Consider the following 144,179-nt stretch of genomic DNA (forward strand, 5'->3'; position numbering starts at 1 on the left):
CAATACTGACTAATACGTCAAGGTATCAATGAATGCAATAAACTGCATTAGTACATTATATCTGATAAGGACATCTGTTTTTTATTCCTTGTGTAAGGTATTATTTAATTGGAACTATTGCCATTATTTTAGTCCAACAGTGAGGAAAGGTTAGAACCTTTCTAAGTTTTTTTTTTATTGTATTCTGTACTTTGAGATCCCCCACTGGGAAGAATAAAATAAAACCATCATGTTAGGGTTTACCCCTTAATAACCACAACCAGTAGATGTAAGGTCTTATCTGGGAAAAGGTTGTAAATCTGCTGCCTGCCTTTACTGTGGGAATCTTCACTCTGCCTCTGTTGGACCTTGTTGGAAATGTGGTTTTAATAACAGCCTATGTTTGGAAAACATTGTTGGGGCCAAACAGAGTGGCTCTAGATGACAGATCGCTGTAACTGGACTGAAAGAACATGTGGCCATGTTTTATGTTTGTTGAATACTTCAGAGACTGCAAAGATTCTATTGTGTGGATAAGCAGGAAACAAAACATTATTATGTACATGATGGCTACCATATACAAAAAAATTTTATACCCCATACTCAAATTGTTTACTTTCTATAATGGATAAGCACATAAAAAATAATATTATAAATAGAACACATCCTACCTTAAAAAAAGAGTACAATGTAACTTCCTTCCTTCTTCTTCAGTGTTGGGGCCATGCAAGTGAATAGATTAGGAGCAATAGGTGGTGCAATAGTACATGAGTGCCAAGTTCATCATCATTCATCAAGTTACACAGATGGGAGTGTCTTCACCTCCATCAACCGTTATCCAATGACAATGTTCCCCAATGTGTTCATAACCAAAACAGGATTCAATGAATAATAATAACCACACTTAGAGGTTTTTTTTATTGGCTGATGTATTTGGCATAAATTAAAAAGATGGCAGAATTTTAGATGGCACTGTGGGAGGTAAGAGGAGCTAAAAATACTTTGGAAGGTTTCAAGGCCTAAATTGACTGAATTGAAGGTTAGGTGTTTGTTATTGAGTACAATTCATGTTATATAAATTTAAAAAAGAATTAAAGGTCTATAGGTCGCCTTTTTCTGGTTTTAAAGTATCCAATTAAAGAATGTAATGTTGGTATGGTTTGGAAACATTGAAGTTCATTGGGTAGCCTATATAAAATATGTATCTATTATCAGTGTTATCACTTTGTTTCCCTCTTGGTTTTATTTTTCATTTCTAAATTAGCAGTAAAAGGTCTATTGGAATTGTTTTAAAGAGGACCTGTGCTTAAAATCTAAATCTAAAGAACTGGGTGATGCCACGTGTTCATCACCCAGGAAGTAAGGTAGGTTCTATCTGACTTGCTGATACTTCTAACACTTACACAAAGCCTGCTTTATTAAAGCTCCCCAAGGCTGGAGAGGAGCTTGCCAATGTACAGGAATCATACAAATGCTTCCACAATTAAATCCTATACTGTGATTTTGTCCTATGTAGTAACTGGAATTTTCCAAAGGAGAGAAGTGGCAGCCTCCACAGTCTCTCTGTTTAGTTATCTTTTAAACTTTTTTAAACGGTCCTGATCCCTCCTCTTGTGTAGTTAATACAGCTCACACCTGTCATCTGATAAAAAAATACAAAAAGGAGAATGAGTAGTCTTGTGCTTGGTCCGTCAAAGAAACATAAAGACCCCACACCCCTATGTACCTGAAGCTGACCTATCTCCAAACTTTGAAAATTTTATAAAAGGGTTGATAACCAGGATGAAGAAGGAACGCAGGACAGCGCAGGACCTATGAGGACGAAGATCATGGAGGGATTGATGATTTTTGATTTGTTTTTTAATGATAATTCTGTTTTAAGTAAAATATACCTACCTATGACACATTTGCATTAGTAAACTACAATTAAACATGTTAGTAATTAACAAGTATTAACGTGCATGCTGGAGTGGGAGGAATAATTCAAAGGACAATATTGGAGCTGTGAAGATTTTAACTTTATTGCATATAATAGTCATTTGCTGTTCCTTTTTCTAATAGATGTTAGTAAACTGGGCTAGCATTTGTCCCATGGAAAGGCTGATGATGTATGGTGGTGTTTGGCTAGATCACCAAATGATAATGAAAATACAGAAACATGTAGAAGCTTCTATTTTGGGGTTTTTGGACAATGTACTTGGAACAGGTTTTAAATTCCAATTGGCAGGCAATTTGTTGGACCACGGCCATTACCCCTAAACTAGCAAACTTAACATCATGTTTTTCTTTTTATTGCTTAAATCCCACTTTTGAAGCTGTAAAAAAACACTGTTACTGATTACAATCATGATCAAATCCATCATTCCTGAATCAACACGGTCATGATTTGTAAACAGCTATACTGGAAAGGCACTGCTAATGCTTAAGGCCAAATATTTGACATTATGACCCTTTATCAACATAAATAGATTTCTTGACAATTTTATTTTTGTTTTCTGTATTTGAATTCTCAACATGAACATGCAGGATAAAGAGCTAGAAACATCACTATATTTATTTTATGAAACATCATTTATAATGGATGGAAAAATCCAGTAAGTGCCAAGGAAAAAAGTTATGCAGAAGATTGCCATTATGCATTTTGCCCATTTACGCTTATTTCAGCATTTCTGCCAGCATTTACAGTATGGACAGACTGAGTTCATATCCGTGCATGGCAGTTACGAGACTAGCCTTAGCCAGATCTAATTATCTTGTAAGGATCTCTGGCTGAGGTTTTCCGTAGTAGGATGACTAAGCCTGACATAACATTTTTTTCTTCTTCATAGCCAGTATAATTTGAGCAAGACATGCTTTAAAATGCCTGTATAACAATGAGATGAATAAAGAACTGAACTAGTACAATTCAAATGCTACATTTTGAAAAAAAACTATTGAGATCAGAGATGTTCTGAAGCTAAAATCTGCCAGTCTAAAACCTATACATACTTCGTCTGCTATTGATAATTACTGTCTTTATATGTGACCTACACATATTTTATACACACATGACAAAGATATCATCCTAGATTTACAATAGATATCTATTTTTTAGACAATTGTCACTGGTCCCTTTAAAGTACTGTAGTTACTGTAAATGTAATCACTGTAAGTAATTATAGTGACATCCAGTACAGCTCTTGAATAATCTCAAATATTAAGATGCAGTGCTCAGTACTAAATCACAAACATCTGAGGCTCCCCATGAGCTGGTTTTAGGTAACGTTGTCATAGGAAAAAGTATGGGGCTACCATAGCTCATCTTTGGGAATGTCAGTTCCTTGGTTGTCATATTTATACTTCCTGAGTCTCTGACCTGGCTCAAATATAGAAAATAGGAATACTGGGAATTTGTATATACTTATTTACAGCACACTTGTACTAGGTCTGAATCCAAAGTATTAACAATGGACATAGCAATGCAGCTAGTACTTTTAGAATACCAGAAAGGCCAGCAATGACAGCCAACATTATTTTTTCATGATAATACAAAGTGGCTTTGTTTGTCTACTAAGCCGTGCCTGTAAAAAAAGACAGTATATAAGCACATTTTTCTTTGTCAATCCTCGGTGCCAAAGAATCTTCTAAAATCAGCCATGAAATTTTTTTATTAATAAAACATAAATAAAACCAATAAAACATTTTTATTTTTATGGCCCCTTGCAGATCTCATTCATTTCTCCCTCTGATCTCCAGCCATTCCAGAATGGAACAGTAGAGACCAGTAGTGAGGTCAACAAGAGGAACCGGTGAGAATTGTGGAGGGCAATAAAGAATAACTAATCTTTGGTGCAGTTATACGTTCCCTTCCTCCAGCCCCTTCTGTCCTTTTCCTCAACCCAGCTAGATATTGATAACTGAATCACCTGGGTGCCTATTATAAAATCTGCTAGACAGCTCATGCATGCACATTGTAGGTGTTGTCTAACCCTATTTGCCTATTTTTTTTATTTCAATCTTTTACCAGTAGGATAGAGCAGCGCATAATCTCATAATTAGGCAAGGATTGATGCAGGACATGCCAAGGTGTTAGCTGTGTATCTGATGTGTTTATGCCTTGATCTTATATAAACCTTCAATCATTATATAGCTGTACCAATAACCTTCTTTTTCATGTTGAACTGTTATTAATGCGGGCTAGGCGAGATATTTTATTTGCTGTATGCCATGGTCCTTCCTTCCACCACCTAGGCCAGTACAGGACCCAGCATTGATATAGGTTTTGGAAGAAGAAGCCCTATTTACGGACTCAGGCACATCTGAATGAGGACAAACCTCTAGGAGCCTGATTTATGTACAGAGATCACATAACATGCATGTTATGCACAAGTCACATAACAAAGTAAATGAGCGATTTAACTAATTATGTTCCTCTATCCCCGGAATGGGCAATCCTCGGAACACTCACCCTGCATGGGGCAGGTATAACTAGGGGAAGTGCTGGTTAGTTATCCATAATCTCTCTATTGGCCACAAAAACGATCCTGCACAAATGTTACGTATGGTATGGACGGAAGCCTCTTTCGATGAGGAAGTTAGGGTCCCAAAAATCAAGGTATTTCCTTTATAGAGACTCAATCTGGCACCATAAAGCAACAGAGAATGCAAACTTACGAACATACCTCATGGTATATCCTGAGAATGATTGCTAATGACCCTCCTGTGGTTAAAAAGGCTGTTGATAATTGATTTTTTTATTTTTTTATTTTACGGTATATTTTTTTAAAGTACTTATCCTAAAAAAAAAAATAATTTACAAAAAAAAAGTAAATGAGGGATACCTAGATTTTCCTAGACTGCAAAGATGTTTCTGATTGGTCTTACTACACTTTGCTACCCAATGTCTTATGCATCTCTTGCTGAATGAAGAAACATGGTGGACAGAAATAGGAAATCTCAGATCACAAATGGATTGCTTTTGAATAGTAAATACATTTTCATATTTAAAACATTTAAGTTTATATAGCTAAAGGCATGCAATTAAATGTCAAACTTAGCATTTGACAAAAAAAAAGGCTGCATGTGACCTGCATTGCCTGTAGTTCAAATATATCTCGATAGGACATGCTGCCATAAAAGATATGCAGCACCATATAATGCAAAGCATGTAAAACACAGCCTTTGTGCTGCCATGTGCATTGTACAGTGAAAGTCAGTGGGATTTTCATGACCTGTGTTTAGGGTGTCCTAAAAGCATATTTTAAAAGCAGGATTGGACACTTAACATTAAAACTCTACTTGTGTATAAAAGTCATCCAATGACATATGGTATATGAATTTGGTTTTTATGAAAGTATTTTAAGGTGTTAAAATAAACTGATGACAATTGTTTTGTTAGATGGTATACATATAAATTTTAATAAGGTTATTTTCTCTTTGGTATTCGCCTTCTATGTTGTTTAGTATGCACTTACTGTCATATTTGCATTTACCTTCTGCTATAACTTTAGCAAAAAAATGAACTTTTTATTTTCTGTTAACTAGAAAACACGCAGTGATAAAAAGTTCTTTGTTGTCAATGCCTTATCTGATCTTTTAAGAATGTTTGCCAAGCATGTTTCCACTCTTTTTGTACACACAGTACTCTCAGGGAATGTATTGTAACCATAGTAATATTGATGATTTCATCGAACACTTGCATGGCTTTCAAAACTCTTCCTGAATATCTGCTTGGCAGATGTAATTCAGCAGGGGAAGTCCTTGTTATAGTACTAGATTGTGTAGTATTTAACGGTCACACCTGACTGCGCTGAAAAGTAGAACTTTGTTGATTTAATATGACATCCCCCTTTTTTTCATTTTAAATCTTAGTTTTTCTTTCATTAACCGGATCTGTTTTTATAAGCCATACCCTAGTTTGTATGCCTTTCTTCAAAGAAAGTCATAACCCACAGAGTGCAGACTGGATACATATCACTGGGATGCCTAGGCTGTGTCTGTGCTATAAACCTGTGTCTGTGCTATAAAGGCTGTGTCTGTGCTATATATGACAACGTTCCTTGATAGTTCTTGTTCTAGCTCAGTTGTCAAAAGGAACACTTCTCTGTTTCCCATACTTATATTCTTTAATTCATGATTGTGTGTTACTTCCCCCACCTCCTAGATTGTAAGCTCTTCAGGGCAGGATCCACTCCTCCTCCTGTGTCACTGTCTGTATTTGTCATTTGCACCCCCATTTATTGTTACAGTGCTGCGTAATATGTTGGCACTATGTAAATCCTGTTTATTATTATTATTATTATTATCATTATTAATAATAATATGTGATCAGTGTTTGAAGAAGGTAATTCAGTTTGCCACTAAATGTTATTCTGGTTTTCTTTTGGTTCTCTATGGCTCAACAGTATAACACACGTATGGGTCTTTTTAAAGCTTTGCTGACAAGAGCTTCAACACAACCAAAGTAACTGCCAATAGAAACTGATAAAGTTGCATGTAATAATCCACAAGAAGATAAAACAATATATTCACTATTGTCAACAACTGCACTCTTGTTCCAGTTTTTATAAATATAATCATCATGTTCACCATTCCTAACAAAAACTAGCTTTAATTCCTGTGTTTAATGTGTTAGACATGATAACGACACAGAATGGCTCATACCAACTCATAATGATTTTTAAGAACAGTGAAACATCACATTATTCTGGGTGTCAAGAAGAAAAAACTAATTTGAATATACAGTATGCCAAAATAAGATAATATGCTAAATAGCTCTGAACAATATACTTTAGACAACACTTTATTAAGGTTGGACTTTTTCTAAAGTGAAAGGGGTATGTTTATTATTATTATACAATATTTATATAGCACCATCATATTACTCAGCACTGTACAAAGTCCATAGTCATGTCACTAGCTGTCCCTCAAAGGAGCTCACAATCTAATGTCCCTACTTCAGTCATAGGTCTTTAATACAGTCTATGGTCAACTTTGGGGGAAGGCAATTAACCTTACTGCATGTTTTTGGGGTGTGGGAGGACACCGGAGTACCCGGAGGAACCCACGCAAACATGGGGAAAACCTGCAAACTCCATGCAGATAGTGTCCTGGCAAGATTCTAACCTGAGACCTAGCACTGCAAAGGCCAGAGCATTTGCCTCTAAGCGACCATGCTGTCCATGTTTAATCTAGAAAAGGCAATGAAAATGACTATCACGGAAAGATCAGACAATGTGCAAATCATTGTCTGTTGTTTAATCTTGAAAAACCTGAAAAAAAACACATTAGTAAATTATCATGAGAACCCAAAGTTTTCGACATAACATAGGGACACATGTTTGGCAGCACATTTACAACCAAGCTCCAGGCATTGGTAATGCAATAGCACACCAATCTATTTATTTTACATTTAATATTCCAAAACATAAAATTGTAAAGTAATACATACATAAAAGTAATAGTTAAAAATGATCTATTGACAACTCTTTGGATGGTATTGTTTTATCCTGATGGTACCTATTTTGTTCAGGACAAGCTCTAAATAAATTACCCTATTCACCTGAATGCTGGTGAATGCCTCCCCTTCATGGTCATGGTTGTAATTTTGGACAACAGCACACTGCCCTAAATACAGCAAGTCCAAACACTACCGTACATGGCTGCTGTGTGCAGGGTATATTTATAAGCACATGAGTTAATAAACAAAAAAGTTAATAAACATATTCCCTATGATTTTTGGAAATTATGTGATGCTCCCAGAAAATCTGGGTCCCCAATACTAATTAACTATTCCTTTCTTAGTGCAGTCACAAAGTCTGGTTGGCTTCTTAAAGCCAAAAACCTTCAGAATCCTGTTTGAAAGAGACTCATTAGCAGTGATTTGGTACAGTCCCAAGATACCCATTCTATTCTTAACTCTTTAAATAAATATGAACATATATCTTCTATATATAATATTACAATGTCCACAGGTTGTTAGCTCTTTGATTGCTGCCACCATAAGTAATATGGCACAGTGGTATTGGGATGTAGACAAGTTAGGTCTATCAGCATGGCAAGCAGAGGAGATAACGAAAAACATCCCCATTTTCTATCCCCCTAGAAGCAGTGGATCCGCATGTGATCAGCTCCAAGCAGTTCTGTCTTCAGAGCTGTCAGATCCTGGCCAATGTAACTGGGAACACAGCTAATCAAGTATCTGTATCAAGTGTCTGTGAAATATTGAATTTACTGAACATTTGTAACACTATTTTATGTCATCCAAAAAAATACAGCAAACATATTTTATTCCAATGATTATCTGCTTTCAGCAAAAGCTTAAAAGCATACATTCCCAGATTGCAATGACATAAGGCTTCAATTAGATAAGTTCATAGTAAACCTGTCTATGCTTTTTCAGTTTGAGCTGACAAATAAACAACATTGTTTTGTAATAAAATGTTGTAATGTTATCTAACATTACTAACGCATATCAGTGTTTTATCAAATTTTGTCATCATTTTAACTAGTTTAGTTCTTGTACATGTAAAGTTCTTATAAACCAAGGACATTTTTGTATTTTCAATGGACTTTTTTGACAATAACTTAACCCAGCCATTCTCAGCCCGAGTTCCCAGGATTCCTCCAAAGTTTGCTAGGGGTTCCTCAAGCTTTGGCTGATTAGCCTCCCATTTGATGATACCTTCATAGGTCTGGCACCAGTAAGATTTAGTAAAGCCACCTCCATGACTCTAATGATGTTTAGAGTTGTTTATAAAGGTGATATTCTAGCCACCACTTTCAAAGGGGGGCATTTTGCCCACTGACCTGGCTTTAGCCAAAGTATTGCATGGGTTCCTCAGGGGTAAAAGGGTTGGAAAAAGTCTGACCTAACATGTTCAATATTAGCTTTGTTATTACTTATGATAAACAAATACACATTTTTAGTGGGTCAAACTTGGTTTTGACCATTTCTGGCGAATATTTGTCAATATATATATATATATATATTTTTTTTTTTTATTTATTTTTTTTTTTTTTTTGAACATTTGTCTTGCAAAATTATTTTATTTGCAACCTATACACAAAGTGCATTAAAAAAGAAAAATGCATTTATGTTGTGTGTTAAATAAAAAAATTAAAAAGTAAATGATTTCTTTGCAAATATTTTAAAAGGGGTGTCTGGAAAACCCAATGACCCTAGATGGGTATCCAGTTAAGAAAAACAATCCTAAAATTGTGCTTCAAGAGAGTATAATCTGGTATCACTGTTTACTCTTAAGTGCCATTACCAGGATCTCACATTAACTGTATTGTGTGGTTTGTAATTATGGATGGAACAAAGGAATGAGGAAAGAAAAGCTTAAAGCCAAGAAAAGTTGAGATGAGTTTACCTGTGCACAATGATGGATATGGATGTCTGGGTAATTTATTACTAATGAATAATTTATAACTGATTTACAAAACTGGTTACTAAGAACAATACAGTTCATATTTGGAGACTTCATCTAAACTTTGGGTGAAAAGATGACAGATATGGATTTCTAATTGAATTTTTAAAAATGTTATCAATTGATTAAAGGACTATGCATTTTTTGACTTCTCTTTGTTTAAAAAAGAAATTCAACAAATAAAACCAGTAGATGAATAATGCTATCTTGCACTCAATGCAATTGTGCTTAAAGTGTTTTCAAGAACAAGAATAAAAATGTAATATGTTTCAGCTCCAGCTTTTAAATGTGATGGTTGACCTGCTGCAACATATTTTTTTAATGAGCAGCCAAAGCTCTACTTATTCTGAGGTTTTTCTTTAATAATAATCAACATTAACACATACATAATGTAAACATGAGTTTACACAAGTGTAAAGGGGAAAACTTTTTAGTTTTACTGCACATTACTGCTGGAACTTTCTGGTTTAACTGTACATGACCACAATGAGAGAATGAGTCCTAAATTTTATGGTTGGCTATAATTTTTGCACAATGACTTTAACTACATTTCATAAAAACAGAAACACCATTATTTCCACACATTCTATTTGTGAGAGCTGCCCGCTGAAAATATTGATTTACTCACTAGTTTATAGATTTTTAATTGAATTTTTATTTTATAACATACACTAATACTCCAATTTTATTGTCCCACAGACATAAAAATAACACTGTGGGAAAAACTATCTTTCCTTCTAAATTATCCCTAGACATTCATCTGAAACTTCCTGTTGAATGTGAATTATCCTTGTCATTTCTTGGCTAAGTTCTCAGCTAATCATCATGTTGCAATGATAACATTCTGTACCACTAATGTTAATGTATTGCCAAAATAATGTTGAGAAGAGGAGTGTGTCATATCTCCTCATCTTCCAGAAAAAGAATCAAATAACTGTTCAGAGTACAATATAAAAATATCTGACTAGGCAGGTCGTCAGATGATTTTTATGGGAGTATTGTGTCTCAGCTGATTTGTACATATAATATACCAGGAGTCCCCGGGTTACATACGAAATAGGGACTGTAGGTTTGTTCTTAAGTTGAATTTGTATGTAGGTCGGAACAGGATCAATATTTTAATAAATGCAATTGGGACAGGTGTTTAACTCAACATATTATTAGGCAGCGTGGTGTCAGTTACTGTATAAAATCCTCACTGTGAGTTACACAAACAAAGCAAAAAAAAAAAAAATCTTTATGGAGCCTAGACATTCATTAACTTCATGAGCAAGCTGTGCTTTGATATGCAAAAAGGAACAACTGCAGAGTTTGTCTTGGTCATTAAAGAGTTACAAGAGGCTTCAGAAGTAGCTCACCCCCCAAAGATCGCCCACAACCTCAGCTGTGTTTAGCAAAAGATTTCTTCTGCAAGTCATGCAAACCGCCTCTCTTGGACCCTTCAAGCCTCAGATTTGTACACGAGCAGGGAAGCCCCGTTCATATCTAGTTCATAACAAATGTAACTTTTATTGCACAATAAGTACACTAATCAGCCAAAACATCATCACCTGCCTAATATTTTGTAGGTTTCCCTTTTGCTGCCAAAACAGATCGGAACAATCAAGATATGGACAATTGAAGGTGTCCTGTGGTATCTGGCACCAAGATATTTGCAGCAGATCATGTCTAAGCCTGCCGACCTTCTTCCCATAAAGCATTCTGCTATCTTATCTTTCCAGGTAAATCAGTGTATCCCAACTGGGGATCTGTGGATACAGGGGTTCCCTGAAGACCTGAAAGATATTTACCAAGGGTTCCCCCATGGTAGAAAGGTCAGGATACACTGAAGTAAATGGTGCACACAAATTTGATCATTCAATTCATCTGAAAAAAGTTATTATGCTCACTTGCCATTGCATGTGTTTTTAGTGGTAGACAGGGGTCAGGGTGTGAATTCTAACTGGTTAATTGCTACCCATTCCCATATTCACTGTATTTTCTTACAACTTTCACTTATGGTCAGCCTTAAGTTCTTAGTAATTTGTGCTACAGTAGCTTTTCTGTGATATCAGACCAAATAGGATAACCACCCCCCATCCTCCTGAACATCAAAGCATACTGATGTTAAAGTATAGTTATACTTATTATTTTTTAAAGTTATGGAAAAGATTTAAGAACAACTAAAATTCCTGTTACGTTTTGCTGCAGTCAGAGGCTCTGATGGAGAGATTCCATCAATTCCTGCCTGGTGTACCCAGTACACAAAGAAATCTCTTTAACAGTAACAAAGGCACACATAAAATGTTTTGTTAGGTATGAAAGTTCTAGGGAAAACCTCTATCAGCATTTTATTGTTATCTATTTCTTATTGCAGATTTTCCCCTCTTCCTTTCTGTCTGGTAAAAAATTGTTGGAAGAACAGACAGCGAGGGGAAATAGAAATCTCTGCAATAGAACCCTACATAGCTGTAAAACCTGGCAGGGGTTTTGATCTTTTCTCATTTAATCCAAAATACAACAAAGAGATTTTTGGGAAAGATTCACTTTAAATTCCCACAAAGTAGATTTGAACTAATTCCTAGTTTCAGGTTAATTCAAGAAACAAATGTAATCCTACAGCTTGTCATATCATAAAAGAGATATTTAGGATAAGCAAATATTGTCAAAATAAAGGAGGCATGTGTATGCTTTCCTAAAATGCACAGATGTTTTAAGTGTTTCTTCCATTTCTGTGCTCACACTTCACTCACAGCTTCTTTTTGCTGGGTGACTGGTCTTGTAGCCACCCCTCTACCTAGTTTTTATACAGCTGTATTCTATTTAATGCATTGTTAGGTATATCCATTAGAGTACGAATACAAGTCATATTTTAATATTATTACACAATATTTGTATAGTGCCGACATATTACGCAGCACCCTACAAAGTCCAAAGTCCTGTAACTAACTGTCCCTCAAAGAGCTCACAATCTATTGCCCCTAATATAGTCATAGAAAGATCTTTAATACAGTCTAAGGTCAATTTTGGGAGAAGCCAATAACCAATATTGTTTTTGGGATGTGGGAGAAAACTGGAGTACCCGGAGGAGTCCCACGCAAACATGGGGAGAACCTGCAAACTGCATACAGATAGTGGCCAAGATTTGAACCTGGGACCTAGCACTGCAAAGGCCAGAGCACTAACCTCTGAGCCACCATGCTGGCCATGGGCTACATTTGTTGCTGGGCCTCTACTCTTGTGGGGTTCCTGGAGTCTCTGCATCTTTAGAGGCATATCAAATTTTGCTCCAAACTGCCTTTGTAAATGGTAAAGCAAATCTACAGGTTGCTAGCTGAACTTTGTGGTTGTGTTTCTTCTGATTTAGGGTATATAGAAAAGCATTTCCTGTTTGAGTATAGGAAGTATGTTGTGTTTGCATACCTGTCACCTGCTTAAAAGCTTTAATACACAGGCATTGCTGCTTTTATTGTCTCATAAAATCAATGCAAACACAAGGCAACTTAAAGCAACTTAGAGGCTGGTCAGAGGTAGCTTAGAGAATTTTGGAAGCAAAATGAAGCAACTAATCCTAAGGCTATGTACACACGTCCAATGGTTCTCGTCGGATAATCGGCTCAGGGTCGATATCGGACGAGAATCTGGCATGTGTACAGTGCCCGTCGTCCATCGTCTGAACGACCATCCTGGCGGATCCATGGACGAAGGACAACGAACGATCCTAATGTAAGCGAAGGGGGAGAGTGCACAGCACACAGATCTGTCGTTCTCCCCCTTCCCTCTCCATAGAGCAGAACGTATGTACAGCAACTTGTTCATGCATCGTGCAGTCCTTAGTCATTGGAAAGGATCGTGAAAGATCCTTTACAACTACAATTATTGCACGTGTGTATGTAGCTTTAGACATTTAGATGCCAGTCAATAACAGATCAAAAGTAATCAATTTCATGCAACACAAAAAAGCATACTGTATTGACTTGGTTTTACATCTGAAACCGGTGCACACAAACTCCAAAATAGCTGTCAATCACATGATGAGCATTGAGTCACCACCCAAGAGGGGTACATGTACATTTTACTACTTGTCCTGAAGCAGGGGAAATACAGAAGGGCACAATAATGAATCAGAAACTTAAGTTGTAAACTCTATTAGGCAGTGTCTTCTTCACTTCTTGTGTCATAGTTTGTACTTCCCTTATATGAAAGTTTGTCATCTGCATGGCCTTTTTTTATTGTACAGTGCTGCGCAATATGCTGGAGTTTTATAAACTGATTAACAATAATACAATTGCACAGCCTTTAAATAAACTTTTTTAAAATAGTTCAGACTCAATTTTCAGTCTGCTTTAGTATTTTATTTGTCCTAAGACCATTATGACACTGAGATTTATTTAAGGTTCACATTCATAGTGAAGAATATGTATGTAGAATTTTTTACAGATTTAGTTCTGAAAAGGTGACCTTAATTGGCAATGCACAACAACCTATACAAAAGAATAGGATTATCAGTCATTCTTTTTTAAGAGGTCTCTTACTTGAAGTTCAGACTAGCTTAAAAAAATACTGCATTAGAAAGGGAGGGTGTGGGGGCAGACAAAATGTAAAGGCTGACCTCAGTTTGTCCTGGTTCTCATGATATTATAGACTTAAATGTCATGGGACCTCCTGTCATCAGTAAAAACTGGAGGTGCCAGGGTTTGGTTTATGCAGGGTCCAAATTTCAGCCCCCAGCCTTTTATGAAAATGTTCACCATTACACAAATATAACTTGCCGTCTGAACATGGTTTTGTCACCAAAATTTCTGCGGTGTTGGTGTTTTTAAAAAAGCATGTCATTTTTCTATAAATCAAAGTGTCAGTATAATCAGTAAAATGCTTTTTTTAGGCTGCCTGCCAACATTTATTGCAAAGCCGGTAAACATGTGACCAAAATTGCTGGTGTTAGGGGGATCAGTGGAAACATGTCCCCAGCAAAAAACATTTTAAAATTCATATTTTTGTGCATCCAGATCAAAACATATATATATATATATATAATGAAAAACTACATGCTTTAATTTTTTTTCACTTTTAACATGTTCCCCAGACACGTACTGAAAATTTCGGTCACAATAATATGTTGAGTAGCTTTTAAATTAACGTGATATTGGACAAATGGCTTATAAAAAGCATTTTAATTAGTTACAATTTGACTTATGGAAATATGACTGATTTAAGCCTTTGCAATTAACTTGTAAAATTGGTAAGTTAAATTTATACAATGGAGAAATGTAGCCTTTTTTAACAAAAAGTTTTTACTGGCAAGCGTAGGATTCCTGCAGTAAAATCATCTTTATAAAAACTGTCTGCCCAACCCTACCCAGGAGCTTTTTGTCATGATCTACATGTATGCACAACATATTCGCACAATATGGCGGACTTACCTGTCAAAGGAAACCCTCCAGCTCCGCAATGTCAAAATGTTTCAAAACAAAAAGCTGACAGAAAGGCAGAACTTTGACATAAGAGAATTACACATGTCTTTTCTGTCTCAAAAAAGCTTACCAGTCAGCATTTTTTTCGGAAAATGTATTCTTCAATTCTGCTTTAAGATACATATTTCCAAAACTTTATGAGAAACAAATTAAGTGTATAATAATGTGTGAATTTTGGAATTACATATTTAAAATCAACGATTCATTTTGCCTTATTTAACCTTTGTATAGCTGTCAGGTATGTTGTTTGCTTGGCAAAATGCCCTGTGCATTAAAGTATTAGCTTGGCAGTGTATACAGTAACTAAGATTCTTTTCCCCTAAAGGAGATTACATCACTGATAAAGCTGATTGTAAAAGCATGTACTTTACATATTTTTTATATGAGAATATCTGATTTTTATGTATGTTCATGCAGGTTTTTGTTAGACTGGTTGTTACAATCAACATTCAAATCAAAGTGTATCTATACTCATTTTTTTTGGTTTTGGATAGATCTGAGATAAAAAAAAATAGATATATTCTCATTGGTGTGTGTGAGCTTTTGCCAGTTTTTGTCCAAAGCTGTGCATACTTGCTGATTATTGCGCACACTTACCTTTTTTTAGATGTCTCGCAACAATGGCAGGTTCAAGGTTTAAGATGTTCTTGGCTTTTCAGTGACTGCTGATGATGACTTTGGTACTTATACTGTTACAAAGATTGCCCTTTATTTCCAGTTCTGGGGAGAACATATTTAACAGACAGGAAGTGAAGGAATCTTTCCAATGGTGCCTTTGACTACAGTAAAACCTTACCATTTTTGGTCTTCTTGGCTGGCACACCTTAGATGTACTGTTAAATTATGTGTAATTAACAAACAAAGTTAGTTGGGCAAAATAGTATTGACAAACTATAAATTGATAGATTTTTTTGATACTGATACAATGATAGTATGTGTTGGTAACATTCTCATATGTGTATGAAATTGTATTAATGTCTTGTACGTTCTTGTCTGCTCTGAGTGTGTGTTGTGTTCTATTTTCTACCTTTAAAATAATGATAAAGATTATTATTAATATATATATATATATATATATATATATATATATATATATATATGTGCCTTTAACGTATCATTACTAATTAGAAGCTGATGACAGTATATTTTGTTGTGTGGCAGGATTGGAGGACCTTGTATGTAGCAGTGGGGGGGCATTCGATTGAGGATTATGTGTGTTTATTGTTGTATTGGTTGGCTTGTGGATTTGCGGAAGACGTGTCGGAAGCGTCACTGATTAGGAGGCTGGCGGGGATGTCTTTTTGGTTTAAGATGCGTTGTTTGAAGGATGTTACGAAGGACTTTGTGGTGAGACAGGCAGAGAGGGGTTATAGGCAGAGGAGGCAGGTTCCGGAGGAGCGGCAGCCGATGTTGTTTGAGTTGTTAGAGGGTTTGGTTAGGTGTGTGGAGCAGGTGTGTGTAGAACAGTATGAACAAGTGCTTTTTAGGGTGGTGTTTGCTTTGGCGTTTTTGGGGCTTTGCGGATTAGGGAATTGGGGGCTCAGTTGAAGACTTGTGTATTTGGCTGTCCAAGACGAATCAAGGTGGTAAAGGGTTTTAGAATGGAGTTGTTTTGGGTTCGGGGTTGGAGGTATGTCCCATGTAGGTGGTGGGGAATTTGCAGAGGTGGCACCCAGGAGTAAAAGGCCCCAATTTGGTGCACCCTGACTTAACTTGCTTTTAATTTATCTTGGTATTCGGGAAGTGATTAAGGGCAGAGGGAGTGGATCCAAAAGGGTAATCCTCTCATTCAATTCAGACTGGGGCGGCTACAGAGGAGGCAAAATGGGGTTTGGGGGAGAAGCTCATTAGGAGGATTGATTAGTGGGAGTTCAGGAGATTTCAGCTGTATATTCATCCTCACATGCTGTGAGGGGTGGTTGGGGGTACTATTTGTTAAAAAGAGTTGTTGTTGGTTGGGGTATTGCTGAGGGCAAGTATTTGTTTCCTTTAATTTGTGTTTCATAGGTGGTCAGGCTTGTTTCGTGTGGACAGTTTGGCACTCCTATGTTTGGTGGGGTGTGAGACAAGCGGAAGTGAGACCAGCCAGCTAGGGTTCCCAGACCTTGGTAAGTGATTGAAAGGGGTAAAGTAAAGTGGCAGGGGCGACGTCTGAGCTACCCTTGTTATGTTGAATGCTTCTCTAAAACACATGCATAAAGGTATAGAGTCATGAAACTCTTGTTTTAGAAACAAATAGTGATTATTAACACTGTAATCCACTGCCCGTTCAGGTGCAATACTACATGGTACACATAAGTGTATTCATAAAACCCTGCAGGCTAAAAATCAAGTAAATGTCAGTGCCTTATTAAAAGTACACAAACTCTTTTATTACTAAACTTGTCATGAAATATTAAAAAGTATGCCACTGTAAATTATAAATAGTACAAACTATATAATAGACAGTGTCCAAAGCTTTCTGTATTTCAGCTTTCAAAAGTTTTTGTAATATAATTTTATGTTTGCCATAAATTGTTTTACTACTGGTTTGTTGTTTAATATAGAGGACATACAAGTATAAAGCAGCCATTCTCAGCCATTGAGGTATTCCTCAAAGATTCCTCGAACTGTACTTCGAACAAAAACACACAAGAAGGGGACTTTTAAGACCAATTAGAATCCAGTCTAAACCAAAAAAACCTTTTTTCAAGTACAAAATAGCAACAATGATAGTAGCAGCTGCATAAATTGTTTTGTATACATAGTACATCAGATCTCCTGTGTAGACACCAACAAGAGTGGTTGTGAGTGAGTTAAATCAGTCGATGGGTTTTGCGGCAAATGTGACCGCTTCTTCAGGACATGTCAGAAGATCTACAATATATGGACACATATTCGACTCTTTTAAAAAAAACAAAACATATAGTAATATGTATACATAACTTTCAGTTCAACAAACAACCATAGTTGTGACAATTATTACCTACAATGATGAAAATATGAAAATACCCATGATTGTACTTTCCGCACATGGTGTAAAAACAAGCAACGGAAGGCGGCAAGAAACACAGGCGGCTCCATAAAAATCCTATCAAATTTCTGGATAATTTAGAAAAAACTAATTTTTATCAAATTATTAATTAAATTATTGTAAGGGCTAATATGTTTATTTCTATTTCCAATAGGATAATTAAATCTATTGGTGTGAATAAAAAATATTTATTGTGTATATGTGTAAAAGATATCTATTTCACATACGGTATAAGGTTGAATTAATAAAATGGGATTGTGCATTGTATGCACCTTATAGGATGCATAAATAAATAAATGGGGAAAAAAAATTAATTGTGCATTATATGCACTTAGTGTTATGCATACATGTTTTTGTCCACTACCCACCAGTTTAAGAGGTGTTTCCCAATAAAACCCAGAACATAGGTTTAGGTTCTCCAAAGCATTGGTCCTCCAGGACCTGGAAATATTTACAAAGATTAAAAGCTTGGCAAAGGCTGGTATTATACATAGTGTATATGGCAAGCCTCCCATAACAAGAACATTCTCCCACTGATGGTTAGAGTAATACACCATGCATTATTCATGCACATAAAAAGCTTTTAAATATTTTTTATATAGAATAGTGACCACCATTTTTAAAAACTAATGAAACATTTAAAAATAGTAATTTAATGAGTGTTCCAATTAAAGAATTTTATTTTGCTAATACAAATGTTTAGATTTTTTCCTGGACTTTCACTTTAAAATTTGGAAAGTTCAAAACTACAGTATGTTGTTACTTGAGCTATAGCAAAAAAAAAAAAAAACTCTGGCAAGCTAATATGTTACAGTTTTCTCTTTCAATGCTGTAGCTGACAGTAATTTTTACAGATGAAGTTCAATGTTTTCAGTATTCATATCTGACTATTAATCCTTATTTTCGCATTAAAGTTGGACCAAACATAGAAGGAGCAGGTGCAACTATAACAGGGCTCATAAGCCTGGGGCCCAAGGAAGCCTGCTTCTTCCATTCATTTTTCATACTATTATTTATTGATAGAACGTCTTGTATGCTTGATATGGAAACTTAACATGAAAATGTAAATACAAGAGGGGGAATTGTATGAAGAGGCCTCTTTTTCAAAAGGCCAAAACAATTCAAGAATCCAAAGTAAATCACTAAAATCTCATAAGATCTTATGTGTTTTCAATCTTTTAATGTGCTGACAGCTGTATCCTAGTTCTGCATTGTCTCCTTAAAAATATTTGGGCTGCCATTATTCTGACAAAGCTGTTTTTATTGACTGGGAGCAGGTATGTAGATCCAGGGTTCTAATCAAATTTGTGTAGTGATGTCGGGGGAATTTCATCCCTTGAGTTCCCTGAGCATATAAAACAATGCAAGACTGAAAATGCTCAGATCAGAGCCTGCGGAGGGGGAGCTGGGGACATTGCTGGACAATGCTTAGTCAATTATTATTTACAGATTATTTCTGGTGCATGTTTCTTTTTATTTCTAGGTGTGTTTAATTCTGGGAAAATGTAGGGAGTATGATGAATCCCTCCACTTAATCCCCATTTGAGCATGAAGATATCTGGGATCCCTTACAAAAAGGAGGGTTCCAGTTTTCAATAAGCCTTTCAGACCTTTACCATTTGTTGGAGGGAGCAGGGGCCTGGTATGGCTAGGAGGGGGTCCTACAGGAACTACAGGATCACTATTCCCTCCATTACTGGTTAGCCAGGCTCCAGGAGGCCTCATTTGGCTAGGAAGCAAGCTATACATTTGCTGCCCCCCTTTTCTGGTCAGCCAGGTCACATACCTAGAGAAGGGTCTGGTTTTAATATTAGATGATACCCCAAACTTTTTTTTTTCACCCATGGAAATACAGAATCTGCATTTAAAACAGAAATTCAGCAATTGAGCAAAGAAAATAAATTATTTAAACACACATTCCCCATTTCAAACCAGGGAGTAGTTTGATTACTGTGCACGGTGAAATGTTGGGGTAACATTTAAAATGAATGAGTCATAACTATAGACAATAGTACAGAAAATCATTTTTTTTATAAATAAATAGATAATGTGTAAATCTCTGTGAATCTTGCTTTTATTTTACCAAGCTATTGTTTGAAAACGGATGGAAAAAAAAAAACAGACCAAAACCACTGTAATAGTGGAAATTCGATTTTTGACTGGATACGGGTCAACATAAAGTAAACGTCAGGCAAATGTCCCCTAAAAGCATTGATAAATACACCCTAGAGTGTATGTATATACCTTTTTACTACTTATTTCAGTTGCAGTGCTTTCACTCAGTAGGAAAAACAGGTGGTATTAATCACATTTTGGGTAATTTAGAAACTCATAAAAAACCTATGTGAATGGAAAACTTCAGAGATTTATCAACATGACTGGCAAGAATACACAGGAAATTTTTTCTCCTGTTCTGCAAACAGATTTAAGTACTGAATTTGACTGCAATAATCGTCAGTAATTTTCAGCATTGAACAAATATACTTTTAATTCTTAGTACTGATTAGAATAACTTTAAATTGATATAAATGTAGAAATAAATCATATAAATTGAGCATATGGTAGGACAGTTTATAGTAAATGCAACATTTTACATTTAAAAACTATTAAAATGTATGAAAGTTACATACCTGCCTGCTGTTTTAAAGTAGCCCTGCAATCAGACTTCACCCACCAATGTTCCTATAAGATTATACGGTAATTAAACATATTTATGTGTGTTATGTTTTTTGTAAAACATCTCTTTTGTGTAACCATCTAAGTGCTCTGAGGCTGCTAGTGAGGGGAAAGAGCTGGGCCAGCATAGGCAGAAATAAGTTTGTGGCCACTAAAGGGTTCACCTCATGGTTACCCAGAGCATGTTAGGAAAATATGCATCCTCACAGACCGAGTAAAGTTTTTTTTTATTTTATAAATTGCATGATTGCCCTCTACTTGTACTGGAAAGTTCATTGACTTTTTATTTAACAAGAAAGCCTGCTGGGAATTTGAGCAATTAGTAACATATTTTGTTGTGGATCAGCTCTACTGAGATCTGCATCAAGACTTGTCAAGAGTACCTCTGCTTGCCAGGAAGCTCAGCTAAAAGACCATTGCTTTACTCTGATATGATATGAACAATTTATTGCAATTTGTTTCAAGAATGCTCGATTATGCAGATTTTTTAAAGATCAAATCTAAGCAACACGTAAATTAAGGTCATGAACTGGTAATGCTCTCCAGCAAACACTGCAGTTGTGTTATACAAGGTGGGTGAGTCTGTTTTCTGAAGCCTGTGATCTATAAGAGTGTGCCGTTGGATAGATTAGGTAAGAGTAAGAACCTCTTCGAGGGTTCTAATGCTGTCTGTGATCCCTTGATTTTCTTGATTTTCCACACACAAACATCAATAGAATGGGAAAGGGTTTTCTTAAGCTACGTACACACGTCAGATTTTTATCGCCCGATAATCAGCATCGGCCAATTATCGGGCGAAAATCTGCAGTGTGTACAGTCGGTGTCGTCCATCGTCCGGACGACCGACCTGCCGGATCCACGGATGATGGACGACAGCCGATCGTAATGAAAGTGAAGGGGAGAGCGCGCAGCAGGGTGCCGCTCCGTCGCTCTCCCCCTCCCCTCTCCATAGAGCATGAACGGTGCTGTATGTACAGCATCGTTCATGCATCGTGCACTCCCTTGTCGTTGGAAAGGATCGTGAAAGATCCTTTCCAACGACAAAAATTGGCAGTGTGTACGCAGCTTTAGGTTTTAGATGCTGTCTGGGTCCCCAATAAGGACATTTCATGCTTCTTTGACAGTGGACTATGGGACAAGAAGTAAATTTGGACCCCAGATATCTGACCATGGTTCTAATTCTTCTCCACACTATCCAAACTTTCAATTGTTAAAAAAGTAGTGTGAGTTCCGCAGCCAATGTACCCGGTTGTACTGATTACCTCTCTGGATACTTGACCTCAACCTCGACCCTGCTTCATGTCTACCACATGCCCTGACCCTTGACTGTCTTGACCTTGTTTCTTGCCAGCTGCCTGCCCCTAACCCTGACCTGCTACTTACACTCATTACTGAGATTCCTTCCTGCCCAGTATCTGATCTCTGGCTGTCCTTACACCAAAGCCATTTGTTCTGCCTGGGGGCCACAAACCGGTGTTATCTTTGTAGCAAAGTAGTCCTGTGATAGCTAGGATAACCGGCCTATCACCCTTTGCTGGGTGCTCTGGTGATGACCAGGGTACACTTAGATGTGCATACCAGATAATTCCTTGCCACCTGCCGGGGATCATTGCCCTAATCATGTGAAGGGAAATCTCCCTGTAAGGACACGGATGGCAAAAAAGAAAGGGTTTTACCCATTGCCTTCTGCACAGAATGGCGCTTATCGCCAAAGGTAAGAAGAGGAGGAAGATGAACCCATTTACTGTGTTAACAGGGGACAGCTAAGTGGGGGAGAGATTTGGAGGCTTGGGGGTAAGGGGTTCAGGAAGTAGGGGTTACTGATGTTTGGCCTAATTTTTAAACCAACACATGATTGATACCAACCCACCTGTAATTCATAGCAGTTTTAAAAACCACGTTCATGAAAAAAAAAAATGGTCATACACACACATTGGCTTACTTAAATGATTACTGCTTTGGGCATACTGTATATGATATAAGGAAGGCATTGTTTATTAGCAAAAATAGAATAAAAAATAAAAAATAAAAAATTAAAGCAATTCAGTTACCTTTCTGACCTAGTAAAAAAAATACTCCCCTAGCCACTCTCTTTGCTCCTCCAATGACCTACTACTGACTTCCTCACTCATAACCTCATCACACGCATGGCTCCAAGACTTTCCTAGAGCTGCCCCAACTCTCTGGAATGGTCTTCCTTGTCCTATTCGGCTTGCTCCTACTTTCTGCTCATTTAAAAGAGCACTCAAAACCCATTATTTCAAACTTGCCTATCCATCTTCTTCTGTCTTTTGAAACCGTCACTACTTCCCACCACTACATATCTCCCCTTCTACTGTGTGTAAATTCCCCCACCTACTAGATTGTAAGCTCTTCAGGGCAGGGTCCTCTCCTCCTGTGTCACTGTCTGAATTTAATGCACAGCGCTGCGTAATATGTTGGCGCTATATTCTGTAGATTTATCTGCTGGTGGAAGCGGCCGCACTGCATAACATTACATTTTATACAAATTTACTACCAGACCTGATAAGATTAGACAGTGATTGTACAGACATATGCCAGGAACAGAGGAGGTCAGGCTCTGGGCTAACAGCTCAGTGTTGGGAATTGGTTGAACATAATTCTTCCTAAATGCTAAATCATCTGTGTGAATGTGACTTTAAACTATAAGGCAGATGAATCTGTTTCATCAAAAGTAATTTAAAGCTCAACTTCAATTCAGTGATCAGTTAAAAGTTATGTAATGCATGATTTCAGCAGAAAAGATAAAAAGTAAATCATTAAAATTAGAACATCATTTAAAACATATTTTCTTCCTTCCTAAATATGAAACCTGAGATTGGTTTCCATGCATCCCAATCTGGGAGGATTTTGCCTGTCCCTACCCTAGACAAACAAGAAATCAAAAAAATCCCCCCTTTGACATGTTTTGCTTGACAGCTTCATGGAAGGGCAAATATGTAATTTTTTTTCCACCAAGTAATGCCACATTTTGTTAATCCTGTGTCATACAAGCAGAGGGTGATGCCCCATTTCTAGAACAGCCTTCCTGCTACCTGCATGGCACCATCATGCTAACAAGGCCTACTGGGTGGAACATTTGTATACATAATCTCCAGGTTAAACCAACAGACATTTGCTTTGTGCATCACAGAAATTGAAAGGCGAAAGTTCGGCTTTTTACTAAACTGAAGATTATACATAAGAGTGTCTTCTGTTTAAGGTTTTCCAGAGTGCTCCATCAGTTATTATTACACTCAGGAATTACAGTTAGTTTTTACTAATTTTTGGGTGGTGAGTCCAGAAATGACCCCAGTTTTTTGCTATCACATTCAGTTTTTACGATACAGGGAACTCTCCATTTTTGTCAAAAAAACATACAAATTTTACATACAATAAAAAGTAATGAAATAACTTGAATGTACTGTTGTTTTTTAATTTCTTTTGTTCATACAAAGGATTTATTGTTACTCTATGACATTATTTTTACAGTAAAACATTTGAAAATTATCGGGGAAGTGGTTAAGGTAAAAATTTACGCTTAAAGCTTTTCCTGGAGTGTTTAGTGTTAGGACAATCCTGCCGGATGCTCCAACAATAGTCAGCCATCATATGTACATCCCATCTACCCTGATACCATCCTTTCATGACCTTCAAATCCTGGTGGAATGGTTCACCTTGCTCATCACTGACTGCACCAAGGTTTTCCGGGAAGTTAGAAAGATGGCTATGCAGAAAATGCACCTTGATGCTCATATTGCAACCAAGCATTTTGTGGCTCTCCAAGAGTTTCTGGACAATTTCTGTGTAACCAAGCATTCTTTTCCACTACTGACATTGTCCTGATGAAATGTTCATTTTTGATGAGCTGCTGAATCTGTGGACCATCAAACACACCGGCCTTTATTTTTTCAAATGACAGGCTAGGAAATGCCTAAATGAGATTCTTGAAACAGTCTTCTTCAGTTGGCAGAGCTTTAACAAACTGCTTCATCAGACCCAGTTTCATGTGCAGAGGCGGGAATATAATATTCTTTCTATCAACAAGTGGCTCATGTAGAATGTTTGGATCACCTGGTTTTAGGGCAGATCTTGGAGGCCAATTCCTTTCCACCCAATGCCTCTCATGAGCTCTGCTGTCCTACATGCAAAGATAACAGGGATACTTGGTGTATTCGCATTGCTGACCAAGAAGGAAGCATACCATTTTAAGGTCAACACAGATGACCCAATTGTGTTGGTGATAGTGCAACAACTCAATGACTCTCTTTAAGTCTGTATATTCTTCACAACGAGAAACTGAATGGCCAGTTGGGACTGACCCAAATATATTGACATTGTGAAGGAGGACACACTTTGAGCTATCGATGAATAGTTGCCATTTAGTTGAGTTATAGATTGGAATTCCCAAATCCACAATACACAAAGCCACTGTCAGTTCTAAAGTACTGCAGAAATGTAATTTCTCTGGTCCGAAAGTACGATACCTTCCTTCCTTTTTCAAGTAAGTTTTTCTCATGCAGTCTTGATGCTAGGAGTTCTGAAGCCTTCTTCGATAGTCCCAATCACGTGCCAAATTACTCAACTCATGCTAATCAAATCCCTTACGAACAGAGTCCTCTTCAATTTCAAACTCTTCATCATTGTTGTCACCTGGTTCATCACCATAATCATGTTCTTCAAGAGAGGGTAATGAAACGAAAACCAGCCCTGGGATTTCATCTGAATGAGCCACTGGGCATATAGCCGATGGTAGACTAGGATACTCTATGTTACATTTATTTTTCTTGTTATATCCTGAAGTTTTCATTATACAAAAGTTATAGTCACTGAAATGATCTCCTGGTTCTCGCCAAACCATAGGTATACCAAATAGCATCTTATCACGTGTTCCCTTTGTCCACATCCGTAAACCCTTGACACACTGTTTGCACACCTTATGAGGGGCCCAAAACTTATCTTGATCACCAAGTTTAACTGTGAAATATGCCAAAAAGGCTTGCTCTACAAATGTGCTGATCTTCACCCTTTAACTGGGAATGGTGAAACTGCAACAGATATAACAAAATGAATCAGGGTTGTTTAGGCATATATGGCGAGAAACAGGAGAGCCAGACATGATCTGAAAGAAAGGAAATATGTGCGTAAGTAGAAAAATACATTTTCCTTATTCACTACGTAGAGCAGCGCACAACCTCTGACCACACTGTCTTGCATGTAAATAATTAGCCTATACAAATCCACTCTACAGTAATCACATTAATATAAGCAGTAGAGAAAAAAACCTGATGTGATAGAAGAAAACTAACTGCACTTTCAGAATCAAGTCAACAAAAAATTTGTTCAAAATTTTTCCCCAGTGTAATTAAAGAGGATTTATATAGCACCAACATATTACGCAGCGTGGTACATTAAATAGGGCAAAAGGCTAAAGATATATAATTAGGCCACTGTTTTCAATTTCTAAAGGTAGGTATGATTCCAAAGCTCACCAAAAGAATTATCATAAAAAAATATATTTTTTTTCAAAATATTTCTTTATATGATACTTTTTATTTTATTAGTAACTTTAGAACAGTTTTACTGCTATATTACCAGTCTATACCACAACTGGTTGTACAGCGCCATCTTGTGTTCATTTTATATATTGTACAGAACAATGTAGGATAAATATGTATGTATATTTGTGTGTATGTATGTATGTATGTATGTATATATGTGTGTATGTTTGTATGTATGTATATATGTGTGTATGTATGTATGTATGTATATTTGTGTGTATGTTTGTATGTATGTATATATGTGTGTATGTTTTGTATGTATGTATATATGTGTGTATGTATGTATGTATGTATATTTGTGTGTATGTTTGTATGTATGTATATATGTGTGTATGTATGTATGTATATATGTGTGTATATATACCTATTTAATGTACAGCGCTGCGTAATATGTTGGCGCTATATAAATCCTGTTTAATAATAATAATATATATGTGTGTATATTTGTATGTATGTATATATGTGTGTATGTGTGTATGTATGTATGTAAATATGTGTGTATGTTTGTATGTATGTATGTATGTATATATGGGTGTATGTATGTATGCATGTATGTATATATGTATGTACGTATGTATGAATGTACGAACGTATGTATATACCCGGTATGTGTGTATGTACATATGTATGTATGTATGTATGTATGTATGTAGGTATGTATAAATCTATCTATATATGACCTAAATGTAACTAAAATAAAACAGTGTCCTTGAAATGATTTTTGTAATAATCCCTTTGAATGATTATAAGTTGTTATTCACTAGATAAGGAATTTTAGATACACATAGACAATTCCCATCAGAGATTTCATCTTGCGTGAGTTAGAATTTTGATCTTACCATGTAACTTCTAATTTTTAATACTTAGGTTGTGTATCCGAAATAATAATGATAATTAAAAGAATAATTTATTTAAAAAAATGAATAAATAAGCTGTATGATGTTTACAGAGTCACCATACAATGGCCCTTGTGTACAGAGCCTTCATAAAACTGAAAGATGCGGAAAACAGAGATGAAGTCAGCCGTTAAAAAAAAAACTAAAACCATACAGCATATACTGTAAATCATACTGAAGTGTATGTATGTCTGATTTCACAGCATGCACCCCCTGCAGCATTTCCTGCATGACTGTGACTGTATAAATGTTCTGTTTGCTGCCCTGCTGAGTGAACAGCTGCCTGAGGCTGCAACAACCCATGACTGGTAATGTGACCACTCATATGAATACTCTGTGCAATCATTAGGGGATTTTAACTACGATTTACAAGATAGCTTTGGGATTTGAAAAATGATGCATCTACTAATCTAGTTTGCAATTACAACCTGGGTAATATTATACAGTAGATAGCCTGTACACATAAAGGCATATTTAGAAATGTTAGGGAAAACAGACCAAAAGAAAGTAAATTATATATTTTATAAACTTTGCATTTAGCTAACATAAAATCAAATCTCCACTTTTCTTTTGGAACTAAACTTTCTGTACATCTTTCTATATATACATTGCTTTTTGCCTGATGTATACACCTAAAATGTATTATTTAAAGTGTCAACAAAGTCCAAAACAAAATTATATTTGTGTGATGTTTTCCCTCTGTTGAACCCTGATTTATTAAAGCTCTCCAAGGCTGATGAAGATACACATACACCAGTGAAGCTGGGTGATCCAGCAAACCTGGAATGGATCTAGTCCAGGATTGAAAACATTTGCTAACAATTAGCAAATTATATTTAAGAAATTACTTCCAGGTTTGTCGGATCACCCAGCTTAACTGATGAAAGTGTATCCTCTCCAGCATTAGAGACCTTTCATACATCAGGCCCATATATGTTTATTTGTCCCCATAAATACCTTACATATAATATATAAGAGGTTTATTAGTATTTTATCATTGGTTTCAATTTCAGGATTGCAGGATGATTAATATGATAGCCCTAGGTATTTTTTTAAATAAAAGCTACAAATACATTAACACGTTACATAGTAAGTCAGGTTAAAAAAGACGTAAGTCCATCAAGTTTAACAACTAGAGAAAAGCCCAACTTTTTGTTTTTTAAACCCACAGCATAGAGGTATTAGGTGTACTTAAAATAGAAAAAATAAAGCACTTCAATACGAACATCCTCTTTGGCACCAATATGTGCAGAAAGTTTGCTCATTCATTAGGTGTTTCTTTGGCAATAGACATATTTTAGGATTATGAGGCTCCTACAAAATATGTTTTTCGTTGAGGGCAAAGCAACAATTCTGCATAGAAGGCAGCAATAATACCAACAACTGATCACAGAAAAATATGCATCATTCAATGATTATAACTGCATTTAAAATCAGTAACCTATCTATATACTGACATCTCTACCATACACTGTCACATGTAGAAGTGTTGATATAACCAATCATTTGCATAAAAAATATCACTATTTGTCAGGGAGGTACACTAGACAACACTAAAATCTTTTTGTTTTCATTATGTTTCTGACAGTTTAAAATGCTGGTACTGCTATTTAGTGAAAAATCGTAATATAATTTCAATGGATTTCTATGATATGTAGCACTGCTGTCTGATAAAACAAGATATTTAAATGATTCATTTCCCAGACTTGTCATTTTCTTGAGTTTTCCCCTAACATACAACTTTTTACAAAATTTTTTTTTACAAATATACAAAAATGAGCATATAAAATACTTTTCTAATGTACTCAATAAAGATCAGTTACTGTATCTTTAAAAAGCATCTACTAGGAAGGTGGGAATCAGAAAGTGATCTTTACAGGAAAAATAAACATAGTTCTGTATAAGAGAATTGTAGTTACATTTATTACAGCATTAAATGTTTCAATAAGAACAGTTAGGTCCGTAAATATCTGGACAGAGACAACGTTATTCTAATTTTGGTTCTGTACATTACCACAATTAATTTTAAAAAAAACAGCTCAGATTCAGTTGAACTGCAGACTTTCAGCTTTAATTCAGTGGGTTGAACAAAAAGATTGCATAAAAATGTGAGGAACTAAAGCCTTTTTTTTACACAATCACTTCATTTCAGGGGCTCAAAAGTAATTGGACAATTGACTCAAAGGCTATTTCATGGGCTGGTGTGGGCAATTCCTTCATTATGTCATTATCAATTAGGCAGATAAAAGGCCTGAAGTTGATTTGAGGGGGAGACTTGTATGTGGAAGATTTTGACAGACAACATGCAGTGAAAGGAGCTCTCCATGCAGGTGAAAAAAAACATCCTTAAGCTGCAAAAACAGAAAAAACCCACCCGAGAAATTGCTACAATATTAGGGGTACAAAAACTACAGCTTGGTACATCATGAGAAAGAAACAAAGCACTGGTGAACTCAGCAACGCCAAAAGACCTGGACGTCCACGGAAGACAACAGTGGTGGATGATCGCAGAAACATTTCCATGGTGAAGAGAAACCCCTTCACAACAGCCAACCAAGTGAACAACACTCTCCAGGAAGTAGGCGTATTGATATCCAAGTCTACCATAAAGAGAAGACTCCATGAAAGAAAATACAGAGGGTGCACTGCAAGGTGCAAGCCACTCATAAGCCTCAAGAATAGAAAGGCTAGATTGGACTTTGCTCAAAAACATCTAAAAAAGCCATCACAGTTCTGAAAAAACATTCTTTGGACAGATGAAACCAAGATCAACCTTTACCAGAATAATGGCAAGAAAAAAGTATGGAGAAGGCTGGAACAGCTCATGATCCAAAGCATAGCACATCATCTGTAAAACATGGCAGAGGCAGTGTGATGGCTTGGGCATGCATGGCTGCCAGTGGCACTGGGACACTAGTGTTTATCCATGATGTGACACAGGACAGAAGCAGCCGAAATAATTCTGAGGTGTTCAGAGACATACTGTCTGCTCAAATCCAGCTAAATGCAGTCACATTGATTGGGAGGCGTTTCATAATACAGATGGACAATGACCCAAAACATACAGCCAAAGCAACCCAGGAGTTTATTAAAGCAAAGAAGTGGAATATTCTTGAATGGCCAAGTCAGTCACCTGATCTGAACCCAATTGAGCATGCATTTCACTTGTTGAAGACTAAGCTTCGGACAGAAAGGCCCACAAACAAACAGCAACTGAAAGCCGTTGCAGTAAAGGCCTGGCAGAACATTAAAAAGGAGGAAACCCAGCATCTGGTGATGTCCATGAGTTCAAGACTACAGGCTGTCATTGCCAGCAAAGGGTTTTCAACCAAGCATTAGAAATGAACATTTTATTTTCAGCTTTTTAATTTTTTCAATTACTTTTGAGAACCTGAAATGAAGTGACTGTGTAAAAAAAAAGGCTTTAGTTCCTCACATTTTTATGCAATCTTTTTGTTCAACCCACTGAATTAAAGCTGCAAGTCTGCAGTTCAAGTGCATCTGAGTTGTTTCATTTAAAATTAATTGTGGTAACGTACAGAAGCAAAATTAGAAAAAAGTTGTTGCTGTCCAAATATTTATGGACCTAACTGTATCTTTTTCACTGGTTAAAAATATCATCTCTCACTTTGATATTTACCCTCATCCTGGCTCTCCTATGCAGGTCCAGTGTGACTCCCCTTCCAGGATGAAAGATACATTATTCAACCCATTTCCTTTGTGCCCAGGTTGCCATAGACACATTTCTTGTAGGTGCATTCTCACATTGGGCCTGATTATTAAACCTCTCCGAGGCTGGGGAGGATATACTTTCATCAGTGAAGCTGGGTGATCCAGCAAATCTGGAATGGATCTGGTCGAGGATTGAAAACATTTGCTACCAAATGACTTTGAAGGAAACCATTTTAGGTTTTCTGGATCACCCAGCTTCACTGATGGAAGTGTATCCTCTCCAGCCATTTTTGGACAGACGAATATTCCCTTTTCTTCCCTTTCTGTAAAGGAATAACACAAATTTGTTTTGATTTAAAATAGAATGTGCAGTGTCCCCAATGCATTCGTGTGTATTGATAAAAGCTATTAAAGGATTTTGAGCTTTATTCCCTTTGTTAAACACACTGCTACTATTCTTTACATATAGGGCCCTGTTCACAAGTGTAAAGAAACAGTAACTTCCCCTTTAAACTCTTGATATAAACACCTTTTAACTTCCTTATAACACAGAATCAGTAGTATGATTTACCCAGGGGAAAGGTATTTTTGTAAAAATTTAAAAATCAGTATTCTGTAATTGCTGTTCAGATGATGTGCTGGGACATTGTTATCTTATTTCCATGTTATAGATGCAGGACAGTCATCCTAACCAGAAACAGAAAGAATAAAAGAAAAAAAATGAAATGAGCATTGTAAAGGAGCAGAATGTACCTAAAGCAGGTCATACAGTCCCCTAGCCATACTTCAAATATTGATCTTCTGTGTGTGAATAAGTACATCTCAAACCCATTGATTACTTTTTATCAGAGCAACTCTACCACCCTCCACCGTGTATGTATTATGAGTATTTATAGCAATACTCCTGAATTCAGTGTACTGTATATGTCATTTGGTAATTTTTAATGAATTGTATTGTTTATACAGTTTATCAAGTGGTTAGTATAATTGGCTACAGTGTCAAAAACATGCATGTTGCTTTTTCTTTCCTTTGTATATATTTTACAACAAAAGCAGTTGTCGCTACCTACTACACCATCATTAATTATGAAGGAATTATTGTGTTTTCAAATTATGCAACAACTAAACATACAATAAACATGTATTCTAATGTCTCAGTCCATCCAAAACCAATATTTTTGTTTTAGGATTACATGAAAACATGAAACTTGGAGAACTGACCCTGACTATTTCTAAGTTTTGGATATTCCTACATGTTTTGTATTCTCTATAGCAGTGATTTTCAACTAGTGTGCCATGAGAGATCTTTAGGTGTACCGTGGGAAATTATCTAATTACCATTGTCGAGTGTCTGTGCTGTAGTGACTGGCAGAGTAATGTAATACTCTTCCATGTCAGTGGGTGGCAGTAGGTAACAGTTTTCTTGTTTATTCTTAGAGACAAAAGAATTAGCTACAGAGTGTCATTTTGAAACATTTTTGATTTGTGGTGTGCGGCAGGATTTTTTCAATGTAAAAAAATGTGCCGTGGCTCAAAAAAAGTTGAAAAACACTGCTCTATAGTATAAAGATAAACAGAAAACACAACAGGAAAAAGAAAGCCTACTCACAATGCTCATAAGAATACTTTAGGCTCAGGAACATACATATCACTCACATTTTACCATGCCTCCAACAAACCACACATCCAATTAATTCTGTTATTTTATTTATTCTCAAGACTCAATTGAACTTACGGTATTATATGTACAAATAGAATGGGAAAGCAGTGTTTCTCAACCAGCGTCCCTACGGAGGTTGCTAGGAATTCCTTGAGCAATGAGCAATTTGCACCTCTCAGGACAGTTTAAGTGACAGCAATGATCTTTTTGGCAATCTGTAGGGGTGACATTCTTCCCACAGGCCAGCAATTTAAGAGGCATTCTTCCTACTGACCACCAGGATAATATACTGTGAGCTGTGGATATAGTATATTAAATATAACAGGGGTTCCCTGAAGATCTGAAAGGTATTTCAAGAGATCCCTCTTGTTATAATGGTTTAGAAACTCTGGGATAGCAAACAAATCCACAGACATCAATTGGCTTCTCCTGAGTCTAGTACTAAAAAAACAAAGAATAGCGCAATAGGAGAGTATTAACCTATGCAATCTCTGGAGAGGTCCAAGTTGTGCCAAGCCTATTGATACATGAATTAGAAGACAGGGATAGACTGAAGATGAGAAAAAAAGAGAAGGCTCCTTTTAAGGCACCAAATTGTGTATGTTAAAAAAATAGTAACAAGTTTATTTATTATCAAAAAATTATTATTTATGTGATTTTAATATTTTTTGGATATTACTAATAAAAGTGGTACTATTTTTTAACATACACAATGTGGTGCCTTAAAAAGAGCCTTCTCTTTTCTTCTCATCTTCAATCTATCCCTTTATGAGTCTAGTACTAGAACTGTGTAATCCTGATTCTTTCACAAAGCTGAAGAAATAATAAAACATTGAATTCTAATGCATTGCAATGGATTGTTGGGGTAAAACATTTTTTCCATACTAAAAAAAGGTAGAACTCCAGGGACAAGATAAAAATAAATAAAGCTCTTTTCCGTTTTTTCATCATTAAATGTTTTTTTTCAAATGCAGTGTAAATACCTAGATTATATTTAGGATCAGCCTCTTTAGAGAAAAACCCAGGCTGCCAGAATGTTTAGCTGTTAAATAAAATAGATTTGTATCATACCCGTTGATTATTTTTGCAAGGACTTTATCACTTCTATTAACCAGTTTGCCTTTTCAGCAAATCATGTGCTTTATTTTACATTGATCATTAGGCACATAAAACAGAAAAATATAAATAATTAGTCCTGCAACAATACTGAAGAATATTATGTAAAAGATAAGAGCTAGAGAAAGACAATGCATGAGAAGCATGTAGTTTTTCTAGTGCATCTTCAGTTTTTCATTGGGGTTGAACTGATCTTTGTGGTCTTCTTAAGATGGTGATAGTTTGGTAGAATCTTCATCAGGAAGTCCAGCTGAAGGGTCTGCGGCTGCATTGTTCAAGAAGACAGAATGTTACTGTCAGGCATGTTCAAGTCAGTCTCAATTCACAAAGTTAACAGGACAGATTTTTTAAAAAGCAACAGGTATTTTCAAGTGACTCCACCTACTAAAAACTAAACTAAACTATACATAACACCCCTTCCTCCCCCCAAAAAACGTAAGTGATCCTCAGTGATGAGGCCAAACTATAACAATTTGTCAGGTAGAATGGGGGTAATCGAGTCCTTTATTCCCACTGTATCAAGTTTAACATGAAAACTAGGGGTTACATTGCTGGGGAGAAGATGTACATTGCAAGCAGGGCTGCTTTTTTAAAAAACACACTGGACAACATTTTCAAAGTAAAAAACAAAAAAAAATACATAAATAAAAATGTAGTTTAGGAGTTGGGCACTGGTGCAGAGAGGGCTGTTCCCAAGTTGCAGTATAAAGGTTCATAATAAACCTAAAGTCAGCCATGCACAGATCAGTCCTTTATAAAAATCCTTAAGTTTCTCTGTTTCACATGACTTGAGAAAAAATATGGACCTTATATAGATAGTTTTCTAAGATTTATACTGACCTGAGGACGTTCAGTCTGTACTCTGCGCAGACAGTCAGATCCATATATTACTGTATTCTCTGGAATGACCTCACAAGTGTCCACCTGACAGCAAGCACCGATAATGCAGCCACTGGTCAGAATGACATTCCTGCCAACAAAGGCTGCCAACACAAATACAGGTAAGTGACTTCAATGACAACAATGGATGCCACTTCACGAACAAAGCAAGTTTATTAAAACAAATTTTCAGTTCAGCAACAGCAGTTTTTTTTAAAACTTTGCTACAAGCAAGTTTGTTCAATTTAATCATTAACTAGGAACAAGAGACCAGAATGGAGAATTTGACTTCACTGACTGAAGGCCAGAGTCAAAAACAAGTTGACAATGGAATTTCTCATTTATCTATAATGAGAGGCTTCCTCAATACACATTTATTAGGAGTGCTGCCACATCCATTTATAAGCAGTACTTATTCTGATAAAATACCATACTATTTTTACATACAGGTTTCAGGAGAATTCCACAACTACAGATAAAATTGCGACCACGTAGATGGTAATTGTTCTGTATGAAGCAGACTTCCTGACATTATTCTTATTTAATGACTTGATAACAGAACTGCATACACACTGCCTACATGGTCATTGGTACAAGTTTTAGAAACCACATATGTTCTGATAAGGTATGGAAAATTGTATATACGTCTGAAAAAATAATCAGAATCCTATCATATTGGATTGCATTGGCTTCATATTATACAAATTCTAAAAAATGTACATATAATGAGAGCTATATATTATCTTACTTCCTCTTCAAGTTACATTTCCACAGGGTAAAATTGGACAATGATTGCTCAGGAATTTCCGTACCATTCCAGTGTTGTGATTACAGCATTTAGGTGGATGATTTTTCCCAAGCTTCCTGCCTTTTGTCTGAACAATGTTTCTTAATTAAATTCTAAGTGCACTTTCCTGCTTAAAGCGGCCACGTCATGTAAGAAAAAACAATCCTAATGCAGAGTCTAAATAGAGAAGTTCTTATGTTCAGCTCTCTGGTGGTCAGTGTCCTCTACATCCTTTTCATCCCAGCACTTTATCCACTGGCAGTTTCTTTCAGTATTTAACTAATCTGGGAGTTAGATGTCTGCATCCATTGCTGTGTTCTGTGGTTCCTTCATCCAACCCCTACACCACTATAGGACACAGAGGTGACGGGAGGTTTGGATAGAACCACAGTGTGCAACAGAGGATATATGTGCACAAAAACCCTGGGAGAGTTTTATACTGAAGTGGCTAGCAAAGGATGAATAGCTGGAATAGAGGGAAGGAAGGAGACACGGACAATTCCTTTCTCTTACAGTGACCTTGTGTTAAGAGTTATTGTTTCCTGACAGGTTAAACCAAAGCTACCCTACAATGTGTTTTATGTCAGGTCCAGCCATAGAGACACACCATGCTGATCGAAGGGAAAATTTCTAGGGCAAGATATTTATATAGCCACAGTATTTATATAGCGCTATCATATCGTACAAAGTTGATAGTTGTGCCACTAACTTTCCCTCAAAGGAGCTCACAATCTAATATCCAACAGGAATTCAACCAGGGAGTTGACTTATACTGAGACACTGCAATTGCTTCAACCAGACATTGGCTGGTTGACTGTTGGATTATTTCTATTCCCTGTTTGTGTTGGTTTCTTCTGGAAATTTGGTTTACATCCACATCTCAAAAACAATCTGGTAGGGTAACTGGCTTTCCCCCACAGATTAGACTATAACTATGGTAGGGACATTAGATTGTGAGTTCCTCTGAGGGACAGTTAGTAAACATGACTATTGACTTTGCGAAGCACTGCATAAAAAGCTGGCACTATATATTACTATATGTATAATAATACACAGTGGTAGTGACACCTAGTGGGTAAATTAGGTAACTACAGCCTACTTTTCCGTATCATTTGGAGGTACTATGATATTAGCTCCACCTCGGGACCCTGAACAGCCACAACCTGCTCCAACAATTTCTAACTGTAACAGAGTACGATATAATATTATAAAAGAAATGTATTTTCAGAAATTACAGGCTTTAATTCATTTCCATCTGATAGTTCTGTAACAACTACTTTACATGGGATGTTTTCACCCCTTATTTCATTCCATTTAAGTCCACCGATATCCCAGGATAAGGTTCTCTAATTTAGCCATGTGACTAGTTTTCAAATTTAATTATTCTAAAATTCAAATATTGGTCACTTAAAAAAAAATAAAAGTATTACTAACCGTGTGTGAACAAAACCTCATCTCTTTCCTTACTAACTTTGCACCAACGCCAAGAGTTTCATATTTTGCTATTTAAAAATCATTTTTCATTGGTTGAGTTAAATCGTGTTTGATATGCAATGAGCATGATTAGCTGTAGAAGGGACCTTCTAAGGCCGGGGTGTCAAATCTGGCCCTCAAGGTCCTTTTTGTTTGGCCCCCCAAAGAATTCCGAAAATGAACTACATCTGGCCCACCGCCCACGTTACCACCTCACATCATCATTTATAATACATGCAATACATAGACAATATTCACGTACACCCATCATGTAACACAAAGCCTAGGCAATGATCACATGGTGCCTGAGTACCAGGGACATTGTGCTTGTTTCAATCCATGAGAGACCTGCATAGATAGATAGAAGTTAGTCTTTTCAACCCTAAAGCGGGTGTGGAGGGGTTTGTTTTTGTTAGTTATGGATAAAGTAGTAAACTTCCTCAATTTTTTCAATAAATTTCAAGTTTGCCCCCCAACTTGGCCACATTTTTTTAATTTCGGCCCTCTGTCTATTTAAGTTTGACACCCCTGTTCTAAGGTTTAATTTAAGTAAGGAATTTTACAAAATAAAGCATTCAGCTTAATACACTGTGTATGGTTTATAATCAGCACTTTTTAATTACATTTCAGCCCAAATGAAGTTCAGAAATGTATCTGCAGTCAGATAGACATTTCACTTACAACTTCAAAGTCTTTGCTATTGCTGCTGGCATCTGCAGTGAGATGTGAAGCACAATGCAGAAGTCCTGCATTGTGCTTTGCATCTCTCTGGAGATGTGGGCAGCAGTGCGGCCGGGACCCGGGTGCTATTTAAAAGCAGATTACTCAGTAATCTGCTTTTAAATTTCCCGCCCGGCCACAACCCCCGACGGACCGCCGCCCGGGCATCACACCAGGACCATCGGATCGCTGCTGGAGCGTGGGGCAAAGGTAAGGGGGGCTCTTAAAGTTACCCCGAGTGTGACTCAGGATTACTGCTTTTTGCAAGTAAGAGCCACCCCGAGTCACACTCGGGATTACCGCTAGGAGGGTTAAGTAATGCAGAACGTCAAAGACTGGTAGACAGTTATCTGAATAGAAGTGATGCCTCCCAGATAGCAATGGTTTTGGGTTGTAATCATACAACCATAACCAAAATTATTAAGACCTATGAATCTTCCGGTAGAGTGGAAAAAGAGGAGGTCTGAGAAATTCAAAGTTGGATGAAGCCCATAAGGAGGAGTTACGCAAGGTAATGTCTGTAGATTGCGGAATAGGCCTCAGGGAAATGAAGGATCAATTTTTTGTCAAATTTGGAATGAATGTATCTATTTCAACAATAGATAGATGCATTGATAAATTCCAAGGGTCAGTTAAAGAACTTCTTAATTCCTGCAAGGTGCAATGATTCCCACTCTTGACTCTTGACTAACACAATCCTTGATCTCATTGCGAAGGAAGATAGTTTTAACATCTCAATGAGAACCAAAAGGGGATATTCTCCTATTGGGTAAATGGCGGTGCATGTTGTGGCTGGAGTGCGTTCCAGAAATTATTCAATTGGCTGTGTGAGGAATAAAAATGGGACCTTCTACTTTAAGTCACAATGCATGAGCATTTAATCAAAGAAGCAATCCTTTGATTGATTTTATTGATGAGTGTTTTTAGTGAAAAGAGTGTTCAGCATGCCATCCCAATTATTGATAATGTCCCCTTTCATAAAACTGGCCAGGTAAAGAGCTTGGTTGAAAGTAAGGGACACCAACTCTTATTTTTACCACCATACTCTCCATTCCTTAATCCTGTTGAGAACATGTTCTCTAAATGGAAAGAAGTAGTAAGAAGAAAAAGGCTTAATAATTTGGGTGCTTTATTAGGAAGCATCAATATTGTATGTTTAACAATAAGCGAGCAGGATCACTCAATTATACAAAAATGTTTAGCTTTTTGCCTAAAAACCTAGGAGGAGAAAACATTATTGATTAATAAATCATTTAATAATTATTACATATTTTTATTTAATGTTTCTTTTTAACTTTTAAGTCAAAAATATTGTGTTATATTTAATTTTATAATAAATTTATTGATTTATGAATACTAAGGGGGTCTAAATTTATTGGGGAAGTTTGGTTGCAAAAGTGTGATGTTTGAATGCAAAAGAATTTTTTGACAAGGCTGAATTAGTTTTTTTGTGAAGTTTGGTTGCAAAAGTGTAAAGTTTGAATGGAAAAGTGTGAAGATAAAATGAGAAACCCTGTAATATGCTAATGTATTTTCCACAATGATTGAAGCAAAGAAACATACATGCCATTTAACCACAGAACTACTGGCTAGGAAGCCGACACGCCACTGTATTGGCCAGTTTAAAAGACAAAAAAAATGAAAGCAATAGGGTTTTTTTATTGTTTTTATTATGTGGCTATAAAGTAGTAGCATAGCATGCATAAAAATCAGGAACAGGAACTTTACCAGTTTAAAAATATGAACCACATTCTTTGGTAGTTTTAAAACAAAAACAAAATGAACAAAAACCGGAAAACCTAAAAACAGTTTATATATTAAACTTGGAATATACCTGTAGAGTAGAATAGCTGTTAAATGTAATCCAAAACTAACTCAATGTAGTGTTGTACTAAGAAACAGAATTGCTTCTGCCAGATCCTCATTCATAGAAGCTCTTAAATCTGACTTGATTATTTTTAGAGCTGAAAATAGTCTTTCAACACTGACTTGGGTGGGTGGTATTGCTGTTATGGTTCTAGCCACATCAATAATAATCTCAGGATAAACAAGGATGGCTTCTTCTACTGTCTGTTTCGATGAGCAATCATACTTTTTCTACTTCTTTTAATTCTTTAAAAAACTCCTGCTGCAATCTCTTTATTTGGACATTTTCTGGTTGTTTATCTTTCAAGCATAAGCATATGTTGCTTTACTGTTGAAAGATGCATTTTGTCCAAGTAGGAATCAAAGTCTAATTCTTCATTTAAAGAGGATGATCCTGAGTTACCAGTGCTTATAGCTTCACCCAGTGGTGGTGTTTCAGGTATTAATCCCTTAATGCGAACTGCTACATCATAGAGGGCCTGGTCATCGCTCAACAAAATTTGGCTCATTGGATCACAAACAAATAGCAGCTAACAAGATTTGGTTATCTAGTAAGACTCTCTCTTTTCTTCATTGAAGATACAATGCCATCAGCTATTAACCCTCCCCACTTTCCAACTCTTGGTGACATTAAAGGGGTTAGAAAGTAGATTTTCCAGTGCTTTTACTTGTGTCCACTGGCTTTCAGTTAATAAAACATTTTCATTGTCCAGTTCTTTAAGAAGAACGCTTTACCATCAAATAAGTGCTTTCCCAGCGTGTTGTTTGATCCAAAATGGCTCCTTTTCCTGCATGTTTTTTTAAAATGGCATCTGTTTTAGGGGCTCTGGCTGCAACAGGTACTTGCCTCAATTTGCCAATTAGAGTAGCTGCATGATGATCTTTCAATCCATCTCTTTGCAAGTTGCAGAGTATGAACAGCACAACACATTTGTTGAATAGTAGTACGCTTAGATGCTTCTTCAACAATATTATACAAAATGTCACTATTCTCTTCGCTTTCACTTTCTCCAATACTTGCACATAACTGTCTTCCTTTATTATCTGTCTGTCACTTTTTTCATCCTCTTTATTCAATTTCTCAGTTGTGCTGTCACAATAAATACAATACATAGAATCTGTTCCTTTTTAAATTCAGAATCTTCTAGAACATCCTCCACTAACTTCTGAAGATAGTCACTGGTGTGATGTGCCTGGGTGTCTTTTACTCCCAAGGTTCGCATTATTGTTTTATTATTTGCATCAACAAATCTAACATAATAGCAAAATAATTGACTTGTGACGTGTGCATGCATCTATTTTTATGAAGACAAAATGTCCCTTCAGAACTTTCCGTAGTTCTTCCTTTTTACAGTTTCCTTATACTTTCTCTTTCCAGAGAAACACCAAGTGTTTTAGCCATTTCTCCATTTAGGCCTAAAAAGGCTGGCTGTGAAAAGAAGGATAGTGGTCCACTACTCTTTACTACCATTTCAATAATGTGTTTTTTAAATTTTTCTGGTGTCATTGTATGGTAACTTTCTCAGAAATAAAGAATCTTCTTAGTTGTGTTTGGTCTCCAGTAGATTTCTGAACATTTTCATCCCAGAAGTAGATGGAATATTTTCATTGATATCTTTCTCATTCACAACTTTTAACACTTTAGGATGAAAACGCTGCAAGTGTCTTTTCAAATTTGATGTTCTTGTAGGTGCGTTTTTGTTAGACCCACTGAAACTGCAAATGTTTGCATCACATTTTTTTTCTTCATCGTCTTCAAGAATACATTGGCACACGTAATGTTTCCCATCACTTATATGGGATGTAAAGTGCTCATAAACAGCAGACTTTATTGTTATTGTTGCCAGACTTTTTGCCATTTTGAATGGGGTGCCACTTTCACTAAAATATAAATATAAAATATGTTATACTAACTAGCATATTCTTTGATTTAAATACAAACATACACATAGTCCTGCACTTTTGCAAACATACATACAACATGGCACTATACACACAAATAAGCTTTAGCCCTGCACTAAACAGACATAATTTGTCCTTTACAGAAAAACATGCACAAACATATATAATATACACACAACACAGAGCTCTACATTTTACTCAGAAACATACACACAATATGCACTATACACAAACATTCATGCACCATACACACAAACATATACAAAGCCCTGCAGTTCTATCCAGAAACATGCACACAGCCTCCCATCATAGTACACACAAGCAACCATGCAGTTTTAAAATAAACATGAGCACTTACAGTTGAATCCAAAAAAGCTGTTCCTCCAAGTTCTTCTAAGCTCTTTTAGCAGACAGAGGAAGTTGAGCAGACGCTGCTGCCTTTATCTTTGTTTGCTGATCTTCCGCTGAAGACAGGACAGTGGGAGGCTCCAGGGCCAGGGGGGCAGTTAACTAACTTCCTAGTATTAAGGTAGTGTGCAAAATGATGGTAAAGTTCAGCCCTGGAAAGGAGCATTTATGGAGAGTGCAGACAGGACACCTGAACACACATCAGGCCATACCACTCACCTACACCTATATCATTACACTTGTTTACACTCAAATTGATTTGTTAAAAACATTATATCTGAAATAAAATGAAAACACTTTTTGTAATGTACATAATCAAGATTACAACAATGTGAATGTCAGGTTTTTTAATAGCTCAGCTGAACTTCACACTAGAAGAATTACAACTATGCACTGGACTTTATTCTTACATCAGAGAGGTACATAATTATGATTATTGTTTGTGAAATAGGATATTTGAACTTGCTGTATTTTTTTTATTATAACTTAAATTTATCAGGAGTTGGAGTCCGCACATTTTTATTGACTCTGTCTCCAGCTACCCAAAATTGTCTCTGACTCCTCGACTCTGACTCCACAGCCCTGGATGTTATCATATGTTGTTTTATAAAACAATCACATATTGCTGTACCTTTCACACAAAACTAGTTCTTTTTACATAAAATAATTAGAAACCAGATACTATTGTATGGGTATCTGCCAAGCCACAAAAGTAATTTCACAAGCACCACAAAACAAAGACAGTGTTTTAAAACAGGTTCTATTGGGTACAAAGTAAACAGCTTACCTTTGGATTCAATAACATTGTTGTCCCCAATTTTCATTGCATGAGAATCTGGATGTCATTATTAAGGTCTATTAAGGTGTATGGTACATTTACAAAAATATTTCCTCTCTAACCAACATTAATAGGATAGCTGTAATAAAACAATCAAATTACTATCATTTTATTAATAAATGTTAAAGCTGAAGCTATAAAAGCCCCCTATGATGTCTAGTTATGCAATTACATCCATTTCTAAATGGAGATAGTAAAAGTACATCTTTTTTTATATTTACAATTTATTTCCTACACAGACTAGAGTAGATATGCTCCCTCTTTTCTTCTAATAGGAACAATAGGCAGAGCCAAATGTTCCCGTTTGAAGAAAGTTAAAAAAAAAGCTATATGGAGGAGAAATTTTCCTATGCTTTAGAAAAATAAAAAAAAAGGTTTAATGACAGGAGGGTTTCCTCTTAAAAAAAGATTTAATATTTTGCAAAAATGCTTTAATGTTTATCACTAGCAGCCAACAGGTGATGATCTCTAGTCTATGGTACAGTACATATATGGCATATAGCAATCAGATTACATAACATAGGGATCTAATAATAACTTTTCATAATAAAAGTTCATGTAACTTTTACCCAGAAGCTACAAATTTTTTACGATGGATTTAATTAGAAAATGTGTAAATCAGCTTTTACTTATGATTTACATTTACTTGTGAAATCCCAGTGTGCTTTTCCAAATGGTAAATGCACTGTATTTATAACGATTATTTTAAACAAATAGTTAAAAAGATAAAAACACTAATTAGTAGGTTAAAAAGAAAAGCAATAATAAAATAATAATCAAACTTTTTTTATGCGTCACTCTTTTTATCAGGAGAAACATAGTACACAATTCGACAATCCTTGCTTTCAAGGAGAACTAAACTCATTGGTGGGTGGTGAGCTTCTGCCATAATCGCCAAGATTTATGGCACATAATTACCTTGTGCTGTCGCCCTGCAGCTATACCAGGTCCAGGACCTGAAGGCATGGGTCCCGCTATATTCACTGTAGGCTCCATGACAGATGTGGAGATGACAATCCTATTCATTGACTGGGTGATGTAATATCTGCACATGTCCAGGGGTTACATTATTCCCAGTGTCTGGCGTACAATGGGTAGTTTAGGGCAGATACAAAAAGCCACCAGGAGCCAGAGAGTGAGTTAACGAAAATGAGATATTGCATGACTCTACATCACGTCAAATAGTACCACATCCTGGTGTTTTTTGTTTTCCCGATTTAGGCACGCGTTAATATACTATCCTTTATCATCATTAGCTTACAATCTACTGCGCTATGGGGTGACAAAGCTTGTTTGGAGTTAAAAGAAACTGATACACATGTTCCTTCTCAGGCTGGCATTCTTAGTAGTCTAAACACTACTACTAAACTGTTAAATGTTTTCATAATGGATACAGCATCCAACTTCAAACACATTGTTGGTACCAATGATCATAGGCTTTGGTTCCACATCTTCTGAGTCAGGTGCAATGTTTTCAGGATAACTGTAAAGTACAAAGAAAATATTTTTCATTTTTAGGCACTGCCATCCGGAAAAAATTAACAAGGAAAGAATAAGCTTGTGGTTGAATTCATCACAAGAAATAATATAGCAATTTTTTTATTGGACTGTTTGCTCAGCACAACTACACAGGCAGGGACAAATGTCCATCAAAGAATCCATTCTTTAGGTCCAAAAGACCCAGCTGATATAGACAGGCAATGAATTATAAATATATTTCCTGAACAATCAATTTTCTTGTATCCAAATTGTTTTCAACCCTATTAGAGGTTTGGTAAATCCTCTTGTATATCTAATAATATTATACATTTTTTGTAAAATGGACTGTGGCATACTATCACATGGAGACTTCAGATGCAGTAGGAATTATCAAGGCCAGCCTTCTACTTATAGTGAGGGAAGAAATTAATTAATCCCCTGCTGATTTTGTACGTTTGCCCTCTTACAAAGAAATGACCAGTCTATAACTGTTATAGTAGGTTTATTGTAGGTAGGGAAACAGAATCTTAAATAGGAAAAATAAATATTTCCAATTCAGCACTAAACTTGGTTAGGAAGATTTTAAACGCAACTCAACTTATTCATGTTGGTTCCTCTGTTAAACCCAACTCCCCCATCTAACAGCAATGACTAATTCATATTACAAAATAGGAAGTGATAGGAACTCTCCCCACTGGGGACACAGACAGGACTGAAAATCTTTAATTATGGCTGCCAACAAAGGGATGCCAAGATTGTGGGACAATTAACAAAAAACATTTATTAACATCCTTTTCTGTGCAAGTCATGAAGTTCTAAAGAAAGGCCCAGAAGGTGTAGCCCATGTACTAACATGCCATTGACATTTATATTGTGTTCATTTTTATGCAGATCTTAGGAGTTATTGGACATTTATCACCAACAAAATACCAAATAATTTCCATACTGACTTGACAGTGTGAAAATCTTAGACCTTTCTGACAATACCAAAGCTTGCCCATCATATCCAATCTACTGCAGGTGGAACCACAAGTGAAGATGGAAAACAAGTGAAGAGGGGATACAGGCACCCGATACGCACATAAAATATTTTGGATACTAAACTTCCATTGCCTGTTTGGGAATAAATCAGTCTCACTTCCTATCAAATTGTTAAGGAATTTGACTCTTTTTTTTTCCATTGTGGTGTTTTATATTTTTATTCAGGTGACTGAAATATTTTAACAATCACTTCCACCTATATATGCACAAGATATAAAAAGCCCCTTTTCATGTTAGAAACTTTACCCATTTCTTATAAATGCTTGTTCTTCTATTAGATTGCCTTCACCGATAATAATTGGCCCGGCTTCAGCGTATATCCGAGCTTTGGGATGAATCACAGTTCTTGGACCTAGATGAGAACAGGGGACAAAGATAACCGATTATGACTTATATATGACATGTATTTGTTAACACAGCCAAAAAATAATTTTAAGAATACACTGTTACCATGTTACCGCCATGTCATCCATAAACTTCATATGCACATAATCCTACGTGGCAACTAAAAACAAACCAATTATATCATGTAAAATAAAAACTCATGGCAATGTATTTCAGAAACTAAAAAAAATAAATGTTGAAAAGATCCTGATGATTGGGCTTTATTCTTTTTGTTTGCCCTCATCTTTTGCATAAAAATGGCTTTATGGAATAAATAATTTGTACATTGTAAGCTTTTCGGGGCAGGGTCTTCTCCTCCTCCTGTGTCACTGTCTGTATCTGTCTTTCATTTAATGTACACGCTGTGTAATATGATGGCGCTATATAAATACTGTTTAATAATAATAATTCCCAATCTGTCTTGTACACAATTGACGGCATCAGAGTGTTTTTTTATTTATTACTAGGGGTTACAGTGTAGGTGAACACTAACAATAGTATATGCTTACTTTTAGAACTGTTAAATTTCCTGTTAAACTTCCTATATCTAATATCTTCCTATATCTACACACTTCTTGGTATGTTATGAAGATGAGGAAAGAAGGATGTATTCAGTAGGGCTGACAATGATCCTCATCCATAGATATAATACAATGACTAAGTGTCATCACTCTAGGATGGGAAGAGTGGTAATGGAAGGATCACCAGGTAAAAAAAAAAGGGAAAAAGCCTGAAAAAATAATGCAGCCATCATATCAAATAACTGGTATGCTGCAATATATCATGCTTGTTTTTTGCATAAGACATTTTTTAAGAATAAGAACTCTTTATTGGTTATAGACTTTTATAAACAATAATAATGACAACAAGGTTAACAATAACAAACAATACAAATATGGGCTGTAAATTTATTTCAGTAATGAACCAATTTCTCCCATATAAAACACACATTACATGCACAGATCAGATTTTGTTTTACATATTTTAGACAATTTGTAAATTGATATACTGTAGCTGAATCTAGATTTATTATTAACTTATAAGAAACAACAAAAGAAATAACGACAATGTACTCACCTATTGTGACATCTCCTTTAATTTCACACTCCACGCACACAACTGCACCCGGAGCGATTTTAACACTAAAGACAAAGAAAAGAAAGTAAGAGGACAATTATTGATATGTTTTTGAATATAAGTTGTATGTTGTTTTGTTTTTTTCAAAATATCAAGGTCTTGGCTAACTCAGAAAAGTCAGTGAACAATACAAAGTCATAGATCTCTCCTACAATAATATAGAAACATTGGGAGCATCACTATGTGTATGTATGATTAATACCAGTCGCATATGCTAGATTGTAAGCTCTTCGGGGCAGGATCCTCTCCTCCTGTGTTCACCTGTCATTTGCAACCCCTATTTAATGGACAGCGCTGCATAATATGTTGGCGCTATATAAATCCTGTTTATTAATAATAATTATCATCATCTGTGTCCTAAATTGCCAAAAGCTGAAACTATCAGACTAAAGCACTATAGATGGGATACATGATATGGGGAATAATAGAATGAGATCACCAAATATAAACAAGAATACCATTTTCATAGCATTGGGAAATATTAGATTTCTCCAGGACTGCAAAGCATTTCCTTTATACACAATCAGGAATAACAAATATAAATATTTTATTTATTATATTATGCATATAGTGTTTTAGAATATTATTATATATATCACAGTTTCTCCTTGTCTATACTATACATAAAGAGAGATATTAAGTTTACAAAGCTTGTTTTGCAATTAAGTGGAATGCCTTGCTACTTCTTCTGACACACGCACAGCCATCACAGTATTTGTATACAATGAAATAGTCACCTCTTTTGCTGCAATTGAGCCTGCTTCAGTAGCTCCGCCATCTTTCCGGGTAAGGAGTGTCAGCTCGGCGATCAGCTTAGCTCCCCTTAGGAACATCATCCCGTAGCCTGGAAAAAGACACTACCAATGGAATGGAACGCAAAACCAGCGTGAAACGCGGAAGTAATCTAATTAACAGTAGTGAAGTCACGTGTTCAGATCATGCTGTACTATTTATCAGTACCAGTTTGTTATAGACATGTACGTGTTAAATAACATAAACACGTGTACATAAAGGCAATAAAAACATGACATCGTTTTACGTAAATAAAGTTTGGAAGGTTTCGAATGCCTGTTGTATATTGCATTCCTTTTATCAGCACATACAGTAATAAGAAATCACTGCAGCCAGCACACTGATCAAAACAGCTTTCATAGTAGATTAGCAATGCATAAACTTTTAATACAATGTTTCTATTGTAGGTTACCATGGTTTTAGGTGGAAGTATTCCATAGATGAAAATGCTGCATTATCACTGGGCCATGTAGATCTATTTTTTATCATCATCAAATATTTATTTCATTTGAATACATTTCCTTGGTAGATTAAAGCATAATCTGTGTCTGAATAGGTGCATTTATTCTTTTTGCCCCAGCTGTCTAACCCAGTCCACCCATTTTCAGATGTGTACTTACATTGAAATGGAATTATTATTATTGTTATTAAACATGATTTATATAGCGCCAACATATTACACAGCGCTGTACATTAAATGACAGATACAGACAGTGACACAGGAGGAGGAGCGGACCCTGTCCCAAAGAGCTTACAATCTAGGAATCTGCTGCAATTTGTATATGTTACACCCCAGAAATGTAGGACACTTGGGGAGCTGAGATCCTGCAGCAGAAACAGGATCCTTCACACTTCTTCCTAATTCCAGGGCTTTATTTTTAGACTCAGTGACGCAGCTCTGGGGAAATGGAAGGCTATGAAACTTGTAGGGATTGTTCTGGTTGCAGTTGTGGTAAACGTTGCCATTACACATTTTGTGTTTGGGAAGACGGAGCATAATGGTGAGATGGTGGTGTTAGCTGAACCACTACTGGTATTTCTGTTCTAGTCCTTACCTTGAGCTCTACCAGCAAAGATCACTGGTCTGATGGCTCTATGTATAGGAACACAAATGCCTCAGATATGATCATAGTTCATAGTGGGTGAATGTGACCTGGGGGGATCATCCAAGCATCACTGTCAGCTTTTACTTTATATTTGGTTAAAGAAAAGAAAGCGGACAGTTTTGTGTTACAAGACAGCGTGTTTTGATAGGACATGTTTATTATATTGTAATTATGCCATAATGCTGAAATTTTAGGGGGTGCCCCCCATTTGCACCTACATTTTTGGTTTCCTACACCTCCTCATTGTAGAGAAATTGGGGTAAAGAGAAGGGGAGCAGACAGGGCAGCACAATTTGATAGGTTGAGTTATTTTAAATCTTGTAATGAAGCCATAATGATGACATTTTAGGAGGAGTTAGCCACAAGGGTCTCCCACTTTCACCTACATCTTCAGTTTTTTACACCTCCCTATTGCAGAAAAATTGGGGTTCAGAGACGAGGAGCAGACGAGTCACAGGACAGTCTGTTTTGATGGGTTTTGTGATGGAGTTTATTTTATTTTTTTATGATTCTATTGTGATAACATTTTGGGGGGTGTTACCCACTTGCATGTACATTTGTTTACATTAAACATTGTTTACCTACATCTCCTCATTCCAGAGAAATTGGGGCTCAGAAAAGAGAAGTGGGCAGGTATTTGTAACAGGGCAGCACGTTTGGATGGATAGAGTTTTTTATGTTGTAATGATGATTACATTTTAGGTGGTGTTAGCCTAGTGTTCCCCACTTGCACCTACATGTACGGTTTTCTATACCTGCTCGTAGATAAATTAGGGTTCAGAGAAGGGAAATGGCCAGTTTCTGTGAAACGGCATGATGTTTGATAAATAAAGTTTTTTTATCTTCTGATGGTGCTGTAGCAATTACATTTTTTTGCATTACATACAATTATATTTTATTATCTGCACCTCCCTGGTAAAGAGAAATTGAGGTTTAATGAAGGGAGGTGTACAGTTTTATGTGACAGGGTAGCTTGTTATAATAGGTATAGGTTTTATTTTGTAATGTTGCCATAGTGATGACATTTTAGGGGGTGTTAGCCACAATTGTTCCTAACTTGCACCATGGTTTCCTACACCTCCTGGTTTCAGAGGAATTGGGGTTGAAAGAAAGGAAGTGGACAGGGTAATTTAGTAAGATAGTTGTAGTTTTGTGAGCTGGCAGGTATAAATTTGCTATGTAAATGTCCTCCAATTTTCTTGTTGAATTACGGGCTCCTAGGAGCATATGCTTTTAAAACAGCACCCCCAATGTTGTGCTTTCTCGAGTTTTTTTTACTTGTGACCCCATATCTTGAGGCAGAGAATGGGGGTGAAGGACAGGGACCCACTGTAAGCTACACCCCTCACTGCATTCGGTCAGTGGTTCTATTATTACACAGTATTTATATAGCTCCAACATATTACGTAGCGCTTCATAAAGTCTATAGTCATATCACTAGCTGCTGTCCCTCAAAGAGGCTCACAGTATAATGTCCCTACCATAGTCATATGTCTTTATTACAATCTAAGGACAATTTTAGAGGGAAGCCAATTACCTAACTGCATGTTTTTTTGGAATGTGGGAGGAAACCTAAGTACCCGGAGAAAACTCACATAAGCACGAGGAGAACTTGCAAACTCCATGCAGATAGAGGCTAAGATTTGAACCTGGGACCCAGAGCTGCAAAGGCCAGAGTGCTAACCTAGCCTGAAATGTGTCAGATTTGGGTCGTAACACACAGTGCGTGGATTGTGACTGTTACATCTGTAGATCAAAAAGACCGGGCAAACTTTAGTTATGCACATTGAGCCTGCTGTTTTTTTGAATCTCTCCAAGACTGGGGAAGATATAATGGGAGAACCTGGGTGATTTAGCAAACGTCAAATGGATTTCATAAAATCTTTTTTTATTAGCTAGTGTTTTCAATCCATTCTATGATTGTTGGATCACCCAGGTTCACTGATGAAAGTATATCCTCTCCAGTCCAGCTTTAATAAGTTAGGACAATTGTCTTCCAGCAGGCGGTGCAGGTATTACCATTTTAGCACTGTATACTATGTAAAAGATTTTATACCAGACATGTTGAAATGTATAATCATTCCTATTGTTCTGTGTGCACAAGATTGTATATGTATATAGTACATAACACAGGTCTAATTAATATATCTGGCTGTACCACCATTACCCACTAGATGGCTCTGTACTACAGCCCAATATTCTCTTGTTTGTAACCTATTTGTTATGTGATACTTGGAGCCCCTACAGCACAATCATCCAATTTTAGTGCTTAGAATCATTTATACTAGAATGTTTATGTTAGTGTAATGACAATAGCATCACATAAGTCATATCAGTTTTCCTGTTTGGGTTGTAATATGGACAAAATAAACCAAAAAGGTAATTTTCAAAATGTGGCTGCATCTGCCCTGTTAAGATATTTTCCTTACCTGTTGAATTAGTTCTGTTTGAATCTATAAAAAGCAAATGAGAATATGATATGCCAGATAACTTTAGTGGAAACTGCCTGTAGGATTATCAAGCTGATGTTATATGCAAATCGAGACTTTTTCTGTAACAGTCTTTCTTAGTGGTCAGTGAAGTCACCTTCTTTATTAAAGCAAATCTGTAGCTTTACATAATAACGTCAGTTAAGCCATACCTACATACTACCACTTCTAAATGCTTCTCTGATTCTAAACAATGTTTTTCTAAGGTCCACAATATGATAAAGACTTCATTGCGTGATGATCTCTCTCACAGCTTTTACTGTTTCAGGGACTGGTGATAAATGGATCAGCAGGAGGACCCACTGTAAGCAGTGGAAGACTCAGTAGCCATTGGGGGACACCACAAGCAGCTGGTGAATGAGTACAACTTTTATAGGTATTCCTTTACTGACAACAGTTTGTATTGCAACAAGGAACCTTCAAGTAATTAAAGCTGACCTATCACCATATTTTAACATTATAACACTTTTATATAAAAGGGTGGCTATCCCTTTTTTTGGGGGAGGGGGGGGGGTTCCTCACCTTCTGGCATTTACTGCCATAGTGGTAAAGACTGAAAGGGAACCCCGCAGTCTGGGATAATTCCATCACATATCCCTGGAGTCTGTTGACTGCTCATGGCAAGATTGGACATGTGTCATCAAGGGCTTTCCTATAATGTAAAAAATGCTCAATCTCATGTATGCATGGTTTGATCAGCATCTTTTTCCACATTTGCAGGAAGAGTTCAGGTGACAGGAAGAACCCAGAAGAAGAAGAAAAATGATGGCCGCGCTCATCGTTCCATCCGATGCATGAAAGAAGAGAGGCAGAGACAGCATGGGACGATAGAGGGCTTTTCATCGTAGTATTGAGGGCTTTTCACCTGTAAAGATAAATTATTTTTTTTTGTGAAAGTTCTGCTTTAATTTGGAGGGCAAGAAGCCTGTCTTATATAGGAAATAGATTTGTGTATAATCTCAGCTGTCTTTATCTCTTGTTATACTTAGGCTTTACCATATGAATTTCACTAAAGATAACATCTAATTATATATCTTCCTGCAATCTGTGAACAGCTGATATTTGTTTTAAATCTTTACTATTTTTTTAAAAGCTTTACTATTTTTTATATTAACATTTTTTTTAAATTTTTAAGTTAAGATGACTTTTCTAATAACAGTACTCCACAGTAACGATTGAGTGCATTAGAGAATGGTGTAGTGTCAGTGTATCCAAAGGTCGCATTGAGGTCATGTTTCAGGAATGTACACAGTCTGTGAGGTCATTCACACCTATGTACTTTATGTGGAACATTTAAAAAAGTTGTTTTCTACATGGCCAGTTCTCATTACCTTGTTCACATGCAGTATAGTAAAACAAAAACCCATACATGCATGCTTTGTTTCATATAGTATGGTTAATTATTAGCCTCATGGAAAATAATGGTTAAACTACATGTTATTTGTGGTATTGTGTGTAAAGTCCTGTGTTTTTGTGTATGAATAGCAGACTTTGTTTAACCCTATTAAAGTGTTACTGCACTTTTGGTTCTGCTTCACTTATTTTGTAGGTTTCTCAGCCACCATGCATATTCACCTGGCTCTGATCCAGCAAAATATCATGGACTAGAAAACACAAGACTTGAATAACTCTTCCCAGGACAAGTTGTACATGCATTTTCATTATTCCAGAGAAGAATTAGCCCAGAGTAGAAACATACTGTGGAGTATGTATTAAGTGGAGTGCAAAAGCTCAGCCACAATGGTTTTGACAGGCAGCTCTGCAGTCTAGGTGGATCAGGTGCATGTGAATAAAAGACTAAAAATGGGGTTGGGTGGAATATGATATATTGGTGTTATTACCCTTCAACTATAAAATCTGTTTTGAGAAGGAGTTTTTGAATTATTACATTTTAAGCAAAGTAACTGAATGTCTCATATCAGCAGAACCTAGGGGTTAGTGCTCATGTTCTATGAATGAGTACCTGTTCTTTGTTGTAGTCTACACTGATTTTGCTAGTTTATTTTCCCACTAGCTCTTCGCTAATCCAGCACTTTGTTATGGCTCCAACCTAGTTCTAGGTAGACTGTGGGATGTCATACGCTGCATTTTCTACTCATTTTCTACTGCAGTTTCAGCCCGAGTTCAATGCTGTAGGGTCATATTGATCAGGTTGGTGTCCCAAATGGTGTTGAGGCCATTGGATTACAATGACAACCACGTAAGTTACATTAGTTGGCAGCGTCATCTTCTGTCAGTACAGGTTGCCCATACCAGTCCATAGACATAAATAAACATTTGCTTAATGCAGCCATTTTTGCCTCAGCAGGATATTCACTGGCCAATAGTTATTGGAAGAATACTGATAGGCGGGTAAGAAAACCTTTTCTCTATCACTATAGTTCTCCCATAAAAGAAGTGTCATTGGCTTATTTGCCCCCCTTCTCTTTATATGTATTGACATAAACATTTCTAACCCACTCCTATACTGAGACTTCTTTTTGGCATGCTTCTTTGCAGACTGCGGGGTGTGCTCATAGTTTGCACAGTACCTCTTCTCTCTTTTGAAATGTGATGTCTCTTGTCTACATTCCTCCATTATTGCTCTACTTTTTCATCATTTCCCCTACTACAATCAATGACCAATTCCTTCTTTGGTTATTTTCCTAAATTTCCATGCATTCCTACTCTCTTTCCTTTTATGATTATTCTATAAATTTTGTTTGCCTTTCACATCATTTTGCTATTCTTCCATCTCTTTCCACACTCAAGTTGTTATCATTATTTTCCATTTTCATCCATTCCTGCTTCCAAATCAACTGCACACTATTTTAGTCGGGCAGTTGCAAGAATAAGAATAACCTTCCTCATAGAATACAGTTGGCATACCAGACTTCACCTATGCAAAGGATTTAGCACATACAGATGGCTTCTTGCTGATGGATACTTGCTGAACAATTGGGATAAAGGGTCATAGTACTTTATTCTTAACATCTGGAAGCCAATACACTGTAATTTGAAAGAAGCAAATAATGCTTAGGAACCAAAGGCATTTGCAAGGAATCTGAAGAGTCATTACAAAGCTCCCAACAGTTCACAGTATTTCCCTTTGATGGAATATTGTCAACTGTGTAAGATATGCATATATGATTTAATGTTTACCTTACACTTAACTACAACAACAAAATTAGAAAAAAAAAACACAACTGCTCACTAATGAATAGAAAAATTAAATCAAGCTTGCAGGGGTGTTGTCTGCTTTATAAGCCAAAGGGAAGTATCCTGTAAAAAGATCTGTCACTTCCTTATGCAATAGCATCATATAGCACATAATCTGTTCACACATAGCTCATGTGTTAGTGCGGACACAATGCACATGTGCTGGCAATCATTTTTAACATGCATGCAGTTTATCCTAATAGGTTCCTTATTCTTGTTATACCATGTTGCTTTTGTTCCTTTATATGATACAAGGAAATATGTTATGGACACAGGTTTAATGTGACTGTTTCTTTAAAATATGAAGTTAACCATACCTTTGTTATGGCTGTTTTCAAGAACATGAGCTTTGCCCCTTTGTCACATTCCTAATGTATTCATCCTTCCCTTGTATTGTTTCTACTTTTTCTTTTTTTTGCTGTTGAAAAAAATCAATAAAAATTTTAAAGTATAAAACTAATGTTGGAGAATTTTGTTTACCTTTTTTTCTTTTTTGGGCTTGCATTCTTTTACTTTTGTTATGTCGCTGGGACTACACTGGGCAATGCTGGCCAATGCTGCTGGCATGAATGATCCCTAAGGTGCATTCCTTATTCTGGACATCTTGTTTCACTTGAATTGTTTAATAATGTGTATTTCAACTGTGTAGTTTGGCTGACGTTGCCCTGCAGCCTTCTTGAAAAATGATTATACAGGAGAGGAAATATAATTATGGTAATATTTCATGCATTCACAAACTGTATGTTTCCTTTGGGGCTTTTAACTGAGTATATTCAGATTATGGTATCATGTTGTATTATTCTGGCTTTCTGTGTAGAAGAATTAAGTAAAACCTCTTATTGGCATTGTGCATTCTAAAGTAAAGGCCATTTTTTTCTGGGTCATGCTGACCTTACACAGATAACAGCAAATATAAACTACAAATGCACGACTAGCTAGAACTCCTTTATCAGTCAGAGATTATAAATAATAAGTAAATTTGTAGGAAGGTTATTGAAATTTTTAGGTTCTCTTAGCATTCATATTCTACAATACTGATATATAGGATTTGTATATTGTTAAAGTTATTTGGAGAATCCTAAAATGGGAACAGATGCTTTTAAAAAAAAAGATTTAAAGATCTTGTAAACTATAACATATGTTGTCTAGACCTACTGATTTCTTTCTATAATTTATAAACATATGTTAAAGTTTTACAGTCCACCTAAACCTAAAGCCAGACACTTTACTTAAAATAGCCTAGCATTTTTAGAAGGAAAAAATCAGCTCCGGCTGCAATACTCCATGCCTTTCATTCCCTCTCTGACCCACTGCTCGCAATCTTGGCTGCAACTACTCTTTTGGATTGAATGACATACAAAATATCATCCAGTCAAGTTACTGTAAGCACTGACATTGTGAACACATCTCTCAAAGATGCCCCACCATAGCTAACATTACTCGACTAGACTGAAAATGGCAGAAAAAGTTTCAGAGTAGAATGATAGTGTGGGGTTAAGGAAATGTAAAGCTAGGCCTAAAGATCTTTGAAATACGTTGTGGTGAGATATTACACTGCATATACCTAGTTTCTTGAGCACCATTGAAATCTTTTGCAATCAGCAATGTTGTTTATTAAGTAGGATTGCTTAATCATATTTTAGATTAACATCAGATAACATTTAACTGATACATTTGCTCAAAGCACAGGACCTAAGTTGCTGTAACAGTATGAATATTTAAACTTGACAGTGTTTTAAACCCCACTGTAAAATGTGTTCCCTATAAGTGAATCTACAGTAAAAAAATAATTATTATTATACAGCACCATCATATTACGCAGCGCTGTACAAAGTCCATAGTCGTGTCACTAACTGTCCCTCAAAGGAGCTCACAATCTAATTTCCCTACCATAGCCATATGTGATTAATGTAGTCTAAGGTCAATTGTTGGGAGAAGCCAATTAACCTAACTGCATGTTTTTGGTATGTGGAAGGAAACAGGAGTACCCGGAGGAAACCCCACGCACCCGGAGTGCTAACCCCTGAGCCACTGTGCTGATATTAGATGTATTGGCTTTATTTATTTATTTATTTTAGTTTTATTCTTTTAGGCATATATATATATATATATATATATATATATATATATATTTATTTATATTTATCATCATTATTTTCTGTCCTAGTGTGACAAATAATGATTTACTTCACTGTATCCATGAAAAAAGATCATGTAGGCCTCTGTAGTGGTTCCCTTTTGTTTGCTTTGGGACAGGGCTAGCTGTCTTGATTCTCCCCTTTGCTTGCCATTCTTCTGGTCTGTTTGCTATATGGACCCAAGGCTGCAGTGGGACTGCATAGGATACTCTTCCTTCACTCACCTTGGACCTCTTTTGCACATTTAATGGCTAGCTCTAGAGTTCTGCTCTTTAATGAGCAAGTGAAGCCAGCAAGCTGAAATCATTTAGACAAACTGTTGTAGTGTGTTGGAACACATGAACCATGAATTGTTTAAATGCATCTCTACTGCACCACATTGCTTCTTTTATGATGCTGCTGAATTGTACATGTTGCTTCCTAGAATAACCTCTACTGTATAACTGGTATATCTGTACACAACAGTTATACCATTCTACACCCTATTGCTGCCTCATGCCCACCTAGACCTTATAAGCATCACTAAATTGTTCTTATGTACCCTAAGGACTTAATCTTTTGCCTAGTATAAATTGTAGTAAAAAATAATCTCAGTGCTGAACCTTTTAATAACAAAACCCTGCGCTTTGGAATGCTTAGATCCCCCTCATAACCCTGACGAATGTCCTTTACCATTAAAGTAGATCTAATCCCAATTTATTTAGGGTAATCTCTGATAAACTAGCCCCCCCCCCCCCCAACTAAACATTACAAAAATAAATAAACTCCCTTTTTACTTACCTAAAAAAGCCATATTCCAAGCCTGTCTTTTTTTCTCTTTCTAGACTACATGATTGTCGCCTGGGACAAATGATCAGGCAAAAATCTACATGTGTACAGAGGTTCCCCAACATCATTTATTGATCCGCCAAGGTGGATCAATGGATGTCTAAGCAGGAACAACTGCTGTACATTTCCACAGCAGGGTGCCCCTCACCCATCTCCCTCTCCACTCTTTATACTAGAGATATATATTTATATATATATATATATATATATATATATATATATATATATATATATATATATATATATATACTGTGTGTGTACAAATATATCTATATTTTTACATATAATTTTATATAAGAAAAAAAGTGAATACTTGTGGGCAGGGCTTTTTAGCAGATGTCTACATTAACCCATGCTTATTGCAAGGCTGAGTAAAGCAGGATAGAAGAGGCAACTACAAGGCTCAATGTAAACAAAAAGAAAAGGTCACAATACAAAACAAGGATTCCATATCAAGTGAATGCATACATTCCAGAATGCCAAAGTAATTAACCCGCCTATTCATCCATTTCCCTGAAGAAGGTGTTTTCAAAACATATGTCAGACAGGTGCAGCCATTTGTGGCCATTGAGTAACAGAATTACAGGGTTGAGACTAACCTTTGTACATGCTACTACTTAGGTTGAGAGATAATAGACTTACTTTTTTTGGTAGGCTGCATAAAAAGGCCACAGTAGGAATGTATAGTGCAAGTGGAAACCTCATTGGTCTGAGAAGTGGTGACCTAGGGAGAAAAGAGAGAATTAAAAAAAAAGCATAATTATTATTTAGCAATGAAAATATGAAAGGAAATATAGTGACATGCAGGTCGTTGGATAATAGCAAGCAAGTTCAGAGACTGATAGGGAGGACCAAGACCTGCAGTGACAGCGTGAGCTGCATATGTAGAGGTTATCTAACCTCTAAACTAAAGCTACGTACACACGGCAGATTTTTATCGCCCATTAATCGGCATCGGCCAAATATCGGGCGAAAATCTGCCGTGTGTACAGTCGGTGTCGTCCATCGTCCGAACGACCGACCTGCCGGATCCACGGACGATGGACGACGACCGATCCTAATGAAAGGGAAGGGGAGAGCGCGCAGCAGGGTGCCGCTCCGTCGCTCTCCCCCTCCCCTCTCCATAGAGCATGAACGGTGCTGTATGTACAGCATCGTTCATGCATCGTGCACTCCCTTGTAGTTGGAAAAGAACCTGAAAGATCCTTTCCAACGACAAAAATTGCAAGTGTGTACACAGCTTTACCCCCATTAAATCTACCTTACAGATAATTTGCAAATCTCATGGGAATTTTTGGCTTTGTAGATGAAACATAGTGGATGCCACATCCCAATTAAATTACATATAGTGTAAACATAGAGAAAATGATTTTCAGAGTATCTCAACAGGTCATAATAAACAACTATTCAAGGTACAATTTTTTTAAACCTCTTTATTGTGATATTTTTATTATTATTATAATTATTATTAATAATTATAATAATAATAAATAGGATTTATAAAGCGCCAACATATTAGCCGGCGCTGTACAATAAATAGGGTTTGCAAATGACACAAGAGGAGAGGAGGACCCTTCCCAGGAGAGTTTACAATCCAGGAGGTGGGGAAGATCACCAAGTGAGCCTAACATATGAAAAAATTCACAAAGATTTTGACTTTACTCTCCTATAATAAATTGATTTGGAAACCACAGTTTTACTTTATTATGAAAAGTTATTTTACAGTGTTTTATAATATTAATTGATGACCAAAGGTTATCCAGCTGAAACTAGAATCAAATTGCAAACTTACAAATACTTTTTTTCAACACATTTCACAGTTTATCCTTCTGCTTCTTTAGGAAAGGCAAACACACTTTTCAAACATTGTGGTCAGAGTGCCTTAAGAAAATGTTTACATTGTCAGATTTATTATTTGTCTCATCTCAATTCAAAATAGAGACTTTCAATTTGGAGTCTCTCGGCCAGTGCCTGTTATTTCTATGAGTTTGGTTGAGCCATGGTTTTAGTTTAAGATTTAGTAATAAAATTTGTTTTAGAAATGTTTATCATATTGGTCTATGACCTCACCAATAGACCACTTAAATTTCAGAAGCATATACCTACCTTTACATTGTTCCACAGCTAAGAGTAATGTGTAGAGCTTCTGGGTATGGGACAATCGGAACAGTGACATGTAAACCTGTGTCCTGTGTAAACTATGACTACTGCCAAATCATAACTTACATAGGACTTTCCTGAATAACAGTAATGAGGTGGGAGTTGCAATAACTACTACTAAACCTACATTAATTTGAAATTCCAATTTAGTTTAATTTTGTGTGTAGCATGAGGGAAGGGTAGAACTTCTTTCACTTTTTTAATATTATTTCTTTTTGTAGGATTTCTCCTAAATATCCATCCTAGTAGCCATGCAGAAAGTAAGAAGGGATACAGCCAGCATTAAAAACCTGACAAAGGTTCTAACTTTTCACCACTACTAAAAAATTTCTTAGCACTGTTTTTATCTTTACAAAGATGTACTAATTTAAATAATACATAATTTAAATAGGTAATGCTGAGGTATAGGAAAATAAAAGCTAAACCCAACCAGTTTAAAGGTGCCACAGAAAATGAACAAAATCAAATCTGCTGGTAAATATTTGCCTTTTAAAAAAAGACGCATAGTTTTCCATCATTCCCATGTACTTAGATGGGAATCATTTTTTTACCCATCAGTAGCAAGACTGACTATTCTTATTTTTCCATTAGTCTTTCAGCGGACTGTAACCACCTGATAAAAAGATTAAGATATCTCCAATTTCCCCCTGCCCATTATCTGTCCACTTGATCAGCAACATGGGGGATTTTTGGTAAACCTAGCAAGCTTAGCATTTCACAGATTTCACATCCATTCTCCTTTTACTCAAAGACAAAGAAAAGTGCTGGTAACAGCTCTTAGAAAAACAAACACTTATTGGCCTGCATTGATGTGGATAAATAAATCTTCTTCAGGATAACATGGTCACCTTGGTTATCAGGTCTACTGAGTGTCTGCTGTGTTTATTTTCAATAGTGTGGCCTGTGACATGTGTCAGTATAAAAGGAGGAAGATAGAGTGTGCTCCACATTGGGGATGAAGGTAATCCTTGTCAGACACATTACCTGTCATTCTGGTAAATAGAAGCCTTTTAATGGATTACATTCAGGTTACATTTCATCGAGTCGCTGTGTACCAGATGGCGGCCTTCCCATGTGCTTTGCTGTATGGTTATCTCTGCTCCTCTGGCCATTTGCCTATCACACTCAGGTATGCTTTGATGTGCTAATTCAGAACGTGTTACTGTCCTCCAAATTATCGGTCATGCATAATTAATTTATAAAGGAAAAGTAAGCCAATATAATGCTATTATATCATGCAGGTGACAATGACCCTTGTGTTGTTTTACTGCATAATGTGCCAATATTATTCCTGTGCTATCCTAATACAGAATAAAGCAACACATCCCATGGTAGGTGACTTTATGGTGCAAAGCCCATTCTTCCCTGTTAGGTTTCAACTTAGAAGTGGTAGTTGCAAAATGCTGCTTACAAATGTATTTTTATCTCATGTGGATGGGACACCAGTTCATATATACGCCCTGAGTGTGTCCTTAAGCAAAAGAAGGCTGCTAAATAACTGATAACAAAAAGTATATTCACAACAAAGATAGAGTAGTTTAGCTACTAATCCAGATCGTGGTTTGGTAACTTTTTTATTTAAATGTCAGGGTCTGTACTACAGAAAAAGATATATTTTATAAATACAAATGTCAGGTAAATAAAAAATATTGAATAGGAATTTTAGGCAAACTTTTGATCAGACAGCAGGTGGAGCTTTAGGCTTCTTTTCACATATTTTCCTCTGTATGTGCTCCCTTGTTGTAAAAAGTGTTGTTTTCATAATATAGGAGCTGAAGTTTAAATTTAAACACACAAAAGAAAGAAGATCAACTCATCCCTACATAACTACTAAATCTTCACTTAATGCCCTGGGAATTTCCTAACCATATAATAAATCTATACTTGCAAATATTAGGAAAAAATAACAGAAATAATAGATAAGTTTTGCTAGAATGAGGGGTAAAGTAGATTCACACATAATGTACTGCGATACAATGTAGGAATAGTATTAAAATATGGCTTCTCCCATGTACACTACATATCTATTATAACTATGTATAAGAGCAAGAGTTTTAAAAAATGATTACCAAACATTGATAGGTCTATTTATAACTAGCTGATTTCTTTCATAGTTTTGCTTTAAAAAATTTGAAAAGACAACATACCGTATCTCATCAAGAATGATTTCTTCTTTAAAACTGGCAGTTTTGTTATTAAGGTCAACAACCCATTCTGAAAAGAATTAATAGTGTTTTGGTCAATGGTCAGCCTAAAATAACAGAGCTAGTAAATTATTCTTAAGTCAATCTGTGGCCAGTATTTCAATAGTTAACATATTTCAGAGTAGCACTAAATTAGTTCACTGATCTCTGTTGCAACAGACATTGTGGAACAATTCATCAAATTGCAAGCACTGAAGTCATTATAATCATTCTTTTAGCAGCTCAACTGTCCATAGTCTGGCCACAAATTCACTATAAAATCAAAACCTTGAAGGACACCTATTATGCAAAACATGGAGGGTGCTGACTCCCTTCTGAAAATTCTACCTGCTCAGCTATCCTTTATTTCAATACTTGAATTGATGTATTGACCTAGAACGATCATAAAGCAAGTCAAGCCAAACCCTTACTTAAAAAATTGGTCCAAGTAAATGATTCAGAAAGGATCAACATGACAGTAAAACAATTGGAATTTTTAAATCAAGTCCTTGATGACAAATTTCACATTAACTATTGCTAACTATTGCACATTGCATGCTAACTATTCCCTGTAAAATGCAAGTTCCCTGGCAAGAAAGCTAATGCTTTGGTGCCACATATCTTCCTTATATCTTTTATAAATATAAAGAATTATCATTCTGTTCTGAAACTAATCTACATTATTCTAGTAATGTTCAAGTAATGTTCTAATCATACATCAGTTCAGGTCCAGGAGTCCAGGCACAGCTACTCAAATGAACAATTTGTTCAGGTTGGCTGAAACTGTTTAGACAATTTATTCACTCTTTCTAATAGTTAAGTAATGCATGTTTCCTTCAGTTCTGCTTATATAAAAATGTATATATGTAACATATGTTATACTTGGCAAAAGTGGCTGCCAATTGTATTTGGAATAATGCCCATGTTTTAGCCTTGACTGAGCAAATCAGTCTTTTTATTGCATATTAGATTTAGCTCTTAGCATCTATGGACTATGGAATATTTAATTTAAAACAGTAGTGGCAGTGTAAAAAAAAAAATGGTAAATCTATTTTGGCAGACTTTTTCATTAAAATCTCCCCTTTAAACGGTCAGAACTGAGTACCTGGGCTGCCTGCACTTACAAAAAGATACAGCAGAACGTATTGTTTTATATCGCTTCCTACTGGGTCTTACATCCCAGACCTCCTGGATTTGTAATCTCATTTAAGCAGGGTCCTCTTCCCTTCCTTTATCATAGCTTCTACCAGTTTGTAAATTGAAATTTTCCCACCCCTGTTTTATATTGTGTTGCTTAATATGTTAGTTAATTTTAACTTGAGCCAAATCCATAATTCAGGACACTGCACTGCAAATACCAACCAGCTCCCCTGTGAACCATAGGTGGTGTGCAAGGCACCTGCAATTTATTTTTCCACCTCTGGTTCATTTTAAGTACCAAATAATGTTTATATGCATTAGTAAATCATTTAGTTTCCTTCTTTAACTTTGACATTGTGCTTTGTTTCAGATACATTTATCTCCTAGTTGGAGGAGTGATTTTAGCTTGCGTTTCCATGGGGCTGTATGCTATATTAATCTTCCTCCCTGCCCTTTGTTCCACAGCACTATTTTATATTGTTAGCTGGGAATCTGTCCATAAGTGGACATTTCTGCTACAAATGTCATGGCAAACTGTATGTCACCTATGGCTAATGTACAGGCAATATTATCTGGAGGAAACCATGCCTGTGAAGTAAGTACATTAAACAAATACTTTGATTTTTAGGTATAACTCTGTAATTCTATATATTATATATATATAATATATATTCTTTATAAGATAAAACGCTAGCTAATAACCATAGCTTACTTTAGAGGCCACTTTCACTCATCTTGGGGGTAAGTGCCTATAGCAAGGGTAAGATAAGGTTGCGTAAGCACACTTCTAAGCCTTTTAAGATCAAGTATAGTATCTGTTCTTATCAGTTCCAGGGTGAAGAAAACCCCATGTGTTCTTGTAGGGATGGGAATACAAATGCTAGAGCTAGGGGGTTTACTCTCCAGCACCACCTGCTGTTATGGATGGGTGGACTTGGGGACCGAGATGTAGAGGGTCTGAGGTCCCCCCTGGGGTGACAGGCAAGAGAATCCAGAAATGAAACTTTTTGCATTTGGAGAATGCACATTGTGTCGAGTATAGGCCTAATTTACTGCACCTTTTTTCCGAGCAACTTCTCCACACTTGCCTCCTGGACTGGGCTTTTTGGGCAAGAATGGAGAAATTTTTAAATTAGGCAGAAAGACCAGCCACAGGCCCACTTGCACCAGGGCTGAGGAAGTTTGTGTAGCATCCAATCAGTCTTGAGCTGCCTGGGATGCATAAAGACACACTGATTATGTCATTGGGTCTATAATAAGGTATGTAATGAAACAGGTTTTATTCAGAAATATCTTTAGCATATGCAGCTTGGGAAAAAACATTATTTAGCTGGTGTTCAGCTTTGACGGTTTTAATATGGTTTTTAATGAAAATTACGATTTTTTGTTATAGGTTACAACATCTTTATATTCTAAAAGTACATTCTCTTTTAGGTTATCTATTTTGATTTCATCTCTCATGATCTTGACTCAGAAAGTCACATATCTTGCTATAGATCTCCATGAAAGAAAAATAACATTTACAGTAAAACAATGTACAAAGGAGAAAAGTTCCCATCCCCAAGAGGGGAGGTCCAATGTACTGGCCATACTTTCTTATCTTATGTTCTTTCCTGCACTTTTGGGTGGTCCACTTTGTTCATTTGTGGACTTCCAGCAGCAGGTTAATAAAGTTTCCTTGTGTCCTAACTTCAGACCAGCCTGGATGTTAATTAAAGGAGTAACAATGTTTATGCTGCTTCAAATACTTCGAGCTGTTCTGCTTGAGAAGATTACCTTCCAATGTGACCTCATGGACTGCAGACACCTAGACTGTATATATGTGATGTGGAGCACAGCGCTGATATTCAAACTTACTTATTACTCCCACTGGCTACTAGATGAAGCCCTATTTCACACAGCAGGATTTTCCATATGTTCACATGCTGTAGTTTCTGACATCAATATTTTTACCTTAGAAACAACTAATAAAATTTCAGTGTTTGCCAGGACATGGAACAAAAGCACCACCATGTGGCTTAGAAGACTTGTATTTGGAAACTGCAGGACAAGACCCGTTTTGTGCACATTTGCGTTCTCAGCTTGGTGGCATGGACTGTACCCTGGGCAAATCTTTGGCTTTTTGTGCTGGGGTTTGATGGTGGAAGCTGATTACAGAATACATAAGAATTTAGACTGTGCTTCAAAACCTTGGTATATCCGATATCTGTACAAAATATGTACCTGGCTACAAACCCAATTTATTATTGCATTTGTCATGATGGCTATTGAAGGGAGGACCTTAGCAAATATATTAGCCCTCTGTTTTTCATACAACAGTTTATTTCCTATTATATATTGCATGTCATTTTTATTCTTGGGGAAACTTAAAAAAGAGTAGTTTGTTACAATGTAAAATGATAAATATAAATATATATATATATATATATATATATATATATATATATCAGCATAACATATCATATATGTGAATTGGCACAGATGATCATGATATATATATATATATATTTAGGCTAAGTTCAGATGAATGTTGAGATTGCGGTGTGGTTAGCAGATCCTCATGGCTGTGCCTATGGTTGAGACACGTAACCCACAACCATAGGGGAAGGTAGTGAATGGTTGAGTACTACCAGCTTATGCCTGCTGTCAAATGTTGAAATGCGAGTTTATTAAAAACCAGAGCAGCTGTGGGGACTACCAAACCACTGGCAATGGTTCAGCCACCAAGATCCGTCCAGGAACTGCTACTCCCACCGCTGTCTAAACTTAGTCTTACCCTGTAATATGTATATATTTTTTTTACTTACAAAAGTATGTCAAATTAACTGTTTTTTATTTATTAGGCAAACATGTAAAAGATGAGCCCATAGCAATAAATCACATGGGTAGATGTTATTCCAAAGTATCTGCATTTCTGCCTGTCCAGTCGTCTGCAGTAAAGTAATACTTATAAGTTCTTTCAACCTGTAACTGGCAGTAAAAGAAGAAACAGCAGACTGATGAGTTCAGCTTTCTCTTTTACACCATAACAAATAAATAGGAGGGAAAGCTTGCAAAATGTTGCAAAACTTGTCTTCAAAGACTGCAAATATAACTCAAAGTATGAGTTATACCTAAAATATGTAAATGTTTGTATTAAGATTTCTAAAAGGACACATATAATGGCCCCAAATCTGCTCCTTAAAAATGTAGGCCTTTATAGTTCATGGAAATTGTTGTATCTTGTCTTTGAACCCACTTTCACTCACACACACAAGAAGTTGGGAGACTTGGACAGGGAGATAAAGAATAGAATGTTGGATCCTTAAGTCTCTACAGTGCTATACAGCAAAGGATGGAAGAGCAGAGGGATGACCTTGTGTGTGTGCTGCTGTCTGTTCATTGTCCAGTCTCAAGATATGGGCTTTGGAACAGGCTGTATGGCTTAAATCCAGATTCCAAGCTGATTTATTTTCTTTTAAACACCCTCAGGGTATTGTTAAAAAGAAGAAAAGAAGCTTCTATACTGAACTTCATTCCAAAACTGTCTCTTGCAGCATCTCTTTGTTCCACACATAATGTCATCTGTCATTCAGGTTTAATAATAGGCAGCTTTACTCATACTGGAAAAGTTAAAAAAAGGCTCAGTGAAGGGTGGCTGGGTAAAAAAAGCATAAAATACCTAAAGAACATCAGTGGTCCATGGGATTTGGAGGGAGCCCACAGATGGGCTTTACTTGCAGCATATTCTGCAGAGAGGTGCCAAAGCTGAATGTTCTATCTGGGGTCCAGGGGTGCCTGGATCATAGGACTGGCTAACTATGATTGCAAATCCTTTGGTAAGTAGTTTACATATATGTTTGCCAACTCTTTAGCTGTATACTTGAAGTTCAGAATAAATTACAATTTTTGGAAAAACCATGAAAATGTTGAAGTAGCTTTTCTCAGCCACAGGTCGGCAGATCGTTTTAAGTAAACATACTAATTACTGCTGGTCATTGGTCACCCAGATGGATAGAGGCCATCTATACCCAGTATCTTCTGTGTTGATAAAAGCTTTTTATTTCACTGTTTATCTCAACATCAAAGATTTTTAAAGGTATGCTGGTGCAGTAGATATAGGTGAATTTAGATGGACAGATTGGACCAGATTTATGAAAGCTCTCTAAGTTTGGAGAATATAGATTATTATGGGTGAACCTGCTCGATCCAGCAAACCTGGAATAGATCTGGTCCCAAATTATTTTGGAAATCCATTCCAAGTTTGATGAATCACCCAGGTTCTCCCATGGTAGTATATCTTCCCCAGTTTTGGAGAGCTTTAATAAACCAAGACCATTGAGACTGAGAAAAACAGACAATGAGAAAGGTGACCCATTTTTGCAGGGTCTCTTAAGGTCTTTTCCTTGAACAGCTAGCTAATTGATGCATGACATAGCAACAAAATGTTTGCTCCCTTTTTTGTTGTGTAGAATTTTTACTGACAAGATAAAGAATACGTATGTACAGTAGCAGAAATCACTCTTCGTGGCAAAATAAGTTACTCCTTCACATCAGCAGGTTTATCCCTGTGACTTTTTATTTGGCCTACATTGAAATTGAAGTTAAAATCTGAACCCTAGACAAAACTTATATTTGTTTTCGAACAAAGCAGAGGAGGTTCAGAGCTTGCGTTAGGATCTTATTGCTGTCCCTATTAGAGTGATAGTCCCTCCTTTCCAATCAGCACAGAAAGTAATAGGAAATCTTGAATGGAGACACAGACAAAAGCACATTGGTAAGGCAGGATTAGTTAATGGGGACACAGACATAAATAGTAAAGCTATACTTTATTAGTCTATAGAATTGTTGGAAGAGCATATTCTTCAAATGAATGTCAAACAAGTGACCAGATTTACAAGCAAAGCACACAGGAAAAAATTAATAATGTTGATGTTTTCTGTGAGCATTTATTAAGACAGAAAAGTCAGATCAAAAATTACATTAATCAGTCCATAATGTTGAGGTTTATATTGTGGGTACTGGCAACAAGGAAATATAATTTATTACTAAATTTCTAGATAAGCATTTGCATGTCATTGAGTGCAAAGAAGAGTACGTGTTTAGAGAAGTGCTTCATGATTTTTTTAAACTTTGATACATTTAGCTTGAAACAACATTGTCATACACTGGTTGAGTATGTTAGTCTAACCTTTGCCCCGATCAATAAATCATATTGTTTTTCTTTTTCATATACAGGTCCTTTTGAGCCAGCAGTTACATTTTTTTCTTTCCTTTGGACAAAAGCTTCATGACAGCTTTGGGCAGAAAATAATACCTCTACTGTTAAAAGCTAGTAAAAATTTTCTTCCACATTCTGGCTATGGATGGGAGCTTAAGTAAATAGTCTAGTTATTCATGAAATCCCATGAGTGCTATTTGATGTGCATGAAGTCAGGTCTGTAAATTTAAATCATAAAACTTTTCCTAAAAGGCTGAAAGTCTTACATATGAAATATGCCATTTCATTTACCTGTAACTTTTGTTCATTGTCGAAAAAAAAATCACTGTGGTGCACATATAGTTTAAAAGAATTTATGAATTTCTTATATCTTTATATATAAATATATTTATCTATATTGCCGGTTTCACTGCAAATGTGTACACTTAAAATAGTTGCCTGAAGTTGCATTGCCCATTACAGACAAAAGTAAAAGTCCAGTTAACAGTCTGCTGTCTAAATCAATATTTCTCAACCAGGGTTCCTCCAGAGGTTGCTGGGGGTTCCTTGTGCGATCAGCAATTTGCACATCTTAGATCAGAATTATTGACCCCAATGACCTTTTTGGCTATCTGTAAGGGGGCATTCTTCCCACTTGTCAGTAATGTAAGAGGCATTCTTCCTAATGACCACCACTCTAATGTACTAATTATAGCAGGGGGTCCCTAAAGATCTAAAAATTATTTCAAGGGTTCCCCTGTGTTAGAAAACTCAAGGAAAAGTGGTCTAGATACCTTCCATTTACTCTCCCAATGACCGATTCACTAACCATCGTCCCATTATATACTAACTACTGGATTTGTGGAAGCACGTGACCCTTGGCCTTTTTTTCTCCATGCAGTGCTTAGTTTAAGCTCTGGCTTAGACTGATAAAGGGCTTACATGGACTATATAAACCATCAGCAGACAAACAAAGCAGCAGGGAAAGGTTAACAATAGCATCAGGTATTGGTCTGTCAAGTCTGTTGTGTTTTTGCATTTGGGCAAATGTATACATTCATGCTAAAGGAAAAAGTAAGAAAGTTCTATATTTTTCCCCCTTGCTGTTATTGTGAAAGGTCAGCAGTAAAATATATTGTAGTTGTGTGTTTGGAGCAATTGCAAACTAATATATGTATCCTGTTTGTATATTTGTGAGAAACCACTAATTCATAGAATTAAATGTGTATAGAATATAAAGTCCAACTGCATTTTACAAACAAGTTCAAAAAGTAAAACCATTGTTCATTGTGTTGTGTAGATATAGATAACAGTTCCTTTTTAGTTAAAATAAAGCAATTGACAGGACTCTGAGCCAGATCTTGTCCCATACAGACCCAAACTACTAGTGACTTCCTTCTAGGTTCTGTGAGCTTTGTGTACCACCATCCAGGATATTTTATATGGCACCCGAGGGGATGAATTGGTGATAATTTCACATAATGTATGATATTACCCCATCATATAATTTATCTTCCTGAAGAAGCAGATTATGTATGCAAAATGTTCTGAAACAAGGAACTAAGAGCACTTGCTTACCAGTTAAAATAACTCCTGAAAAGAACATTATGTATATTCTGCAGCATTAGGCTATATTGTTGTAAAATGGTATGGTAAATTATGATCCAACGTCTGGTACCTATGCTCTATGTCTGGAGGTGTAATGCCTCTGTGATGTTTAATTTACATTGAAGAACCTATGCACACATGGATTTTTAACAAACAGAATTACATTTAGTATGGTTTTTATGTCTATGTATTGATGCCTATAAAATCCCCCCAAAAATGAGAGAGCTAAACTGTAGCAAAAATACATGGGCCCAAGAAATATTCAATCAAAGGTTCCCCAAATTGTTTTTGCCTAATCCAACTCAACCCAAAATCGAACACGGCAAATTCAGACCAGAAATAAAGTTTTTGTTTTTTCATCTCTTATTTCATGGTAAATCAGATGTACCCATGGGACCAATGCCATACTACATTTCCCATCATTCCTACATTACAGTGGAATATATTTGAAGTGTCTATATGAGGAGAGACGGGACTTAACTGTAGTCACAGAAAGTAGGTGGTGAGTAGAGATAGTCAATGAAATACAAAAAATTAGTCACTGGGCCTGATTTAATTAAGCTCTCCAAGAATAGAAAAGATAGACTATTATGGGGAAATCTGGATGATCCAGCAAACTTGGAATGGATTTCTTAAAAATCTTTCCTAACGGTTTGCAAATCCTGGACCAGATTTAGCAGACCACACAGGTTCTCCACTGATAGTCTATCTTCACCAGTATTGGAGATTTTAAAATTATTCAGACCAACTGTGTAAATGGGTTCAGGAAATTCGGGGACTTCCAGGCCAAAGAAGCTTGTTGGTAAGAGTATAGTATAATGCAGGACATGGTAAATGGATGTCACAGGAAGCATAGATTAAGAGTATCTGGTCTTCTCCAGAGCCTTCAAAGGTGTGGATACCTGGAAGGATACCATCTGTAGATAGACGAGACACAGCATGAGTACAAAGACAGGAACAAATGGAATTGTAACTAGGAGCAACTTTTACACAGAAACTGAATTAGATGCCATAAAGACAGACAAACAGGGCTATAAAGTGAACCAAAAAATCTCAGATCATTGAGATTCTAAGCAAAAGACAATGCACATAGACTAATACAGGTCAGATAATGAAGATTACAAAACTAAGCAAAAATATATAAACAGGATATACAAGACTGAAAGCTCTAGCCCAAAAATAGGGGCAGTCAGAGGCTAAAATGTAAGTGTTAGGAGAAACCAAGCTAAACAGACACACCAGCTCTGATTAGTGAAGGTGGGGCTGCTAAGTACAATAAACAGATGAGACAAATGCATCAAGGCAGACATAAAGCATGTATACATTTAAAACTGAAAAAGAAAAAAAAAACACCAAATATGGGCCACACCAGTCTCAATTTAACTAAAGCTCTCCAAGACTGGAGAAAATAGATTATCATGGAAGAATGGAGTGATCTCACAAACCTAGAATAGATTTTATCTTAATTTTGCACCAGGGCTTTTGAAGATATACTACAATAAAAATCAGGTAAATAATCATATTTTTATTGAAACATCATTAATAAAACATTCAATAATAAAATCAACTTATCAATTAATCAAGAAACTGCTGCCATGATAATGTTTATCCACAATATTTAACAGCACAATTTTTATCACCACAATAATATCAAATCTTCATAATAGAACTATCATTTCAATCATTACATATTTTCATATAAATATCTATTAGTGGTATCCATTGGTACCGCATTTCACAGAACAAATGTCTGCTTCCTCAGACCAAAAAAACATACAAATGGTAAATCGCTTGATATATAATTGGTTGTAAACCCTAAAACATTAAAAAATACAATCAATTTCTAATTATTGAAGCATGTATATTTTTTTTTACAATATTGTATCTTAGTGTATAAATAGTGGATGTATCAGATGCAGCCCAGTACCACCTGTGTAAACTGAGTGGCGCGCGCTCCAAACTGAAGCGCAAGCCATCCCCTCATTAGTAATACCGTACCTGTAATCCATGTCAGATAGCAGGCTTGCCAAAAACCTGCACCACTTCCGGGCTATTGAATATGACACCTGTTTTCCAAACCGGAGCGCAGGATGCATACCTGTGTCATTTTCAGTACAACCCGGAAGTGTGCAGGAGCCAGCAGGAGCGCATCAATTTTAATCCATCCTGGGGAAACAAATATCTAGTGTCTTTTACCTAGAATATGTTTTCTAAAAAGTATTTTCTATTATTTGCCAAATATTTTCAATCCTGATCCATTCCAAGTTTTCTAGATCACTCATAATAGTTTATCTTCTCCAGTCTTTAATAAATCAGGTCCACTGACGCTGAACATATACTACATCCAGATAAAGACATCTAACTTTTAGGGGAAAAGTCAAGATTTGCGCTCAAGTTCAGTTGTGTATACCTTTGGATCTCCTTATTAGTTTGACATCTGGTTTTCAGTGTGAACAACCACTGATTACCGTATTTTTCGGTGTATAAGACGCTCCGGCCTATAAGACGCACCCAATTTTAAACAAGAAAAACCTAGAAAAAAAAGATTCTGAACAAAATACTTAAAAATCACTCTGTGTCAATGTATCGCTTATGGGATCGCGGGGGTATGCGTGTCGGCTTCTCCTCGCTCAGAGGAGGAGGGGACACGCGCTGCAGCCAGGAGGAGAGCGAGGAGAAGAAGAAGCCCACAGCATCGCGGGATCGCGGTATCGGGTGAGTATGTTTTTTTTTTTTTTTACCATGTATTCGGTGTATAAGACGCACCCACTTTTCCCCCCCAGTTTTGGGGAAGAAAAAGTGCGTCTTATACGCCGAAAAATACGGTATACATTTTTTTAATCAAAGACCTGGTATGAATTGATCTTGTTCCTGAAATGTTTTCTTCAATAGCTTTTACATTATTAAAAAGTTATAGTAAAACTACTTATGAGCTACAAGATTGGAATATTACTCAAATTTGATTGTTTTGGGTACAGTGTGGAACAGGATAGACCTGATTAGTCACGATGGTTTTAAAGTAATTCTATCACTAAAAGCTGTGAAAAAAAGTACATTAAAGAAATTGCCACTCAGTGCATTGCCATGGCCCCTATATTACGTTTGTACAGTGTAGTAATTGGGGGGTCAGAAAAAAACATTATGAACCGTAGGGGCACAAAAATTGACACAATAGAAGTTTATATTTTTGGTGGTCCACGACGCTCCATATCTTCAAAAGCCCTATTTTCTTGGTGCCAAATTATGATAAAACCTATTTTTGGTTTGTTGGATCACTCAGGTTCTCCCTTGATATTCTATTTTCTCCAGTCTTGGACAGCTTTAAATAAATCGAGACTGGTGTGTCCCATGTTTGGAGTTTTTTTTTCTTTTTAGGTATTGACTCTATATGTGTTTTATGTCTAAAAGCAAACTGTGAACAAAAGTACATTGAAAAAATTGCCACTCAATGGTTCCCCCCATCTGCCACCACAATACATTTGTACCCTGTAATAATTGGGGGGAAGAAAACCATTATGAACAGTAGGGGCCTAAAAATTGACACAATAGAAGTTTCTATTTTTGAGCAGTCATAACAGAAATAGGACAGCTGTTACTTCTGTTAAATACACAACACTTCAACATTACAGCAAGTATACTCTGGTATAAATGAGGGCACTGTAACAACAGCAGTAGCCAAGGGTCAGTTGCCCTGCTCCTCCCTTGCTACCTCTTCACAAGTCATGTGGATCCGCAATCATATTTTGTTGTGCTTTCAGTGATTAACATAACTATACATTATATGATATAAATACATTCTGGTAAGGAGTGCTACTGAATGCCTTTCTCGACAAAATGTGAATGGGACAAGTATATCCTCTTTTTTGCTAACAAATTGTTACACAACAGTCCATTAGTCAAAAATGTCCTAAACATGAATAAAAGGTATACACTTAAACATCTGCTTCACCTTTATTACTTTTGTAGAATAGATCTTATCAGTGATTCACACCATGCCATAGACACACATGTCATTCCAGTGTTAATTCACGTAGAATAAAAACAGCCAAGGTGTGGCTCCAGTAATGCAGAAAATAGAAATTCATTATACATGTACGTCATTTTCAGTACTGTGAAATATCTCTGAAAACCACATCATTTTGGTGCTATTGATACACTGATGACAGACAAACAATGGGTCACTTTTGCAAACAAAAGTGTTCTACAGCAGTGAACGCCTGTTCTTAATGCTTTGTGTGTTTAGCAACTGTTTAATTTCTATAGAAAAAGCAGCTATGGCATATAGCAGAGTTTCCCAACCAGGATCCCTTGGAACCCTAGAGTTCCTCCAGAGGTTGATAGGGGTTCCATCAGCAATGACCAACCAATGTTTGCCTCTCAGGTTAGTTTAACTGATACAAGGGATCTTTTTGGCCATCTGTAAGGGAGACATTCTTTCTGACCACCACACTAATGTACAGTGAGCTAATATAGTAATTACAGTAGTAATATTCCCCAAGACCTGAAAGTTATTTCAAGGGTTCCCCCATGTAAAAGGTTTGGGAAAAGCTGGCATATAGACTGCGTGTCTAAAAAAGTCACAAACTCCTATATTTCTAATATTTCATTGGACCAACTTCAGCTTCGATTATGGCATATATTCGTCCTGGTATAATTTCAATAAGCTGATACAATAGAGTCACAACTTTTTTTTTCATTAATAACTGCATTACTTTTTCTTTAACATCTTGCTTTGATGATGGGAGAGTGTAATGTTTTCTCTAATACATCACAAAGATCACAACATTGCTAAGTTATGAACTCTGTGGTGGCTAGTCCTTCTGTGAAAATGATATCTTATGTTCCCTGAAAGTTTTATTCACAATTTAGGCCCAATGAATCCTGGCATTGTAATCTTGGAATATACCTGTGCCATCAAAGACCAAAAAAATCCACTAATGGAAAACCCGGCCATTTGATATATTCAGGTAGTCAGCTGACCTCAGTGTATATGGTTTTGTTGTTATCTTTGTTTTTGTCTTGCTGCCTCCTTTAATGTTAGAAAAAGGCAACAGAAGAGTATTATATATTTGCTTTACCACTACAGTTTGTTACACCTAAAACTACTTTATCTACATGCATGAAACAAGAAGTAAAAGTCAGTACCAGGCAACAAAATGTTGGAAAAAGACAGTGGGAAAGTCCGAAAGATTGCAAAATATCTTGGTGGACTGCACAAAAGGGTGTTTTCTTTTTTTTAAGATAAGGATTTATGAGAACATTTTAATTATTATCTTTTTTTTTTAAATAATAATGTAAAGTCTGTTATTGCTTTACCCAGATACCCCATGGAATTTGTCAACAGGTTTAGTTTAAAGCAATCAAAATCCAAAATGTTTCCAATACTGTGGTTTCATACTGTTTAATAGAAATGTGCTAATTTATAATTCTGTTTTTTCACTGATTTATTAGAATTATTTTTAGTAGAAATAGACGGGTTTTATGGAAACAATGACTAAATACAATTAATAAGACATCAGACCTAATGTAGTAGCTTCTACATATGGACTGGATAAACTAAACCATATGTTAACCGTAAGTTGACAGCTTAAAATGGTTCTTTAATGTGGGTGCAATACCAAAAAAGCGACAATCACAGCTCCTAATGAATTAAAAGGAACAGTAATGCTATAAGCCAGGACAATATCTTTCTTTTTAGGTTGTAATTAAAATACATTACATTTAAACAGGAATAGCAAGATAGTAGAAAAAGAATTACATTTTTTAAATGTAAAATTACTATTTTATTATGGAACTGTAACCTACTTAGGTTTTGTTTAGGCATGCATGTGAAAAAGATCAGTTTTATGAATTACTGTATATTATCAATGTGTGTTCATGTATTAAAAACCTTGTTTATGTGGATAGTTCCACTTTTAATAGAAAAGGCAATTTGAAAGTGAACCTGTGTCCATAATATGAATAATTAAAGCAGAATTAAACCTGGGATACTCAACTGTACCTATTATTGTTATTATTAATAATAATGTTATTATACCTATTCCATTCCAGGGTCCGCCATCTTCCTCTATCTTCTCTTTCTGAATACAATCTTTGGCCATCTTTATTGCCATGGATGGCTTAGCTTTTTTGACAGTTTTCTAGAGCGATCAGGCAGATAGGAAGAATTATTGCACTATGGGCCTCACCTGTACCTTTATGCAATAATGACCTACAGGATGGTGCATTTTTAAAAGGGGAACTCACATAAGGTGCAGTAAAGATCTTGAAAGGCAGCTAGCCCACTAATGTAAACTCACAGCAGATGTTTCTAAATTGTTAGAAACAGACTGCAGTTTAGCATTTTTTAATTCTGTTATGGTCTTTGAAGATCTATGAGAATGGATTTCTTGGAAGTTCAAGCAGCTAGAGAGGTCTACGATGGCTTGTTTTAATACTTGGGGCTTTAGAGTTTAGTGCTCTTAGTCTATGCACAAGTATACTTAAAATCATATGCAATGCACTTGTAAAAATTCTTTTCATTCTTTAGTTTCAGACTAATCTCTCAACAACTAAAGATAATGCAGGAAAAGGTTCAGCATGGTGACTAGTAAACCAGATGCTCCATATTTTTTCTTCTATGATTTCATATTGTCTGTCAGAGTTCCATTGTTACTCATCTTCCTCTTGGAAAAGTCTGTATGTATAAATGTTGGCAGTATTTCCGCTAAATGTGACAACACAAAGGATTATTTTAAATTAACGGATGTGGTAACGGTGGATGAGTATGCAGTATTTCATTTGTTTTAGGTGACAGCATACATTCTCTGACAGATTTGCCAAAATGTCTGGTTTTCACAGAAGTTTCACTTGGTGACTTTTACTTTCCTAAAAGACAAACAAGTGCAGAATGAGCAACTACCAGTATTATATAACTGCAGGTATTCTGAAAATCTTTACCTGGTTACCAAAAAAGCTAATCTGTGTGCTAGCTACAGAAAAGCAAAGACTTGTGAAGTGTAAGGGGTTGAGGCAATGCCCAGTTCAAAGAGACTGTTGCTTTGTCCAGATGAGCAGTGTGACCATGTCTCAATTAGGAAGAATTCTTTTTAGGTTCACCCTTAATTCCAGCAGTTTTATGTCAGAATAGGGCCAGGTCTGGAAAAATATTTCTGTAATCACAAAGAAATATTTCTGAGCCTATATCAGGGGGTGCTGAAAAGTTCCTGGCTTGGGTGGCCTGAAAGAAGCGAGCCAGAGTTACGAAATAACACATTTATTCAACATATTCCCCCTGGAGACTGATGTACTTGGTACAGTGTAGTTGCATCTTTTTTGGACCGTTCAAATAAAAGTTCTTTGGTTGGGCTGCAAACCAGCTCTCAGCAGCTTCTTTGATGTCAGAAATGTCCTCAAAACGTGAAGGTGCCAGGACAGGTGAGTAGGGGGGCTGGTGGACCAATTGGAAACCCAGGGTGTTCAATTTGGTGGCCACAACATTGGACGTGTGCACAGTTGTCCTGCAAAAAAAGGATCCCTTTGGTCAACTTTCCACAGCGTTTCGTCCTAATTGCTTCCTTCAGCTGGTCCAGGAGGTTAGCATAATACTGTCCAGTGATACTAGAGCCCTGAGGTAGGTAGTCCACCAACAGAATGCAGTCTTTGTCCCAGAAAATGGACCCCATGACTTTTTTGGCCGATTTCTGGGTTCAGAACTTCTTCAGCCTTGGGGACCTGCTGTGGCGCCATTCCTTTGACTGTTCCTTGGTTTCAGGATCATAGATGTGGAGCCAGGTTTCATTCTCAGTCACTAACCTAGCCAAAAGTCCTGTGCAAAATGCTTCAAAATGGGACAAAACGGCTTTGGATGCTTCAACTCGTTCCTTATTCTGATCACTGTTCAAACATTTCAGTACCCACTTCGCTGAAAGCTTCCGCATGTCTAGGATAGTGGTGATAACAAACCCAACATGCTATCTGGGCTATCTTTTTTGCGGATGTTTGCCGGTCCTCAATAATCAGCTCATGGACAGCATCACAGGTTGCCAGGTCAGTTGAGGTTGGGGGGGGCGCCCAATACGGGGCTCATCTTCAATGGTGAAATGCCCAATCTTGAAACAAGATATCCAGGTTTTGACAGTGCTGTAGGAAGGACACCTCTCCCCCAGTGTTTGTAACATCTTAGTGTGAATGTCCTTTGCTGACTTTCCCTGGAGAAACAAAAACTTCATGACGGCTCGTAACTCCAGTGACATGAAACTTGCTTGTGCCTCTGCCATCACAGCTTCTAACTAAAAGAAAAAACAGTTTTAAGAATCGCAAAGACCTGATATTTGCACAGTTACATACTAAGATATTGGGCTGTCATATGCCCCCACACTCATTTTTCTATTTCATATGGAAAGGGGCAAAGCCAGGAACTTCTCAGCACCCCCTCGTAATGTATACTATAAAAGATATAGTATTGTGAAGCAGGGAAATGCCAAAGGTACATACCAAAACCAAAGTTATCAGAAATAATTAATTAACTAATTTTTTTTTTCTGCGTGTTAAAGGCAACACACGAATATACTGCAGGGAACTGCATGGGAATAGGCCAATGCAATGCTCTTGTACCTACAGTGTTCTGTTTTTTAATTCTCAGGTTAAATAGTCAAGTGAAGAAAGTTTACATCATTGTGTTCTTTTAATACATTTTTGATGGTGTCCCAATTTGGAAATCATGACACTTCAAGCTAATGTACTGATTGAGGAGACTTCTGATTCACATGATACCATGTTATAACGTGTATAGTGGTAATTCCATGGAAGGGTTTACATTTGCATTATAACTCCCCCCACTGACATTTTTATTATGTGTTTGCAAACATACACTCTGCAATATTTTTGTGGTTTATATATGGGGTCTGATGCTGCCAAGCTGTGTATCATTCACAAAAAGAAAATAAACCCATCCAGCAATTAAAGTTGTCGAGGATAAATTTTCCCCACCGCAGTTATTTGCTGTTTGGATAACAACTAATTTCTCCACTGTCAGCGGAGCAATTTGCATGCTTCAGTGATTAAATAATAGGAATTGTTGATTAATTAAGGTAGTCAGTTTACCAAAGCAGAAAGGAATTAACGTATGGACTGTTGTTTTGTCTAACCTTCTAAACAAGCATGAGTAATCACCAAATGTCTTTTAATAATTAGGACATACTCTTGACAGTTATTGTACCCCTACAAAGAAAACATTGGTGCTCTTTGTTCAGCAAGACTCAATTGTCTTAAGATGTTTTTACTCACAGTTTGAGAAGTGATTGCTGCATTAAATTTGGGTCAAATGTCAAGAAGTGCAAGGCAGGAGGCCGTGGTGCAGTGTCTTTTGGACAGGAATCCTTAGTTTATTTGAATAAGGCTCAGTAATAGAATGACCAGTACTCAACCGATCAATATTTGTTACATAATACATATATTTTCATTAGAAATCCTAAAAAATTGGACTTTAAAAAAATGTCCTAATAATATTTCTGTGAATTACTTTGGTAGTGATGCCAAGCCACTAAAACTTTCACATACTGTATCATAATCTATTATTGTATTTAGAGGTGCAATATGTCCGGTTACTTTTTCGGGAGGAACTATTTTAAAGGATAAAAGAGACATACCAACAGCTATACAGAAATGGAACTCCATTAGCATAACTTCTAAAATTGGGACCTAAAATGGAACTCCAGGCAAATAAAAAGCTGCTTCGCTAATTTTAGAGTACCATTACAGGAAGAGAAGAGACAATATTTTGCCTTCGACAAGTTTTTTGTCTAGCATTTGCTATTACGGTCGGTTAATCTTAATCTGTGGTGTAGAGTGTTAAGGTTAAAGAAGAGTGTTTAGGTTAAAGAAGAACTGAAATCTGGAGAGTGTGCCACAAAATAGAAAGGGCAAAGTACTAGTCTTTTCTATTTTTTTCCCAGTACTGGCTTTCCTTGCTTTGTTCTGCACTGTGTCTCTGTGTGGAGTTGGCCATCTTGGCAGTGGCAGGGATTTACTTCTTTATGTAAGATCCTCCAGCAAAGAGAACAGTAAGCAAAGTAGTAGTGACATCACTAAATATTACCAAACAATATTAAGTAGTATACCTTATGACAGCAGATAGCTAATAATCTACCAAGAAGTGTCCAGGTATCCTCACATATCAAGTATAGAAAGTTTACTAATGTTTTATAGGAATAACAGATAACAGGTACATTTTCAGGGTGCTGCTTTTGCACGCTTAACACTTCTACTTGGTTCCTTTACAATACCAATTCTTCACTTTTTTTTAGTTTCGGTCCACTTCAAGTAAGTTCAAATTGTTCCAATAAGACTGCACAGTTCACTACACTTGGTCCCGGTTCTTTGCAAACTCAGCAGTGGCGCCAGTATATAAACATTTTTGCTTCACTGAGCTTTACAAAGTTTGATTGTGTACATATGGGTGTTTTTTTTTTGTCCTGACTGTGCTAATCAGCTAATTTTTGTTTGTAAGTTACTACTTTCACAAAGGACAGTCTTAGACAATAAAACAAAGCAAATATGAAAAAAATAAAGAGTGGGTGATGAGGCGACATTCATAAGCCCAGAGTGTTTGTTTAAACTGTGAGACTGTATGTGTTGTATGCGCTCCATTACTCTAGACGTAGTTGCAGAACACCAGACAAATGGAAAAAGAAGTTTGTAAAAGTTTAACAATTGAATACTTCTACATAACTTTTTGCAGCTTTGTAAATTTGTTCCCATAAAAAGGTTCTTGGTTCTGGTTCTAAAATCAAAACTTTTGAAAACTTTGGATTAGATAACCTCCATACAGATTTATGAATTATTGACCATATAATATGCACACAATTGGCAACAATACTGTAAATCATTATTAGACAAAATCTAAGACTAAGGTCAGATGTGAAATTGTCATCTGTGCAGTAATCGGATGTAAAAACTCTTGGGGATAAGTATGGTATCCCAAGTTTCTAGTATAGAAATGGTAATTGTGTTTTGTATTTAGAAATGATAAGGGTTTACAGTGAGTGTGGATGGCATACAAGTCAAGAACGTACAATCAGAGCCCAAGCTAATCAGGAAATAAGGATCACCTAGCACACACTGAAAATCTTCATAAATCATATGGAACTGAATTTTTACAGTGCAGGTTTAATAGTCTATTAATCTGTTTGGTTTGATACAAAAACTGCAATACATCTCTGCAGCACTGCAGCAATTAAAGGTCACTTCCTTAGGACAGTCATTTGACCTTGCCCGAAAATGGCTATTTCAATGAATGATAGGATAAGCCTTCTGAACATAGGTTAGTTCTGATTAACTTTATAGCAAACAAAGCATATCCTGCTTATGCCTAATATATTTAGAGACAGTTGAAAAATGTTCTTTTTCTATATGTGTAATTTATATTGTGACTCATATATCAGTTATCCAGACCTAATCTGAACAGTTTCTGAATCTGTATCTGTTTCACCCTCTGGGCAATTAATTATGGTATCTTTGCACATAGTTAGATTTGTTGAGCCTTTCTGCAAAACAAGGAAGTTTAAAAAAAACAGTTTAAGTAAAAAAACATAGGTATCATTACCAAAGATCATGTACGTAGATGTCTTTTTTAATTAGTTTTGCTTTTTAACATAAAAGATTATACATTGCTGTAAATATGATTGGCTGACGAATGAGCTTTCCGTTTCCCCCCCCCCCCTACTCTTTTGCTTTAGGATGTGGAGGGATGAGGGATAGAATCCTGCAGTAAGGAATTGTGTGTGTGTGTGGGGGGGCGTAGTTATTGTACGTGCCGGTGGGAACTGGGCGACATAAAATTAAATGTATACTGGGCTGCTTGTTATCAACTCCTGACTCCTGCACTCTGTGGGTTACTTACCCCTGACCCCTACACTCTGTGCATTTCTGAGACCTGTGCAATAAGCACTCCTAGGCCTTACACAGTGTAGAAAACATACACTTGAACCCTGTACCATGTGCTATATGTATTCCAGAGTCCTGTACACTGTGTCATACACACTCCCAAGCAGAGTAGAACTGGAAACTAAGATGGTGGGCCCACTGTAATGTGTTGTGTGTTGTTTACTGTATGGAAATATAGTCCACTATGATATTGTATATGTTATAAAGACTGTGATATGCTGCTTGTAAGAAACAAAAAGTCCAAAAGACAGTAAAATTATACCTTTCCTTGCATCTGCTTTTTTACAAACAGTATGCAGGCAGTGAACTTATATTTCATCTTAGCCTATCTTAAGGGAGAACTTAAACCATGGGGGACTACCTAAGGACCAGGAACTGTTAAGACAAGGAACATCTTGGTCAGGACTATATAACATAAAGCAAAATGCAGTGGTCAGGGTATGTCACAGTGTCACATTGCAGGTTAGAACTTCTAGGAGTGGGCATGATATCCTTGCACTAGAAAAGGCTATAATAATATCCTTTAGGTTGTAGAGATCTAAAAGTGGAAGTAGTTGAGTAGTTCAGCAAAAAACAATGGGCCTGATTTATTAAAGGCTCCAAGGCTGGAGAAGATACACTTTCACCAGTGAACCTGGGTGATACAGAAAACCTGGAATGGCTTTGGTCCAGGATTGAAACCACAAGAAATCCTTCAAGGTTTGCTGGATAACCCAGCTTCACTGGTGAAAATGGAGCCTTGGTGTGCTTTAATAAATCAGGCTCATGTGATGGCTGATATCATTCAGTCCAGCCTAAAAGATAACAGAGTGTGTTTCTGGCAGATCAACAGTTTTTACTTTTTCTGTACTTGCAGGGTCAAATATTTGTTGTTTTGCAAATATGTTTTTTTTTTCATTTTTCTAATTTTGCCTTGACGTGTTTTAAGAAAAGACAACATTTCTAAGCACAATATGTTTGTTTTTCAATTTCCTGAAGTTAATAAGAGGCTAAAAGTTCAGAAACTTCCTGAAGGCCATATACAGGGGTAGAAATGATGCAGCAGTGAGAAAGCAAGGTTAGTAGATGACATCACTTAAGGTCAATGGCTGTGTGACAAATGATAAATTGTCCATACTGCTAATGCAGGATAACATTTATATTTCAAGCTTAACTCCAGGTGAATACAACAATATTTTCCAAGAATGTTGAGCAAACATTGTCATGATATTCAGTATAGAGGAGGTCCTTCATTGAGTACTCATCAAGTAAGTGGTATGGATGGGGATGAAAGCAGTAATGTTTAACTGAGTGTGGAAAAGTGATGTCACCAACATGACTATGCTTTCTAGCAAGGGTGTTAGAATCAGGAATCTGTTTTGTGTGAAAAATGTACTTATAGTGTGTACTTCACACACATCTAACAGGTTTTGTAAAATATATTCAGAATTTATGAATCCATTTCCACACCCTGACAAGGCTTTTTGCTAAAGTGTGGGCATCCCTGCTCCAGAGGAATGAGGAATAAGGTTGTTAGGTTATTGCTACCCTTGCATTTATATTGTGCCAGGGATTCTATGAGAATTCAGAAGACAATGTCTGAACTGGTATGATTATGTTATTTATACCTGGATCAGATACCTCATATTCAAAAAAATACCAAATTGTATAGACAAACTTCAGGAGGCACATAGTGGGTAAAATATATTATTGTGGACATTCCTCTCAACTGTAGAAATGTTTTGGGGGTACTGTAATCTGGCAGAGACCACTTAGACAGGACCAATGACCAGATTGATTTGGATCTCCAGGAAGCATTCTCAGATCACTTCAAATCCACCTGCCATATATGAGAAGTTATTTCAGTAATAATCTAGAAAAAAAACAAATTATATTAGCGGTTATTATAGGTATACACTCGTATGATGATGGTCAGTAAAATATACCCCCTTAGTATTGGTGGTCAATGTAGGTAGGAGATTAATTTACCACTGGTCAAGGAACCCCTAGCAAGAGGCTGGGGTCTATGTTGATACATTTTATTTTATATATGTTTATTTTATATCTAGCAGTCAAAACCTTAAGAACCCAATCACTATAATATATATATATATATATATATATATATATATATATATATATATATATATATATATATATATAAAAATATATATGTTTTTCATAGCTGCATATTACAGCATCTGTTTATATTTCCAGTAATCAGCGCTATCACATCACACCAGGCTGAAGACTGTAAAACACCTTGTGTGCGCCCTGTTTGTTCTAAGTTGTGATTCATTCAGGAATTTGTGTAGGAGCGTTTAGGAAGAGGAAGACACAGAAAGGTTAAAAGTTGTGCCGTGTGTCCCATGGAAACATATAGGTAACAAAGCATAAGACATGGAAACAAGGAAGAAAAAAACGTCACAAAAATTCTGACTCGTCTTTCTGCACTTTCAATGAATTAGCACATGTACAATGAACTGGAAGGAAATGCATTCAGCTGTGGCTGGAAGGCTAAAACACCCACGGGAACCTCCTTTCCAGAACTTTCTATCTCAGCATCCTGCCGTGTTATTCACAGGCTGTAATTCCCACAGGATGGGGACAAATAATTTGTCACAAGACAAAATTCTTCCACAATAGCTGATTAAGACGGACAAAAAAAACCTCTGGAAGAGTCTGTAATTGAATAAATAGAGCTTAGCAATGACTGACAATAGGAACTTTTTCCATCGTTATTGTGTCACAGTATGAAGACAACAAACTTATTAGCTAGTTTTCTTTTCAATTCTGTGAGCATGTTTGTGTCAGTGTGCAGTTACTTGGTGTATGAAAAACTCTACTGATTGGTATATATCATACCAATTTGTAGATACCTTTGTAGTTTTCCATTACCAGCCTATTCTTTGAAATGAAACAAGAGGCTGGATTATTTTTATTAACGTTAATCGCCATATGTTCAAAAACATCTAGCAAAAGATCTTTTCATTTCCATACACAATACTTTTAGACGTTTATACACTAAGTAGACTAACATGGCCCTGAACTAGGCACTAGTACCAGGTTGAACACCCCCCACTCTTGGCTACAGACTTGAAGTAATTCTTTATGGCATAGATTCAATAAAGTTCTGGAAACATTCCTCTGGGATTTTGGTTATTGACATGATATCATCAAGCAGTTGTTGCAGATTTGTCAGCTGTACATCACTGATGTGAACTTCTCATTACAACACATCCCAAAGGTGCTCTATTGAATTGAGATCCGGTGAATGTGGGGACCACTGTGAATACATTGGGTGAACACAGGTTTGAGATGATTTGAGTTTTGAGACAAGGCGATTTATCCTGCTGCAATGATGGGCCCAGTACGGTCATAAAGTAATAATGATTGGTCAGCAAGAATACCAAGATGGGCTGTGAAATTTTAACAATGCTCAGTTGTTACTAATGGACTCAAAATATTCCAAGAAAATATTCCCCACACCATTACAATACCACTAACAGCCCGTATTCACCGTAAAGCTTAGATATGGTTGTGCATGCAAATCACAGAAGATCAGCAGTTTCTGAAATACTGGTAAGTGGTTTTTCTATGTGGGCTGGTTTAATGTCCTACCGAATTAACATTTGTATATTAACGGCCCACCACCTCAATCACCATCACTTTTTTTTAAAGTTCAGGAACACTGGAAGTGCTCTGTAGTCCTAACACACTTCCTGTCCTAGGATGTTTTCCCCCCATTGAAATGGTAAAGTCAGGAAGTTTTGTCACCTAGGACATAAAGTGTGCTACTAATAGGAACACCAGGTGAAACTCAAAAGAGAATGTAATTTTAATGCAGTCATCACAGCAAATGACTGGTGAGCTGGAATATATTCAATTTTTATTCTTAAATCTAGATTGTACTCCAAGTATTGCCCTGTGACCAAGGTTTAGTGTATCCATATATACTATATGAAAAAGTATAAGGAGTGTATGATGCATTAAAAAAAATGAGAGAAAGCAAAACAACACAAAACTAGGCTCTTTGGATTAAAAAAAATGTTTATTTTCAGTTCTATTTTTGAACAACAATTGGCACAAAAAAGTACAAAACACAAACCGTGCCAGAAAATGTAATTTTAAACATCCTTCTTAAGTATGAAAATAGGCGTGTGAGTAGAAGTCATTTGTAAACAAGTTTTATTTGCCTTTGAAGCTACCAACCCATTGCACTGCAACTTGATTAGGCTCCCATGACAAAAACATAATCTTATATACAGTTGTACAAATATAATACAAGAAATCTGCATAACTACAACAGTGAGTTACAATGCTACTTTTTGCAATAGAATATTAGCTAAAATTATAATTAAGCAGCTAACCTGGCTACTTATAATTTGGAGTATATACATATATACTAAGTGGTTCTGTGTAGAACTACTTGATAACAACTAAAGGCAACTAGTCTGGATGCTGGTAAGTCGCAGGTATTTCTGCTGGACACTTATAGTGCTAAAACAAACTAGACCTTTTCTTCAACATGCACAGTATATTGCTGGCCCTGGCATTGCCCTTGGGATTCCGGCACTGACCAGTAAGAAATGGGAAGATACACCTTAAAGCCAATATAACACGGTCACTTGTACATTTGGGGGACATTTTTTACGTGTTTAAGGAGATTAGAAACATGGCTGCTAAAACATACCCCCAACCCCAGTATAATGAGCAAAAGAACAAAGTGATTTGTGAAATGCAAGTCCACAAAAAAAAAAAAAAAAAGTTATACAGTCATACATAAATTAAGCATGTGAGCACCTTATGTCCCCATTTACTTTACCATTTTCATGTGCGGCGTTGTTTTACACTTTTTCACTCACCAGGACAGATAAAACAAGTACATGCATTATTTTCTCCAATACAGGGCACCTCAATGCATGGCAGCACATTGCTATGTATTGTTGTGTGCTGCAATTCCTGAGATTCATTGCCTTAGTGTTGTGGTGTCATTTAAAATACATGGTACCACAACATGATAACAATGTGCACTGCAGGGTAGTACATGTAATGCAGTGTACTGTGTAAATGGGCCGCAAAGCAATTCACGTTTATGGGCAGCAAATAAGGACTGAAATAAATTAGTTGTTAATAAACAAAATTCCACTAATAATACAATTTGGCCAGCCTACATATATAGAAATGCAGTGGAATTATTGTTCAAACCAACTATACAAGGCTAGCTAGATACAGATGAATCCTCATTTTGGCACAGAACTTTTCTAAAGGTTGCCAGTGTCATATGTGTCTTTTTACAAAACCAATGCTGTATAGGCGAGGCGGCAAAGTCAGAGAAAAAATGTAGTATTTAGCAGAGAGTCTACTTTAACATGAACATATGCCATTTCCATTAAGCCACCATTCAAAATAGCCCATTTAAGGGCCAAGAACACATATCGGTCACAGAAAAGAAGGTTATAAAATATGTAAAACATAGTGAAAGTTTAAACATTTGTGCATAATTTGAAAAAGTGTGAGTGGTCTATTGGTGAGGTCATAGACCAATATGGTAAACATTTTTAAACAAATCCTATTTATTACTAAATCTTAAACTAAAAGCATGGCTCAACCAAAATTTTTGAAATAACAGGCACTGTCCCAAAGACTCCAAATTGAAAGTCTTCATTTTGGATTAAGATGAGCAAATCAATACTATTTATGTAATAACAGTATTTACCTGCCACAAATGGTGCTTTTATAAATTTTAGTTTAGCCACAAGACTGAAATAGTGTAAAGACCATAAAGGGAAACGTAACCTAAAACACAAGCCATCTTGCACAAAACAATACCTCCAATTGTGTCTACATTTTCAAGAATAGAACAGAGAGAAGTTATGTAAAACATATGCCTTTTGACTTGCTGTGTAGACCATTACTTTAAATTACAGGAGATGTTTTTTAAGAGCAAATTAAAAGAAGAAAATTAAAAAATAAATAAAAGCCTTTTGCTCAGTCATCCCAAGTTCTAATAATGCTTTGGGAGTTATCTCGAAGTTTAAGAAATAAATCTTACATAAGTTGACTTGTGTTTTAGTAACCTGTTATTTGTTCATCTTAAGCAGATACATAACAGTCATTTATCACCAACAAAATATTGCATGGAACATTCCCAGCATGTTTTTTTTATAATAAATACTAAGACGACTCTGCAGTCTATGGCATCATACGCTACATAAAACAAAAATATATTCTTCTGCTCCAACATGAATTGCTCTACAACCCACTGCTAGCCTTGCTGAACCCAGACTGCAGAAATGTTCTATTTCCAGGTCTACATTATGAAATAAGTTTAATGAGCTTCAGTGTTTTATAAAGGTAGCATGGATCAGCTGATGCCAAGTACTGGCAGCAGAGCCAGTCCTCCAGTGAAATGGAATGCTCTGGTTCCAAAGCCCGCTCTGCGAATTTCATCATCAGGAGAGCCCTCTTCATATCAATCCAGTTCTGAAGGGCACAGTGCAAAGCCTCCTCATGGCTAAATGGCTGGTCAGTCAGGTCTTTTCTTGGTCCCCACAACAGACACTGAAGGACGCGTTTGGCTTCTGAAATGCGGATACGTTTGATAGGATCAGCTTCTAACAACAAATGAGCAAGATGCTGCAGCCCACGAGAATAAACAGATAGGTTTTTAAGAGGAGGCAAGTCTTTATGGCTATACTCATGTTCATGAAGGCTTGTACGGACCTCAAATGGGTTGGGCTGGTGAAGAAGTTCATAAATAAGAATCCCTGTCTGAAACTCATCAAACTTTTTGTACTGGGAAGCTGCCATGATCTCTGGTGCCAGCCTGGTTTTATCCTTCTTGACTTTGGAATCTTCAGACCCAGGTCTCTGCTTTGCTTTGGAAAAGTTGCTGACGATAAGTCTTGGAATATATTTGCCATCTTTAACCTTATCAGGTGTAGTTTGACAGTGGACGAGCAGCAGGTTATCCAAACAGAGGTCTCTGTGAATAATGGCATGTTCCTTTAAGTGCTCCAAACCATTGCATAGTTGTAGTAAAAGGAGGCAAACTTGACGTTCATAAATTTCTGGCTGTGCTTTATGGATGGACACCGATTCACGAACAAAGTCTGCAGCTGTGCAGTAAGGCACTTCTCGAGTTATAACCACCACACAATCTTCCTCATTTGCTGTGAGGGAAGCCTGGGAGGTCTCATTATTTGGACAACCCCGGGTTGTGTTTGCGGGACGTAATAAACTTGAAGGGACAGTGGCAAGAAAATGTCCGCAGTCTTGCTGTATATTGAAGTGTACAGGTAGTGATAGGTTGCTGTTTAAAGGAGTATTGGTGTCTTCTGCTCTACACATCTGCAAATTAAAGCAAAAATAAAATGAGTAAAAAATTGCGATATAAGGATTAGCACACAGGATATAATATATAATACATCATTTAGAAGGCAAGTAAAAAAGTTTTTAGTATAAACAGTTCTTTTTTCACTTAACAGCACAAGAAACCAAAGAATATGGATGAACAAGTGCAGCTGTTAATTTTAAACCATCTTCTAACAGTCCTGGCTACATAACGTCGCTGATTGGGTCGCTCTAACTCAAACTATTTACAATATTTTTTGATGAATGCTGGCTATCTTATCATTTAAGTAAATTAAAATCCAACAGATGTAAATAAAATGGTCATTCTCATTCTGAAATAATTCTTTTTGTAGGCTTTTTTATGACGGATCTCTTAGGCAGTGGCCAAATGGTGTTTATTAAAGCATAAAACTATTAGTATTATGACAAATAGGAAACCCTAGAATTTTATTACACGCATTGTCTTTTCTACTATATCAGATGTAAAACCTTTTGTAAAAGAGTATGCAAAGCATATTCATTCTCCCTAGAATCCTAAACCAGTCATAGGTACCAAGAATGAAAATAAAGATTTAGGTGAAGCTTATAATAAAAAGGTAGATTGGTAAAAATTATCCGTAGCAGAAAATAAAAATCAGAGGCATTTTAACACTCCTGCATCTTGGACACACACAAAAAAAAAAAAAAAATAAAAAGTGTGGGAGACCAAGCTGCTGAAATTGTTTAAAAAAAAAAAAAAAAAAAAAAAAAAAACTAAGGATCACTTAAAACAATTAGAATTTCCTCAGAGCCCTGCTGAGAAGTTTGCCAGTCACTGTCCTATTCTCACCCATATGAGTTACATTCAGGTAAGAGACTTTTGAATGCATGGAGAGGCAACACAATACAGAAAAAAATTCTTCAATAACTAAAAAGCAACAGAAGGATTCACTTAAAACATTATAGAATCAATCAAGAAGTATTCTGAGCATATTGTATTTACCTTGACTGCATATTTGTTTGATGGGTCCTTGGAACATGTTGCACAATAATAAATAGCATCTCTAGCACTGCAGCATGGCTTGTTGCTTGACAGCTTGAAGAGTGACCAACTGGTCTCATTGAAGTGCAGTTCCTTCTTTTGGTCTCGCATGAAGTAATCCTCACATTTGTTCATTAGGCGCCTTGTAGACTGGGCGTACAGGCCACTAAGCTTGGCATACATGCCTTCTTTGCTGTCTATATTGCTTAGTAGATGGTGGAGCTGAAGACTTGATGCAGAAGATGCATGGCTGGAGACACTCAGTTGAGAAGTAGAGAGGGCAGGGGTTCCTCGACTCTGAGCACAATTCCGGTTTCTAACCTCATTTCTGTGCCCGCTGCCTCTGCAGCATTGTTCTAAAGATTCGGAGGAGGAAAACATCGCATGCCTGTCTACAGGACTTAATGGATAGCCATGTGACATAGTCTCTTCGCCACTAACATTGTTTTCTGATTGACTCTGATTGAGCCTTGGGCTTTTGGGACCAACTCCATTTTTTGATGGGAAAGCCCGTCCCCAGGCAGAGTTATCTGGAGCTGAAATGGCCCTGTTCATGGACTTTTTTATGGGCAATGGTGGTGGCTGTACAGGTCCATGTTGAGCTTCCATGCCGGAGTCCACAGAGAAAGAACCTTGAGCAAAATGTTTTTTCTCGCCGCTTGAGGATGTAGTTGGCGAACTGACAATTTCACAAGATCGACCTGCAAACACAACATAAAAAAAAAACAACATTAGTTATTTTATCGTGATTTTTCTAAAAGTGTAACCTCCAAATGCTACAGTCACTTTCTAAAAGACTCTAAATTGTTAAAAGAAATACTTTACAAACTCCTTGCGTCACATGGTAATATATTCAAAGTATCAATCAATGTAAAAGGTATATATATGCAAACCCAACAATGACCTTTTCATATTTGGTGCCTTTTGGTTTGTTAATATTAGAATGAAATATGTTTTAATATATCTGTTCAAACAAATTCCAGTTGGTCCTGCTAAAAATCTTGTAAGGTCAATTACCCTTCTGGACTACAGAACCTCACAGTATTTTGTAGCCCTATCTTACATAACAGATCAGTACTACACACAATAAATGCCAGCTTTGCTAGAAAAAAAAAATCTTCAGTGCAAAGATAAACTACATTGAAAATAGGAGAAGTCATTTTCACAACTTGGTGCTGTAGGTACATAGGTGTGGTTTACACCTTAGTAAGGAATAAGTTATTTTTAGAAATCACAGCCTACAAAAACTCTTAGATTGAATATAAACAAAAATGTTTTATGATGTGGCTAATTAAATACGTAATAGCTGCATTTTGTTTTCTTGTTTGGGCTATCCCCCTTTATTTTCATCTTGCAGTAACACTTCCTGTCCTAGGGAAGACCGATATGAAGCAAATACCTGAAGATGAACATTAGGGTAAATAACAAAGGAATTATACCAGTCCAATCAAGGTTACTATGATTTACCCATCTGACTGGCACTATACAGCACAGTTTTAGTAAGCTTATCCGTAGTTGATAACCGGTAGACCTGCTAGCAAATACTTCTTTGTGCCAGTATAGCAATCACTTTGTTTGCGTTGCTCAGGTAAGGAGAGCAAAACACATTCCAAAGCTGCTTTGTGACAAGAGGTTCATTGGAATCAGATTTGAAGTACAGACAGGGAGTGGCAGCTTGCTGAACACTGATCTTGCAGCTTATTTTATTTTAAGCACATATTCAGAGTACAGGGCAGATGTTGCAATAGAATTAACAAAGGCTTATAGGATCTTCGAATCCAAACGCTCTCCCCCTTGCATAACATGACAAAGTAAGATTTTCACATTCAGAAGACTGGAGAAAAGTAGCTTACCGGGTGATTGACAGCTGTCAAACCACGAGAGAGAACAAAAATGATATAGTAGCTTATAGGAAGCTAGTACCTGGTACTCACCTGAAGAACAGCTGTAATGGAATTAATAAAATCAGCCACATGTGCACTATCCATACTCCAAAAGAAAAACCCTTTTCAAATGATCATCTAAATGATGTTTGCAATAAAATTAAACCCAATGAAAGAATAATAGCTAAATGCATTATAGAGGTCAAGGGGTGAAATACTGCCAATTCTGCATTGTATTTCTCCCTCCGGGCAAGCAGAAAAGAAAGACGTGGTATTTGCACTGCAGCTTCCACCAGTCATTCATGTACACTCAAGGCAGAAAAAAAAAATCAGGTGGACTTTGGCCTTTTTTGCAGCAGATAGGCAGGTATGCTAGAGAATGTTTATATACGCCCTTGTACCTGTTAGATTACCTGTCTTGATTTCGTTTTTAGTAGGAAACAGTTTGTCCATAGACACTTTCTCAAGGTCATTAGCTCAAGTTTTAAAACACTGTAGTAAGAGGATAGTGAGTACATTCAAGTTGTTTTTGTTTTCCTAGTTTGGATTTTTTTAAGGCAACAATAAATTTACTGTTGCAGTATTATCAGCTCTTCCCCCTAGTAGTTTTAATTTTTATTATAGCTGAAGTCTGAAAACTGAAGTCAAAATGTGATCTATATTCAAACGCAAAAATTCCAAAACATCTCAAATTTACCACTTCCTGAACTCTATAAAATGTAGTTTACTCTTTGTATGTGGGCCCGATTACAATTTTGGACATTGTGTATCTAAGGTAATTAAAATGCCCATTCATTAAGCATTGGACAACAGGGAATATTCATTGTCAAATCTATACTTCTATCTGTGTTTGAAACTTCATACAACAGTAGGAAGGACTTTTTTTGTTTTCTTTTTTTTTTACTAGAGTGTGGAATTGTCAGAAGTTAGGCCAGATTTTTATACTTGGGTCACAGGGCTGGGAAGTAAAGTTCTCCCCAAAAAGTACCCAGGCAGCAATGAAACCTGATAGAGGGTCTTCTCTACACTACCCTAAACAGGAGGACCTGGAAATGAGCTTTATTGGTGGCATGTTACATATTAATACTAAAGGAAAATATTGCATTTCAACCGACAGTGTTGTCCATGGTGGCAGTGTAATGTACATCTCGTACAGTAGGAAAGAAGCCAGACCAGGTGAACGTTATACCAGGTCTAAGCAGTCCATGCAAGTCATGTGTAAGCTGATTTCATTGCTTGTAAAAAAGAAACGGTGTAGGAGGGGATTACTTTTCAGGAATGCTGCATGTTTAGGCAGTCCAAAACAGAGGTAATGTATAGATCAGTCACAAAACTAACAGACAACATTTACTAATAGCTTCCAGCTGGTTTTGTAAATGACCCCTCCGGTAGTAAGTGGCATTCTTTATTTGCCAATAAGCCTCTTATATGTTCACATTTAAAGGAAACCTGTATTGCAAGAAATGTGTGTTGCCATTGCTTTTGAAAAAGTTGACTAGCTCTCTTTTTTTCCTAATAGAAATGTTTCAGAAAGGCTGCCAGTCCCACAGTTCACATGTGGTGCATCTTAATACTCCTATATTTTAAAGCTATGTTAGGTAGTAACTGCGAATGGATATACTCAAGAAGTCCAAAGCCAATTCATAAGGTACAGTAACCTGCTGTACCCAGTCAGGGTTTCCTTTCGCCTATTTATTGCAGTTGCTACAGTTATTTATCTTAGAGCATTGCTCATTCAAGGCAATGCAACAGGTTCTCCTAAAATCTAAATTCCATACCCACAACAATCAACTTTGCCTCCTTACATCACCACTTATCTTCTGGAATATTCAGAAACACTCCCTTCTCTTCCTCAGAGAACCCAATACTACGAGACTTGAGTGGCCAATCACTATGCCCAACACAGTTTACACCAATGCAATTATCATAATTCACCATGACTCTATTAGGTGGCTTTCATAAGAATGTGAAAGTTTAGCTTAACAGTGGTAAACTCCTTGATCATGTCTGCATTTTAGACCAAGCACAAGCAATCTGTCATTCATGCATTGATTAGCAACAATCTTACCTCCTTCACTGCATGTCCTGGAATCCAAGCTGTCCAAGGAACCCGTACTAAAGCTGGTGTTGATATTCACATTTGAGTTGCTCACATTCAGGCCTTTAAAAGATTCCCCCAAGCTTTCTACTGAACCAAGACTCATATTCTCCAGCTCAGAGTTACTTTTGTTCATTTTCTTTTGCCTTAAAAAAGGAACATAGCGAAGTCAGTAAAAATAATATTATATCCAACTGCTTAAGTTAGGTACCAAAGTCAAGGGAATAAGAATGCAAAGGCTTAACGTAAACACATGCCTTGCCTATGACAGTACAAGGCTAATCTCCTCAATTGTAAGCACTTCGGGGCAGGGTCCTCCACTCCTGTGTTACTGCCTGTTATTTGCAACCCCTGTTTAATGTACAGTGCTGGGTAATATGTTGGTGCTATATAAATCCTGTTTATTAAAAATAATAATAATAATATGGTCTCCCTACATAGCAGCACCTACCCTTCTTCATTTTAAGTACTGAATTACCCAACAGCAGAGCTTGGGTAGATGGGGAGTGAGTTGCATGCTCCACCAGACCTAGAAGTCTTGAGTGTATTCTTTGCTGTCCGGGGCTGAACAGAGTGGTAAAAGAGGAAAGGAAGAGAAAGTATGTCAGCTGGTAAAAGTGTGAATTAAAGCGATCTTGTTGCTTTGCATAGAAAAAGCACATGTATAATACCAGATTCTACCGCTACGATTACAACACTGCTCCAGTAAATAAAGTAGTAAAGTAGGCATAAAACACCATGTTCAAAATAGACATGTACTTCGCCCATAACAGTTTCACTTTATAGCAGGCAGTGAAGATATGCTATGTGTGTATATCCTTTCGCATTCTTCATACACCTAGAAAAGCTCCTGTGAATGTTTATAAAGTGTCCTCTTTTGCTATTGCTACAGGTACACTGGGTCTTTATGTTTACCATGAGCCATTGGGGTGATGAAAAATAAAGATGGATGCTCATTCTACTTGCTATAATGTGACCCTGGTACTTTGTTGAGATCTGGATTCCTGTAAGCAGATAAGAGAAGATGTAAGAAGAACTACTTTATCTGCTTTACTGGAATTGAAGGATTGATTCCCTCTTATCTAATTTTCTAGGAAAACAGGTTTTTACTGGAGGACAGTCATGTTATGAGTACAATGCAAATTCCTTAGGTGAACAGAACAGGATGTAGAAATGGGCAGTTCCTGCTCTCTATCCTATAACTGAAAATTCAAAGAGAAGAAAAACTGGTTTTCCTTTACTCAAAAATGCACTTTTCATAAAAAGATAACATAATACATGCAAGAAATAAATGCGTTAACATTGCAATGACAAGTTTTAGGCTTATTCTGGAATGTAGCGTGGGTTAGTATTTTCTGTAAACTGCTTAAGGAACCAGAGAATATAGGAAAGCAATGATTCCAAAAAAAAAAAAAAAAAAAAGGCAGACAATACCTTTTTGATACACACATCTAAACCTGAGCTTGGCTAATAGCGTACATATTTCTGGGTGATTATACTTGGAGGATTCAAAAAAAAAAAAAAAAAAAAGGCAGACAATACCTTTTTGATACACACATCTAAACCTGAGCTTGGCTAATAGCGTACATATTTCTGGGTGATTATACTTGGAGCATGTACAAAATGAAAAGATAAAAGCGAGAAACTCTCTAGAAATATGTGCCAATGTAACCTAGGCCTGGCAGGATTAGGAAGGAGGACGCTGAAAGCAGACATTGTCCTAAAGGATGTGTGTTCTTGAAACAATAACAATCATTATCCCTCTTCCTTGATTTTGCATAGTTACATGTCCTTTACTAAAATGCAAAGAAATGATCATTGCATGGGTTAAGAGAGATGATTATTTTTGCAGTGGGTATTCTGGTCTACATACAGATGAAACCTGCTAAACAGAGGCTACACTAGTGGAAGGCTTGGGCAACAAAATGGAATGTGACTAGGCCTCCTTCCAGGACCTTGCCATGGAGGCTGTGGGAAAAGGTGGAAGAGACAGTCCACACAGAAGGTAGCAGGCCATTGTACGACTCCGGATTCAAGAACACAAGACATTCTTTGCATAGCTCACATCCCCCTCTTATGCAGCTCTGCTACTGCGAATTATAAAACAAATGCCATGTAAGGCTTTGAAGTAGCCTGACACAAAAAGCACAGCCTGGACCCTGTAACTGGAAGAGGTTTTGTCTCTGAAAAGAACAGCTCATTTGGTGCCAGGAAAAGTGTGTAGAAAGGGCATGCCATCTCCATAGCAGCTACGGATGTCTCAAAATGACTCAATGAACACTTAACTCAGAATAAGTAATAAAAGCAAGTCAAAGCATCATAAGAAGAAGAAAAAAAAAAAAAAGTAAAAAAAGTAAAGTTTACATTACACTGGTTTAAATTGGACAGTATTTTTATAGTGTCATTACACAGGGCTTTACATTATATAGGGGTTGCAAATGACAGATACAAACAATGAAACAAGACCTTGCTCATAAGAGTTTGCAATCTAAGAGGGAACCTTGTTTTAAATGTACCTTGTTTTAATAAATGTAATACTTGCCTAAAGAAATTAAACAGTTGAGAATCTTATATGAATAAAGTCAATAAAAAAAGTTGTATTTAAGGAACTATAATTGTGTAGCCTAAGAGAGATGTGAGAAATTTAGATAACGTTCACAGTCTGCTGTTGATCTAACCAAACAGACAACCTTTTGTGCGCTGGGAGTCAATGATCCTATTCATCCCATGACACAGGTCAGTGACAGGAGCTATCAAGTCACACACTTGTATATAGTGTGTAGATATACAACCATCCTGCTGCACAATGCCTTTTAGGAATGTTGTGATGACTGCTGGGAAGAGGGTGATGAGATCTCCCATCAGACACAAAGTTACACACATCATTATAGTGAAGTGACCTTTTACATAATAACACAGCATTAGAGTCTTAAAGGGTATATAAGCTCTGTCTGGCAAGGAAAAGTGGAAGTGCGATTATAAATACTATCTTGGTTATACAACTTTTAAGTATGGGCTATCTTAATATAGCCTAAGCCAACATGAGTAAAGCCTGTGCTTGAGATAACTAAATACTAATATATATATATATATATATATATATATATATATATATATAACGATCCAATAAAAATTCAGTAAAATTTCCCAAAAGTAACAAAATAACAAGGAACGGGGTGGGGTGGTAGGGGTCTGATCCTTTCATTGATCTAGCTGAATCCAAGAGTCTATAGCTCCACCTTAACAATAAGTGAAGGTAATATCATCTATTGAGTGCAGTGTATGAATATTGAATAGGCTTAACAGACAACACAACTGTTGAATTATGTATAGATGCACCAGGGAACATTCTTTTATAGTAGTGGTTCTACAAAGAACTGAATCCCCTTAGTAGTTTGGCCAACTATGTTTAGCTTCTATGCTGTGCCTTCGGGACCAGGAGGAAATGTAAAATATTGTGGTATTCTGAAAACATCTGGGAAACTTTTTCACATAAGACATGAACATAGATGAACACAACTAAGGCATGGTCAGGTGCATGTTTTATTTCAACCTTATGTTACCAATGAGAAGTAAATGGGGAAATGTACAACGCAACACTAATTTAATGTAAATTTTTCTCAATTTGCAAAATATATATATATCTCTCTATCTATCCCCCACTGTAAAAGTACTGACTAGATATGGGAGAACTTAAATGCACTGCAAATATTACTAGTGGAACTTTTTTATTTATTCCTCCATAGCATTAAAACATAATGAACCCAAAAAAAACTTAGATAGAATTGGTTTCTACAAATTGTATTCAAATAAGTCTCTTCAGGCATAAAAAAAATTTTTAGACGTCGGTTTCAGCTTTCATTAGACCTGTATGCTCTGGTAATGAGAAGAGAAAAATACATCTTATAACCCCAGGCTACAAGCAGTGAACTCATTTATACAGTCCACATTCCTGTAGTTATAAGGCTAACAAGTAGTCGTTTACTGGCTGTACTCAACTTTCCACAGCCTTGGGATCACCAATTATTCTAGCAAACACAAAGGTTTATATTACAGTGAACAATAAATATACAGAGATGTGCTAAGACCTTGCATTCCTGAAATCTATCCAAAAACTTCCAATGTTTAAAATAAAGGTCTTAATCCAAAGGACTACTGAACCTTCCCCAAAGTCATTAAACCAAGACCGACTTCTAAAAAGTTTACAAAATGAGTGTTACAGGAAATATCTAAAATGTTTATAATTAACACAGTATTAGAGTTCTCTGTAATACCTGCAGCACTGGCGTTCAAATGGTGTCAGCAACACAAAGGCAACTTTCAATTCCTAGCAAAAACATATTGGTGGCATAATTTCTTTTTTAAAAGAATTGATAACCAAGTTAATTAGCTTGAGATATATAAGAATAATATATATATATATATATATATATATATATATATATATATATATATATATATATAAAAATATAAAAAGCCCAACAGGCTGGTTTTGCTTACCTGGGCTGTTTTTTTGGAGGAGGGGGAGGGGGTTGATTGGAGCCTTCAGCTTCACTATTTACTTTTGAAAGTTCTATGGGACAGGAAGAAGATTTACTCATGCCTTTTTGACCCTTCAGGTCATGCAAGGTCCCCCTGTCTTCATTATCCAAAGTACTGGATGCAACAGGCTGTGCACTGCTTAAAGCACTTGTCCTTGACTGCAGCGAACCAGATGACGTCTCTTCCTCCTCTTCTTCATCGATTCGGCACTGTCGGCTCCATGTTGTTGGGTGGAACCTCTGCCTGCGGTCACTACTTGCTAAGCACCTGTCATTTATCTCCAAAGTGTCCCTTTTATGAGAAAGGGAGTTTAAAATCCCAGATGTGTGTGTTGGGGAGGACACCCTGGGAATGGAAATTTCATCAGATTTGTTGAGTTTTGGTGGTATAGAGAGGCTGGTGCTGACCTGATATTTCTGTGATAAGGAAGAGTGGTATTTTCTATTCTCATCAGATTTTACTTGGCTTCTTTCACCCCAAACAAACGTAGGTGACAAACTCAGATTCTCAACAGATGATGGACTACTGCACGCCCATTCAACGGCAACCGCAGAGTCTGGACTGCTCAAATAGATTGTTCGGTTGTCTTCTTCTGTGTGGGCGGCCATGACCGTTATCCTGGCAGCCACGTGAGTCACAGACTCTTGAAGCACTCGTTCTCCGCTCACCAATCGCTGATCCTTGTTGCTATCCTCCTGTTTGTTAGAAGCTTTCACAGTCTGGACTACACTTTTTGTTACAGATTTCTCAGAAGTAATTTTCCTTTTAGTGCTCTCAGCATAAATTGGCTCATTGTCCTTTTTATCCTTAGGTACGGTGGATAAGTGAATTTCGGAAGTCTGGGAGCCAGCAACAGTAGGTGATGCAAGGGGGCTGATGCATGACGGAGATTCTGACTTATTGTCTGAATCAGGTTGCAACGATACTTTCATTCTACTAAGATACATGCCTTTACTAGATTCCAGATCTGAGGTATGACAGTTTCTGTCATTCACTAGCCTTGTCTGGTTGCACAATCCTGCAGCAACCTTGACAGAAGTTTCACAAGCTGGATTGCCTCTGGAAATAACAGTTCTATGGGTTGATGGTTTGTCAGTAATAGACTGTGTTCCACAGCTGTAACCACTAGCACTCTTTGAAGAGAGCAAAGTTGATTCTTCACGAAAGCGCTTTAGTCTCTCAATACTTCCATCACCATTTTCTCTTGAAATCTGGGCAAGTTCCTGCTGTGAAGTTGGCGACTTTTCCTTGAGAAATACCGCTTTGTCCACTTGACCACCAAAGTGGCTCACATATGTCAAATTGTGTACAGCATTTATTTCAATCTGTTTATCAGGACTTGACAATCCATTAAAAACATATTTTGATGGATCGCTGGCGGACCCATAATTGTGGTTGAAAGGCTTGCTACTAAAGTTATCCAAAATAACCTTTGAAATCTCTCCAGATTTTAAAACTGAATTGCTCATTGAAGACACTTTCCAGCTCACCTAAGGTAAATAGCAAAAACATCTTTAATGTACAGATTATGAAGACACTAAATAGTATATAAAATGTATTTATCAAGTGTTCAAACTAATACAACAATAACTAACCAAATAGTTAGTAACTAACTAGACAAAAGCATTTCTGTAAAATTGTTTTCATGCACTGCAGCAGTAACCAAGGAAAAATATTGGAACTCCAAAGTGCAGTTATATAAATTATTGTTAATAAAAATGTTTACCATGTAACAATAACTATATTAGCTAACATTTCTTAACAATACTATGCAAACCACTCAACTACAGCTGCTATGCAACTGCAAAAACTTGCACTAATCATGAATGTGATAGGTGAAATTATCCTTCAAAAATCGAATACATGTACCTCATTTATCATAAATTTGGAATTGAAGTACGCAGCAAGAATTATTACACTATGCAGAGTTATAAGATGGAGAAATGTAAGAAGTAAATACCTGAGTAAGAGTCTCTGTGCTGTTCATCTGGGCCCACTCCTCTGCAGTATCTGAAGTAATCATAGTTGGTTTTACTGCTATGGTGGGCTTGGAATAAAGAGCAGCAGTTATAATGTCGTCATCTTGGTTGTTGTTATCCGACTTGGTCCGAATCCCATTAAGGCTTGGCAAGGCTGGCAAGTTGCCGCCCTTTCCATCAAAGGTTGCCTGGGGCTTTCGGTGATCACTTTTTGGATGAAAGCAGTTTTTGCAGGATCCAGGTTTCCAGATATGTTCCACAAACTCATTGCACACAGACATTTTCAGGCCCCGATTGATCAGTGTGATGGATCCGTGCATACTAAGGCCAGGATCACTTTTATCATCTTGTGCACAACAAGCGAGGATTCGTCACAGGTCTATAAGAATTCAAAAATAATTTTATTTAGAACTATGCAACTTTTTGTCATTGATGTTAATTGTACAACAAATTGTTCTGTGAAGCTAAACTCTGGGGAAAAGGACTATATACATAGATTAATGTATAGGAACCATCCACGCACTCTGAAGCTCAGAAACTCAGCACAGCCCTGCCTGCAGTTAGAAGGCGTTTGTTCCACTCTAAAAACCTTACAGTTCTTGTGTCTCGCTAACCAGTGACTGGACAGTAAAAGGAGAAGAAGCACATTGATGCCCTTTCACTCCTGCTTCAAAGAATGTCTTATGACACAACAGACTGGCTCTTTGTGCCGCTTCTTTGTATTTCAGATTACACACTGCAGACGCTGTACTATTTTATGTATTTAGACATCGCAGAACCTTGGCTTATGGATTTTCAATCTAGGGTCTCCTGGGACTCATCAGTGGCTTCCTATATCAAACACCATACAACTCCACAAATTTACACTCTTACCTTCTGAAGGTCCAAAGGTGTGACCAGGATGGGAAATAAAGTACAGATTAGAGATAAGTTTATACTATAAAATGTGGGTGGTGATTCATCTAGCAGTGAGCTGAACGGTAGAGGCAGCCCGACCCTGTGTATAATGAATCACCATTACTTTTAAAATGTGTCATGCAACAGATATGTTACTCAGCTTTTGGCAAGCTTTATCACACAGGAACCCACCCCATGATCACGTCGATTCTGCACAAAACGAGGATTCTGATACTGCAAAGGAGATATCAGCCTATGTAAGCCAGCAACACCCTGGTGCTCAGATCCTTGTCAAAACAATTAAGTCTGTCTCCTGTTATACATTACTTTTGTTGGGTTATTGTCAAAAAGAAGCAACACCTTAAGCATTTACCATATCAAAAAGTGAATGTTCCTAATTCACAGCTGTTCAGCCACACTGAGTCAGCACTTCAAACAATTGAATTCTGCACCAATTAGCCACTTTCACAACAACTGTCCAAGCTAACTGCTACATTATTGAAGGTGACATTAAGGTAAATGGTAACCCTAACTGAATACCAACAAGTTTGCCATAGCACTGTGTATTCTCAACATTTTATTCAAGACTTTTTACCAAGCGGAATATGAAGCTTCCTTACTCTCTACATCCAGGTGGAATTTTTGACGGATACAGGAAAGATTTATATCTGAGAATGTAAAAGTTAAAACAGCTACTTGTGGACTCCACTGGAAGCTTTAATGGAACAATGAAAATGTAGGAGCATTTTTTCTCCTTTATTGTATCAGGTATTACTTGATTAAAAAGATCAAAAATTAAAGGGCATGTCCATCAAAAGATGCCTTTTAGTTTTATTTAGAGCCAGGAAGGGTCAAAACCTCTATCTATGTTTGCTATCTGCACCTTGATGGGGAGATTTCTTTTATTGTCGTATTCGAAAGGTACAACTGAAAATGAGAGGATGTCTGCAGAATGGACAATACTTTAATCTCGAATTTGTCTTGAAGAAACTTTAAGCTACTGTGCATGGAAGGGGGTCTGGAAACCAGCTATAAAGATTGTGGTATAGTATCATAAAATGTAAACGCACCATGTGTATCATTTGCAAGTAAATCAATAAAACATTGTTGGTTGGACAATTTCCAGTAGAATGATGGCACAGCCTAAAAATTACACCTGGCATCTAACTGGAGGGTTCTGTTGCAACTACTTTATACCATAAAAATGCCTAATAGATCTTAGGGCTTGTCTACATTCCAGTGTGATCTATCACACAGCAACATATAAGCCAGAGATAGGTTCATATCTTTGGGCTCCCAGCTTGTGACTCACAAAAGGTGCAAGGGTAGGCCCACTCCGAACACACCTTACCACTTCACTTTGTGTCCTTTTGACCTGTGGTTTATAATAATTCAGATGTTGACTAGCTAATGAATTTTATACTCAACCCCCAAAACTTACAGGAAAAAAAACAAAAAAACACTGCAACATTTTTCTCCCCAACACACAGATATTATCCACTGGGGTCATGGGTCACGTAAACTATTACACCTTAAGACAGGCGCTGACGAATTGCATGATCCATCCTCCTTTGACAAGTTTAAAGCAAATAAATCATGTAAAGATAACAAAACTCATTAGCAGATAGCTTTTAACTGTGTTGAGGATCATCACTTTAAAATTCAGCCAGATATTTGCAAACCCTTCTGTTTGAAAACAAAATGCACATCACAAGGAATAAAAAAAAAAGAATATCTAAAGTTGACACCAAAAGCACATGTTTGCAAAGGACTGCTAAATAGTAGCATAATACTTCTTTTAGCTGTACAGGATGATAGTTATTTCATGTGCTACCAGCACCTTCATATAAATAAAGTAATGTACTGGTCTCGGGTACAAATTCAGCCTAACAAGCTGAAAAGCTTTGTCAGTGACAGTAGGTACATGGAAAAATATTCAGTAAGCAGCAGTTACTATTCAGTTTCTCATTGTGAAGCCAAAGAAAGGAACAATTCATGAGTTTTACTCTATCCCATGTCACCTAAAACAGGCAGCTATTTAATTTATGCATTGTGCCTTTCTTTTCATGAACAGCTTGCTGTAAAAAGCATTGCTGAGAGCCCAATAAAATTAAAAGCTGTTGTTTCACCATGGGCTTGGACGTCTGCTTTTTACAACAACGGGACTGCTAAAACTACCTGGGTCAGGAAAGTGTTTGCTATGTAACGCCTAGCATGCCAGATGTAGACTATCCTTTGCTGCAGAAGAATACATAGATTTTTTTTTTTAAAGGAAATTTGCTTTTGAAACAGGAAGAGTCTGTTGCTTTATTCAGCTTTTATACATAAATTGGGATTTTTGGGCATAACAAAAAAAAAAAAATAATATCCAAAATCAGACATGCACAATAGTGCTAATTTGAGCACTACACTGGCAGGCTCATTGGTGTATAAAAATGAATTTTTCAGAATTAAAAATATTGACATTTTTTGTACTTAAAGGTAGAGAGATAAAATGTATTGCTGGTTTTAATGGATCATACAGTTTTTTGTTAGTATGGTGAATAGATGAACAAGCAGCGTGGCTTAGTTTATAACTTGGGGATCAATACATGCAGCAACCTGTTAAAACAATAGACACAAAGTTACTGTGTTCAATCAAAAGACTGAAACAAAGATAGTAAAATATAGGAAATCTCAGAATACAATCTGCTCTACATATTACATGATCTACCAAATAGGCTGAATTCAAGCAGAAAAGGAAATTTGTGGCTGCTATGGTATGTCAGATCTGGAAATAGTTACAGGTGTAGATCATTCCGATGGAATTTAGTCCAGTTATTTGAGTTTCTTGATGCAGGTTGTCACTTGTATAATATATCACTACAGATTTTTTTTCTTTTTTCAGCTGATGGGCACACAAAACATTTCAATGCCCACATGAAAACCTGTTTTCAGCACCTATCTTTTGATAAGTCACACATTCACAGACTGCTCAACAAGAAAGGCTTTGAAAGATCCTTATTTCTTTGTTGAACTTTTTGTTGATTAAAACTATCAAGTGCCACAATTTACTATCCTGACTTATATGTGATATCTATATTGAAGGAACATTCTTAAAGACTAAAATAAAAATAAATCTGAGCATGCTGATCCCCTATGTAATGAAGATGAGAATCTCCACATTAAATACCTTAGGATCATGGAAGACTATATTACCCAAATGCTACAAGTGCCACAGGTATGTGCAGGTGTCTTACAATATCTGGGAATAGGAATGGATCAGTTTTATTAATCTTTATTTTTAGCCACACGTCACTCATAAAAGTATGGATCCATATCCCGGTGTACTGTGATTGGAGGCTAATGTGCCATACAGGTATAACCAATTTGGGTAGGATATTTTGATTTACTAACACGGCAAATAATTTAAAGCAACCTATAAACAGATCCAGTTTATTTCAGAACTGACTGGTTGTGAAAACAAGCTAGGAATTCCTGTGAAGATCAATGTGCAGAGCCCGATCAGCTCACATTCCAGCATCCCTCCATGCACAGATACCGCTGTCTTTGTTCCAAACTGCTGGGAAGATTCCCATTCTGGTGGGATCTTGCATTCCAAACCAGAAATAGGTCAAGGCACAATTTTGCAGCCATACACAAGCAGCCTGGCTTATAATTAACATGTTCATCATTTGAGCTTATCTTTAACATACTTCTATCTAAACAGAAAAATACACTATAGCAAAGGAGTCACTGAACATGCAGAAAGATTTGTAATTAGTTCTTCATAAAGGGGCACTAGCTCCAAGTGGTAAGTGCAAAAAAAAGTAGGAGGGCAACAGAATAATTTTATCTTAAGATGCTTACAGTGGGTGGATTCAGAGAAACAACTATCAATGATGGGGCACCATACTAAAATTATCATTGGGTCCCCTGAACCTACAACCCTTGATCTCTACACAATCAAGTGTACATGTTTAATGGTTACTGAATATTCTGCATCTGATACAGTTCAGTATATTCTAAAAATCAAGAGCTGGAGATTTGGAGTAGGCTTGTTTGCTCAAAGAGCATACCTACATTTCAATCTCATAACCTATCATGCCTTAACCTTCAAGTATTCATGATATTTATTGTCCCTATTTTAAATGTACCTCTTAAAATTAGCATTCCCACCATACAACCCTTAAGGGCTTTTGGGAATGAAAACCTTCCTAAAGCAGATCAGAAGGAGGTTAACTTAGATTAAATGTACCAGTCAATGAATTCTGATTGCTCTCAGAGTCTCAAACTGATGTCATCAACAGAACCTAAAGTCCCTTAGCCTGGGCCCTCAATCTAACCAAAAATAAACCTATTATATTTACCCTTTCACCAAAAACAAACCCCAAAACAACTGACCTGACTCTAAAAACTAAACATCAACATTTTAATTCTTGTCCTTAAACTGTAAGAGGTTGGAACCAATGTCAGATTTGTATTGCTTTCATTTCTGCCTGTGTGTCTTTTTAGAGTGCTTTTCCTTTTCTATTTGTAGAAGTATTTTTTATGGTAACACTCTGCGAAAGCTATTTAGCAGAGGATCTCTCTCCCTTTTAGTGAGGTTTCCCGTCACTTTCTCCTGTGTCTATAGGGCAGGAAGTGAAGGAGTATCTCCCTAGAGGGGCACAGATGGTATATTAAAAAACAAAACAAAAACAAAAAACTTTCACACAACTTTCTGATTCTTAAAGTGTAATTTAGATCCGCTGGTAAATAAACACATATGTGCCCCAAGAGAATATATAAAAGAAAAAAAATAGCCTTGCCATACACATGACTACAACCTGCACAACCCTCCCTCCTACTAAAGTCAGTGCAATATTTTATCCATTCTGGAGCCTTATTTCTACATGCATTCTTTCATGCTTTACTGACCTCATTCAATTTGGCACATGTCCAGTAAAAGGCCATGATTGGTATTGGGGCAATTGAATTAGTCAGCAATATATGTATGTAAAATACAATTGGTATGGGCCCGAGTTGAATAAGGAGTTTGGTATTGATTAAAGTATATCTAGAGCTACTTTGTTTCAGAGAGGAGTGTTGAACCCAATTAGGTTGAATTGTACATAGGCACATTGAATATGTGTTCCAACTGGAAAGTTAGACCCTCTTTATTTGAGCTGATGACCACTGTCACTGGGTGGGAGAGAGTTATGGGATGTCCAAATTTTACAGAAACAGAAAGAGGACACCTGGTTTGGTATCAGCTGTCTGACCCTAAGGACCGTGTCACAAGGGCAAGAACAGACATAGGGAGGTAGTGTGCCACTTCTCAAGGGCCCTGAGCTCTCCTCAGCCAACAAGGGGCCCCAATTCTGTCCCACTATTGTCTACGTCCGCCACTGCCATGCTTTATACTGGCCCAGAGGAAATTCCATAGAGAATGACAAGAAGTCTCGAGACAAAATGCCAGTGTCAAGATTGCATGTCTGAAATAGTCTTAAAAGGGAATTTCCTCTTCTTGTTGTGTCTTTAGTACAGTATGTGAAGAAACAAAAAATGTCCTGAACAAGCAAATAAAGTATTTAGGCTATTTCCTACTTTATCAAAAACAACGTAAGAAGTTTGTGTTTAAGAAATGCTTCCTCCACTGCATACAGTGAAACTAGAAGCAACCAGGCGAAATAATACTGTGTACACCATGTGCAGCTTGCCTCAGCCTGTATGAGTTGTAGACAACACAATCAGCAAATTAGTGTGTGCTAATACCACTAGCCTTTGTTATTTAACAGGTGAAGTGATCGGGCTATTGACACTGAGGGGGAAAATCCCCTGCAGCTTTGGAATGCAAGTACATTTATTGCATCAATAAAACTGTGAAAATGTTGACTTTGTTATCAGATTGTATTTACAAATACAAGACAAATCTTTAAATCTAAATTAAAATCTAGCTTTAATGAATACATACTATCAGACCATAGGTGGTGTTTGTGTATATTCAACACAACACAAGCTAGAGTGATCTCAAAGTTTATTTAGTGATCAGTCAATACATATTAATAAAGAGCAGCCAAAGATAGATGAAACTCTAGGCTCATCTTCTCCATGCCAAGGTCCATCCATGGGCATTAGATAGAAAGAAAGTTGAGTTAAGCCTTTAATTGTCCATTAATGAGCTCAAACAAAACATGTTCAGTAAAAGAAACGTCTGCTTTAAAAGAATCTTGAATGGATCATTTTTTTCTTTTTAAATAAAATGTATTAATGGATCAAAGCCATATTTAGTATAATGGACTTCCTCATTAGCCATCTGATTTTTGAAGCAACTCATCAAAAACAGTCATGTGGATGTTCAGAAACGTAGCTTAAAATGAAACCTGTAATTTCTTATCATTAGGTGAAAAATCCTTTCACCCATTATCAATCATATCCAACAAGCACACCCATTAATGAAACCATACTTGGCTCTTTTCCATAGTAGCAGGAGCCAAGCAAACTGTAGATGACCAATACAGCAGGGCACATTGTTACAGGCAGCTGGAGAAGATCATGGGTGATCCATACCATGTTTGCTGGATCACCCAGTTTCACCCGTAATAGTCTGAGAAGTATAAAAAAATCAGAACTAATGTTGCCAAATCTGATTTCTAAACATGGATTAGAAAGAAAAAATGAATGTAAAATCAAAATGTAGAGTTTGGAAGGATGGGAACATTAAAACACCTGTTGAGTATGTATTGCTGCACCCTAGCTGGGAACTCTCTATGTCCTGGTGCCCATTGTCTTTGTACAGAAATGATAAAAAGTTGAACATGTTAGAGTTGTCAGTGAAACAAAGTTGGTAGAAATTCTCCCAGTGGGGACACCATTACCTACTCCATCCAGAAAACAACCTGACAATCTAATACATTTATCAAAGCAGTCTGGTCTAACAATCAACAAGACTCCTAAACGCAAAGCATGTCTCTGATCCCTTAACAAAAGAAATGTCTGTTTTGGGATGAAATGCAACACCAAAAAAACTTTCTGCCATTGCTTGTTGCTCCTATTCCCAGAGACTGAACAAATAACTCCATGCCATGTAACCCTTTCCTTGCCAACATGTCAGCAGCCCTGGGGAATTAGGAGAAAGTGATCAGAAGAAGAATTGTGCCCAGACAAGTTCCTGGAATTAAATGCTGCACTCATCCAAACTTTGCAAACTCTATAGAAAATGTGCTGCATCAGCATTGTATAGGGAACCCATGGCAGGGATCTGTTATAACATGTGTACAGGGAAGGTGATGGAGTTACCTGGCTGAGCAGATCCTGAATGCCGTGTGGTAATAATCCCTCAGAGGTCCCGGTAGTCCCAGCAGCCAGCAGCGCTCATTCAGCGATCAGCACAACACTGGCTGACAGCAATCCTCTGCAATACTACTGAACCCAGGAGGGGGCGGGCACAGGGCGGGGCTAATCAACTGAGTAGCGGGCGGGCTAAGTGGGAAGGGCGCCGCCCATATAGGAGGAGCCAATCACGAGGCTTGTTTCCTGTGTATCCCCTCACCTACAGAACATGCAGTGGGGTTGTGTACTCAAGGGCTCACCTTCACGGCTCATTACTGCATACAGATGGAAGAACACACGGCACAGCTTTCTTATCCGAACCTTTTATAGACAAGTCACACGAATTGGTGTCTTCTTATAGGAAACTTGTATTGGGACACAAAACAGTATTTATATAGCGCCAACATATACCGCAGCGCTGTACAATAAATAGGAGACACACACAGGGCTGACATTGCTGAATTCCTAATTCTCGTTACCTGGCTCACCTCATGAGGTGTAATACACTTCTGCAGCACATAAAACACTATTCATTTAAATGCAGAATTTGTATTAGCGACCCCCTTGCCTCAGGGTCCTCCTGTGTTATTGTATCTGTAGTTTGCAACCCCTAATTGTTGTACAGCGCTACGTAATATGTTGGCACTATATAAATACAGTATAATAATTACATTAAGGCAGTGCTACTCATGCTGCATTATGGTGGAATAATACAGCACGTCCTTGTATTCTACGCTTGGATCACGTACTTCACACCGATTAGTACTTTCTAAGGCTGGGTCTACACCGATGTTTTCCCCAGCGTTTAATCTGAGACTTTAAAAGCCCGTGTTTTAAATTCCCATGCATTTCAATGGGCCAATCTACACCAGGACGTTTCCTTCAGGCACGTTTATGAGCTTTATAGATAATGTTGCTTGCAAAGCTTAAAAAGTTAAACTGCAGGGTTAACACTGGAAAACGCCCAAAAAAGCGAGTAAACACGGGTAAACACTTCTATTGATCTCAATAGGACGTTTTCCCACGTTTTTAGGCACTAAACGCGTTAAAAACACGTAAATGCGTTAAAAACACGGTATAGGCATTTTCCAGCGTTTTTTAAAACACTAATAAAAGTGCATAAAAACGCATATAAACACAGTAGGAACGTTTACATGCATTTTTATAAACGTCCGTGTAGACCCAGCCTAAGATGTACAACCCTTCCTAGATCTTATTTATCAGAGACATGATCAGTCCCATCACATCCGTCAATAATGCCTACCTATAGTGATCTATATTAGGGGAAAAATCCTGATAAGTGTATGCTGTGTGTTTAACCTACTATCTGCTATTCTTCCCTAGGTATGGACTCTGCACAGTACCACTTCCCATGTCCTTTCTGTATGTATGGACTCTACACAGTACCACTTCCATTTGCTGTATGTTGGGCATCAGGTTAGGGTCAGACGTGGCTCCTTGCCAGCCACTTGGTCACTTGTACCGAAGCACTGAAGGGGGGCACAGACAACAGCAAAGCTGACAGGGCTAAATGCCAGGGTGCCAGGTAAGGTAGAAGGGATTCCAGGCACCCCCCAAACATACCACTTGCCTTACTGTAATAAAACCCCCTCACTCCCATACTTTATGAGTCACCGACCTGAAGCAAGTATGTAGCTTAGAAATCTTTTTCTGCATTCTTCTGCTAAGCTGCACACATATGTCAAATTTCTTGACATGATTTTCCATGAAAGTTTTTAGTGACAGAATGAATGAGCGCTTATCAGACATTTAGGAGTATGAATGGAGAGGCATCCTATTGTGTCCTCTGCCAAAGGAAATAGTTGTCCTTGGTCTAGCAATACACTATCGGGGGATGACTAAAAAACATCCGGGGGTAACTGTGCACACACTGGAATGTTATACAAGACAATCACGACTGTCTCAGGCAACAGTAATCCATCGTGTATACATAGCTTTACAGTGACTCCAGGACTGAAGTCAGGACTGACCAGAATGACACTCAAATGGGGTGATGTCAGTTGTGGCACCAAAACTATTTTAAAAATTCTGGAAAAAAAACACAGGTTTTCTTGCATGTTCATAGAACAAAAAAAAAAAATACATCCTCTACTTTATTCAAGATGAGCTTGTTTTGGCAAAGTCTGTGCATTTGAGTGCCAATGAAAATGAATGCAAATCATACACATTGGGCATTGTTGTCTCACATGTTAACACATATAACTACTAACAAATTGCAATCAAAAGAATGAATGCAACTGTTACAATAGCTAATCATTATACACCAGATTTCTGTTTTCAATTGTGGATTTCTTGTATTTCAAGGTATAGTGTACAAATAGCTGCATAAAACTTTTTTTTCTTTTACTTATTAAGAGCTGAACACTCAATACTGAATGCACTAAGCTAAGACAATACTGTATGTGACTGTATAGAGCATACATGTATCTGTTTAAAGCAGAACTATGGACAGGTACAAAGGAGCCCTATTTATTTTAGTACCATCTAGTACCTTCATCTGTCCTCATATTATGCTCCTGTAATCCTTTGGACAGCAGACTGGGAAAGAAAGGAGCCTTGCACTCAGACAACCAGCCCTTACAACATTGTAAGATAAATCTAATTTTCACAACTTGCTGATTAGAGATGAGAACCCAAGGATCACCTGATCAGATCCATGTGCCTCTACTACTTTACTAATCAACCACAGGCTTAGACAGTTCTTCACAGGGCTGTATTTTTTATGTGCAGTGGAAATGTGAATTTAGTGACCTGACTATGTTTCCCAGTAGAAGTGCATGATTATTAAGAGCAGTTAATACCACTTTGTAATATGTTGAAAAGGTAAGCCTTAGTACTGAATGTGGCAGGAGTTTGCCCTTGTGGATTAATTCACTGCTGCTCCCCATGTGACAGTTCAGGCCTTGGCTGCTCAGACCCAAGCACATGGAAAAGGGTCCCATACACCCCCACACGCAGAAACCTTGCTCCATTCAAGCTTTGGTGATTGACTTAGGGGGCAGCAAAATCCCCTAGCAAACTTAGCAAACTTCCATCTCATCTAAGCTAACTAGAGTTCCTGCATATTACTCCAAACTTGTGCCCTGTTACTTTCCAATCCTACATGTGAAGATTTTTTTTTGTGTGCTCATGGGCAGCCTTAGCTATGTGCAACCAGTGTAGTAGTGGAAGAAGGTATTCATTTGGAAACACCCAGGGATTGCCTTCAAGGTGTAGTTCATGTTTTTGTTCACATTCCTCTTCTTAGCTTCTTTAATTTAGTGGCTTTTTTGTTGCTGAGATATGGCACTGATGTTGCTTGGCTAATATCTTGTTATCATTGGTAACAAGGATTAAAGTGTTTGGTGGGGTGTCTGACTAAATGTATACAAAGAGCACATTGCAACCTAAAGCAGACCTACCAAAATGAAAGAAGATGATGAAACCTTACATTGTAACCAATGCTAATTGCTTGGATGTGAAGCTGATATTTTGGTGTCACACACCTGACACAAGCACGCAGATAACCGGGTGACTGGTGTGACCTTTATCAGAATACTTGAGCTATACACTACTTCTGGGTCTGCATTTAGGAAAGTTTCAGAAAGGCAGATCAGAACATGAACCAGGCAAGAAGTATTTTTTATAACCAGGGTGAAAATGGCAGCCTACTCTCTGCAAAAAAAAAAAAAATTCCAAGCTTGTTGGGAGAGTGTTTTATTATGGGGTTGCTTCAAGCCAAACTAAACCCCACCATACTCACCCGTCCCACGCAAGCACTTGGTAATTAAATAATTCCTGGCCAACGTATTGGAAGCGAGATTGCTGAGTTCTTCGGAGTGATTGGGCAGGTAGGAATGATTATTGCACACCGACATCACCTTCCCCTTTCGGCAGTAATGCCCTGTCTCATCCAACATTTTTAAAAATAGAACTTTAGTTCCCTTATCAGTTGGTCTGGTCTAGGTTCAGCGATTTGCCCAAAAAGGAGGTTAACTGACTACCTGAATGATCAGGATTTCCCCACAATGGATTCTTCCTATATACTGTACATCAGTTTAGGTAATACAATTGATAAATATGTAAAAGGCTACCAGTACCTTAGCAAATACTGGCAATAAAAATGCACCTCTAAAATCCTGCCCCAATTTTTTCCTTAATAATTTTACATATAGACAGAATACATTAAACAAACTTAATACATATACAGTAATTTTACATTTTGTCACTATACAGACTTCCCTAATAGATCTAAACCTTCGTGGTGTCTTATAATGTAAACAGGAACTAATTTATACAATAAACTATGTACTTTCTACCCAGGAAGGGAAGTGGTGTCAGCACTTCCCCTGAGAATAATTGTAATATCTGGGTATTTACTAATGCTTCCTTTTTCATTATGGTCTTTTCCCATTTCCTTTTTTTCAAGGCCAAAGAAACCTAATGTGCTGCATTCCAGCTTTAAACAGGCTAGAGTGGAACCTTTGTACTTTGTGTTATCTTGTTATGTACAATAAAAGGAACTTGCAATCAACATAATGATTTATGCAATTCTTCTACTGCAAAATGCAGTTTTTAACAATAAAATTCAGCTCCGGAGGTCAGACAAGGCTGCTGTAACTTCAAATAAGATTTTGCAAAATAAACATTTTCATGGTAGCAGTATGCACTGCTCAGAAAAAGTTGTATGGTGACCTGATATAATTCACTATACAGTTTAGGCTAATGGTGTGGTGACGGTGTGAAAAGCAGCAGAACTTGACACATACACTCTTAAGAATATTATACAGAAAAATTCCCTTCTTATCAGAGTTTTTCAATTTTATTGGTTCTCCCTACCCTAGCAAAGTTACCAACCAAAACATTATTGGAAAAAGTAATTGGTAATTAAGAGCTGCAGGTTAGAGAAGATACGTGGCACCAAGCATGTAAATACAAGCAGCCTGAGGGAGTTGAGGAGGATCAGCAGAGTAGAGACAACAGTTGTATGGGGTCATAGTACAGGGACATAAGTGTTAAGCTGCGTACACACTTCCAATTTTTATCATTGGAAATGAACGACGAACGAACGACGAACGACCGATTGGCCAAAAATCGTTCGTAAAAAAAGTAACCAACGACGCCGACGAACGAGGATAGTCGTTGGAAATGAACGACCGGACCGGTGGATGGGATTGGACAACGATCGTTGACCATCTATCGTGTGTACGGTCGTTCAGTGATCGTCCATGGTCTGAGCATGCGCGGTGAACGAACGTTCGCTCACTTCCTGTGGTGCACGTCACTTCCTGTATCGTTCAAACGATCGCATCTATCGTGTGTACAATATCTTTGAACGATCGTGTTGTTATCTGTATGTACAGGATCGGTGCTATACGATCGTTCGCAGATATCGTGCAGGATCGTTCGTCGTTCGTTTACGAACGATAAAAATTGGAAGTGTGTACGCAGCTTTAATAGTGATGAAATCCTCCATAAAGTCCTATTACATTCTATTCTAGCCTGCTAAAATACACTTTTACAGAGATCCTTCTAAATGGTTTAATGCCTAAACCAAAATACAGTGCAGGACCCCATAGACAACATTTGTTATTAATTTTTTCTAAGTAGCTTGTTATGTTTTATTTGAGCCTTGGTCAGTGTTAGCAATTCTCTTGATATTGGGAGCCATGTTCCCTAACATCATCAAAGGGCCACATATAATATTCACTGAATGTGTTCTAAGAAAACTGACTACAGACATACAATATGAGATGGTTAGAGACTATACATTATGTTGGGGCAGAAACGTTGTTGTTGTTAGAGACTGGAGACACGTTACATGAGACTACTAGAGATCACTGCTATTACAGCCTCTTTGCAAACTCATTATTTGACATTTGTTCTGCTTAAAATTCCATGACTCATGCTGCAGAAAGTTCCATTAGAAATTCAATTAAAATTGAATGGATAACACTGAATAAAGTAAGATAGTGTAAAGTCAATGCACATAACAGTGTACCTATTTAAAGCCAATCTAAAGAAATATTTTCCTTTACTGGCCTGAGTAAGGACCTAGTTAAGGATCTTACACAGGACTGCAGGTGAAAAATAAGTATATTTAAATGTCAAAATGGGACATTTAAAAATACTTATTATTTTAAATTTCCCTCCTGGTCCTGCCTTCCGGACGGCATCTGCTTCCCCTGGCCCCTTGTCCCCAACGTGCACACACCGGGGATCACTGGAGGGGGCTGCGGGCATCACTGGAGGATGCCATTTCACCCCGAGCCACATTCGGCATTACCACTAGAGAGGTTAAGTTGCAGTCAATCAAGTAGACAATTTCTGTGTCCTATGTATGTGACACGGACAGAAAAAGTATTTGAGTTAAGTAGAGCACCAAGGCAGATGCAACAGGCAGAACATTCCATCCAGCACCTGCTGCCCAATTTACATGTTTTATGTAGAATAAATAGCCAAACAGTATTCCAAGAGCACTACCTGAATCCAGGCTTTTCCTGTTCTAAACAAAGATCCCTATTCAGTGCTCCTTGGGCTAAATATGCATTGTATCAAAGCTTCGGCTTGTAAGAATGAATTATTGTTGTATGGGATGTGAAAAAATGTACATACCATATAATATGTGGAATGTGAAGAATTTTACAACAAAGAGCACCGGAACAAGTTTATATTGCTTCTTCAGGGCAGACTGTTAATCAGCGTTCATAATATTTCTACTTGAAAACTGTGGGCTGCAATTGTTGGCTGTTAATTGATCATGATGGTTGCCTGGTTGTGTACTGATCACCACTTTTCCACCCGCCTATTCTCATTGTTTAGTGTGACAACAAGCAGCCATAGGTTTATACTGTTGCTGCATCTCTCCACTTTTAAAACTGGAAAAGTGTGTTTGAAACACCTCTGATCGCCATTGTGTCTTATGGTGTTCTCTACCATTAAAGGAGTGAATGCTTTCTCACAATCCAAAATTGGTCATTAGGTTTGGTAAGTGGAGATTAATATTTTCCAATATTGAAAGGCTGATCTGTTGTGAACCTTTTAAAAAGTGGTCAAACTTTTTAGCTAATCGCCACCTAGATAAATGTTATGAACAGAAAGTTTTGAAAGCAAAAAAGTCCTCATATTATGATATAAGTAACCTCCCAAATGAGAGACAAATTGTAAAACTACCCAAATAGTGGGCTTATGATTGCTCAATAAATAAAGCAATCTAAAATAGGATGCTCCATGGATGTATAAAACTCCTCCTGACACAGGATTGGCAGTTTTGTTCCCTAGTGGGCTTCATCTGCTCCAGTTTTGTTTAGCTCTACTTCATTGCATTTGAGCCAGCAGTAGTTTGAATGCCCACTTTGAAGAATTAACAATATCCACCACTCTAAAGAGGCAACAAGTCACTAGAAAAACCAATGTAATATTTCTCCTTCCCCTGAATAAGCCAGTTTAATCCTGCGAAATGCATTGGTTTTGAATATCTGCTTTAAAATTGTGGATCAAAATCATTTGTGGACTGATTCAGTAAGTTGTATTTTTATTAACAAACATATGTCATTTATGTGTCAAGTTATTTTTCAAGAATAGTTTATCAATTAAGTTTTTTTTAATGTTTTATTAAGCTTTGTACCACGAAAGCTCCCTGTCTTTTTTAGATTGGTCCTTTTTATGAGCAATCATAAGCCCCCTATTTGGGTGGTTTTACAAAGTGAACAGAAAGTTGGCAATTGTGTATAGCTGTTCACTATTTGATCGATGGGCTCCTAATTTGTCATACTTGTTCTAAGGCAGTAAATTGTCCCCTGGATCAGTAAGACAGTCAAGGAACTGATATTTTAAATGTGAATATATATTAATATATATATATATTTAGCTAGTAAATAGGAATGAGTATTAGTTTTACTTGGGTCCCCCAGCCAGAGAGTTTCCCTCTTTGTTGCATGCAAGTGCTGGTTGTAAAGCAGTGCATACTTTCCAGTTTAGAGCTAAAATTGACTGGATAACTTGGCAATACAAATTGCATGTGGCAGCCGAACCCTGGAGACTGAATGTATTAACTAAGCAATGGAAAATAAAATAGTTTAGACAATGAGGACTGGTAGATACAGTCGATGTATGCCAATCGAGCACAAAGTAGAATCTTGATATACTTTCTTATACTGTTATGCTACTATGTTAGCTAAAATCTTATTTTTAGAACTCTACAAAAGGGTTCTGTTCAAACACATACATTTCCAGTCTTTAGAAGAAATCTGGACATCAAAGATCCTGGGGCAGTTGCACCCTCTGTATCTCCCGTAATTACATCCTGGCAGACATGTTATGTGAGCAGAATCAATTTACATCATGTGTTTGCATAGTCTTTGAGAGGTTTATGTTTAGGAATTTATTATAAAAATGGTATTTGACCTATGGAAGTAGTACATTGTCTGTACATTCTACACTTCCTGTACTTTTGAACTGGTAACCCTGTTTAAATCAACAGCACAAGGCAGGAAGTAGTACTACTAAGCAGAGTGAATGTGAATTAATGTTTGCAGTGGGCCAGGAGTATATATCTATATTTATATATATATATATATATATATATATATATATATATATATATATATATATATATATATATATATATATATATATATATATATACATATATATATCAGAACTGTATTGGTAAATGCTCATTTATAGCATAGGAGTACAGGAATAAAGGTATTTCTACAAATCTCTGCAATAGATATTCAGAAATCACTATAATTTTATTGCTCTCTGAGTATAGTACAGACCCACATACATCCCGGGAATACCAAAGAGCATGGTATCATGTTGCCTGCTGGGAAGTGGGAAATAAGGTAAGTATTTGTACCATATTTCTTTTCCACCAAAACTGGGGCTTTAAATGTATATTCACAAAACTTCCCACAATTCATAAAAGTCAAGGTGGCATACTAAAATCTATAGGGTGATGAAAGACAAAACCTGATCTGTAGAGTAGACCATTTTGTCTTTCATTACCCTATACATCAGTGACATGTCACTTTTTCAGGAAATAAATACATTTAGGTCAGTAAGGTCTGTTTTTTGTTCACTTACGACCGGTAAACTTTATTTAGAAGTTATATTTTCCGTCCTTGTACAAAAGACTGTAGTATGCTTAGTTTTAGACAGACAGAAATATGTGGGAAACATTTATCTTACTTAAAAGACATCTTGTTTATAGTAACTTCAAAACCAGACTTTAGCTGTTATCTCCCTGTTCTAGGACATAGGAGTGCAGAAAACACACATACTGTCCTACTGGATCAACAAAGTGAGCAGGTGTTGTTTTGTTTTCTTATAATGAAGGAAATATGGTATTTGCTGGTGTTGTTAAAAATGAAGAAGACAAGAGCTCTCTCTTTCTGTCTTGTGTACATTTAGCATGGCATGCTAGGTATGCCATTTCTATTCAGATCAGGGAGCATGGAATTTCTATTCTTCAGCTGCACTGATCATTACATTCCTTTCAGACAGTAGGGGAGGGAACAGCAATTATGTGCTCACCTTCACATCAAGGGCTGCAGGAGATTTCTCAGTCATTTACTTATCTCTTAAGGACTTTAAAGCAGAACTCCAGCCTTACTTTCAGTCATGCACGGTTGTACAGGTTGTTTTTCTTTATTGAAATTGTTTTCCCTGCACACTATTGCTTCCCACAAAGTGCATTTAAAGCTTCAACAAATCAGATAGAGCCTGCTACATTTCTTTGCTGGAGAACTTCCAGGATCATCTAGTCCTTTTCTCCTCAGCCTTAATGTTCTATAATATACTCAATCATTGGGTATGATTAAAGCTCTCCAAGACAAGAGAAAATAGACTATCAATGGAGAACCTGGGTGATCCAGGAAAACTGGAAATTATTGCATCTCTAGTTGGTTGGCAAGGAATGATCATGTGCAATGCACTGCAGCACGCCAATATCAGTTACAAGTGTGCCCTCCTTTTAGTTTTGGTATAAATAAATGAACTATTAAACAAATAAAGTTTTTATATTTTACTAAACTCTATCCATCATTCATATCATTGCATTGGTTACTTTTAAATGTAAATATGAAAAAAATTTCATGGTTAGTTTTTTTTTTTGGTTAGTGTTATCCCAGCAACTATAGTTCTTGCCTACTTGGTCGTGTTGTAGTGTTACATGCCAAAAATCACCACCTAGAGATAAAATTTACTCATTACCTACCACTAAATCTTTTTCACTAGACTTTATTGAGGAACAGCTTTGAGGCCCTGGGATGTAATAGATGTACTGGTCCGGACTACGACCATTGCTTGAGATAACCTGCACAGAACAAAGTACAGCACTGCACCACTCAATCAACAGGTATTTTGTTTACACGTGTCAAACATATAAACAAAGTACATTCAATGGTATATTTAATAATTCAAAATCAAGCAAATTAGAGAAAAACATTGTTAGAGATTAAATGGACTTTAGGCATGCATAAAATGGTTAATCTAATGGTTTTGTCACATCAATGTAGGGACTGGGATTGGATAGATCAAAAATTACATTCTTTGTGTTAATGAATAACATGTCAAAACTTAAACTATGCACGTCTGCCATACGATTTTCACTTGGTACGAAAATTTGATCTCAGCTCGAGCAAAAATCAAACGTGTATATCGGTCACCTGACGTGGTTAATGCATCTGTCCTGACGGATCAATGAATGGTCAATGGTGAACCACCACTGTACAAGTGAATAGAGGGAACCACAGCGGGACGCAGCTGGCTCATTCTTACGGTCCCCATAAAACAGAATGGCGCTATGTGTACAGAGCTAATTTGTTCATCTGTCACTGTTTTGTCGCACAAAAGATTGTTTCTAGTGACAAAAATTAAGTGTGTATGCTGTCTTAGATATAATGGAGCTTGAATGTGACTGCTTTGTTGTGTGTCTTTAGGCAGATATAGCTGGGTAAAAGTTGATCCTTGGGAGGCAGAATTCCTAATGTGAAAAGATAAAGAAGTTCCCTTTACTGGATGAATTTCTATCAGATGAACATGCCACCAGCTATTCAGGGCTCACCCATCTAAATCTTGGGACAAATATGTTGTGTATGTTGGTGATCACATTGGATAGTAATCTTTGACTTCTATAACTACTGTACACATGCTGTAGTTATCTACATCTTTGTCTGGCAGATAATCATCTATCTGCAGACAACAAAAGAGAAACATTTGCACAGTTTTACAGTATATATTGAACCATTTCACTTTCCAGAACTTTGGTGATGTCATCTTTATAGTTCATGTTAGGTACACATGTATACATTGCAGTTTGTGCATGATGGTATCTTTTAGAATGAATGCTTTGAGATTGCTACATAAAAAGCTTAAAATGTTTATTTGATAAACAAAGACTGGATAATCATACCTTATTGGCAGAACATGTTTTATGACATCATCTCATGATTTTTACCTGAACTGACTGGAAAGGGCAGATCCCTTGTTAATACAAATGGGAGACCAGTGATTTCATCCGTAGGTTAGATAGGACTGTGTATTTTTCGGTATTTTTTTTTATATCATGGACCAGATTCATGTAAGGTTTGCTGGATTGCCCAGCATTTCCCATGATAGTCTATCTTCTCCAGTCTTAGAGAGCTTTGTTAAATCAGACCCATTATTTTTTGGCATATAATTTTTTAAATGGTGCCATCACTTCTGATAAAAAAAACTTTTGCTGACAGTGGGATGTCAATGTGCACCTTTGGATTTTTAATGCCCTGTGGGAACATGGACAGGAGTTTATTGCAGTGGTCTCTGTTTCTATTATAGGAAAGCAATGTCCTTCTCTTTACAAGAATAAATGTGAATCACCCTATGTATAATATTAACTTAGCTTACATTACACCTCTACCTTATAGGCTAAAACTCAGAATTGTTTGACTACCCATTACAGATAAGTCAAACCATGCTTGTCAATTTTCTCAACTTTCATCCCTCATGTCAAAATTATTCTCCGCATTAGTTCTTGGCTGCAGATGTGCAGTAAATAGCATCCTCTTATATACAATCTCAATATATACAATCACAAGCCATGTCATCAGGGAACAAAGATGAGGTTTCTTGTAGTATAGATCACTTTATTATTAAAACTAATACATAAAATGGATGTATTCACTTATAAAAAGTGCTGTAAGCACCATGTACTCAAGCATATGAAAATTTGAATCAGAAACATTGGTACTTCGTCCAAACTCACTACGCTTGTTGTGGATCCAGCAGACTTCATGCTGATGTCTAAAACCCCACTAGAGGCTTTTCATTAGAATTACTTATATAGAGACATGTCTGATGATTTATAAATGTCAAAGCCCGAGGAATACAAATCTACTTTTTAGTTGTTGCCTATACCATGGCCTTTCACCACTAATTGTAAATTTCTTAAGGAGAGAGGTGGTTTACCCTCCCTGGCGTTCTGATTAGGTCAGTAATTTTGCATGTCAAAGCGTGCTTACATGTCCCATTGATGGCAGATGCTGGACGGGCATGGTTGGAGGACGCCGCAGGCTTGTGGGGATCTGGTAAGCCCTTTACAATGTCACTTGGGGTTACTGCTTTTGGTACTGAAAATTAACCCTGAACCACACTTGGGAATACCTCCAGGAGGTTAAGAATCTTCAGCATCTCACACACTTCTAATTGTATTGTATACTTTCAGAGCTATTGTTAAATTATCTTAATCTAAATCTAAAATCAGTGCTGTATCATGTACAGGGAATAGAACCACTGGGCACAAAAGAGGAATGGGAATATAAACTCCTGGATGTAGGTTGAATTCCAAAAAAATTTCTGCCACTAGACATCCTAATGAAAATCAGCCATATAGTTTCCTAGATAAAGCAGAAAGAGGCAGGGTTTAGAATTTCCCCTGTTTGCTGCCCTAAAACTTACAGCAGTGTGAGTGCTGAGTGTGAGTATTAGAGAAAACTGGATTGTCCAGTTCAAAGTGGTCAAGAATTCTGATCATCATATACACACATGAATATATTGCCTTTAAAGCCATTTTGGGTTGTTTTCCATAAAACATGACTTCTGTCAAATAGTTAAATCCTCTTCACTACTAGGAAGTTTCATGTTTGCTATATTTTTTACTTTTAATTGTCACTGGGCCCATAGTATCAGGAACTTCTCCAGTGAAGAGGTAAAAAAAATATGTAGGTCAAAAACTCTATTTTGCTGTCTGTATTTCCTGCATGGTTGCTCATAGTTGGTGATGGTGGACCCATACGTAGTTCAATTTCAGAGTCTAGCATGGAGTTTATGCTGTTGAGTGCAATAACTTTTGTTAGGAGGACAAACGTGATTTAGGAGTTGGAAGAACTCCAAGGTAAATAAGACAAGTCTTAAGAGGTTGTGAAGTATACAGTTCATTAGATTTTAAAGTATAAGGAAAGTGTTGGCATCCAACAGGTTTGGTGGGTTTGGGTGTAACTTTGCCCCTTTACATAAGCTATGTACACATGTCAGAGAATCTGACATATGTACAGCAGTCCCTCACTATCGTTCATGGATGCGTCACAACAGATCCTTGAACGCCCAGGAATGACCACTATACAAGTTAGGGGAGGAGAGCACATCCGGGTGCCGCTGACTCGTCCTCCCCTCTTCATAGAACAGAACAGAACGGCACTGTGTGTACAGTGCTCGTTCATTCATCGGTCACTCCCGGTCACGACTGAAAGATCATTTGCAGAGACAAAATTTTACTGTGTGTAAGAGCCTTAAGCAGGCACCAGCACCTGGTTAAGCTCCCTCAACAATCAGCTGCTAAAGCCAGATTTAAATCCTCCCAAAGACAGCCAATTAATGGCTAGACTTATTCCTCCAAACAATATATTAGTCATTTATTAGAAAGCCAATGCCTACTGAAATTGTCAATGCCATTGATTGCAGAGACTGATATTAGTTTTTAAGATAATCAAATTTATTTATATTTTTAACATCCAAGATTTGTATCTCATAAATCCATGTGAAGGCAATTTGTATTTAAATTATTGATCTGCCATGGCTAATTTACTCAACTTTGTGAATGTGGTCAAAAATCACTTTGTAAAGAATACCCAATAATGTGCCAAGAATTGTAAAAAATAATTACTTTTTTCTTGCATGTATTTGCATAGCTAAGATCAGCAGAGCTTCACCTAATTCACCAAACTAAGTCTATTGTTCCTTGTAGAGTTATAAATTCACTTTGCTAAGCGGACAGCCTAAACGCTACATTTCGCTATATGGAATACATACAAACAAAAATATATTATGGGAGAAACCATTGTAGCATGCAAAATGAACAGTGTGTGTTAAACTAAGTGGATACACATTTGTTAGCTTTGACCTAAGCTAAACTAATGACATTTTTTATCATGTCAGTGCGATTCTCACGTAAGGTTTGTACATTATGTTTTGTCATTATAAAGTCAGTCACAGATGCTATACAAAAACAATTCATGGTGCTATTTTTCTAGCAGCAACAAGCCTCGGCATGAAAACTCTCCATCACTTCCGCCCTCCTCCCAAAACAAAACTTCATTTACGAGGGATCCATGGTCTGAATTGCTAAAAAGCCCCATGTTTACCAAACACCCGGGGTGTTTGCTTACAAATGCAAGCAATCATTTGAAATTCTCCCCTCATTGTTTAAATTCCCCTCCTTTTTAACTCTGTGTGATTAAAATCCTGCAGAGAGCAGGAAAAAGAACAAAGGAATAAAAGAGAAAACTTCTCAGCAAGGGTTCTTAAGTACTATCATATGCCAATATTTTACCTTGCTTTATGTATTGCCCTGTACAGGAATTTGCTGTATATTTAAAATTGAATATTGGCCATTGCTGTAAATCCTAATCCTTTTTGCTGCAATCCGGTTAACCAGTTTCTATAGGGAACTCCTACAGTTAAGTTCACAATAAAATAAAAATCGTAGTAATGTGAACCTTTATCCTTTGACAGACAAAGTCAAGGACAATGTATTTGTATCCTAGGACAATGCCATGCATTTGTTTGTATTATGTAACATGTTGGTAAATACATTTTTGTATCACCAAATAATTAAATGATACTTTACACTGGTAATGAGGTGCCTTTAGCACTTCCTCATGCCAGGAACCACTGCCCCCAATATATATAGTGTTGCCCTGCGGCAGACCCATAGAGAATGATTAGAGGGTTGCAGTGAGATGAACTAGTACCTCTCACTGCTGCCAGCCGCCACATTTGCAGATGCTGATTCACTTTGAACCAACACCTCTGTGCAAGAGCTCGAGCAGCTGACTAGGTGCCAGTCACTGGAAGCCGTGCAAAAGCACACAATAAAGAGACACGTGTAAACCGGTCCTTGGGCATTGCTTTTAACAACCAGAATGATGGACAGTATAGCCAGTCATGAGCCAAGGTTAGAAATGTATTGCTAGATTATTGGCCTTAGGACCTTAGATTGTACACTAGTTCAGTAACAAGAACTGATGTAAAGAATGCTACATATTGTGTAGAGCATTGTGTAAAATAAATAAAAAAATTATTATATAAAACAATATTCATTATACAATCTATGTATATAGAAGGGCGAACTATTGCTGCCAGAAAAAAGTGCTGTTTTTTTTTTCTGCACATGATCACTGAAAACATTGCAACTTTTAGTGTGATCACTTTTCAATTACCACTACTTTACTGTTATTTACCAACACTTTTGTGCCATTTATTACATCAGATTTGACTAACATTTTTTGCGGGCCCATGAAATTTGGCACTTTTGTAGTGGTTACCTCCATAGGTACCTCCATAGAAAACAGCCTATTTAAAAAGTAGCATTGCGTGATCACAATACAAACCAATAGGTGGTGTACCCCTATTTCAGAAAAAAGGGTTGCGAGTGGTAAACAGATACTTCAATGAAGTAAACCAATTTCTAATTGACACTTTATTAGTATTATGATACTGCTAGTTACCACTTTTAAAAAAACCTTATCATCAGGGAAAGAAACCTGTTAAAGATTTCTAAATATAGAAAATATTGCTATACATAAATATAGTATATAAATGTAACAATCAGGTTTCTATAAGTAGAAAAAAAATTACAAAATTTTCACTTTTATGTTCTCTATTTTTTATCATAAGTCTATGTGTGTGATGCTTTATTCTTTCCCCCTGATTTATGCAATTCTTTATTTAAAATGTAGTAAAAGGACCAGTCTTGTTACATAACAACTCACAGCCAATAGATGCTTGTTAGCTCATTTGTTAGCTGATTTAAGCTTACATGGCCAACCAGTGTCCAGCAATCTGCAAACATGTAAGTTGTGCTTGCACACAGGTATTGGGGCTGTGTAAGCCTGTTGTCTTTGAGGAAAACAATAGTGACTGGTCAGAACAATCCAAGCTCACAAACCTTTCCCTTTAAAGGGCTCAGTGAAAAGTACAGAGGAAACAACAAACTTCATCTATAAAGAGCCAATTTAGGTAAAAATGCTGTAATATCTGTAGAAACTTTTAGCAATAAGCAAATTTGAGCACAAAAAAACAAAACAAAAAATAAATAAAATAAAATAAAAGCTACTCACATATAACTAATGTGTTTTTAGGTAAAAATCCCAGTTTCACCAGAAACTACAAATGTAATTTTAATATACCTTAGCAATGCTTAAAAAAGAAAACTTTACTTGGTAACACTTATAGACATTTTCTATGCTTTGGTGGCTTTGCTGTTGATACTAAATAATTCAGTCTTTACTCATGCTGTAAATCCTGACTTGGGCTCATATTTTCCCTAACTTTTTAGCATTGATGTGCCAATCTTGATCCAAAAACATCCCTACGCACCCATTTTTCCTGACATTTTACAAGCATCTTCTGTTAAGTCACCCATACAATGTGGAGCTTATCAACACTTGCACTCTATTCTCCACGTTCCAAGCTTGTATTATGTTTAGTCAGCTATGTTGTCTGCTTACTGTAGGCTGTTTGAGATCACCTCCATTTACTAGTGAGCTCAAAAATCCTAGCAATGTATTCACTGGTTCCATTGGAGAGTTGGGTCTTACATAAGAGCCTACTGCTTTTCTGTGCCAAGATATAGAAAAGTTCTAACATTCCATCCCATCATAATGTGACCGTTTCACCTCTGCCATTTAGGATCCAGCCTTTATAATTCTGCACCTCTCCTTTATATAAACTATACTTAATACAAAATACTTTTCAACAAATTCACTCTATATTATAATTACTCATGTATAAGGAAACTTACTGTCAAGACTATTTTTTAATATGAAAAGACACACTTAGATTGATTACTATTACAGACTAATTAAGGCTACTTAGTAATTTGCTTATTGTCTAGAGGCCCGATCTCCCTGGAGTACCCTGAACCCCAGGTTTTGCTCATCCAGGGTAGTTATTACTCATTGCATTCAGAGCCAATAATTTCTACAAGTTTATTTAGCTATTGTAGCTACTCTTGTAGGCACCACCAACCAATTTTCAAAGGTAAAAGGTAAAGTCTTCAAAAGCTGTCACATTTGCAACAGCCTCCCATGCTTTCAGTCGGGACAAACAAGTAGAATTTTAGTAAAGAGTAATCAAGAAATTCACATTTGCCTTCCAAGCAGATGGCATTCAAGCTCCTGTTTCAGTCCTGTTCCTGATATAGAAGGATAGGGAAATGAGGATCCACAAATGGAACACACCCCTGTAAATAGATAGGGATAGATCCATTCTTTTACAGAAAAATAATTAGGCAAATCAGGCTTCACCACTGAACTTTATGCTAATTGAAGGAAATATCTAAACAGCCACATGTACAGTCAGCATGCCCTTCTTATTCAAATATATCACCTGATTACACTCTTTACAAGGTAATTCGTTATTTAACAAAGCATGATCCAATCAACATAATACTAATTAAAGCCATTATGGCTAAGATCTATTTAACAGTTTGAAAACATATGGCCTATTTCCATTTTAAAGAGCACTTGTTTAAATAGAAAGTTTACAAAGCAGGAATGAATGTCTGACATGTGCCTGTAAAGTATAGATTGGTACCTAGACAAAAACAATGCTGGAGATGGTTTATTAAAGGAATCAAAACTGCTCACTTAGCAATGTAAATGTTACTTTGGAAATATATATATATATATATATATATATATATATATATATATATATATTAGGTAAACATTTACTTTAAGGCAGCGTACAGGCGTGCAATAATTGTCTTGGAAACGAACTAACCATGACAGATCGTTGGATAATTGTTAACAAAAAAAGAGCACAATGACTGGTCAACGACACTGACGAATGAGGAATCTCGCTGGAAACAGACGACCATCCTGGTGGATCTGATTGGGCGACGATGGTTTGTAATCTATTGTGTGTACAGTCGCTCAGTGATCGTGGATGTTCTGTGATACACTTTCTCCTGTACATGTCACTTCCTGCATCGTTCGAACGGTTATTATTGGTAGATTATATTTGAACGATCATATCGTTATAGCATGTACAGAATTGTGCACAATACGATTGTTCAAAATAATTGGGAATAATCATTGATCGTTCGTTTTCAAATGATAATTATTGCACGTGTGTACTTAGCCTAGGGGACTAATGTTGCACTTCATTGTTCATACCCACTATACAAATTTGTATCAACATATCTGATTGGTCCATGTCCAAGTGAAAACCCAATAAATCGTCAGCCATTGAATTCACTTCAGATTCAGTTTACATACAGTAAATTTATCAAAATATACGCTTAACTAAAAATGAAAATCAGCCCTAAACATATTTCTGTTCTGTGAACATGTATTTTCTTGTTAAGCAGTCCTTATATATGTTGATTTAGTAAATTAGGGTTGGCAGAGGTGATAAGGGTTCATATGTTAAAACCAACTTGATCAACAATACAATTCAGGATCCTGGTGCATAACAAATCAACAAAGCTTACAATGTAGAAAATAACTACTGTATACTGTTTGCGGCATCAAAAAAGCTTCTGGTTTTAGGCTCAAGTAACACCTATAACCTAAACTGACAAAGCTCCAAAGCTGAAGTTTGATCTGTTCATATTTTGTATATTTTCCTATATTTATTACCATGCTAATACAATTGTTGGATGAATAAGACATTAAGAGGTCCATACGGTCTTTTTTTTTTAGTTTTAAAGTATTCAACGGAAATGTATTGCATTGTTGAGATGGTTTGGGAGCATTGGAGTTTATTTAGCGGCCTATTTATATTATGTATACCCTGTTTCCCTGATTATAAGGCACTGTCTTATATTTTTTGAAATGCCAAAATATGCCCTAGGTCTTATTTTCAGGGGATGTCTTATTTTTCCATGAAGAAGACTACAGTACACATTTATTGTTGAAAATCAGTCATGATCACTCATGTGCCGTTCATTTTCCCCTTCTGATCACTCATGTGCCGTTCATATTCCCCTTCTGATCACTCTATGCAATGATTGTCCCCTTCTGATCACTCTATGCCATTGACTGTCCCCTTCTGATCACTCTATCCAATGATTGTCCCCTTCTGATCACTCTATGCAATGATTGTCCCCTTCTGATCACTCTATGCAATGATTGTCCCCTTCTGATCACTCTATGCCATTGATTGTCCCCTTCTGTTCACTTACCAGTAATTAAGTGTAGGGATCTCCGTTAGGGTAGGGATCTGCGTTAGGGCAGGGATCAGCAGCTTGCTTCCTGGTGCAGAATGCCGGCTTGTTACTTTCAGTTTCACTCTGCACTGCAGCCAGGAGCAGACACGTGCTGCAGCCAGCATCAAGGAGACACACACAGGATCAAATATCAGAGGATGTCTTATTCATGGGTGAGTGTCTTATTTTAATTATTTTTTCAAAAATCGGGGGTGGCTTATTTAATGGGAATATCTTAAAATCGGGGAAACACGGTATTAACAGCTCTCAGTGTTAGCATTTTCCCTCATCTTTTCTAGAATCCCTTATAAACTGGTAGTAATGGGTAACTTGGAATTGTTTTAAAGTGGACCCATGTCTAAAATCTAAATCTAAAGGGCTAGACTATGATTGATGCCCTCCAGCCTGGAAATTAGGTAGGTTCTATCTGACACAGTGTGCAGTGACATTGGAGTAAGCAATATCAGTAGAGGAGAGGAGCCTACACAATTATACAAGACTGAAGCTTAGATTAAATTAAAGTTCTCTGAGCTTCATGAAACTGCCCTCAAGTACCTATGATGTCAATAAAAAAGCACACTCAAGCTGTTAATATTCTTTTCTGCTGTTACCTTCTTGCTTGTTGCTATAGGTTACTGAATATCTCTGCTCCTTGCACTTGGTATTCAACATGCCTTTACATGTGGAAATTCTGTACAAAGCCAGACATTCCAATATGCTGTTTTATATTGTGCACATTGTTATGTAAAGTAACTATTCCATTTATTTTAACCACCTGAAGGCAAAATTATTTTGATGCAGTAACTTTTACACATGCATTTACATTTTACAGTTAACAGGTGTTAAATATTGCTTTTTATCAGCAGATGATAATTGTTTAGAAACTGTTGAACATCATTAGGTTGTATATAAGAGAAAGAATAGTAAAGGTAATTAACCATCTGGCACACCTAACTAATCTCTAATTACAGAATGTGGAGTCTCTGATCATGTCTTTTCAATTGAATAGTTAAGCATAAAAAAAGACAATACAATTTAATTAAGGTTTAAAAATACATGATATCACTAGTTAAGCATAACTCCAGGCAAAAGCAAAGGAAGCTGTTTAAATGCATGTGTATGTGAGCTGTTTAACTTGCCTGGGGATTTGTGATTCTGTACAACCAGTCTTTGGATTTACACCATTGCCACCTTAGCCAGGAGGGTGACATCAGGAATTCCTGTTGCAGCTTCCCTTATCTCCAGCCTCCTTCATGATTTATGGATGAACATTGTCATGGCAGTGATTTATTGTCCAATAAACTGGCAGTAACAGTGGAAAATAGTGATAGCACCTAAGGGCCTTTTATTGTGTGCAGAGGTGTGAATCACAAGAGAGATTGAGCCTAAAGCTACATACACACTTCCAATTATTATCGTTGGAAAACGAACGACGAACGTTCATGCACGATATATATGAACGATCGTATAGCACCGATCCTGCACATAGAGTTAACGACACGATCGTTCGTAGATATTGTACACACAATAGATACGATCGTTTGAGCGATAGAGGAACTATGTGCACGACAGGAAAGTGAACGGACGTTCGTTCATCACGCATGCTCAGACCATGGACGATCAACGAACGACCGTACACACGAACGATGTTCAACGATCGTCGCCCAATCCGATCCGTCGGTCCGGTCGTTCGTTTCCAGCGACTTTCCTCGTTCGTCGGCGTCGTTGGTTACTTTTTTACGAACGATTTTTTGCCCAATCGATCGTTCGTCGTTCGATTGGAACGATAAAAATTGGAAGTGTGTACGCACCTTAAATCATTTGGTAGGTAAAAGAGATCATATATATGTATTTTAATGGACAAATTCCAAATTTGTGTTAAAAAGACACAGCAGACCCTACCCTACACAAAAAGACACAGCAGACCCTACTTACACAAATTTTATAAAAACAAACAAACTCCCATACATGAAAACCTGGATAAACATTTTGGTCATGTGTTACTTACTGCATACTTGTTCTGAATATGACTCGGATTGTATTAAAATGGAACTAAAGATAAAAATAATTTTGAGCAGGCAGGTTCTTTATTGCAGAAGTGATGGGGGATGTCTATTTTGCAATAATATAAACTTACTACCCATTCACAATTATCTAACTTAACTCACCTCTTTTCACTTTGTGCAGACATCTCCAGCAAGTCCCCTTCTGAGTTTGGGATCTTTGGCCACCCTGATTGGCCGGACCTGAATGACGTAAAGCTGCGTACACACGTCAAATTTTTCTCGCCCGATAATCGGTATCAGCCAGATATCGGGCGAGAATCTGGCATTTGTACAGCTCAGGTCGTTCATCGTCCGTGGATCCGTCCTGGCGGATCCACGGACGATGAACGATGAGCAATCCTAATGCAAGGGAAGGGGGAGAGTGCGCAGCAGGGTGCCGCTCCATTGCTCTCCCCCTCCCCTCTCCATAGAGCAGAGCGGTGCTGTATGTACAGCACTCGTTCATGCATCTTGCGGTTCTTATCATTGGAAAGGATCGTGAAAGATCCTTTCCAACGACAAGAATTGCATGTGTGTATGCGGCTTAACTCCCACACATTCACATGGAGTTACTTCTATCCTGGAACCCAAATATGAAATAATTGTATACTGAGCTAAGCATGCACATCAAAAGATTGCAAGCAGGCTGGTACATTTATTTTATTGCAAAACATACATAGCCTGTCTGTTCTGCAACACAAAATTCATCACATTTTTTATTTGTTTTAAACAGCCAACCAGCATTTTAGGAAGTAATTATACATATTTGTCTGCTCATGTTTCCTTTTAAAAGTATGAATGAATCAAATCTTACAGTAGAAATTTTGCTGAAATTTTTATAATGATTTGCATCCCCGTATGATGATGCCCAGTGCTTTAATTTATAATATTAGAAAAACATCTGGTAAGTTTTTCAGTACTTTACTTTCTGTCAAATAATAATGCTAATAACAATACTATGGACTCTATGTATAAATCAGTGAAAATACATTCCCTGGTGAAGAATCTTCTGGATCCATGTGCTTCAATGGCAATAATGAATTCTCCACCAGGGAATGTTTCAAGGAAAACAAGATTCACTGCTTTATAATCAGAGCCCTAAAATCATAAATACTTGTTCCAGTCTGATACTTGAAATATTCTTTTTTTTTGAATACATCTTTCTCAACTGTCCTGGTTCTGGAAGGACTGTTCCTCTTTCAGATCCTGGTGCCTTTCTTTCCGTCTCAGGTGTCTCACTTTTTGAGTAGATAAATGCACCTCCATAAAAATGTAATATTTGCTATTAAAGTTTTGCTACTTTCTAACCAATTCACCTTTTATTTAGCCTCTAAATTATTCTATTTGTATTTCTGAAAAGCAAAAATTAAAGGAAAAAAGCACTTGTTGGTTTAACCAATCATTTTTTGTGTATTCATTTTTTACGGTCTGCTAAAATAAGGGCGAGCCAGGGGTGTGTCTTCTACCTACATATTTTGAGCTAAAGAGTGGTATGTGTTAATAATAAAAAAATATATAATATTCTCAGAAGCAAATTCATTCAATATATTAGATGTCACTTTCATTTATCCATATGGCTGGTATTTACATCTCGTTTGTCCTCTGCTAATTTAAGCAGGTGTCTTGCTGAGGTTTGCAGTGCAGGTAATGGCAGTCTGGCAGTTATAGGCGTGTTAGGACAGTGTTGATTAAAGGATGTCTAAAGAATGTTGAGCTACCACAAACTTCTGAGAATCAGCACTGAAGTAGATTCCCATCAACAAGCACAGAATACAAGGTTTATTTTACATTCCCTTTAGGGCTATTCTTTATAGAGGATAAAACAAGCGTAGCAAATAAAAAATATGTGATGAGCCATGAAATGACAGCACAGTTCTTTCGAATGACCCATGAGACCACTAAATGGAAACGCAAGCAGGAGAGACTGTCATTTTAAAACAGGATATAGATCAGCCTAATGATGACAATGAAACATCTATTTGTTTTTTACTTTTAATATATTATTAAACTGCAAGCTTTTTGCAGAAACAAATAGTGAAGCCATTTGGGGAAGAAGATATTAAAATGTACCTGACATTTTAAAGACAACACAATGAAGCAGAGAGGGACCATAGGGGTCATATGCACCACAATTGTTTGAGTAATGGTGGCACAGTCCATTGCCTAGCAATCTGGTTTTACAACACTAGGGTTATAGGTTTGAAACTTGGCAGGGCTTCTTATTGGATGCACAGATTTCTTTCCACATCCCAAAAATTTTTTTGAGGTAACCTCTAGAAATGCCAAATTTAGGTGTTAAAGTGGAACTAAAGTCCCACTTTGAAAAACTGGCAGGTATTTATTGCAGAAAGGGGCAGGCAATGTCCCGTCAGCAATAACTGTTCATATCTGCCTGATTGTCGCCCCAGCATGTGCAGCTCATGGTTTTTTGCCAGAGATACCAGGCAATCATGGCTTCCGTAGTGTGTGCCGGGAATAAATGGACTCCTGCAGTCCTGCACAGGAGTTACTTCATCCCAGCCTGGCCAATTAAGATGACATAAGATCAGTAAACAAAAGGAAAAAAAGGAGAAGACACCTGCATTAGAATGGGTACAGATAAGTATTGATGGGTTTATTTCCGCTTTATTGCTATGAAAAGTCCAATGAGACCGTTGGAAGGGTGCCATTTCCAAAGTGCAATGGTAAAATGCAAAAACATTAAAAAGCACTTTTTACATTTCTTATCTCTTGCCCTCCAGCCACCTGGGGCTCTCTGATGCCTTGGGTTGTGGCTGGATTCTCAACATTTTCACCTACAATACATACCTGCTGGCTTTGTAGGACTGGATGCATGGGTAAGAGGTACCCTGAGGGAGGAAGGGATAAGGTAAGTAAAATTGCTGTTACCATAGACAAAAAACAGCATTTAGCTTCACCTGACACTGCAAAGGGAAATGTGAATTTCTTCCTGGAGTTCAGCCTTAACATAACTAATGGATTTTTTTGTAGTAATATATATAATAAGATACAAATGTGATTTATAATTTCTTTCCACTTTTTTCTCCTAGTCATTCATAATCATCTGTGACATATCAGATATGTTGCACATATACCCACAGGCTTTACAAAATTACATTCCTATAGTCATAGTTCAACGATTAGTTAGATTTGAAACTTCATTGCTAAAAAAAAATCTTCATTTCTAAAAAAGTTAGACTGCTTAATGTTTGGTATTCATTTTGTCTAAAAATACTTTGATGCAAAAGCAATTTGAAGTATGTTTTTTGTGCATTCAATAAACTAGTGAAATTTTTCAGGTTAACATAAGGACATGATAGGGAAAAAAAATTTTAATACTGCTTTAGAACTAGTGATGGGAGAGCTCGCACAGGTTCTGTTCGTTTACAGGCTCGGCAAACACACTTTGTTCTTAGGTTCGCTGAACGGATTCACCTTTGAACAGGTTCTTCCACTGCTTCATTTTCTGATAGTAGCCTGTTGCTAAGGTACATAGTGTCCCAAATGGCCAGTCGTTGTTCGGTGCTCGTTCTTCCTATAGACCTATATTGTTGGTAAAAAGTTTTAACTTACATAATAAACTCTGTAATTACTTTCATAGTGTTTTAGGGCTAATCGGGTTTTATACCAGGTAAGGAAATAGACAGAAAAGTATGCTAGCTAATACTTTCCAATACAGGATCTAGAGGTTTTACCTCCCTAAATACCAAAAAAAGTTTAATTCCTTGGAATAGCTATACTTCTGGTTGGAAAAACTTGGACCTCATTCTGCTGGTGAAACTCTTTTTTATAATTTCCCAAAAGCTAGAACACTCAACAATATTATTCTCTCACTTTTGCCTAGAAAGGGCCAGGATAAAGGGCTGCCTTCTATTGACACTTCTTGCCCTCTATCACAACCCCTTATCTGCAACTCTCAGGAGGTTTGGGGACTGAGGATTGGCCATATTGAGAAAAAATATCATTATAATTAGCTGATCTCTCTGAAACCTGAACAATTCCTGAACATCCTTGAATGCTGTGCTCATAATATTTGACAGGTTTGGAAAATACGGGTTCCTAAGTAATTGTGATTCTGTTAGATCCCCACACTAAAGACCTCACCTCTAATACCTCTCTCTTATGGGTGCAAATACCTTCAGCTCACCAGCACATCCTCATACTGAGCTTCTCTCCCCCTGTCTGTGATAGGATGAATAAAAATCCAAATTAAATTAATGTTCTTGACATATTTTAATTATCTATTTTAGAAACCTTCATTGTGTACATCTAATGTGATATTCACCAAAATATTGGGATTATCTTTTCTTTTATCTGGCAAGAACAGATCCATTTAACAGCATTTACTTTTCTTCTCTTACCCAACAATCAATGTGGACTAATGTCATCTTCTATTATCTGGCATCCGTTCTAGTCTCTTAACACTGGTGGTCCAGAAAGTGTGAATGTTAGAACAATGGCACAATATATATTGTTTTTATATGTTAGTACCTCTGCCTGACATTCGTAGCACATATTGAAGACTATTATAATTATCCAATATATGTTTTGGATTATAGACTGTGGGACTAAATTATTTAAGCTCTCCAAGACTGAAGACTTTAGGCCATCAAGGCAGAACCTGGGTGATCCAGTAAATCTAGAATAAATCTGGTCTAGTATTGAAAATATATGCCAACTGAAAAGTTATTTTTAGGAAATGCATTCCTGGTTTTCTGGATCACTCAAGTTCTCACATGAAGGTCTATCTTCTCCAGTCTTGGAGAGCTTTAATAAATCAGGCCCATTGTAATGATCACATTGTCTAAAGATGCCATGTCTCCATATATCTTGCTGTGTTTACCTATAGGCAAGATATAATACCTGGGAAAATTAAGACTATGTTCATAAAGACAAGGCTTTGAGGACCCATACCTAAAAACCGAGACTGTTCAGGAACAGTCCAGGGCAAACCAATCAACCATCATTAGTCCTAGCCTGTTACTTCTCATGCTACTGATACTTTTTTGCTGACTACTTTATTGCTTTTAATCATTTTTTTTAAGTCTAAATCTCTAATTGATTAGTAAACTTTATGGCTGTAATCCAAATACAGTATAAGCTTATTATTGTGATGCCATATCCCACATATAAACTTTGTAATTTTACAATGTAAAAGCTGTATGTGGGACTTTTCAAGCATCAATTAATCAAACAATCATCTTATCTGCAATAATTGCAATGTAACTCTTGGTATCCCCCAACAGTGAACCTGAATATCACGATTAACCAAGAAATATATAAGGTCATACATTTAGTTACAGTTAGAATGCCCACCTTTTTCATTTTGCAATATTATTGGTTTATACTAAAGAACCTTATGGATTTTCCTGGACTTATTCAACACATTTCACAGTCTTGTCTGCTTCTTTAGAAAAACTAGTAGGAGGTCTAAACATTTGAATGTTCCAAACATAATATATAGATAAATTACAATACCAATATTATGTTAACACAGCATCTCACTGTTGGAAGAGTCATAATTATAAAGTGAATTACCTAAAAAGTCACAATGGGACTTTGTGCATAGTGTATATCGTCTGGGATGTCTGGCTGATGGAAACCGGTATGAAATGGTCAGTGTGTCTTTTAAATTAGAATGTATGAATGTATGAACAATACTGGAGTTTTTGATAATCTGATTTTTCTATAGAAACATAATACACATGCTTATATTAGGGTTTAATGATAATATATGCGTTTTTAGTTCCTAATCATTTTTTCTTTTGTTACCACTTGAAATCAAGTTCACTGCTGATTTTTTTTTTCACAAACAACTAGCAGCAACTGAAAAATGCAGTTTAAGTGGATGATATACTGATTGTAGGAACACAGTTCTTGTCACGCTGATGGGTCACTTCCTACCCCAGCTGTTTCCTGTTTATCATCTTTAGGAGCTCAAGGATAATCATCATCTTTATGTAAATCTTGTTTTCAGCGTAAGGCCAGTCGTTTTCATAATCATTTGCTAGAATATGTCAGATTGATGGTAAATGTATTACTATTCAATTTACCTAATGAAAATCTGAAGATTATATTTACATCCAGGCATAAATGAAAAAGATGTCCGTATTACCTGTACATGAATGCTTGGCCCTCATCTCATATGGCATAAAAGTGGCTCCAGATAGATTCTTATCATTGTTCAGAGAAATCAGTAATGTTTAGAGACCATTATTTACAAATCCTCTTTGGTGTGCAATTGTAAGATTAAGTCTGGGTGGTGCACATGTGCTGATGTACACAGATTTGATGTCAGTTTGAACAATAGACAAACACTCATTTGTGATATCAATTGGTGAACAGTCGTGTGGAGTTTGTGCAATAAAAAATGATCCCAAAGTTTTTGCTATGTAGATATTTAGCATAAATGCAAGATATTGAAAAACCAACAAAACACTGTAAGACTGCAAGCACTGATGCTGTTTTATAGAATTTAATACCTTAGCTGTTATAATATGAAGCTGCCTATCTTGGTAAATACATATGCTATAAGTTGACATCCATATATAAACTTCGAGGCTGGATGATTTCTGCTTTTTATGCAAACTTTCTTATTATTGTATATATTATTAAAGCAGAAAATAAAGAGGGTTTAGGCCTCTCTGTTTTAAATAAATTATTAATAAACTGTATATTATGCAGTGCTGTACAATAACAAGAGGTTGCAAATGACAGACAGATACAAACAATGACACAGAAGAAGAAGAACTTGCTCAAAAGAGCTTACAATCTAAGAGATGGGGAAAGTAGTACACAATAGGAGAGGGATGGTGGGTAAGAAGTAAAAGTTTAAGAGACATGAGAGCATGGCTTGGTGAGTTTGAAAAGGTTTTTAGGGTTTTTAAATATGCAGAAAGTAGGAGAAAGTCTAATAGTTTTAACTGCATAGCTGACAGCATCACTAGGTATTTTCTACTGTATTGCTTTTCTATGCAATACAGGCAGAACATGGCTAGTAGGAAGGGCTGGGGAAAATGGTAAATCCTGAACAGTAAGGCTATGTACACATGTGCAATTATTGTCGTTAGAAAAGGATCTTTTGCAACTGCACGGTGCATGAACGAGTGCTGTACATACAGCACCATTCTGGTCTATGGAGAGGGGAGGGGTTCTTTTCCCTTCACTTTTATTATGATCGTTCCTCGTTCGTCTTCTGTGGATCTGCCAGGATGGACAACAGAACAACAGACAACGAGTGCTGTACACATGCCAGATTCCACCCTGAGGCGATTATGGGACCGAAATCATCTGATGTGTGTACGTAGCCTAAGGCTGGGGAGGGAAAAGCTTAATAATGTTGTATCATCCAGACAGCAGTTACAGTTTTATCCAACACTGAAAGCTAAGAGTGTGCTGTAAAGAAATGTCAATACAGAGGAAGCCACGACAAATGTGCTGGACTGAAAATAGGGTTTTAATTCAGTAGTGTTTAATGTTCTCCCATGGTGCCTACGAACTATTTTCAATACAACCACAAGTCAAGGCTCCAATGAAAGGGGGTAGGGGCTCAGATATGCATCCTCCTTTCACATCTTGCTACATGAGAAAAGGATGAGAGGTGAAAAGAAGTAGGAAACACCAAGAAATAGGTTCTCAATGAGTACATTTTGAGCCTTGGTGCTTTAACCCCCAAACCCACTGCCCTAGCCACTGGCCACAAATGCCAGGAAAGATCCAAGAACAAAAATGTAATAAACTGAAGCTAACATATAGGAGCTGAATTACTTTTCTCAGGCTAGATACGTTTTTCAAAAGTACAGCATATCTTTTGATCTTGTCAGAAATGCAGCGTCCTAGTATTGTGCTGTGCACTGAATGGTATTATCAGTCTTATTAGCCTTCCCAGCTATTTAAAGCTACAAAACAACATCCCTCCATGCATTGGAATTAGGGTAGGTGTGAGGTTTGTGTAAGGGTTTATGTTTTTGTAGCTCAAATCCGGAGATTGGCCTTATGTCACGTGTGGAGACCTAACTACCTTATTTTTTTTTTTACTAAGGTATCATTTTATGTATTAAACCTAATTTTCTGGTAATTTCCTTATGTGTGGTGAGCAAACGTTTTTTGACTTGATATGCATCCTCTGGGCATGATTGTTTCACTGGCTCCATAAAGGTTTAACATGTAACAACAGCTACAAAGAATTTATGGGCAAGTAATTTATATTGGCAATGACTGGTTGTAATTTTTATTCCACTTTTAATGTTATTTGTACTTAACTTCATTAAAACTATTTGACAAAATGATAGTTTCCTCAGTATGCTTATTAATCCATGTGACACCAGATACACTTATCAACTAATTTTTTGCAGTAATAACAATGGTAGGGTAAATGCCAAATTAATAAAATGGTTGGAATTGCAGTGACTATGTACTAAACACTGCTACCCTGTACTCAAATGATTTCTCAGAAGCTTGAATACATTTCCCAGCTCCTTGGTGTTCCCATCCTTTATTTAGCAATTGACGATTTTAGGAGCTTTAAAGCTACATACACACATCTAATGGTTCTCGCCCAATAATTGGCTCTGGGCCGATATCAGACCAGAATCTGGTGTGTGTACAGCTCCCGTCATCTATTGTCCGAACAACCGCCCTGGCGGATCCACGACGATGGACAACAAACGTTAATAATGCAAGGGAACAGGGAGAGCGCGCAGCAGGGTGCCCCCCCTCCCCTCTCTATAGAGCAGAACGGTGCTGTATGTACATCACTTTTTCATGCATCCTGCAGTTCTTAGTGGTTGCAAAGGAAACGCCAATTATTGCTCGTGTGTATGCAGCTTAAGTTCAAGCAGACTCTAATTTAAGTAAGAGTTACAGTTCCTTGGCCTCTACATTGTGAGTAAATGGAGTGTATTTCTGCAGACACTACATCTCGATGTATATATCCTAGGGATTTGTTTCTGTGTGACTATGGAATGGACTGTTTTCCTTTGAATGTGATTCTGGTGGTGGCCTATGAAACTGACAGTATCTCTGTTGGTGAACATGGAGACAGGAGCATTTATCAAGTGAAGATGAGGATCTGGTAAGCCCTGTCTAGAGATTTTGGTTGATATTGCCTGTATGGGGAAATATTAACTAAAGAATTTAAAGTTTTTATATATTTAAAAAAGTATATTTATTTAAATTAGCCTACTATTTAGTTTGGTGGAGTATCATTAGCTACAAATCAAACACATGGACCTAGAAGATTCTCCTCCGGAAAGTATTTCAGTGAATGTCAGACTCACGTCTTATAAATAGACCCCTAAGAGTAAGTAACTTTAGTGGTATTTGTAAAATGCTGAAACCTCCACAGACCTCCACAGTTGTTTTGTCAGCTGAGATCTACGGTAGTGTATACTAATATTTTGGTATATACTAACTATGCAAGGTATATGAATAGCACCTAGTGTACCCCAACTGATTTAAACCAGTTTTCAGTTAGATTACCAGATAAAATATAATAAAGGCCATTACCAGATTTACGCCATCAAGTAAACCACAAGCATGTGAAACACCATGTTTTTTTCAGAAACAATCAGTACAATAAGCAGTGAAAGAAGAAAGTGTCCTTTCAATGAAGGAGCCAAGTGTCCTCCATATAGTTTTACATAATAGAGTCACATTGCTGGGAATAATGGTCAAAAGGGATTGCTGATAAGACAGCATACTTTGACTTTGATCTCTGTTGATCCAGAAAATTCTATTTGTTCTTTTTAAGACTTATGAATACAATTAGAGTTTACAGGAGTAAAAAATAAAATTATAGGGTCAAGTGAAATTTTTTAGGCATGTACTGTATTTTACCATATTTTATGAATAGCATCATGGAAAAATCTTTTGTCAAAATACCAAACACCAAGTATCAGGGTAGAACAGAATTAGAACATCTTCACACAATAAAATGACATCCCTGTAATACCTCTGAAATATAACAGTCCTTTATGTAGGAGAGGTTCTTGAACTGGCAAAAAGTTCTAGTTTATATACCAAACAAATCCCACCAACCTTGTTCTGAAAAGGGAAAGGTAACTGTTCTGATTCTGCAAAGGCTGTGTACTTGCTTTTATATTACCTTGCTAGTTACCAGAATACTCCCTTCTTCTGAAATAAGTTATTTGCATATGAACTATTAAATGTAATATGGTGCAATAAATTTTACTCATTCTGCAATAATGTTTCCAACTGACGGCCACATTATCACCATGATAAGACCTTTATCTATAGTACTAAACTATTGTTATAAAATTAAAAAATAATAAAGGCTAAATGTAACATTCAAAATTGAAATAAGAACCAATGATTTGCCAGTGCACTTGATGGTGTTCACTTGATGGGGCTTGTGCCTAAACGGTCTACTGTTATGAGCTGGTAAGACACTCCCAGCAGAGTAAAATTCTACAGGGGAGAAGGAAAGGGGAGTATATGTATGTTGACCATATATGTATATGTTGACAATAAAAGAAAAAACAGTTTCTTTGCTTTGTATATCCCCCCCCCCCCTCGCCAAAAAAAAACAACATGGAGACTTCCACTTTAAGAGATTATTTCTGCTTTCTGATATATTGATTTTTACAATGTCCTATTGAGTAAACCTGTAGTATCTCTATTTTACTGTGCTATTAGTTTTACCAGTAATTTCTGTAAATCTATTTATCAGGGATTAATGACCACCTTACACAGTACAAAGTCTAACTAACTGACACTAACTGTTTCTCTATATATAAATATTTGTTTTGATACATTTATGTCAATATCCATATCTTAAGTAAAGTTTTTTTTGTTTGGACTGCCCCTTTTAGAGCTTGTATTGTTAGGCAAATGCAGCAAGCTTTCAGGTACATTCTGCCTGCATTTGAGATCTGTTTGAAATGTTTCTGAATATCACCCCCCCCCCACCCTAACATATGGTTTTGACTTCCTTTGATCCACATTTTAACTCATAAGGTTCTTCAAGCTGCTTCTTTTCATTCTCTTTGTCTTCTAGTGGGATAAAAGTAATTATGGCACAGGCAAAAGCCCATGTAAACACTCCTTTATAAAGCTGACATTAAAAAGTGTAAGACAAGCAATTGCAATCTGTAGGAGAAATGTGTAAGGCTAAGTACATCTTTCATGATCCTTTCCAACAATTAACGACTGCACGATGCATGAACGAGTGCTGTACATACAGGACTGTTCTGCTGTATGGAGAGGGGAGGGGGAGAACGATGGAGCGGCATCCCGCTGCACTTTCTCTCCCTTCACTTCCATTAAGTTTGTTCATTGTCCATTGTTCGTGGATCCACTAGGACAGTAGTTCAGATGATGGAAGAGTATGGTCCAATATCGGCCCTGAGCTGATTATGGGACGAGAACAATTGCACGTCTGTACCTAGCCTAAGGCTGCATACACACACACAAACTGTCATCTCGTCTGAGTAGTCCCCCGATTATTGTTCATGAATCCATCATGACGGATAGGGAACAACCATCATACAAATCAAGGAAGGAGAGCACAGCGGGGTGCCTCTAATTTGTCCTTCCTCCTCCCCGCTCCATAAAACAGAACAGGCGCTGTGAGTACAAAAATTGCACTTTTGTACGCATCCTTACACAATCTTTCATGATAGTTTCAAATGACAGATAAAGGAACGAGCACTGTATACACAGTACCCATTCTGTTCCACGGAGAGGGGCAACGACAAGAGTACAACACCTTCTGTGCATTCTTCCACCAAAACGTACAGTGGTTATTCCTAATTGGTCGTTCATTGATCTGCCAGGATGAATCAATGAAAGGCGTCGGGGGCCAACTGTACACGTCAGATGTCTGTCCAAGACAAGCATGACTGTTCTTATTGAGCTAGAATAATGTGACATTTTGCAGCCTCAGGGAGAGCATTGGTGTTAGAGAAGCATTGGTTACTTTTACCTTGACAGTGGTTTTGGTTGCAGATTATGTTATTTGCAGATTATGTTAGCTGTGTTTAAGATACTTTGAATGCATATATTTATTGTATGATCTTTCCCAATGTCCTCTGGCATGAACCAGATACCTATTACAAGTCTAAAGATTTCTGCAAATGCACATTTGTAATTTTAAGTCAAGTCTCTAGGATTTTGCTGCTGTAGGGGAGCTTATTTTTGGTGCCAGATAGAGCAAAGTCTCCCTAGACAGACACAGTATTAAATGCACTGTCTCCAGTAGTTTTGGCTGTATGTTGGTTTTATAGCTGCTCTAAAACACTTGAGCAGCTTCTTAGCTAGAATTTATTACTTTGTTCTCTATTTTATTTGAACTTTGTCTTCCCATTTGTTTACAGACCCTGTTTGTCCTGGTTTTCCTCCCTTTAAAAAAATGGAATAAATAGGTTTATAGCATGTGGAGTTAAATATTTTTATCTTAAGTGTAGCTGAATATTTTTATTGATGGTTTGCCTGACCATACGTATACAAAATACCACATTGACATTTGTACAGATTGGCAGCAGTGTTTATATGGGGGAACAATAGACAACTACAATTTTTTTTCTAACCTGCAGATCAACAATGGCTAAAAGACATCTGCCCACAACCGTAGAGGTCTTTACCTAAACGTGTCAAAAACAGTCACATCAAAAAATATTATATCACACATATGGACTTCTTAGAACAATGTATATGTAGACAAATTATTTTTATCAAACCAAATAAAATGTTTATTTTTACCAGAGCAAGTTTGATGTTGAGCAAATTTTTGCTGACAGTAGCTGGCTATATTTTGTATTAATAGCTCTAAAGAATAGCAAATTCCCCAAATTAGTGCAAATTGCAAAACATTAAGTTTAACTAATGTGTATCCCTAATGGCATCTCATACCAGTATGGATGATCACACTTTACCACATTTGAATTACATCTTGATTTGTTATATAAATTACCAAAAAAAATCAATCTGGAACAAATTAGTATTGTTAAGTTAGTAATTCAGTGAAGCTGTACTTAAGTGCTCTTCATAGTAAAGACATTCAAATACTAAATAATAGTAGTAGCTTAAACCAAAGTTTCTCTGTATAATAAAAACAAGTCCTTAACAGACATCATATTTTAAAATGAATAGCTGAAGCTCTATATTTTTGAGAACAACTTAAAACTAAAAAAAGGTCACATGACTTCCAAGAAAAAATGCTGCTTGCTCAGAATTAGTAGAAAACTAATCCGGTATTGCTGACCACTGATTAGTTCAGCCTTCCTCAACTTCTTTTTTTCCTTTGAGTAACTCGTAAAAAACAATTCAGGATTCAGGGAACCCCTGATATATTTTTTTTACCCTGCAGCTTACAGAACATTAGTGCAATGAGCAACGTTAAAGTGATCATATGGTAAACAGTACTTTAGGCTTAACACGTGTTGAAGTGGGGTATTTTGTAAAATGACTGCAGAAGTTTGAATGAATTTTGACAGCATTACCATGCTACTTTAGTTGCCTGCACAGAAGTTATTCTAATAGTTTAACAAAATATGTCAGGTATTGATTTATCATTTTTAAGGATGCAGAGGTTCTTTGCCTATCTTGTATGAAAAGATACAAGATGATGAAAAGATAATTTCTTAAAGTCCAAGTCTAAATATCACACGTTGAGCTTGTTGGATGTTTTTACAGTTATTGTCCATTCTTGTTATTTTTATAGTATTCTGTTAAAGACATTTTGCGCTCTAAAGAAGAATACAAACAGTCAAATACAAGGCAAATGTTTTATAACTGAAGAGACATATAATGTGTCAGTGGTATATTTACCAGACCAAAAGGGACCAAATAAGAGAAGTTCATTATGAGGGTATACATAGAAAAGGACTAATGCAATAGCAAGCAGCTGGCTTATTGCAACCACAAACCACAACACAGCTTCTTGCTTTAAATACTTTTGTTTCCTTTTTATTAAACCTGCTACTTTGCTTTTAAAAAGTCTAAGAATGGGAAGTCAGAATATACAGAATACTGTATATATAGCACTATAACACTTCCTATACCTGTTATCAGGGACAAAAGAAGATCATTTGGAAGAAGGGGAAAGGATTTTCAATCTGGGCTTCTTCTACCCATGAATGGGGTGTGATGAATGTGTTTCACAATGGAAAAAGAACACACTTTGACAATTGTACACTAAAAGATAGATGTCAATCCTTACCTTTAAAAAATCCTAATATGAGATACGATAAGACCACTAAATCTGTACATCAATCCAGCACACAGTTTAATTCAATAGCTTTTAGGCTACTGTTATATACATGCTTTAAATTAGG

General features: G+C 36.8%; 3 protein-coding genes across 3 annotated transcripts; 1 reads left to right on the forward strand and 2 right to left on the reverse strand.

Annotated features, from left to right (window-relative positions):
* Nucleotides 1-33,422: 33,422 nt before the first annotated feature.
* DCTN6 (dynactin subunit 6) lies at nt 33,423-47,216 on the reverse strand. The gene is made up of 7 exons (XM_072405424.1): nt 47,088-47,216; nt 46,291-46,355; nt 45,076-45,181; nt 43,704-43,792; nt 42,259-42,306; nt 34,277-34,419; nt 33,423-33,701 (listed from the first exon to the last, which is right to left on the reverse strand). Exons 1-7 carry the CDS (start codon nt 47,126-47,128, stop codon nt 33,603-33,605), a joined length of 591 nt encoding a protein of 196 aa, XP_072261525.1. The 5' UTR covers nt 47,129-47,216; the 3' UTR covers nt 33,423-33,602.
* Nucleotides 47,217-60,074: 12,858 nt separating this feature from the next.
* MBOAT4 (membrane bound ghrelin O-acyltransferase MBOAT4) lies at nt 60,075-64,764 on the forward strand. The gene is made up of 3 exons (XM_072406806.1): nt 60,075-60,190; nt 62,755-62,979; nt 63,819-64,764. Exons 1-3 carry the CDS (start codon nt 60,075-60,077, stop codon nt 64,762-64,764), a joined length of 1,287 nt encoding a protein of 428 aa, XP_072262907.1.
* Nucleotides 64,765-85,107: 20,343 nt separating this feature from the next.
* Nucleotides 85,108-108,220, reverse strand: PRAG1 (PEAK1 related, kinase-activating pseudokinase 1). The gene is made up of 6 exons (XM_072405425.1): nt 108,112-108,220; nt 99,936-100,333; nt 97,934-99,465; nt 93,404-93,579; nt 89,414-90,153; nt 85,108-88,428 (listed from the first exon to the last, which is right to left on the reverse strand). Exons 2-6 carry the CDS (start codon nt 100,272-100,274, stop codon nt 87,394-87,396), a joined length of 3,822 nt encoding a protein of 1,273 aa, XP_072261526.1. The 5' UTR covers nt 100,275-100,333; nt 108,112-108,220; the 3' UTR covers nt 85,108-87,393.
* Between the last annotated feature and the right edge of the window lie 35,959 nt (nt 108,221-144,179).

Source organism: Pyxicephalus adspersus, chromosome 3 (assembly GCF_032062135.1).
Source record: "Pyxicephalus adspersus chromosome 3, UCB_Pads_2.0, whole genome shotgun sequence".
NCBI classification, from domain to species: domain Eukaryota; kingdom Metazoa; phylum Chordata; class Amphibia; order Anura; family Pyxicephalidae; genus Pyxicephalus; species Pyxicephalus adspersus.

What these genes read in the sequence shown, in the direction of transcription:
- DCTN6 (XM_072405424.1), bottom strand. Translation starts at nt 47,128, where the DNA reads ATGGCGGAGCTACTGAAGCAGGCTCAATTGCAGCAAAAGAG. An exon ending in TAAAGGAGATGTCACAATAG is followed by an intron (nt 45,182 to 46,290) that starts GTGAGTACATTG and finishes GTTCTCATCTAG; the next exon opens with GTCCAAGAACTGTGATTCAT. An exon ending in TGTGTTTGAAGTTGGATGCT is followed by an intron (nt 42,307 to 43,703) that starts GTATCCATTATG and finishes AATGACATCCAG; the next exon opens with ATTCTCATGCAATGAAAATT.
- MBOAT4 (XM_072406806.1), top strand. Translation starts at nt 60,075, where the DNA reads ATGGATTACATTCAGGTTACATTTCATCGAGTCGCTGTGTACCAGATG. An exon ending in CATTTGCCTATCACACTCAG is followed by an intron (nt 60,191 to 62,754) that starts GTATGCTTTGAT and finishes GCTTTGTTTCAG; the next exon opens with ATACATTTATCTCCTAGTTG. An exon ending in GAGGAAACCATGCCTGTGAA is followed by an intron (nt 62,980 to 63,818) that starts GTAAGTACATTA and finishes ATTCTCTTTTAG; the next exon opens with GTTATCTATTTTGATTTCAT.
- PRAG1 (XM_072405425.1), bottom strand. Translation starts at nt 100,274, where the DNA reads ATGCACGGATCCATCACACTGATCAATCGGGGCCTGAAAATGTCTGTG. An exon ending in CAGGACATGCAGTGAAGGAG is followed by an intron (nt 90,154 to 93,403) that starts GTAAGATTGTTG and finishes TTGTGTTTGCAG; the next exon opens with GTCGATCTTGTGAAATTGTC. An exon ending in CAAACAAATATGCAGTCAAG is followed by an intron (nt 88,429 to 89,413) that starts GTAAATACAATA and finishes TTTAATTTGCAG; the next exon opens with ATGTGTAGAGCAGAAGACAC.